This window comes from Panthera tigris, chromosome D3 (genome assembly GCF_018350195.1).
Source record: "Panthera tigris isolate Pti1 chromosome D3, P.tigris_Pti1_mat1.1, whole genome shotgun sequence".
In the NCBI taxonomy this organism is placed as follows: Eukaryota; Metazoa; Chordata; class Mammalia; order Carnivora; family Felidae; genus Panthera; species Panthera tigris.
This window is the reverse complement of record NC_056671.1, coordinates 79,811,820-79,955,998: the sequence shown is the minus strand read 5'-3', so window position 1 is coordinate 79,955,998 and position 144,179 is coordinate 79,811,820. Positions and strand designations below refer to the sequence as shown.

The 144,179-nt window shown below is 45.0% G+C and overlaps 2 protein-coding genes and 1 long non-coding RNA gene across 11 annotated transcripts; all 3 read right to left on the bottom strand.

The window, feature by feature from the left end:
* Positions 1-37,696: 37,696 nt before the first annotated feature.
* LOC107179482 lies at positions 37,697-54,174 on the bottom strand. Of its 6 annotated transcripts, XR_006210009.1 has the most exons (7): positions 53,870-54,174; positions 52,588-52,658; positions 51,513-51,725; positions 50,854-50,941; positions 42,492-42,662; positions 40,580-40,715; positions 37,697-39,416 (listed from the first exon to the last, which is right to left on the bottom strand). It is a non-coding gene; the product is annotated as an uncharacterized LOC107179482 (long non-coding RNA). The 6 variants fall into 6 exon arrangements; XR_006210008.1 differs by lacking the exon at positions 53,870-54,174 and having other exon boundaries at positions 51,401-51,725; positions 52,588-53,095; XR_006210006.1 differs by lacking the exon at positions 53,870-54,174 and having other exon boundaries at positions 52,588-53,095.
* Positions 44,926-47,094, bottom strand: LOC107179481. The gene is made up of 2 exons (XM_042962443.1): positions 46,523-47,094; positions 44,926-46,189 (listed from the first exon to the last, which is right to left on the bottom strand). Exons 1-2 carry the CDS (start codon positions 47,001-47,003, stop codon positions 46,053-46,055), a joined length of 618 nt encoding a protein of 205 aa, XP_042818377.1. The 5' UTR covers positions 47,004-47,094; the 3' UTR covers positions 44,926-46,052.
* Positions 54,175-57,198: 3,024 nt separating the features above from the next.
* Positions 57,199-120,307, bottom strand: ZCCHC2 (zinc finger CCHC-type containing 2). Of its 4 annotated transcripts, XR_006210221.1 has the most exons (15): positions 119,314-120,307; positions 104,172-104,283; positions 101,288-101,364; positions 98,935-99,006; positions 94,754-94,866; positions 81,845-81,939; positions 79,364-79,447; positions 77,851-77,908; positions 75,419-75,554; positions 74,420-74,484; positions 73,954-74,048; positions 68,743-68,871; positions 64,155-65,645; positions 63,039-63,183; positions 61,106-62,726 (listed from the first exon to the last, which is right to left on the bottom strand). XR_006210221.1 is itself a non-coding variant. In XM_042963200.1 (14 exons), the coding sequence occupies exons 1-14, from the start codon at positions 120,019-120,021 to the stop codon at positions 57,610-57,612; spliced, it is 3,246 nt and encodes a 1,081-aa protein (XP_042819134.1). In that variant the 3' UTR covers positions 57,199-57,609. The 4 variants fall into 4 exon arrangements, 3 of the variants coding, with proteins under 3 accessions (XP_042819134.1, XP_042819133.1, XP_042819132.1); XM_042963200.1 differs by lacking the exons at positions 61,106-62,726; positions 63,039-63,183 and adding an exon at positions 57,199-57,620 and having other exon boundaries at positions 119,314-120,021; XM_042963199.1 differs by lacking the exons at positions 61,106-62,726; positions 63,039-63,183 and adding an exon at positions 58,335-58,533 and having other exon boundaries at positions 119,314-120,021.
* Between the last annotated feature and the right edge of the window lie 23,872 nt (positions 120,308-144,179).

The following is a 144,179-nucleotide window of genomic DNA, read 5'->3' as shown; positions in this document are numbered from 1 at the left end:
AAACACTGCAAGATTCCACTCCTGTAAGGTACCTAAAGTAGCCAGGCTCACAGAGGTGCAGAATATGATAGTGGTTACTAGGAGCTAAGGTGGAGTCGGAGGGAAATGAGTTGTTATTCAATGGATACAGTTTCAGCCGTGCAAACACGAAGCTCTAGCCATCTCCTGCATAACAGTGTTCATGTAGTTAACAACACTGCACACTTAAAGAAAATAGATTTCATGTTATGAGTTTGGGGTTGTTGTTTTTTTTCAGCCACTGTTTTAAAGAAAAGCCAAATGGAGCAAAAATTTCTTTGAAATTGTTCATGATACACATAATTTGTAATTGCATCTGATCAAGCTGTGATAGTCTTTCATTCAACAAAGTAGTGGTACTTCCTCCTGGGACTTCCTTATTGTCTCCTCACTGAATCTCCAAATCTACCTGACTTTGTCTGACCTCTAAGCATGGCAGTGCCTTGTTTCACCCTGGTCCCTTTTCTCTTTATCTGCAGTCACTCCCCAGGTAATATTAATCAGTTCCCTCGTTTAAATACCATGTATATGCTGACAGATCGCAAATCTCTAGGCCTGAAATGATCCATTCGAATTCCTAACTTGAATATCTGATCGATTGCTTAAATGCAACCTGTCCAAAACGAAATTCAATTTCCCCTGACTGAAACCCACCCGTCCCTAGTCTTTTTCCATCTCAGTGACGAGGACCTTCACCCATGTGGTTCCCCTTTTCCTCCACCCACCACGTGCCATCTGTTAGCAAGTGCTGTTACTTCCTCTCCAAAACAGATCCTGAATTTGCACCTTTCTTCCATACCCATCACTCCTCCCCCAGTCCCAGCTATTATCATCCCCTTCCCGGACCTCAACAAGTCCTTCCTGACCTGCCTCCCTGCTTCCTACTCTTATCCCTTCTTCTTGCAAAACCATTCTCCTTGCAAAAACTAGGAGATCATCTGAAAACAGAAAGCCAGGCTTGGGTCTCCCCTGTGTTTGAAGATTCTCCAGTGAGAGGATACCTCTTGTTCTCTACTCTGCTCTGACTTCTGCCAATTCCTAGAACATATCAAGATCTTTCTTACCCGAGGGACTTTGCACCAAATTGTTCCTTTTGTCGGGGATATTCCTTCCTCAGATCCACATGTAGCTGGCCCCCAGCTCCTCAGAGAGGGTTTTTCTAACCAGTCTATCCAGTGCCACTGTCTACCATATTACTCCATTATATTTTCTTACTTGTATCCACCACCACTGAAAAGCACTGCTTCGTTAAATAAGTTTACTTTGGTCTGTATTCCCCACCAGAATTGGAGTGCCACAAGAATAAGGTGGCCAGATTCAGCAAATAAAAATACAGAGCACCCAGTTCGATGCAAATTTCGGATAAACAAGAAATAATTTTTAGTATAAGTATGTCCCATGCGATATTTGGGAGATACTTATGCTAAAAACAATTGTGTTCATCACTTATCTGAAATTCACATTTTAACTGGGCCTCCTGTACGTTTATCTGCAGCTCTACCAAGAGCAGGAACCTCGACTGCCTTCCCATCCAGGCACGTCTAGTGATATCTGGTACATGCCAAGCACCCCATAAAATATTCATAAAATGACACAGTGATTGAAACGAGTGAAAGAAAGTAAAGGTATCAATTTGCCTGATGCTCGATCTAAAGACTGGTTTTAGTTATGGTGACAGTTAATTTTATGTGTCAGCTTGCCTGGCCCAGAGGGCTGGTAAAACATTATTTCTAGGTGTGTCGGTGAGGGGGTTTCTGGAAGAGATTAGCATTTGAATCGGTGAACGGAATAAAGTAGATTGCCCTCCCCACCACGGCGGGCATCGTCCAACCAATCCACTGAGGGCCCCAACTGAACAAAAAGGTGGGGAGGAAGGGCAAATGTGGCCTCTCTGCTTGAGCTGAGACACCCATCTCCGGCTGGCCTCAGACACTGCTGCTCCTGGCTCTTGGGCTTCGGGACTCAGATCAGGACTTACCCCATCGGCCCCCAGACTATCAGGCCTTTGGATTCTGACCGAATTCCAACACAGCTTTCTTGATTCTCCAACTTTCAGCTGGCAGATCGTGGGACTTCTCAGTCTCCGTAACTGCTGAGGCAATTTCTACAATGAATCGTCTCATAGATATATCTCCATATATAGCCTATTGGTTCTGTTTTTCTGGAAAACCCTAATATAGTTAATTAGTCTGTAACCCAGCGGTCCTTGTATCAGGATCACCCAGGAGCTGATTGAAACAGATTGCTGAGCCCTGGCTGCCGAGACCCTGTTGCAGTAGTAGGTTTGGAGTGGGGCCTGAGAATATGCATTTCTAGCACCTTCCCAGATGAGGCCGTTGCTGGTAGTCCAGGGCCCCGGCCAGGCTTTGAGAACCACTGGCTTAGCTCAAAGCTGAGGTCTCTGACTTGCTTATTCAACAGACAACCTTTACTTCAATTCAAATCGGAGGACACAGAAAAGAACACTGGAGAATGTGGTTCTAGTCCATCCGGAAACAAAACACAGACTGATTCTCATCTGTAAGGCAGGATTACCTTTGACCTCATGCTGTATACAGTGGATTCAATGTTGTTGTTGTTGTTTTTAAAGACCCCCAAGGCTGAGGAGTAAATCTCTAGTCATATAAGAACGTATTTTAGGATGAGACACATACCTTTAGTGAAAACATACAACTATCAGAGCATCTCAGTCAGGGCAGGAAGCAGAAGAGTCACGTGACGGTGTCTTAAAATGTGGCCAAACAGAGAGAAGTCTCCTGAGGCCCCATTTATGTTTTCCAAGTTAATTAAATTTATTTCATCAGTTGTTTCAAAGCTAGTCCTCTCTCCAGGACCGGTAGCCCCTGACAACAGACAAAGAGGACAAAGGCACAGCTCCACCAGGTGGTCATGTAAATTGTGCATCAGTACAATTTACAGATGTTCAGGGACTCCTTAGACCCCTTCATTTCCATAAAATGACTCCTCACCCCTCTTCCCGAGCAACTTTACCCGTTTACCTTGGAGACAGTTTTTTCTCATCTCATTTTCTCTTGGTCCCATGTGGCCATAATAGCACCTTGTAATAAATTTTAATGTGTTTACAATTATGAGTTTAGAGACCGAATCCGAGGAGGCCTATATTGCAGGACTGCAAATACACCTCGAAGAGTCCAGCTACAACTCCAGCCGCCCCTCCCCCTCCTATGTTCCCCCTGTCCCAGGTTTTCAAGCGAGAATCCATTTCCTGCCGCCAACTCCCATTCTTCTGCCGGTTCTACTACTGCATAGCCTTGACCCTCCATTCTTGTCTTCACTCCCACCTCCACCCCCGCCCCGGTTCAGGCCCTCGTAACTCTTTCCAGCGTTCCCTGCTCCCACTCTCTGCCAGTCCTTCCTGAGCACACATTTTTATTCGTTGATCCACTCAGTATCATTTACTCAATACTCACTCCGTATCAGGTTGTGCTAAACACAACGAATGGGGAACAAGATAATGTCCCTCCCTTCTTTTCAAAGCAGTTGTCTGGTCATCTCATCCTTCAGAGCCAGCCCGAACTGGGACATGGCCTGAACTCCAAGCATTTGGATCCTGCCTGAGCTTTCTCCTCTTGGGAAGTGCTCTGTGCCTCTCTTTGTTGAAGTTCTTCCCCACATAATTCTCTCTCCTGCACTGTCCCCTATCATGTTAAACACATCATAGTCATTCATACTGGTATTGTTGTGGCATGTGTTGGGTCTGCTTCTTGGCTTCACATGCTACTTATCGTCTGGAAGTTTCCCAAGAAATTATTCCTCTAGGATTCCTTTGCGGCGGTAGAAGAGGCAAAACTTTACCGCTACTCGGCTTAGGTTTTCAGCTGGGACTCTTCAACAAAAAGATTAACAAAAGGAAAACAGTTTACTGACGTGTGCATCACACATCATACAACAGAAACCAAGAGGAAAAGTAACTCAAAATGGCGGCTTAGAATTCCAGCTCACGTGGCATCTTCCACAAAGAACGATAACACATTTCTGGAGCTAAGACGAGACAAAGAGGTTTGCGCCTGGGTAGTAAACTGTGGAGCAGTAACTAGGAAGATAAGGGTGAGTTTAACAAGGTTTGTTCGTACAGATTCTCAGCCCCAGTTCCCCATCTCTGGTGATAAGAATGTCTTCTCTCTCCGGGGACAGAAAGGACACCTTTCACACAGGAGTTTATCCCCTGCTTTCAAGAAGAAAAGGAGGGTCAGGGTGCTTTTCTTACAGCTGCTATCCCTCAATGGCCTTTAACTCAAAATAATTAACATGCCAAAGTAGAATATTTTGGGGTGACATGCTCTGAATGCCTTCACAGTTAAAGGATTAAAAAGGGTACAATTGTACTACCCATCCACTGCAAGATGGCATGAAGGTCATCAGTATACAGTCTACGTCTGGAGAGAAAAAGCATGATGGGCTCATCTTTATTAAAGCACATGGAGGGGCGCCTAAGTGGCTCAGTCAGTTGAACATCTGACTCTCGATTTGGGCTCAGGTCATGATCCCGGGGTCACGGGATCGAGCCCCGTGTCGGCTCCATGCTGAGCAATGCACCTGCTTGAGATTCTCTCTCTCTCTCTCTCTAAAGTAAAAATAATAATAATAATAATAATAATAATAATAATAATAAGGCACATGGAATGCTGGTAAGTCCTCCCCACAAAGACATCCACCAAACAATTAAATCTGTCTTCTACTCCCTCGTGTTGGAAAACCCAATACGACAAGTGGCACTTAAGCAGCATTAGAGTCAACCGTGTCACAAAATTGACTCGAGCCAAAAAATTCTGAGACCAGCAATCTGTTGTCTTTTTCTTTTGACTCTCCTTATAGTTGTTCTAATGTTGCATTTTATCTATTTTTGCTTATTACAAAACCTTTATTATAACAACATAAAAGGGGAAAGAAAAAAATCCCCACCTCAATTCTAGCGTCTGAATACATCTGTTCTGATTTTCTGTATTCCTTCTCAGGCTCCAGGCTCTGCTCTTCAGACATTAGTGTGTTTGTTTATATGTATATATAATATATAATATATAATATATAATATATAATATATAACATATAATATATAATACATAATATATAACATATATATTATATATTACATATTTTATACATATATATACATATATATATTCTTAATCATAGGACATGAGCAATTGTGCATTCTGTTGTTACCAATGAGTATTATATTATCAAGTTTCTCCTACGGTGTTACCTAATTACGACTTCTAATTGCAGCATAAAATTCTACTGGATAACATGCTCTAATTTATATAGCTATTCTACTAATACTGAATAATTGATGATATGTCCCTTTTTCCATATGCATCCTTCCTCATAGAGTCCACCGCAAAAAAAAAAAAAAAAACCATCTTGAAGCAAAAATACTTCAAAATCAGCTAAACATTTCTTGGGATCAATTCCCCCAGCAGTGAGGGGTATTATTGTATGAGACAAAATTTTTTATGATTTTTTATTTTTTTAATGATTTTTATGATATTATTATGATATTATGAACATTTTTATGATTCTTGACACCACAGCTAAACTGCTTAAGGGACGTTATCAGTTTATGTGGTAAATTTGTACAATACATGGTCAGGATGCCCCCACACCTCACATCAACACGGGAAACGGTCCATTAAGCTGGTGTTCTCGGATAGGACTTTCTGAGCGCCACACCCCACATATGAACTGAAGAGTGTTATGTTCATACCCACTTACGGTCTGCCAAAACACAGGCACAATTTATGCAAAGCTATAGCAATGTGACCTCCGTTCCTAGACAACTTCCAAACTAACTGTATAGTTATTTCTTTCCCTTGAAGGGTGACATTGCTGGGTGTTCTATGTGTAGATCTCTACTGCAACTACCCAGGTCCCAAGCAGCGGGGAGGGAGGCATGTGAAAGGAGGGGATCCATACTGAGAGTCCACGGAAACGCAAAGCCATGGGATTTTCCACAATTGGCAAGAATTCAGGGAAATTCAATATGCAACAAAGTGCTAACCTCTGGGCTGCCATTGTTCCACCTCTTAAATATTTTCTTTGAAAATCAGATCTGGCTCAAAAAGCATTGGGGTAGGTAACTGACAAGGAACAATCTAACATTTTGCAATCTCTCCATGGGGGCGAAGAGCTACTTGAGGCTTCTACCTGTTACTCCTCCCTGTCTGTACATTTCCCACCCCAGTCCCCACCCCAGCCCTGCAGCTGGGTCTCTAAGAGCAGCTTAGACACTATGGTGTCTCCTTCACGGTAAACATTCAGCTCGTTAACCCTCTTTCTATTTCACAGGCATGTGTGAAGGTGAAATCAATCATATGAAGCCTTTTAAAAACTAGAAACAAAGCATTAAGGTTCAAGGATAAATATTTTTTGGTATGAATTAACATGAGCATTTCCAATAAAAGCAAGAAAAAAAGATACTATTGCTAAAAGTAAGAAATCGGGGGGAAATATTGCTGATGTAGAGGCCAATTTAAAAATCAAGTCGGACATGGTTTTGCAAGACAAGTCATAAATATATCAAGTTGGTATTAAAAGTGTTGCATTCTGGGTCAGTCCAAGTAAATAGCATTTTTTTGGCTTCCTGAGAAATTCGAAATCTTAGTGAAATATGGTGAAAAAAATCTGCTTTTTTGACATAGTCTTCTCTCCCACCAGACAGATATGTATGAAATTTTAGCTGATGTATGTTAACACGCCGTTGCTGAGATAGACACCAAGGCAATAACTGGGGGCCCATTAGTAGGTAATATTCTAATATTTATCCCATAAACAACCCTTGAAAGCTTGCAATGCTCAGCTTGCTGTGGTTGGCACTTTGGAAGATTAGATAAGAAAAAGAAACCCTATCATTTCCATTTATAAATATAACTTTTTCTCATAAGGAAGGGATTGATGTTTGGGTGACGTGTGCAAATTGCTTGTTGCTATACTCAGGGCTGAGGGAGACCTGGAGTTGAACCAACTAATGAATCAATGGTTATTATTGTTCTAAACCCCTACTTGCCAATTCTGAGATATTAAAATGGAGACACAGGGAACATCACAAACTGTCATTTGCCTATTTGATGTGATTTCTGGGGCACCAGGATAGCTCCTTTGAGCAACAAACTCTCTTGCGTACTGTTCCCTAAAACCCTGAGGTGCATGACTCCTTTGCTTTCGGACCCTGACCTCCTTGAAAATGATGGAGGCAACTAGTTGAGCTGGTCGTTGTTGACAGTCACACCTGTTGGTATGACTTAGTTTCAGATTTTGTCTCGCAAGGGGTTTTGTTTAGGCAAAGAGCTTAAGACCCAAAATAGGGAGGTGAGACTTCTGACAGGTTGGGGAACTCCAGGGAAGGCTCTGGCTCGCACCACAAATTTGGTCTAGGATCAGCATTGTACAAAACATCAACAACAAATATTAAGCACACACATGCACACACACACACACACACACACACACACACACACATACACACACAACATGGAGCGCCTGGGTGGCTCAGTTGGTTGGGTGTCCAACTCTTGCTTTTGGTTCGGGGCATGATCTCAGGGTCATGGGATCGAGCCTCCGGTATACTCTGCTCTGAGCATGGAGCCTGCTTGAGATTCTCTCTCTATCTCTTTCTGTCCCTCTCCCCCACATTCTCGCTCTGTCAAATAAATTTAAAAAACCACAGCAGGTAAGGGCGCCTGGGTGGCTCAGTCGGTTGAGCATCCGACTTCGGCTCAGGTCACGATCTCATAGTTCATGGGTTTGAGCCTCATGTCAGGCTCTGTGCCGACAGCTCAGAGCCTAGAGCCTGCTTCAGATTCGGTATCTCCGTGTCTCTCTCTCTCAAAAAGAAATAAACATTAAAAAAAAGCACACACACACACACAACAGGTAACTCTGTGGTCTTTCTGTAAAAATGTGGAACAATGTGATATTCCACAAGATGCATAGGGAAGAAAGTGAACGGGTCTCCAAGAGAAACTTTTGGACCCATCCCGAGAGTACGTTGCACTAAGGTGGAACTTTGACAATCTAGAATAAATCGGGCCTGGAAGAGATCGATGGGCACAAGAGGGAGCCCCCTGAAGTACTTAAGTGCCATCCCAGCTGCCAATGGGCAGTATTAAATAGATGGGACTGCTTTGTGGGAAGCCAGCTGCCATGTCACTTGAGCGTGTGGCCTTTTTCAGCACCTGCCACTTCCACTGCATGATCTTAAAGAGACAAGAAAGTACAGAATGCCCAGTGGCTTTCATTCTCCAAACTTGCTTTCGTACAAAATAGTTTGGGACTGAACATGCCGATTCTTAATCACCGTGTCCGCCTCAGATCTGGTGACTCAGGTGGAACGTTCCCAGCCGCGTAAACCATGGCTCTGCCCACCGCCGGTCAAGGAGCGGTGCCCGGCTTTGCTCCGCGGAGGATCTGTTCCAAGACCCTTAATCTGCAAAGCCCTCTGTTACAGCAGCCTAAGGAATTCTTCTTAGGACTGAAGTCTTGTAAAACAGCCAAAACCTCCCTTACATTCTTTCTTGAGAGGCCCCCCTATTATGTGGGGAAATGCCAGCTCCACCCTGGAGACGGCTTCCTGCTTGGCAGTTCAGAAAGAAAGCAGAACAGTGAGCTTTCCGAGCCCATTATTCACCTCTGAAAGGTAATCAAAGGGAATGCCTTTCCTCCTATTATCCTATTGTTCAATTTTATGGAGGACTGCCTCTGAATACAGATGTTGTCGAAGAAGCCAAGAACCCTAAGGTAAACAAAAATTTCCAAATAGTACTTGTTCTCGTTATCTTATCCCCGTGGTTAGCTCTGCCGAGTCCCTGAAGGGCAGGGGGCCATCGCGACTGGAGCCTCCATGTAACTCGATTCGCTTCGACAGCTCCACATTGGTCTGTGGGACGCCCAAGAAGGCCACGAGGGCACCAGCTTTCAATGTCATGTAAATGGAATCATATGATGTGTCTTCTTTTAGGTCTGGCTTCTTTACTCAAGATCATATCTGTGAGAATTTATCATGTTGTTCGAAGCCATAATTGATCATTTAAATGTCTGGCTAGCCTTCCATTAGGGGGAATATACCACCATTTATTTGTACATTGGGCTCGTGGTGGACATTTGGGCTGTTGGCAGTTTGGACCACATGTTAGTTTCTTATTGCCACTGTAACAAATTAGCACAGATTTAGTGGCTTAAAGTAACAAAGTTGTTATCTTATTGTTCTGGAGGTCAGAAGTCTAAAATGGGTCCACAGGGCTGTGTTGCTTTTGGACCCTTTTGGAAAGAATCCATTTCTGTCTTTCGCAGCTTCTCCAGGCCACTTGTGTTCTTTGGCTCACGGTCCCTTTCTTCATCGTCAAAGCCAGTAACAGCATCTTTTCGCCTCTCTGACATCTGCTTCCATCCCTACCTCTTCTCTCTGACTTTGACCCTCCTGAGTCCTTCTTAGAAGGATCTTTGTGATTGCATTGGGCCCGCCTAAACAATGCAGGACAATCTCCCATCTCAACACCTTTATCACATCTGCAAAGTCCCCTTTGCCATGCAAGGTGACATATTTAGTTTCCAGAGATTCGATTGCATCTATACGTCTTTGGTGTGCACAATTCTGCATTTCTCTTGGCTGTATGCCTAATGGGATTGCTGAGTGATAGGGTATAAAAACATTCAGTTTTAGATTCTGTGAAGACAGTTTTCCAAAGTGGTACTAAGTTACATTTCTACCAGCCCAGCAGTAGCATATGAGAGTTCGAGGTGACCCACATCTTCTCCAACACTTAATAATGATATTTAACTGTTACAACTATATAAAGGTATCTCATTGTGGTTTTAATTTGCATATCTTTAATGACCACTGAGGCTGAACAGCTTTTCATATATTTATTGGCCATTTGGATATTCTGTCTTGTGAAATGTGTAGGGTTTCTTTCTTTCTTTCTTTCTTTCTTTCTTTCTTTCTTTCTTTCTTTCTTTCTTTCTTTCTTTCTTTCTGGAGTTTTTGGCCCATTTTTCTATTGGGTTGTCTTTTCCTTATTGGTTTGTAGGAAGTCTTTATATGTTCTGTATCCAAGCCCTTTGTCATTTATATTTGTGATAAATGACTCCTTCCCCCTGTGTGGTTTACTTTAATGGTATCCTTTAAATGCATAGACATTCCTGATTTTCAGGTAGTCCGATATCCTCAAGGAAATATCAAGAAATGCTATTAAATATTTTGAAAAAAATGAAAACAAAAACACAACATATCAAAATATATGAAGAGAAGCCAAATCAATGCTTAGAGGAAAACTTATAGTACTAACTTGGGGCACTGCTGATTTTATCACTCGTAGACTTATTTTCTATCCTACTAATTTCTGCTTTTTTATTTTTTTCCTTCTTTTTACTGTTAGATTTGACTTTCTGATTGCTTTTCTAAATTATTTAGATAGATTCTTAGATCATTGGTCATTGGTTTTTCAGCTTCTAAAACTTTTTCTAATATAGGCATTTAAAGTTACAAATATCTGGGGTGCCTGGGTGGCTCTGTCGGTTAAGCATCTGACTTTAGCTCAGGTTATGATCTCACGGTTTGTGGGTTGGAGCTCTGCATTGGGCTCTGTGCTGACAGCTCAGAGCCTGGAGCCTGCTTCGGATTCTGTGTCTCCCTCTCTCTCTGCCCCTCCCCCAGTCACGCTCTGTCTCTCAAAAAAGGAATAAACATTAAAAAAAAAAAATTAAAGCTACAAATATCTTCTACACTTGGCTTTAACTGCATCCCTCAAGTTTTGAAATGTGGAAATTTAATTATGGCTTAATAAAAATATTTTATAGTTTCCATTGTGATTTCTTTTTTGACCCATGGGTATTGTCAGTGCCGAATTTCCAAACATATGGAGATTTTCTCCTCAACTCCTATTCCTTATATTTGGCCTGCTTTCACTGTGGTCAGAGAAAACACCCTAACATTGGCACTGCAAATTCTCAATATCTTGGTGGTTCCCCAATGCCTCAAAAAATGTTCCTGTATTTAGTCCAGCTTTTCTAGCTGTTTTCAGAAATAAACGTAATACAAAATAACCTATTCTGCTATTTCCAGAAGCATGATTACCACCAGTGATCATTAGTTAATTATGGTGCCACCACACCCAGAGATCACCAGGAAGGAAGGAAGGAAGGAAGGAAGGAAGGAAGGAAGGAAGGAAGGAAGGAAATAAATAGTCATCACTGCATATGTGGTCGAGTTAAGTATCTCAATCTCAGAATTCTATCTTATCTTCTCCAAAGCCCATGTCATGCCACTTATCACTGCTCTTAAAGTCACCCCTGACAGACACCACATTTTCTATCTGATATTATTTCTCCTATATCTTTCTTTTATTGATTTATTTTGAGAGGTGGGGGGAGGCAGAGGGAGAGAGAGAATCCCAAGCAGGCTCCGTGCTGTCGCTGAAGAGCCTGACGCGGGGCTCGATCCCACAACCGTGAGATCATGATCTGAGCCAAAAGGAAGAGTCCGACGCTTAACCGACTGAGCCACGCAGGCGCCCCTCTCCTGTGTCTTAACGTGGTCCCCCCACCACACTCTTTTGATACTCTTCTCCCTCCGGATGGCAAATACCAAATGCTGCACTCCCTATAATGTTCCTTTGTTACGTTATTCTTGGCCTCTCTTCACATTTCTTTGAAATGTCTTTCCTTTAATTATTTTCGTCCTACATGTAAGAAAATAGATACGTAAGTATTAAAGTAAAAAGGAAGGTCATCTCTGTGTCACTGACATTGTCTCAAACACCAGCAGTGGCACAGGCCACATTCGTGGGAATTGTGAGCTGGTGTGCAAGCCAGGGGCTTCACCTCACCTGGAGGGTGGGGGCAGGTCAGAGGGTTCATAGCGACCCGTGGGGATGTTATCAAAAGGAATTATATGTCTAACAGCATCACACGGCATGGTACCTACAATACTTTACATTTTGAGTTTCTCATTCCCATTTCAAACTCTTGGAAATAGCACACGGTTCTAGAAGCATTTGTTTTATTTAATTATAATTTTTAAAATGAAAATACTCTCTACAGCCCTCCTCCAAAGCTGGCAATTGCAGACCGCCCTCCAAGATGGGAAGCGCCCTTAGCTGGAGACAGAAATAACCGTACTATTCGTATCCATGGGCTCCGCAGTCGGGCAGATATCTGAGTGCAACCTGGGGCGAGGGCAGCCGACAGCAATCGCTGCATTCCCCAGACCAGTAGGCAAAGCAAACACACGACAAAATCACAAGGGAACTCTCCTCTTTGGGGAAGAGGAGTGGGTGAAGTGGTTTCGGCATGACAGGTTTGTTCTTTCTTTCTGAGACTGTTGTGCAGGGTAACGCTGACATGCCAGGCAGACTCACATCTCGTTGAGTTGTCAAGCCATGAGGAGAAGGCCACTCCACCAAGCCCTTGCCGCTCCCATTCTAGGACTCAATCCTTCTGCTGTAGTCTGAGGCTATTTCCTCTTCGTTCCTTACTGGAGGTGGATTAGGTGGTCACCACGTCTATAAAATAACCCCCGAGGTTCTAGACACCACAATTATTAACCTGTTCCTCAGCCCCTCCCTCCAATAATCACTGTCATTTTAGCCTTTCCTCATGGCCCTAAATGACCTGGACTCTAACCCTACCCTCTCTGACTCTTCTCTGAATCTGTCTCACCCTAAAGACAATAGAAGGGTGCAGACGACAGGATACGTATACATAGAAAACCCTAAAGACTCCACCAGAAAACCACTACAGGCACCAAACAAATTCAGCAAAGTTGCAGGATACAATAATATACAGAAATCTGTTGTGTTTCTATCAACTCAACGAAGTAGCAGGAAGAGAAATTAAGAAACCAATTCCGTTTACAGTGGCACCAAAAAGGATATAAGCATTAGGAATAAACTTAACCAACAGGGTGAAAGGCCTATACTCTGAAAAACTATAAAACACTAATGAAAGAAATGGCAGATGACATAAAACAAGTGGAAAGATAGTTCATACTCATGGATCGGAAGAATGCGTACTGTTCCGATGTCCCATATTATCCCAAGCATACAGATTCAATGCAATCCCTAGCAAAATATCAACAGCATTTTTTCCCAGAACTAGAACAAAGAGTCCTAAAATTTGTATGGAACCACAAAAGACCCTGAAGAGCCAAAGCAATCTTGAGAAACAAGAACACAGCTGCAAGTATCATAATCTCGGATTTCACGATATACTACAAAGCTATAATATCAAAACGATATGGTGCCTGTACAAAGATAGACACATAGATTGATAGGACAGAACAAAGAACTCAGAAAATGGTCTCACACTTATATCATCAATCTATGGTGAAGTAGGCAATAACATATAATGGGGAAAACCAGTCTCTTTAATAAATGGTGTTGGGAAAACTGGACAGACACGTGCAAAAGAATGAAACGAGACCACTTTCTTAAACCATACACAAAATAAACTCAAAATGCATTAAAGACCTAAATGTGAGATCTGAAACTATTAAATTCCTAGAAGAAAACATAGGCAGTCATCTCTTTGACAACAGCTTTAGCAATATTCTTCTGGATCTGTCTCCTCAGGCACGGGAAACAAAAGTAAAAACAAACTATTGGGACTACATCAAAATAAAAAGCTTATGCACAGCAGAGGAAATCACCAGCAAAATGAAAATGCAATCTAGTAAATGGGAGAAGGAGTTTATAAATAACATATTCTATAAGGGGTTAACATCCGAAAAACATAAAGAACTTATATGACTCAACACTAAAAAAGCAAATAATCTGATTTAAAAAAGGGCAGAGCACCTCAATAGACATTTTTACAAAGAAAACATACAGATGGCCAACAGACTATGAAACGATGCTCAGCACTAATCATCAAAGGAAGCAAATCAAAACCTCAACGAGATACCTGTCACAGTGGCTAGAATCAAAAAAGATAACAAGTGTTAATGAGGATGTGGAGGAAGAACTGTTGGTTGGAATGTAAATTGGTGCCTTTACATGGTGGGAAACAGTATGGAGCTTCCTCAAAATATTAAAAATAGAACCATACGATCCAGTAATTCCACTACTGGCTGTTTACCCAACCAAAATGAAAACACTAATTTGAAGAGATATATGCACCCCTATGTTCATAGCAGCATTATTTACAATAGCTAATAGACGAACACATAAACATGTAATACACATACACACACATACGTGCATGCACAATGGAATATTACTCCGCCATAGAAAAGAATGAGGTCTTGCCATCTGTGACAACATGGATGGACCTAGAGGGTATTATGCTAAGTGAAATAAGTCAGACAGAGAAAGACAAACACCGTATGATTTCACTTATATGTGGAATCTAAAAAGCAAAACAAATGAACAAACAAAAAGTAGAAACAGACCCATAAGAGCCGAGAACAAAGTGAGGGTTGCCAGAGGGGAGGCGGGTGGGGGATGGACAAAATGGGTGAAGGGGAATTGGCGGTGCAGGCTTCCAGTTATGGAATGAATGAGTCACGGGGATGAAAGGCACAGCACAGGGAATGTGGTCAACAGCATCTTAACAGCGTCTTATGGTGACAGGTAGCAGCTATGCTTGCGGTGAGCGTAGCCTAATGTACAGAGTTGTTGAATCACTGTTATACATGAAACTAAGGTAACACTGTGTGTCAACTATACTTCGATTTTCAAAACCTGTTTTAAAACCCATTAAAAAAAAGAAGTGAAATCAGTTCTGAATGTCACAGGACAACAGAGGAAGGGAGTGTCTCACCCCAGAATTACGCACGCTGTGACAGACAGGGCTACTGTTCTGTGTCTTCAGAAGTGACGTATCACAGTGAAGAAGGTACAGATCCTACTGGATAAGATCCCTGACAAGGCGCAGCTGACACAATGATGTCATTCCCAGGGGAGGAAAACAAACATCCCAGGGTTTGAGACCAACTCCCCAGGGAGATGAAGCCAACAGACCAGGAGGGCACTTGCCAGCAAAAAGTTGTCAACCAATTGAGGCAAACGTGAGTGAGGCCTTTTGTTCGAGGAGATTATAACCCTGGGAGAGCTGAGAAGCATCATACATATGTCATGCATCACGGAACTACCATAGAGTGAGGCATATACAGTAAATACGTGCAGTGGTGTCTTACACCTTGTGATGCTTACGCTTCACAAGCAGTAAGGAAACGTATCAGCTGATAACAAGCAACCATTTCCTTGGCCTCCTTGCCTTACGTGAATCTGAAGTCACGTGCTCGGAGTAGAGAGATGGTAAGTTATTCAGGTCCTGTTAGGGTCTTCGAGGGCTCCCAAGAGATGGCATTCTTCTTCCCTGTCTGATTGATGAACCAGTTGAGAAACAAAGCAAGAGAGATGGCAGGGGTGGGCTCTAATATCACCTTTATTAATCTGATACTGAAGACGTAGCTTCTCTCTGTGAGCAAATAGGCTTTCCAATACTGAACTCCTGTCACAGCAGCCCAGACCGTGCTAGCCTCCCACACTGGCCTTGCCCTGCCCCAGCTCACCCCCTAATTCGTGCCTGGACAGCAGGCTGGCTCCCAAAGAGGAAAACAGAGAGGGTCTGAGCCAGTCACATTGGTTTGTTCTTCGCCGATTTTCTATCAACCAAGTCACTCCATCTTCTCTGAGCTGAGAGGTGTTACATAAAAAGAGCCCCCTCCTCCTGAAAGAATATAGGGAATAAGGGTACCTCGAAAATATAACCCTGGTGCCTCACCTCCCTTATTGGCTGCACTTGGGGTCCCTCACCAGTCCACATCCAAATGCTCTTGGCAAAACACCTCTTTAGCAGGTAATAATAAGGTGTGAGTGTCCATGTGTCTCCATGTGTGGGTTTGTATGTGTGCATGTGTGTGTGGCCATGTGTGTGTGTGGGTCTGCCTGAGGTGCAAGTGTGTGCCCATGTGCATATTATTCACTGTGAGCTTGCATGTGAGCGGTGCGTGTGAGTGTACACCCATGAGCAAATGTGTGTGCAAATGTAGGTGTGCATCCTACGCATGTGCGTTAGCGTGTGCATGCATGGGTGTATGTGTGTGTGCCTGAACGTGCATTTACATAGGTGTGTCTACAGCACAGGTGTGCGTGTATGTCTGTATCAAGCTCTGGAGCCAGACAGTCAGGTGCATATTTAGACAGACTCGCTTCAACAAACGTTCCTTGAGTGCCTACAATGACCAATGCCTTTGACAACCAAGAAGAGGAGTATTATGTGTCTCTAGATGCAAAAAAGATTATAAGCTGGTAGAAAAGATAGACACATAAGCAACCATACTCAGCACGAGATCAAAGATGCTAAATGCCATAACAGCTCAAAGACGAGGAGAGTCATTCTGACACGTGGGATGGTGGGGATATTTGAGCGCAGCTTGAGAGAAGATGGGAGATGCCAAAAGGGCATTCCAGGCAAAGGCATGGCGGGAACTCAGGTCAAAGGTGGAAACAGAGGGCCTGTTTAACAAGGAGACATTTGTTGTGGCAGGCCAGAAATAATCTGAGAGCTACTATATCGGGTCAGACCAGGGATAACATCTGGCCTTTCTCCACCTTATTTTGCAGGGTATGTGCTGATGAGAGACGGGCAAAGGTCAATTCATGGAGGATTTTGACTGTTGTACTAAGCACCATGAACTTCCCTTCTTAAGGCAAAGGGAAGCTGCTATGTTGGAGCGGAGATGGGGATTGGAAAGAGTCGTGTTGGAAATCTCGGGGGTAAGAACTTATTGCATTGGCTTAGCTGAGAGGTAATGAGGACCAAACTAGGTGATAGAGAGGAGGGGTCATAGAGGGGAAATTTTCACAGATACACTCAAAAGTATTCTATTGGGGTGTAGAGGTTTTCAGACCTGGCAGCTGGCTATACAGTGATGAAGTTAATTTTGAACTACTGTGTCTGCCCTGATAAACTACCAAAGCTAGACTTGGTCATCCCAAAGCTTACACAGATGTCGACTCTTGGGAATTGTGTCCTCCTGCTGGGGAGGCACCAAGGAATGAATGTTTTCTGTTGCCACCCTGCTCCTTCTACCTGAGAAAATCATTCACTTCTGGAGGAAGCCCATACCTCTCCCATCCAGAACCTTGGATCTGTAATGAATTTATCTCTACAGCTCTAACTCAAGAAGAGTCTCAGTTTGGGTCTTCAGTGGGAGTTCTGAAGAAGCACGGTTCCTAGAACACAGGAGATACTGTTCTTGCTCTGGTCTGCTCTGCTCAATGCCTAGCAAGCCACACCTGGACACTACAGTAGGCATGTCCGGTGGTTCATGACCTGACGTGGGGATGAGGGGACATAACTCCCATTGGCTGTAATAGGCACATTTGTGTGTCCAAGGGAAAGTCAAGTTCCAGTGGAGGACAGGCTGTAGGGTGGCTCCAGTCGATGGATAAGGATCTGCTGGGGCAGATGCAGAAGTGGAACCTAGGACCGTCAACGCGCCACATCGACCGAGATGGGTGGGGAGAAGGTCTTTAGCTTCAGAATTCAGCAGAACTGGGGCTAAAGATAGGATGGAGTTGGAAAGGCAAACACAAGAGTAACCGAGGTGGAGTCTAAGAACGAGGAATGGCCAGAAATGGGTCAGATCCCAGCAGTGGGTGGATTTCCTAGTTTGGGGACCTGAGAAGCGAAAGGGACTGAAAAGTCAAAGATCCAATGACACAGTCACGCACGGCTGAGGGGCTGCTGTCTGAGACAGCCAAGTGGACACTGGGGCTCACTGGCCTGGAGCAGAGACGGTGGCTGTTAACTGAATCAGAAGCCCCTGAAAGGCAGAGAAGGCACATGTGACATCTTGGTCAGTAGGCAATCAATAGATATTGGTTGAGTGATTGCTTAAATAAGCTTTTCAAGAGTCTAGCCTCTAAATTGCTACCTTATAGCTTCGGAATGGCGTTGATTTCCTAGTTTCTCTCTCTCTCTCTTTTTCCCCTGGCAGCTGTTACTGCCTCAGCAAACTGAAGCTGTTGCTATTTCAGCATCATTGCTAAGAAGGGCATCAGAGCATCTTTATGTCAGGCTGAGCTCACTCATCCAGATTAATTCCTTAGATGTTCAGCATAATTTCTGGTAAAGTCACCTTTCGGTCGGAAAATAGAGATAACTCACGTTATCTGTGAGCCTTCTATCTTGTCGGAAAACCGAAATTCTCATCCCTTCCAATTTTCATGGCAATTCAAGAAATTGCTAGAAGAGGAACCGTGGACTTAGGGAAGATAGGTAAAGCCAGCACTCTGCTCCTCGCTATCCTGTGAATGCCCCACCGTCTCAGCAGTTTCTGATTCGGTTCCATAGGGATTACAGACACATGGTGATTACTGTATTTCCTAAGCTTCCCACTGGTCCGAAGAAGTGACCGATTTTCACTTTTATTTATAGAAACCTCGAGAATTATCTCCAAATGCTCAGAGTCCAAGAAGATACCCAGAATTTGTTTGAGAGGACATATGAGGTCATCTCAACCCTTCGTGTGTCACTTGGGTAAACGAAAGCTCAGAAAAGTGAGTCTTGCCTAAGGCCCACCCCAGTGGAATGCTGGCACTTTGAACTGAGCTCCCCAGGTCCTACTGTGTCCCACCTCTTCATTAGCTGCAATACTTGCCCTGGATCCGGATATTAAAAAATAAATGCAAAAAAGGAAAGGATTAAAAATATAGCAAAAAAGCAATCCAACCAAAAAAAATGCAAAAATCAGGGGGAATCGTCTTTAACAAAAAAAATTAGCCTTATGGTATTTGCTCCCCAGACCAGGTAATCATTCTGCTAAACGCACACAGGCAGCAACAAGACGAAGCACTCTCAAGCTGTCTAAAGATGTATTTCTCAAAAGGTTTGTTATATTCTTTTTCTTTAAAAATTTTTTTTAATGTTTTTATTTATTTTTGAGACAGAGAGAGACAGAGCATGAGCAGGGGAGGGGCAGACAGAGAGGGAGACACAGAATCGGAAGCAGGCTCCAGGCTCTGAGCTGTCAGCACAGAGCCCGACGCGGGGCTCAAACTCACACACCGCGAGATCATGACCTGAGCCGAAGTCGGACGCTCAACCGACTGAGCCACCCAGGCGCCCCTATATTCTCTTTTTCTATGCAAAAAATGACAAGCAATGAGCTAGGAATGACAACCCCCAGCACCCAGCATTATGGAAATGCAGGTATATAAGTTTCGAACTTCATGTTTCTGTGTTTATCCCCCAGAACAAAGGAAAAGTACAGGCGTTGTGCTGATAATGGAAATGCAAGCTTCCGCCCCACCCCGGTTATCTGTTGCTGGGGTATAAGACTACGTGTGCCATAAAACTGGCTCCCATCTGGCTGGGTTTTGAAACTTCTCTGGGACCCAGTTTCTACAGTTGAGCAGTTAATTCTCCTGAACACTCGGGAACTGTCGAAATAAAGGAGACTCCGAAGAGGGTCATTCGTGACCTCGTGCCTGTGTGAGTTTTGCTGAGGCGGACATCTTGGGTTACTGGGAGAGAAAATCTACCAAAAATCTCTTGGGTGAACACTTCAACCAGATAATTTCACTCTGAAACTAACTGGTCAGTGCATTTTAGAAGGTATGGTAAGCGGTGTTGCCTCAGATATTAATATTGTTATAACTCTGGATATTATGCTTTTTCCTCAGATCCAGGGCTTTACTACATTTCACTAATTCCATTAGGCCACACCTATAACACTTGAACTCTGGTTAAAAAAAAAAAAAAAAACAGGGGGGAAGAAAACCAACATTGTTTGGTATTATTGAAAAAACATCAAAAACTGTAAAATATCTATGAATTAGCCTAACCAAAAAAAAAAAATATATCACATGAAATTATGGATAATGACAGTAATGAAGGATGAAAAAGACTACCTAAATAAACAGAGATACGTGCCAATGGGACAGCTTAGCACAGAACAGATGTTAATTTCCCCTAAACTGATCTCCAAATCCATGAAATTTTAATCAAAATCTCAAGATGATCGCTTTATTGAGATAGAACATAACATTAAGTAAGCTTAAGGGGTGCGATGTGATGATTTGATACATGTACGTATACATTGTGAGATGTTTACCACAATAAGCTTGGCCAACACATCCTTCGCCTCAGATGATTACCATCTCGTTGTTCTTGTTACGGTGAGGACATTAATAGTCCATTCTCTTAGTAACTTGTGAATCTACGATACGGTACTGTTAGCTATAGTCACCATGCCGTACCTTCGATCCCCAGAACTGGATGAATTCAAGATGATTTTTTTAATTGGGATTTTTTTTTTTTAATTTATAAAGAAGAATAGAAATCCACAAAGAGCCAAGGGAATTCTGAGAAAGAAAAGCAAAAAAGTACTAGCTCTATCGGATAGTAACCCATATTACAAGCATCAACATAGGAAAGGCAAATAGAACAGAAAGTTTGGGGACAGAACTACATATATGTGGGGAATCAGTATATGACAGGGCTTCCATCACAGATCGCAGGGAAGAAGACAGATGCTAGAATAACGGATCTTGGAAAATGTGGTTCATTCTGGAAAAAAATAGATTTTAATTAAAAATGTTTTAATTTAAATGTATTTTTAATAATTATATAATATGCAATTATATTAATGTGTGATAAGTCCAAATATGTAATTACAAGTGAAATATTTAAAAATTTAGACAACTTATTCAACGACATTAAAAGTCACAATCTAAAGAAAGAAACACCAAATAGTTTTAAGCCTATAAAGCTACTAAGAGGAAATAGAGGAGGAAATCTTTATAAGCTTAGAGTAACAAGGTAGATTGGGAATAATAAAACAAAAGACGGAGCGCAGAGGATTTCTAGGGCAGTGACACTACTCTGTATGATACTATAAGGTGGTCACATGTCATGATACATTTGTCCAAACCCACAGAATATACAACACCAAGAGTGAACCCTCAGGCAAACTATGGGCTCTGGGTGACAATGATGTGACAATGAAAGTTCACTGATTATAACAAGGGGGATGTTGAGAGTGAGGGAGGCTATGCATGCTGGGGGTGGGGGGCTAGGTGGGAAATCTCTGTACCTTCTGCTCAATTTTTCTGTGAACCAAAACTGCGTATTTTTTAAATTATTTTTTAAGGTTTATTGATTTCTGAGACAGAGACAGAGCATGAGTGGGGGAGGGGCAGAGAGAGAGGGAGACACAGAATCCGGAGCAGTCCAGGCTGTCAGCACAGAGCCCGACTCGGGGCTTAAACTCACAAACCGTGAGATCATGACCTGAGCCGAAGTCGGTCGCTCAACCGACTGAGCCCCCCAGTCTTCTGGAGACCCTGAGGCCACAATGTGAAGAAGCCTGGGCTAGCCGCCAGGAGCCCGAGAGGCCATGTGGAGTGAGAAGCCCAGCCACCCCAGCGATGTCCCCATCGTGGAAGGCCACCACCCTTGACTGTCCAGCCCCAGGAAGCAGGCCTGGTCCAGAAGACCCACCCCTTCCCCAACCCACAGCAATTAATCATCGTTGATTTAAGCCACTATGCTTTGGAGCGGTTCGTTTGATAGCAAAAACTAGCTGGTTTGAGCAGGGGCACAAAAAGCACAAACTTCAAAGGAAAAAAATAGAGGGATTTAAGGACATCAAAAGTAAAGCTCACCCTTTAAACCAAGACCCTAGACAAAGGTAGCACACAGGAGATGTGCTGGAAAGAAGTAGAGTTTGCAAAACTGGGACAAGAGCTTAAAATCCAGAATATCTAAGAAACTCTTGCAAGTCAGCAAGAAGAAAATAGAAAAGTGGGCAAAACTATGAAACAGAAATTCACAGAAGTGAATTGAAGTGAAATTGGAATGGCCAACAAATACGTGAGGAGCCCCTCAAACTCCTCAGTAGTCAGAGAAAGGCAGACTTGTGTTTAAAACAAGACACTACCTTCCAACCATTAGACTAGCAAGAACTGAAAAGCTGTCGAACGGCAGGTGCTGCTAGGGATGTGGGGAAATGGAACCCCTTGCGGCACCACAGATGGGCAGGAGTCACCTGCTGCCACCATTTTGGGAGGTCAGTTGGGCGGTATTTGGTGAGAACATGGACGCGTGTATGCTTTGTGTGACCCAGAAATACTGTTCCTGGGGGACACCAAAGAGAAACCGAGGGTGCCCCAAGAGACGCACGTCAGCACGTTCGCATAAACATTTCCATGTCAGCAGCTGTAAACAATCTGTCCTTCCGAGGGAGAGAGGATAAGTAAACCGTGGCACGTGCATCGATGGAAAAACTAGACAACAGTCAGAAGCAGTAAGCTTTGCTCATATCAGCAAGGCTACATCTCAGACACACCACAGTGAGTGACAAAGTGAATACACTGAGATGTATGAAGGTGTGCAAGGTGGGTTAGAACCCACATTGAGACCCGGAATGTGTGTTTGAGAGGAGAATCATATGGGCAGTTGAGGGACGAAACTAACATGAAATCAGAAAATTAATTTTATACTTGTACCTATTGCTTATGACAACATGAGTTTTACTGATAAAGATATGACTTGGAAAGCCATCAAAACACACACACACACACACACACACACACACAAGAAAGAGCCTCTTTTATGTAAACAGTACAAAATGCAGAGCGATCCCCCCCAACATCGACAACATTCTACTGGTACCACAAAGCATCATCATTAATCTGTATCGCTGAATCGATGCCCAGTGCAAAACACGACGGGAGTCATCTTTCCTCTTCTTAAAGGAAGAACCCATGTAGGGAGCCCCCCCAGGCTCGCTGCTGAAATCATATATGAAAAGGCCAGTGGTCCCCTTCCCTCATACCCAAGAGCTGGCCTCTGCTCACAGTGTATCGTGCTCGATGGCGGCCTTGTGGCTTTGTAACAACCACTGCCCCAAATATGAAACCAGGGCCTCCTACTTCATACCACCCTTGAGCATAATTTATTTCATCCAGTTTGCATCCAAAGGTCAAACCAAAGCTATTTTGTATTCTTACCTAAAAACAGCCATTTATGTAAGAATCAAGATGTTCTTTGAGTTAAGAGTTTTTCCCAGCCCTGGTCTTATCACTTGGGTTACATCTGGTTGACTTTCTCATAGCCATTTAAGTGTGTGGACCATAGATCCTCCCCTGCCTTCTCCCCCATCGGGTAACCCATGACAAGATTACAGGTATGAGTGTGGGGGCACTGTGGGTGGGGGAAGAGTCAGGGTGAGGACGGGGGAGTGCCCTGAGCACCCAGGCAGAGCGAATCTAAGCGTGATGGTTAATTTTATGCGTCAACTTGGCCGGGCCATGGTGCCCAGATATTTGGTCAAACATTATTCTGGATTTTTTTTTTTTGTATGAGTATTTTTAGATGAGATTAACATTTAGATTGGTGGACTTTAAGTAGAACGGCAGACTGTCTTCCGTATTGTGGGTGGGCCTGAATAGAACGAAGACTGATCTCCAAGAGCAAGAAGGAATTCTCCAGCTTGATGGCCTTCGGATTGGTACCACAACATCGGCTCTTCAACCTGACAGCCCAAGCTGCAGAGTCTGGACTTGCCAGCCAATCAGTTCCTTAAAACAAATCTCCTTTCCATATATACACATCCCATTGGTTCTGTTTGTCTAGAGAACACTGACTAATACACCAAGCAACTCCCGTAAGGGGCTGATCAGAAGGAGATCAGCCAAAGGGTTTCTGCCATCAGCTTTTGACTTCAGGGTTGGTGGGCTGGGATCACCGAGAAGTAGCAACTTCAGAAGAACAGAGTGGAAAGAGATGCTCAGATTTCATGTAGGCAGTGCCCAATTTCCAACAAACAGAAGTGTTTGTCTGAAGGAGACACATCCCTAAAGCAACAAGGACCCGCCACCAACCCCAGAGCTCTCTCAGTTTTAACCACAACAATTCACCAGATGGCTCAGCTTGATTTCCCAGGATGTGAGACAATTCTGTGGAGGAAAACTAAGCCGATTTTAAACATTGGAAATAACTCAATTACACAGAATGCTTTTTTAAGTTTTCTTAAGGTTGTTTGCCTTTTGCTTTAATCCCTCGGTAAGGCCCATTTGCCAGAATGTAAGAATCCTGTGTGGGTAAGGTTGGATCCCAGGTTAAACGTTAATGAAATCCCAGGAAAATCTCAGGCAGTGAGTGGGAAGAGAAAGTGGGTCACTCAGGCTGTTGGGATAGTAGGACCACAGGGAATGTTTCTCCCTGTTTTAAACCTCTAATATTGCTGTCATGAAATTGACCAATAAATAACCTTTTCTAAATTTAAGCATCCTTAGGGACAAACAAACAAACATGCTAATCTTTCCTTTCCATCATGTTCTGGAAAAGCTGGACTCACGCCCCGGGAGACTAGAATCAAAGCACTTTTTCCTGGTCATTCTACACGATTTAACTACAGGCAAAAGAGGACACAAAAAATAATCAGAGCCATAAAAGATGGGGAGATGGAAACAGAATTCTAGGGTTGGAAGGAATCTTGGAAATGTCTTTTGTCCATCCCTCCAGCTCTCGGGCCACACCTAAACTTTTAAAGCCCTTAGGAATTTACCTCTAAAGACAATACCTAATCTGTTTTAGAAACTCATTCTGGAGTCTAAGAATACTTACTGTCAGGAAATTTGGCGTTGTAAGTTCGGGCTCCACTCACACCCATTTCCTCTGCCTCTGAGCTCTGGGAGAAATGGACAGCAGCTGGACACACGTCCTAGCCCACTCAGCGAACACACGTGAGACTTGTCACCAAAACAGCCTCCCCTGCCCCACCCCCACCCTCAGGTTTCTCTTCTCTGAGTTAAATGGTTCTTTACTCTCTTCTCATTGTTTTCACTGTCTGAACTGAACCTACTTGTGCTTAATCTTTGACAAATAGCCCAGTAGAGGCTTGATTACTGCCGGCTCTAGGGTGACCAACTGTCCTAGTGTGCCACGAGCTTCCCAAGACACGGGACTTTTAATGCTGAAACCAGGAAAGTCCCAGGCAAATCGCGACGGACTGGCCAAGCTGGCTCTCCAAAGAGGAGAAATGTCTCACCCCCACGTTTCAAGGAAACTCCCAAAATAATAGATTCGTGGCTGTGCCTCGGCTGTAATCCTCAGGTTTGTATGGAGCCTGACTCCTCTCCCTCAAATTCAGTGCCCAAAATGTGTCCCTGTTGTTGGAAGGGATATGGGCAATGAGCCATCCTCTGGTGCTAAAAGGAAGCATCTCAATTAATGACATGTCACTGTGCGGAGACAGGAAGATCAATCTTGAGTGCCTCGCTTGTTGTTCTGTTCTTAGCACAGACCTCCGTCAGGAGGGGACGCGGCAGGGCATCGGCCACACCGCGCACGGCATCTGTGTGCGGCCACCTGGGTGAGCCGGGCACACCCGGAGATACAGCACCTGCGGCTAGGGAAAACAATCCGGGGCAAAACCAGGAACAGATACGAAAGTGTGTGGAGGGGAGGAGAAACAGGGCAGGGAAGAAAGTCAAAAATAAAGGCGGCGGGGAGGGGAGAGGTGGCAGGAATAGCCCAAAGGGGTGGAGGGGAGGAAACACTTCAAGATTAACAAGAGGAACACCTGTATTAACAGGTGCATCAGGTGTGCACAGAAGTGCTCAGTGAGGAGTAATTCACGGGGTAGTTGGGACTTGGGCTTACACAGCATCTTAACAAAAGAACAATAAATGTTTAGAGAAGTAGCGAGACCAAGAAGAGGACTGGGAGTTTGTCGGGTGGCGAACTGAGAAGGTTATCACGTCGGGGGACTAAGGGAAGACAAGGGTGATAGAGGCGTTAGGTAGGTGTGTCTGCTGTGGTCTAGGTAAGGGTCGAGAGTTCTCTCCGGCGGTTCACTTCTGTCCTTCCTGGCAGAGAGGGAAGCTGGGCGCCTTTACAGAGTCTTGTTCTGCGTTTGGGTGAAGAGGCGACGGCAGAGAGCTGTTCTTGTATCTGCTTCTTCTCAGTTGCTCTCAGCTCAAAATAATCCTGAGGCCAAAGTGGCATGTTTTTTTTTGGGGGGGGGGCGCATATTCTACTGCCCTGCAAGGGCTAGAGCAAAAGCAGGAGAGAATAAGGTTAGAATCTACTCAGAGAGAGGGAGGAGGGGAAAAAGGAAGAGCATGAGAAGCACGAAGAGAGAGGCTCGTGTTGGTGTGAGAGGTAGAGACACCTGTATGCTGTGAGCTCATGCCCGTGGGGCATCAGGCAGAATCTTCCAGAGAGCCCTGCCCACCCTCTTTGGACCTCCCTCACACCTTTTATTTATTTATTTGAAAGTGTATTTAGTTATTTTGAGAGAGAAGTGGGAGGGGCAGAGAGAGAGAGAGGATCCCAAGCAGGCTCCGCACCATCAGCTCTGAGCCCGACACGGGGCTTGAACCCACGAACCGCGAGATCATGACCTGAGCAGAAGGCAAGAGTCAGACACTCAACCGACTGAGCCACCCAGGCGCCCCCTTCCCTCACACCTTTTAGAAGAATGGTTCCCAGATTCTTGGAGTTCATGGACCAGAAACGAAAAAAACAAGGGCTAACTTAAAGCTCTCAAGAACATAAAACCAAAAGTACCTTCTACTGGGCTCATTATTTATTTCCAAAAGCAAAGGACGTTGTGCATTCTCCGAGGAAGAAAGCTGTCGTTAGCTACCAAATGCTAACACGCACACATACGACTTCGTTCTTATTTCTCCCGTTTTGCCAAGTTATGCTGAAAACCCGTCACAGACAGGTGCCGGGTGTCAGCCTGGCGTCCGGGAGGCCCCGTTTCGGTGGATCGGAGAGTTCAGCCGTAAAATGCTTTAGAAAAATGGGAAAAGCTAACAGTTAGCGAGCACGTACCACCGGCCAGCCCCTGCCCTCAGTTGTCATCCCGGGCCTGTTTACTGTCCTCGTATTCCAAGTAAGGAAACGGAGGCCCGGAAGTATTGCAAAAAACAAAACAACTTGTCCGTGGTCAAGTGATAGAGGAAAAGTCTTAGTCTCGGTCACCTGACTCCAGGGCGAGCATTTGATTCCTAGACCACGATGCTGCATTTTGCAAACCGGCTCCTTGACAGAGGACGACTTTCTGGACCACCTGGAAGGGTTTTCACAAGTTCTGCGTCCATTCTGGTCACGCTTCCAACTGAAGAAATACAAGGGTCTCCCCAGAACTATCTTTCCTGAGGCAGAAATACGGGCTTGAAATGCAGTGATGCCCGTGTCTCCTTGGCCCAGCCCCAGCTGGCTTCACCTCTGGGCCCCGTCTCCCTGCCCTGGCTCCCTGTCAGCTCGTCACTTTACATCCAGGGCGGGGCCTGTTCTCTCCGGTTGCTATTCCTATCTGTATTTGTTCAGAGGCTTCCTTCCTGCCTCCTCTTGCTCGTAAGGTCCTCCCTTCTCAGTGCTCGGCCTTGATGTCTAACTCAAACCGAACCTCAACACCCGAACTTCAGAAAGATGTTGTCAGGAGGGGTCCCTTTCGTAATTGTTTTTGTACTGGAGACTTGGTACTCGTGGTCAAATACGTGCTAAAGACAACAGCTGATGCCTGTGAGATCATCCGCAGGGGGGTTGGTGACTGGATCGAAAGAACGGGGTTGTCCTCTTCAGACACAGGTCGTGTCAGTGCGTGAGTACGTTATCGGTCCACCATTTGTTGATCTGGTTTTATTAGCAATCTGCTAACGAGGGAAGCTTTCACTGTGGCTCTTCTATACCCTTGAGGGAAGCGGTCTGCCTTAGTTTACTATGCTGCTGTGTATGGAACATCAGCATCCAAGCGGGAAGGGAGCCTAAAGTCACCGCCCTCCCCACCAGCCCCCCAACATCCTTCCAGAGAGATGAGAAAGGCTCCCAGCTCGAGAAGTCTCTAGAGAAGACTCTTCCACAATCGACTCTTTTAGCCCATCCCGATGTTTAATAATCCCCCATTGCCAGGAGATTTTTCTTGTTTTAATGCAAATCCTTTCTGCTGTAGTTTAAACTTGTTTCTTACGGGGGCCCTTAGTAAAGCCAAAAATACTACCATCCTTTTTAATTTTTAGTGTAGACGTCTTATCTGAAGGAGAAAATTATTTGCTCTTTCTGCATTTTCCAACCTTTAGAAGCTAACCTTTCTAGCCTCTTTCAGACAGTCGTAGGACTGGGAAGGGATGACAGATACATCCTGTTTAGACATTCTCAGACCTAACACTTTAAAGCCCCCTGTGGGTCAGTGCAATGCCAGGGTCCCTCCCCAGTGGTGCCAAATCCGAATTGTCATGAGCGGGACTCCAGAATTTATTTTTAACAACGCCGGGTGACTCTGACACTGACCTCGTTCAGGCAGTCATCTGGGACCCTTGACTGAGTCCCCTTCCTTCTAAGATTTCCTCATGGCCATCACGCGGAACCCACCCAACGAGGGTACAGTCACTACGCCCCAAGAAAACCCTCCCCATGACCAGGGCCCTCCAGTCATTAAAGTCTTTTCCTTTCACTAAGTGAAAGTTTGCCTCTTTGAAGTCTCTCTGAATTACACTAGGTGTGGTCTCTGGTGTCAGAGTATTCGTAATTCTCTTCATTAACTTTCCCAACCCAGTAACGCCCAAATCACATTTCCAGGCCAACATTAAAAAAAAAATAAAAAATAAAAAAAAATAAACTGTCCTTTTCTTCAGTAACCAGTCACAGACGTGGGGAAACTACATACCCACTTGTCCAAAAGCCCTGGTTCAGTCACCAGCACATCGGTGAAAAAGGGAGGTGTCAGAAGACAGAGCTCACAGTTCTCAGACTTCGGCGTGACTCAGAACCACCCACAGGACTTGTCAAAGCACATTCCTGGGCCCCCCGCCCGTAGAGCATCCGCTTCAGTAGGTTTGGGGTGGGGCCTGAGAATGTGGTTCTCTAACTAGTACCCCGTTGGTGCTGCTACTGCTGCTGATTCCTAGACCACACTTTGAGAACCAGTGGGCGAGGGCATCATTTCTTTCCCTGGGGAACGAGAATCTACTACATCAGAATCAGCTGGGGAAACCTTAGAACATATAAATGTCTTGGGGCGCCCGGGTGGCTCAGTGGGGTCAGCGTCCGACTCTTGATTCCAGCTCATGTGATGATCCCGCAGTTCGGTTTGTGAGATCTTCGTGAGATCGAGCCCCACGTGGGCTCTGCACTGACAGCATGAAGCCTGCTTGGGATTTTCTCTCTCTCTCTCTCTTTCTCTCCCCACCCTGCCTGCTCTCTCTCTCTCCCTCTCTCTCTGCCCACCCCCCCCCCAAAATAAATAAACTTTTAAAAAAGTACAAATGTCTAAAGGACTCAGGATTCTAGCATTGCAATAAAATTTCCACGTAAACCTTCTTGCTACGATTCGAGAACCCCTCCACTGTGGTTTTGACACTCTTAAAGAGATTTGGATAGGCCTATGGTTCTCAAAGTGTGGTCCCCCCTCAGCGTCACCTGAGAACTTGTTAGAGATGCACATAACATTTGAGGCTAAGCTCATAGAAAGGGCCAACATGCCCCACGATTCCCCCTGCTCCTGCTTCTTCCCAGTTGTGTGCTGCTTTATTTATTTTTCCACCAGAGAACATGTTAGTTTATTCTTTTGGAGCTTGCTAAATCTCATGGGGTTGACATCCCAAGTGGGGAAGATGACCTGGAAACGAATTCTGAGTTCGAAGGAAGCTTATCTACTATATTATGGACTTAAAAAAAAAAAAAATGTATGGGTGTCTGGGTGGCTCAGTTGGTTGAGTGTCCGGCTTTGGCTCAGGTCATGATCTCACGGTTTGTGAGTTTGAGCCCCGCTTCGGGCTCCCTGCTGTCAACCAGAGCCTGCTTCGGATCCTCTGTCTCCCTCTCTCTCTGCCCCTCCCCCACCCATGCTCTCTCTCTGTCAAAAATAAACATTTAAAAAATGTACTGTGGTAAGATATACATAATATAAAACCTAACCATCGTAACCATTTTTATGCGTAGAGTTCAATGGGACATTCACATTGTTGTGCACCCGTCGCCCTCATCCATCACCAGAACTGTTTCTACACCCCCTACACTGAAACTTGGTTCCCATTAAACACGAATTTCCCATTCCTCCCCACTCAGCCCCTGGCAGCCGCCATTTTACTTCCTGTCTCTGTGAATTTAACCATTGCAGGCACTTTATATGAATGAAATCAAACAGGACTTGTCCTTTTGTGTCTGGCTCATTTCACTCAGCATAATATTTCGGAAATTCAGCCACATTGTAGTAGGGGTCAGAGTTTTCTTCCTTTTTTCCCCTTACTTATGTTTTATGGTGGTTAGAAAACACGTAAAATTTACCATCTTAACCATTAAGTGTACAGCTCAGTAGTGTTACGTATCTTCACATCGGTGTAAAACAGATCTCCAGAACTTTCTCATCACGAAAACTGGAAACTTTATCCATTCAACGATACCCTCCCCTTCCCCCCCCGGAAGCCCCTGGCACTCACCATTCCACTTTCTGTTTCTATGAATGTGACTGCTCTAGGAACTGTCTGTGAGTAGGATCATAGAGTATTTGTCTTTTTGTGGCTGGCTCTTTTCTGTTAGCGTGATGTCCCCAAGGTTCATCTGGGTTGTAACATGGCAGAATATTCTTCCTTTGTAAGGTTGAATAAGATTCCATTGTGTGTACAGGCCACATTTGATTTGAAATGTTTTTTAATGTGTATTTATTTTTGAGAGGGAGACAGAGCGTGGGTGGGGGAGGGAGAGAGAGACAGGGAGACACAGAATCCGAAACAGGTTCCAGGCTCTGAGCTGTCAGCGCAGAGTCCGATGCGGGGCTTGAACTCACGGACCACAAGATCGTGACCTGAGCCAACACTGGACGCTAACCGACGGAGCCACCCAGGCGCCCCACATTTTGTTTTAGCCACTCATCCACGGACGGGCCTTCGGGTTTTTTCCACCTTTTGGCTGCTGTGAGAGTGCTGCTGGGAACAGTGTGCAGATAACCGTCTGAGGCTGCTTCCCGTGCTCTCCGCTGACCCACTGACAGCTCTTCTGTCCACAGAGTCCCATCTTGTTCCTGAGCCACCCATAGTGAAGGCAGGAACTTGACTGGTAATCTGGCAGGGTTTACAATGAAGTCCTAGCTCAGGTGTGCGCTCTGGGACCTAGTTATTAATCCTAAATCCTGCTATCCATCCCAGCTCTCCCCCCAGAATGGTTTTGTTTTCATTTTGTTTTTTGTTTTCTTCATAGAAGCAGGAGCCATGCTTTCTACTATTGCTATGTCCCCAGCTCCCAGGTCACTATCCAGCTGTGAGAGGAGCTCAGCATATATGCTGAATGAGTGAACGATCCTTAGTGCCAAGGTCCCCCGTAGAGATTTCTGGGTCACAGAATCTCTCACCTTTACCGAGGGGTCCTGAACCAAGGTTTCATCTCAGCCCTTCCCACCTGCTCTGATAGGCAATCCGGCCTGTCTAGAAGCCAGTTCTCTCAGCTCAGCGCCCTTCCTGTTGTCCCCAGGCCCAGCCTTTTCTTGTTCATGGCAGACCTCTTCCCTGGTCCCGATGGCCATTGGAGTTCTACATGGACAGCCCCCTAGTGGACACTCCCGACTCGCGAGTCCGGAGTCCCACCTCCATCCTCCAAGGCTAGTGGAGCTCCTGCCTTGCTTCGTCTTTGGCCCCTGGGAGCGATGTCTCAGAGGTAACATGGATGAGCTCCCGGCCTGCTCCGTTCTGCTGTGCATCAGGTCCCGCTAACGTCATGCAGAAAGGAGAAGGATAAAACAGATACTCGCTGGGTGACCTGAAGCCCTATGGCCTTAGCGCAGGCAAGCCACAGCAGGTCTAGTATGACTTCTGGGCAACAGACAGCTGTGAAGCGTAAAGTCTCCTGGACTTAGAAGCTTGAGGTGGGGGCCAGGCGAGACAGAAGTCGGAGGTGCGGAAGATACGTTGTACCACCCTTGGCCCACATCAGCCACTTAAGCCACTGTCCTGGGAGGCCACAAATGAGGGAGACGATATTCACTTTCCAAAGGACACTTTTTCATTTGCCTTGAATTGGCGGTTCAAGTTTTTTTGTGGAGAATTTTAAAATCTATTGGACAACGAAAGACAGACGGTCCCTGCCAGATCAAATTTACCGTTTTATAAATGCTAAGCTATCACCTCCACTCCACACCCACCCACCCCATCTGCAGCACGAGCCTGATTCTGAGCTATTATAGGTTGAGGATGGCCACGGTCTCCTCGCATGTTGAACACTGTGCCAGTTCAACCAGTCTGGCTCCTGGACAGTTACACCAGGGGGGATCTGGGAGAAAATGTTAAGTGCTGGGGTCTGCCGTAAAGTCAGAGGAGTGCGAAGAGTTTAGAATCAAAGCATTTGCCGGAATTCTTCTCCTGATACCTTAGACGCTTTGCTGTGTGGGTCTGCTGGACCAGTAGGTAATTCCTAAAAGCGTTTATTATCTTCATCTTTATAATTATTACAAGCTAGGGATTCATGGCTGAGAGCTCTGGTTACAATGGACACGTATAGCTCATACCTTGCACTGGCCGTGCCAACTTTCAATTGGATACTAAGTGAAAGCAGTGACATTTGTGACTTCGAATACCCCTCCGCTGTCATCAGCACAGTGAAGTATCCAGAAGAATTCACTTGATAGGCAATATCATTGCCTTTACCTTCTATATTGCTACATACGAAACATTAAGGAAAGCTATGTTTGCAGAATTTGCGTGTGTCTTTTCACACACGCACACGCGCGGCTTGGAAGGGAGACAAGAGCTGAGGGCTATTTTAAAACCTGTATTTTCAAAGAAGAGTAACTCTCCAAGTGACAAGAGAGCAAATAGAACCGCTTTCAGAATGAAAGGGGAGGGGAGTAGGAGGGAAGGGGCCACACGGTTTGGGATGATGAATAAGACACAGTCTTTACTCTGAGGCTGGCATCTAGAGGCGTGGGTGCGACCAATGTACGGAAATAGTAGTGACCATATTTTCCAAATTCAAATCTGGGACGCATGGCTTGAAAAGAACGGGAGCCCTCTAAGGGGACAACTGGAGCCACTGCTTGAAATGGCGGCAGATTGAGGACACGTGGTTGCCATACTTGGAACAGAAGACAGCAAGGAGACTCTTTAGCAGTGACCTGTAGTGTTCCGTGGCTTCACCAGGCCACACTCTCCTCGGTGTCCCCGAGATGCCGACAGTGCAGCGCTCGCTTCCCGCCGTCCACACTCTCTCTGCCAGGGGCCGGGGTAGGGGCTGGGGTGGAGGTGCTCTGGGCCAGCTGCACACTTCCCTCTGCCCGGTCACATGCGCTCCAACACGAGCTCCAGCTGCTCATCGCCACTTCCCAAATAAAAATTTTAACTAATTCGGGGGCGCCTGGGTGGCTCAGTCGGTTAAGCGTCCAAATTCCTCAGGTCACGATCTCACGGTTCAGGGGTTTGAGTCCCGCATCGAGCCCCACGTGGGTCTCCACACTGACAGTTCAGAGCCTGCTCAGGATTCTCTCTCTCTCTCTCTCTCTCTGCCCCTCTCCCACTGGCTCTCTCTCAAAATAAATCATAAATAAACTTTAAAAAATTAAAATAATTCTTTACGTAATATTTCATACTATTGAAGAAGGAGGAGGAGGAAGAGGAGAAGAAAAGGAATAAGGAGAAGGAGAAAAGGAGGAAGAAAAGAAAGAAAAAAAAGTCTGTTAGGCCTAAGGGAAATTGGTTATTTATACATTGCCAGTGGAACTAAAAATAAGTTTATTCTTGCAGAAAAGAGATCTGGGAATATGTAATGAGATATTAAACCCTTTATACCTTTTGACCCCATAGTTTCACTTTGAAAGGCTATACCTCAAAATGGAAACAATTTCATACAAAATACATAGCACCACTATTTATAAAATAAACAATGAAAGCCATTAATACTCAATAAGGAAACATGAATCCATAAAATATTGTTAGCTACCAGATATTGGGATAATGTGCCAGTAAATGGAAATGTGTAAATGAAATACTTAGTGAAGAAAAGTAGAATGTGAGATTGTATGTACATATTGACTACAGCTTTGTAAACTGATATATATTATCAACACATACCCAAAGAGAATTTTTGTGAAACAAATAGCTGTTTTCAGTGTTTATTAGCTTTTTCTGTAAGTTACTTGCACTGGTATTGTTTTTGTTTGTTTTGTTTTGTTTTGTTTTGGGGGGGGGAAGGAAAGAGCAAGTGTGTGGGGGAGGGGCAGAGAGAGAAGGAGAGAGAATCCCAAGCAGGCTCTGAGCTGTCAGCATGGAGCCTGACATGGGCCTCGAACCCACGAACCATGAGATTATGACCTGAGCCTAAATCAAGAGCCAGATGCTTAGGGGCGCCTGGGTGGCTCAGTTGGTTAAGCATCTGACCTCAGCTCAGGTCACGATCTCATGGCTTATGGGTTCGAGCCCCGTGTCGGACTCTGTGCTGACAGCTCAGAGCCCAGAACCTGCTTCAGATTTCATCTCCCTCTGTCTCTGCCCCTCCCTCCCCCCTCAAACAAATAAGCATTTAAAAAAAGAACTTTCTAAAAAAAAAAGAGCTGGACACTTAACCAACTGAGCCACCCACGCACCCCACAACCTCACTGGGTTTCTTTTTGGTTTATGTTACTAAAAGGCACGATGCCAGTCATTTGTCATTATTAGTTAAAGTAATGGCCTTTTGGTTTATTACAGTATTTTGACAGATGACAGGCAATCCAGTCTTGTCTCTAAAACAAAGTCACCACCACGGGCATGTGTTTTAGGACGTTTTTTCTTTTCTTTTCTTTTCTTTTCTTTTCTCTTTTCTTTTCTTTTCTTTTTTCTTTTCTTTTCATGTTTATTTAGTCTTTTGAGAGAGAGTGTGTGAGCAGAGGAGGGGCAGAGAGAGGCGGAGACAGAGGATCCGAAGGGAGCTCTGTGCTCACAGTGCAGAGCCTGATGTGGGGCTCGAACTCACAAACTGTGCGGTCCTGACCTGAGCCGAAGTTGGAGGCTCAACCGACTGAGCCACCCAGATGCCCCTAGGATGCTTTCTTCAGCAGAGGCAGGACGGTCCCACCTCACCCCCGGGTGCATGCAGGCTCACGGTCCCGGAAGTGTGTCACTGCCATGTGAATGCCAGTTGCCGTGTGACAGAGGTCAGAACTGACAAGCCGTTGTGATACTCATACCGGCGTTGTTCCCGAAGCATTAATACCGTGCTACCTGATCTCTTCAGTCCTAATCATTCCATTTCCTCAGACCTTTTTGTAAAGGCCTTCACTGGGGTCCGTCTCATCCTCCTCTTGCCCACATTCTGCTCTGTCGGCCAAAGTCCCCACAGGAGCCAGCCGCTCTCGGCAGCTTCTCCATCTCGGGGACTTCCCAGTTGTAAGACTCGGCCAATGTTTTCCTCGAGCTGTCTGCAACACTGAGTGCTGGGGGCGGGGGGACCACCTGTCTCCTCAGCACTTTCCCCAGCTTGGGCCCGTGGCCGCCTTGCCGACAGCCAGGAGAAGCTGGCGTAGAGACCAGCAAGATAAGGACACAACAGAGCGGCTTCCCCAACAAGGTGTGCTATCGCTTCTGCCTTCCCGGGGCCACACAGCCGCCCCCACCGCCAGCTGAGAACAGGGGAGGGAGTGGATCCCCTGTGGGACCGGTCCCCTGCCAGCCCCACCCTGGGACCGCACCCCCACCGTTGCTGGGCCACAGGCAGGGGGCAGCAGTTTGGGAGACTTCCGACACGGGAAGGACACGACCACGAGAAACCTGTGGAAGCCAGGGGAACTCAGCCACCCCACCTCCCTGCCCCCTCTTCCTTCCAGTTGAAAGCTGGGCCACTGTGTGGCCAGGCCCTTCTTCAGAAAGTGCTGGAATTCCTCCCTGGAGTCCTCAGCTTCTATCAGTTGAGTGTGCTGTACATGGAAAGGGTTTCCCTTGGCTTCCTAGAAAGCTCCCCACGACTGCAGAGGCAAAAATGGCTGCCAGCAAGGCTCCCACCAGAACAGTGGTAGGGATGAGGGGTGGCCTCCCTGGCTCCACGGAGGTCTCCAGGGCACCCCTGGGGGACAGCAGGTTCTCAGCTCACAGTTTGCAGACTGGAAGGGGGAAAGCAGCGGAACCCAAGCAGGTTCCGGGCCTCCCCAGCAACACCCCTGGGGTTGTGGTTCTGCCTCATGGTCAAGGCTAGTCCTGGTTTAGTGGGATGATCTCAGTTTGAAGGGCAGGGGCCCAGGGAGGGGCCTGGCTGTCCTCCCTGAGGTCCAATGGCTGATGCCCTTGTCACACACCTCAGAGAGGTGCCCACCCCCGTGCCTGCCTCCAGCTCTATTCAAAGGCTCATCTCCGCGAGTAATAAAGCAGAGACTTGTCTCTGGGATTCCTGGCTTGACCCTTGAACCTCGGGAATGGCGCTGGGCCAGAATTCCCCACAAAGCCCTGGTCTCTGTGGGCCTTCGGGTAGGACTTGCTGCTGGTGGTGATGACAAGGGGCACCCGGAACAGAAAACTGAGAACAGAAGGAGGGAGCAGGGGAGAAGTGTGTGTGTGTGTGTGTGTGTGTGTGTGTGTGTTGGCGTCAGAGGGGCTGGTGGGGAGCTGCTGAGCTGGTCCTGCAGCTGGGCTGACATGTGAGCAGGGCAGTGGTGGGCCCCATGATCCTGAGGGAACGGCAATACCGTGGCCTCCATGGACATTCATTGTCTGCCTTGGGACCCTGAGAAAGAGCTAGAAAGTCTCACACAGTTTCCTGGACAGGCAGCCCGCAGAGCAGGCCAGCTGGCAAACGGCTTCCCACCTCTCACCCTCCCTGGCGGATGAGAGCTCCGGAGGGGGCCGTCGGCCCTAGAGGCTTCCTGCTGCCTGTGCTACGGAGGCAGCAGCCTCTGTGACGTTAATCAGCAAAAATGGCTGGAGAGTTTCCAGATCTCGGGGAAGAGCCTGCTCTGGACCGAGCGCATCCCCTTGCAGATTCACGGGTTGGCATCCTCCGCCCCACCGCGTGACGGTGTTAGGAGGTAGGGCCTTTGGGGGGGGGGGGCGCCTAGGTCAGGAGGGTGGAGCCCGGTGAGTGGGGTCAGTGCTCTTGTGAGAGACGCCAACCCTTCCGTCCGCCACGTGAGGAAGAGCGAGAAGTCGGCCGTCTGCAGCCAGCACGAGGGCCCTCGCCAGAACCAGGCCACGCCGGCATCCGCTCTCAGACACCCAGCCTCCAGAAATGCGAGAAAGAAGTTTCTGCCGCTTCCCAGCCACCCAGGCTGTGGGATTTTGTCATAACAGCCTGAACAGACGAGGACAGAGCCCAACTCGGGCGACTGGCCCATCCATGCACCCGGCACCCTGTTACCACCTCCTTGGATCCCCCTTTCTCTTCCTGGGATTTCTCCCCCCGCATCATGGCCCACTCCCGGCACTCGGACTGCACCTGTTGGGGGGCTCTCAGCTCTCTTCTTACTTTTCCTCTCCTGTCTCCTCCGTCCACCTCCTTCCTTCCCTCTTCCCTGATGCCGGGAACTCCTGGTTCTAACAGCTCAGAGCGCGCGGCTTGCAGCCTAATGATATCCAGCCCCGGGAAGCTGGCAAAACACGGAACAGACAGAAAGGCACCCCTCATCCCAAATCCCACTGCAGCCACCCACAGCTGTGCGCAGGGCAACTGCAGCGCGGACTGGCTGCTGCCCATCTGCTGTCACCCCCACCTTTCCCAAGTGACATCTTCCAAAATCAAAGACACTGCCCAGCTGTCAAAATAAGCGTTCGTATTTTCATACACAGGACAATGACTGCTGAAAAGAGATGATGTAAACACACAAACAAACGAAGTGGAGGAAGGGGAGGGCTGGTGGCTTGCCTTCCTCCAAATTCATCCTTCTCACAGAAGCAGGGACCGAAATGATGACCTTCGTGAGTCCTTAGAACAGCAACTGACAAGCACATCCTCCCAGCCATAAAGGCTTGCATCAAAGGAAACCAGAAAAAGGGATGAAGGTTTTGATCTCCAGAGGAGAGAGAGGGAGCACGCTAAGTGCTCAGGACAAAAGGATGGCCAAGCCCGCGAGTTAATTATTCGTTCTGCCCCGGCAGAACAATGTGTAATGAGCACCGCAGAAAGCAAAGTGAATTTCTAACAGAGATAACAAGGGCACCGAGACAGGCAACGAGGAAGCCTGGAGGCATAGAGGACGTTGACCTTCTTAAGCATTTAGTGAGGCTGCCCTTCCTTTCTTGAGAAACACCCCTCGTGGACACACCTCCTTGCTAAAATTATATAGACTTTCTCACATCAAACGAAAGGCCTAGAATAGGGCTAAAAGTGAAGAAATTAAGGTCCTTGCTCTTGCCCTGTCACCCTGAACAAATCACTTAAATGTTCTCTGCCTCACTTTCCCCCGTTATAAGATGGGGAATCCTAAAACCAGGATTATTTGGAGGCTCACATGTGATCCCAATCGGGGAAGCCGAGTGTGGGCCACCTGGGGCCCTCCGTGGGGTGAGTGACGCTGTGTGTGGAAATGCCAACCCACTGACCACCTGCCAAAGTGACTGGGTTTATTTTTAAATGTCGTTGAACTTCATACAACATCATGATAGCCTGCAGTGGGTGTTTCTCTGTGCCTGCCCCACCCACAACTTGTGTGTCAAAGCTCTCCACCTGCCATCATGCAATAAGGTCAAAATCAGATCCAGGAGGAAAAGCACTCAAATGCTAGGCTCTCGTGCCCTCGCACTCCATGCCGGCCACTAGCGTGGGGAGGCCAGCTCGGGTCATTAGGAAGCAAAGAGGGCTGTGGGGCTGTGGTCTTTTAGGCCCAGTTGTAGCTACTGAGAGCTGGCCGTGGTGATCCAAATACATGGAGCTGTAAAATCATCCATCTATAAGCCCAAATACCCCAGAGCAAGAAACTGAGGGGCAGCTCCCACAGGTTCTGCAGGGGCTAGAGCATCATAAAAATCCCAGACCTAATAAAAAGGGGCGTGTCTCCCTCAAAGGAGTGTTGCAAGGATTCTTGGTCCCTCAGTTAATCCGGAGACCTCGGAACAGAGCTGGAAAGCCAGGTGGCTCTTCCCGTGGTGTAGGCACCGGCCGCAGTGTGGCAGAAATCTTCCAGCAGGCAGAGTCTCCAGAAGTCACATCGAGTAACCAAAAGTCACTGCGGGGCAAAGGAGTGAGGCCACGTGGGGACCCCAAATTCTCCCGCTGCCCACAGGTGGTTAATCTAATAGTGGAGTTCCAACACCGTGAGGCTATGATGGCATCTGCAGACTCACGTCAGACTGCGGACAAGTCACGATGATGTCGCCACCCCTGCCATCGCTGGAGTTTCTGGGTCCAGGAGGTAAGTGAGAAGGTGGCTCTTTGTGCCCATGCAATTCGTCCTTTCTACTTCAGTGTCGTATGGAAACTACAGTGGCTGTGCTTACATGAACCATTTAGTAAATGGACTGCTGAACGGAGAGAAATATCTGGAAGGGACACCAACATAACCAGGGATGAAAGTGACTCTGTGATGAGCAAGCAGTTTCTGAAACGGCCCTGCCCTACTCTGGGACAGTAATTGGCAGTGGCTTTGGATGAGATGCCAGTGTATTTGAAACTATGTACTGGACGGCATGTTATGGGGTCTCTTAGATAGATGCTTGCCCTTTCTAGGAGAAGCAAGCTGTCCCCACTTGTAGGCAATGTCGTGCAGCCTAAGACACACTCTCCATAGCTGATCAGAACAGATGTGGCCCGATTCTGAGGACAGCCTTAGCAAAGTAATTCAAGGGCCAGTCCACTCCTCTCTCAGAAATCAGAGCTAAGAGGCAGTCGGTGATGGAAGGGATCAGAGATCTGGAGAGGTCCGGAGAGAACAGGATCCGTGAGTAGGTAGAAGAAGCCAGTGGAGGGCCGGGGAACACACAGGGGAGGGCGTCTAGGGAGAAGCAGAGACGCTCGGGGACTAGGGTCCTGCTGGCCAGCGTGCAGAGCCCCCAACCCCTGATAGTGTCCCATGCCAGTCGTCACCTGTCACGGGTATCCTGAAAGTGAACTTTTTTTTTTTTTTTAAGTAACTTAAGACTCTTACTATGAAAAGGGCCTAACTTGAGCAGATAGCATGGGCCCTACTGGTCTAGGAAAGGATAATATTCTATGTGGGTGATAGGGATCTGGTGATCTAGCAATTGCCTAGAAATTAGGCCTCAGCATTGTCATCAAAACACACAGGAGCCCTGGTTTCTCAGCATATCCACCCTGAGTACATTTTAATGCCCTAATGACTAAGATAGCTGCTTCCTTATTCTTGCTATCCTTAGTAAGGTTAAGGGCTGCTTTTATCGTGATTACTGTTTAGAGTCTTCATCGTCTCCAGTAAACGGGGGGCCAGGCGGAGAGAAGGAGAAGGCAAATGCATTGTTCCCTTTCCAGTGTGAAACAATGGCTGGGTTTCTTTAGCGTCAGATGAAAAGACAGGAAAAGACAGAAAAAGCCAGGGACTCCTGGGGACCCAGAGAATGAGACATGTCTGGCCAGCAAGCTAAGCCAAGGTCCTGCGAATTCCCCAGGGGCATCTGGGCAAACCTCTTCAGGCCTCCTGAGCAGGTTCTTTCCGGCTAAAGCCTGCTGCCTCCGTGGGGTTACTTACTTCCAAGCCCTGGTCCGTCTGCACAGCTGCCTTTTCTGCTCCCACGCGGAAGTGTGATTTCCAGTTGGAGGTGGTTGTTAATTTGGAGACTGGAAAAGAGCACGAAGCATCCATCGGGGGGACTCCCTGTGGGGCTCTGGGGGGAGGGTGCCCATAAGTCCTAGCCACGCCCCAACCGGCTTTTTGGGGTGGTGTTGGATGCTCACAAGACAGGAGTGCCCGGAAGCTTCCCAGACAGGGCTGCCTTGCTGACTGAGGAGGACACTTCCAAAGGGCTCCTAAGGACAGGTGACCTACTTAGTGCCGTGCGGGGCCTGCAGGATGATCTTCACGGGCCCTGGGTGGCACAGAGCCGCACAACGCCCACCCCCCGGACTCCCGGCTGAGGAGGCCCCTCCTCACTTTTCTGTCTAAATGCCTCCTCCTCTGCCCTGGTGTCCAGGCAGCAGCCAGGGAGATTTCCGACAAGGCAGTGAGCTGCAGAAACGGTGGCGTGGTCACCTGGCCCTTAAAACCGGCTCTACCGATGGAGGTCACATCAGGGCCACTGGGCCGTTTTGTTCCAGGACCAACCTGCCGTTCACCTCAGCTCTACCTCCTTGAGAGGTGGAGGCCAGAGGGCAGGGCGTATCATCCTGAGGGCTCCGGATGGGTCTCAGAAAACCCATGACCCCTGGAAGCAGCGGGTGACACCTCGTGACCCCTGGAAGCAGCGGGTGACACCTTGCGGGCCTGTGCATTTTTCTGGGAAAAATCCATAGAGTTTGTCCAGCATCTTGGAGGCATCTGTGAGCCCAGAAGGGTTTAAACCACTGACCTAGGGGTCTTCTTGGAGGAAAGGAAAGATGATAGGAGTCCTAGGGTTTTCAGGAATAGGAGGTAGACAAGAGACTCCCGTGTTTCCCACTAAGAAGCCTGGGACACAGGGGAGAGTCTGGGCTCTGGCATCAGGACTGCACCCCTGTCTTGTGAGCCTGGTGTGTCCACTACAGATCTGAGACCCAAAGCCTTTCCCCTGATGCATGAAGCCTTTCACGGTGTCGTGCGTCCCTCCTGGGATCCCGTCTCCTACCCTCTCCGATTCCCCAGGCTTCCTGCATTTACAACCTCTTCCCTGAATGTTCTCTTCCCCTTCACGCTCAGACCAAACCGGGCTCGGTCCTGAGGGCACTGCGGCTGGGAGCCCCTCAGGTGATGCCCGTCCTCCCCTCCGGGCCAGCGAGGGCCAGGTTTTCCCATTGCTTTTCCAGGGCTTACCCCTCCCTCCTCCCTAAGCCCGCCACACCTCACCCTTCCCTCCTCACTTCCCCAGTATGCCTTGTAATAGGGGTCTCCAGAGAGACAGAACCAATAGGATATATGTATATCTGCAGAAAGATTTATTACGAGGGACTGGCTCACGCAACTATGGAGGCCTGCCATCTGCAAGCTGGAGGCCCAGGACAGCGGGAGGCCCAGGATACCTGGGCCCAGGACAGGTAGAGGCCCAGGACAACCAGAGCCCCAGGATAGCTGGGCCCACGACAGTGGGAGGCCCAGGATACCTGGGCCCAGGACAGCGGGAGGCCTAGTCTTGTCTAAACACCTGAAAACATGGGCGCCTCAGTTAAATCACACCCCTGCCGGCTCCATGTCCGTACTCACGTGGCTGCGTCTGCTGAAGAGAGTCACCAGCCCCACGGGGCCGCCTCTCCTTACGTACACACGCACACGACCGACCATCCAGGGCCCTTCCTGCTGCCCCACACTCGCCCATCTCCCCGGCCCACTCCCTCTCCGGCCCACTCCTGCCTACTTTCCCCTCGTCAGACCCCCTCAAACGCCTCTTCGTCCACCAACCCCCCCCCAGCATCTGTGCCACACCCTGTGCCCTCCCTTTCTCGCGGTGCGGGGGCCAACTGTCCCTGCTCACCTTTGCAGCAAGACTCTTCTGTTCACAGTCACGGTCACTCGCTTTTCCCCTCCCCTTGTTGGCTGGAGCCACGCCACTCAGCCTCTTACTCCGCTGCTCCGTGGAAACCGCCCTCGCCAGAGTCACCGGTCGCCTCCTCCGTTGTCAAGCCTCAGTCCTCACCTTAGCGACCTGTCGGCACCCCTGCCTTGAGACACGTGCGTCACTTGTCTTCCCAGACACCACACTCTTCTGGATTTTCACCTACTCCCAGGTCCTTCCCTTCCTCTGTTGGTGGGCGCCTCCTCACCTCTCTGGCCACTGGAGTGAGCCAGGGCTCGGTCTTTGGACCTCCTCTCTGGCCTGTCTACACGCACCAGCCTGCTGATAAATGCCAGCAATATGGTGATGGCTCCCCAGTGTCCCTCTCCAGCCCGGACTACTCCCCACGGGCCAGACTCCTGTGTCCAACCAGTCAGTCCACATCTCTGTGTGGGTTTCCAGTAGGCCTGCCCTTTGCAGAGTTCTCCCCACCTCACCAAGCCCATGACCTTCTGAGAGAATTAGTGCCTGAGAAGTCATGAAGTCACCCTTAAAAACGTCCTTGACTCTGGCAGACACGTAAGCAAGGACAACTCCAAGAGCTGGATGTTGTCAAGGAGAAGGACTTCCTCCCCAAAGAACGCTTCAGGTAGAGTCCGGGGGGATCAGGAGAAAGGAAAGACTCCTGTGAGGTGAGGATGAGATCATGGAGGAAAATGGGCAGGGCCTGCCCTTCAGAGGTCAGACCAGAGCCTAATCCGGGAACTTCGCCCTTCCCAGAGCAGGGAACCCTCACAAAGCCTGTCTCACAGGAAGGAGTCTATCACTTCCCTGGACCAGGGGCTACAGCACTCTCCCTTTTCTCAATGGGAGTTTCGTTATTTCTACTTCGTGACTGTGTGTCGGCTGTGGGGTGTGGGGCAGACAACTTGTCCCCCTAAGTGCACTGATCACCGGATCATGTGGTCTCAAGGGAAAAGAACGTACGTGACCTGGAGATCCTGGATGTGACTTTGGGTTGTCTCCCTAGAGAAGGGGATGAGTATTTCTGTGTGTGGGAAGAAGAATGAGATGGTCTGGTGACCAAAGCGACGTACTGTTGCAGAGACAGTGCAATTTCCCTTCCTCTTGGGCACACAGGAAAAGGATGTTTCCCAGTCTCCTTTGTAGCGGGTGGGGCGGCATTACAAGATTAGACTGATGTAAGACAGGCAAAGACTGGTCCATAAAAAGTTACCCTTATGTAATTTTCCCTTTTATCCCCTCCCAAGGTGACCTTGGAGGCATATGTTGTGGACGTCAGTGCCACAGGATGGATGCAGCCCAGGTCCCTAAATGACTACATGACACAGAGTCCCTGGATGACCTACTGACCCTCCCTAGCTTCCACCCTTTTTCCATCTCAGATCCCATTGAACTTGAGGTAAGTGAGCAAGACTTTTATTGCATTAGGTCACTGAGCTTTTAGGGTCGTGTGTTAGTTAGCCGATCCTGACTTATATAGAAGGCACTCAATAATTATGGTGACTGAACGTTCTAATTTCAGAGCCCAAGCTTTTAACCGCTACACTCTCTTGACTGGCTTTCTGGATGCTCTCTCCCCCTTTCTTTATAACATTCCTTTCTGAGTTTAAAAATATTATGTGCTCAGAAACCAACACCACCACCACCAAAAAAACCAAACTGATTAAAAAATGGGCACAGGACTTGAACAGACATTTCTCCAAAGAAGATGTACAAATGGCCAAGAAGCACTTGAAAAGATGCTCCCAACATCACAGCCTATCAGGAAAACTCAAATCAAAACCACCATGAGCTATCACCTCACCCCGATTATGATGGCCACTCTCCAGAAACCAGAAAATATCAAGGGTCGGCGAGGATGTGGAGAAATCAGAATACTTATCCACTGCTGGCGGGAATACGAAATGATGCCATGCTCCGGAAAAGAGCACAGCAGTGCCTCAAAAAATTAAAAGCAGAACAACCCATATGACCCAGCAATTCCATTTGTGGATAAATGCCCCCAACAACTGAAGGCAGGGCCTCGAAGAGATGCTCTGCTTTATTTACAGCAGGATTATTCACAAGAGCCAAAGGCAGAAGCAACCCAAGTCTCCATCGAGAGATGAAAGGATAAATGAAATGTGTCACACACATACACTGGAATTATTATTCAGCCTTAATAAGGATGGAAATTCTGACCCACGCGACAACATGGTTGCATCTTGGAGACATTTTGCTAAGTAAATACGCCGGGCGCTAAGACAAATACTGAATATCACAGATTCCACTCAACGTGAGGTTCCTAGAGTAGTCAAATTCACAGAGACAGAAAGTACAATGGTGGTTGCTGCAGGTTCACGGGGTTGGGGGGGGGGGAGGGAATGGGGAGCCGTTTAATGGCTACAGAGTTCTAGTTTTGCAAATGCAAACAGCTCAGAGATTGGTGGCACAGTGTGAAGGTACTTAACACTGCCGAACTGTATGTATCCTTAAAAATTGGTTAAGTGGTAAATTTCATGTTAAGTGTATTTCACCACAATTAAAACTCTTTAAGAGGTTATTATGTGCTGGCTTTTAAAACATAACAACACAGAAAGGAAGTTTTAAAAACGGCATCCTCTCTCACTCCAGTAGAGATTGCCACTGTGGAGAGGCTTTTTATGGAGCCAAAGCGGAGTTGTTTTATAAAACACTGATTCCGCAGCACACAGCGAAAGCCCGTTCTGGTGGAGAAAGAAATCCTGTTATATAGGGTGAGAAGGAGCCCACTTTCCGCTCGCAGGCAGGCTGGAACAGCTCCAGGATTTCTCCGTCTTCACATTTGAATTTGGTGAATATTGTCCTTGTAACAAGAAGCTCAGCGGCCCGAGGCAGAGGTCAGCATTTGGGCAAACCAGAATCAGTTCTAGATTCAGGACCGTACAAATTGATACCTGGGGCATTTCCTCCTTTCATTTACACACACGTTCACTCATTGAATAAATACTTGTTGATCGTCTACACACACTAGACGCTGTGCTTCAGGCTCAGGAGACAGCAGTGACTAGAAGAGGATGTTTACCTTCTCGTTGGGGAGAAGAACTGCGTACATGTAAACCGACAGAAATTGCAAACTGTGACGGGCTCTGAAAAAAAAATGGACAGGGTAGAGATATGGAAAGGAAGGGGGGAGTGGACATTTGAGCCGAGACCTGGAAGATGGGAATGAGCTCCCACAGAAAGTGCTGGAGACACAAGAGGACATGTGAACAGACCAAAGGAATCTGTGGTGATGGGGTCAGAGCAGTGGTTGCCTCTGGAAGGGTACTGACTCAAAGCAGAGGGGGGGAGCCTTCTAGCCTGCTGGCATCTATATCTTTACTTTGGTGAATATCTACGTACGGAATTATGTAAAAGCTCACCGTGCTGCACACTTTAAAGTTTGTGCACTTTACTACATGAAGGTTATACAGCAATAAAAAGAAAATAAAATACCCCTTCCCAAAAGAGAAAAGAAAGGGCGGAGGTGGGGGGAGGTTCCAGGTGGAAAGAAAATTAAGCGCAAAGGCCTACAGGTGCGGCTGGCTTGGGTGGGACAGCAGGTGATCCCAGGTGGAAGGCAGAGGCCCAGGGGCCAGGGGTCAGAGGACAGTGGGTTGAGTGATCACGCTTCACATTAACAGCAGTCATCCCTGGGGAGACAATTAAGATCGGGGCTCCGAGACCAGGGTTTTTAACTGTTAACCCTCAACACAAAAATGTTTTTGAACAAGTCTTCATGTCTCACATGTATCATTTTAAAAATAGATAAATGAGGCCATTTGTTTTTGCTTTGTTTTTTTTCCTGCCTTCCCATCTGCTTGTTCTAAGGAGGCTGACGGCTCAGAAGGGCCTTTTCTTGTCTCCGTCGGGAAAAGATCCAGGGGTGGGAGGCCCTCATGATTTCTTCTAATCAGGCCTGCGGTCCTAAACCGTCCACTCAGAGAATCATCATCTGTTGCTTCTGGGAAGAACACTTCACTCACCCAGCACTGACCGAGTCCTCACATGCGCAAGACATTTCTTGTTCCGCAGATATTCCCAGGTCCAATCTCTCCCTTCTCCTTTCGGGATGGAGCCAAATGCAGAGACCGCAAACCTGAGGCAGCTGGGTAGGATCCCGGGGCGATGGAGAAGGGGAGAAGATACCGCCAAAGGAAAAATTTCCCGACCTCGTGGGCCTGCCTGCCAGTCTGGGCTCCAGGGCGCAATCCAGCTGAGGCCCTGGGGATGGGGCTGATGGGAGCAGGGGAGCGTTTTCAAGACCACCAGCCCTGGGGAAAGCTGTGTCTCGCGCCTCTTGGAAAGTGTCCTCTCTCGCCTCCTTGCAGGTGCCCACTGGCTGGCGCCCACCTCCCCGCCCGGCCTCCAGGCCCCGGTGCAGGCAGCCTGGCTGGCTCGTCCTCCCTGGGCCCCGTCGGCCTTCAGCAGGGGCGACCGCAGGTGGGACCGGGCTGTCGCCAGCATCTTTCTGGACAGTTAGCATCCTCCGTCCTGGCATTACAGCAGCCCTCGGGGCGGCCTCCTCTGGAGCGGGGAGGTCCTCTGGGCACCTCTCTCTCGGTGCTACAAGGGGCAGGAGAGGCGAGCAGGGGTGTCCCCGCCCGCCTGGGGATCAAGCCGCGGGGAGTCTCACCCCCCCCCCCCCATGCGCCCACCTCGCCGTTCCCGCAGCCGCCCAGCGAGCCGGGGGACCCCACGGCCCCAGGCTGCCCTCGGGGCGCATGCGACCTCCCCCACCTCCCCCCCCATGGCACCCCCCGCCGGGAGGCTATGGGGTTGCGACCCCCCCCCCCCCGGCCGCCCACCCCCTCTCCAGCCCCTGCACCCCCAAACCCAGCGGGACCCTCGGTCCCCTGCGGTTCCACGTGAGGGTCTCATCCCAGCGCTGCACTGAGGCCTCCTCCCCAACATATTTTTGTCAAATGGATATTTTCAAACATAGATACTGGAGGAGGAGGAGTTGGAGCCTGAACTTGGTCACAGGACAGGCTGAGACGACCCTGCGGCCGCCCTGGGGGAGGGCAGGAGTCCTCTGTCCTGTGGGCTCCTTCCCTACATCCCCAAAAGGCCCGATTTCCAGGGCAGCCACACCTCACTCCGTTGCATTCCGGAATCGGGGTGAGAACTGCCAAACTGCCAGAACAGATTCACTGCGGGGCCTCGTTGGCCCTGCAGTGAGGTTCCCGGTCCCGCACAGAGAGGCTCTGGGCACAGAACTGCCTTTTAACACCCCCGGGGGGTTTCTTTGTAATTCTGTGTACCTGATTTCACCCACTTAAACACTTATTCTCAGGAGGGGCTGTGGCTTCCCCCGGCCACACTGGACAGGTAGATCACCTAAGGGTGCATGGAGTCTGAGGAACACAGCTAGAGAGCAACATACCTGTGCTCCCAATTGGTACGACTGAAGAAAGGGGCGTGCTCGACAGTCCTCACACAATCACAACGTCTACTTCGTTTCCTAATCACCAACACCTTAGATTCCCAGCGTCAGGAGACCTGGATTCTCCTGGCTGTGGCTTTTTGTCCTTAATCCTGTTGAGATCCGGCCCCATCCCTTCCCGTCCAGGGTCCTGTCTCCCTCGTCCAGTTTGAACCAAAAGATCCATCGCTAGAGGAGAGGGAGCTTTCTACGATTCTGCCACTTGTCAGTGCTACCTCTGCGCCCCTCCCTCCTCCTCTCCTTCCTCCCTCTCCTCCTCCCAAGTCACTTAGCAGGAGGTCTCCCCAGCCTCAGAGCTCATCCTGAGGTTTCCCTACCCCCTTTCCCTACCCTCCAGCAGCACCTGCCACGTGGCCCCTTTCTAACGGCCTGTCCTGATGGCAGACGATTGCTTGTGACAAATGTCCCTCCCCTCCACCATCCATTTTGCTCTGTAGACAAAAGGGGCAGTGGGCTCTTTGGCCAGAAGAAACGTTCCTTTTTAGTAGAACTTCCTGCCAGCCTGGGGCAGGAGATGCTGTGTTTGTACCAGCACTGTTGGATAGAACTTTCTGCTATAATGGGAATGTTCTCATCCAATACGGTGGCCACTAGCTACACGAGGCTATTGAGCACTGGAAATACGGCTAGGGCAACTGAATTTTAAATTTTATTTGAACATTTAAAAGTTTCAACAGCCATTTTGAGGTATAAAAGGCATCAATGAACTGCACATGAAGTGTAAAAATTGATGTTTTGACACGTGCCTGTGAAAGCATTACCACAATCACAGTAGTGAATATGCAGAGCATGTCCAGAAGTTTCCTCATGCCACCCCTTTATATCCCTCTGTCGTTGCCCCCTCCCCACCCCCCATGCACACACCCAGGTAAGCACTGTTCCGCTTTCTGTCATTAGAGATTAGTTTGCAATGTAAATGGAATCATGCCTTCCGTATATATATATTTTTTGGGGGGGGGGATCTGGCTTCTTTCATTCAGCAAAATTATTTTGAGATTCACCCACGTGGTCTCTGTTGGTTTCCTTTTATTGCTGAATAATATTTAATTATGTGGAGATGCCACAAGGTCACCTGTTGATGGATTTTTCGGTGGTTTCCACTTTTTGGCAATGAACACGTGAAGCTGCTATGAGCATTCTTGAACAAATCTTTGCAGAGACTTAGGCTTTCATTTCTCTTGGGTAAATTCCTACAAGTAGAATGGCTGGATCATGGTGGGCGTTTTGTTTACCTTGTGCAGAAACAGGCAAACTTCTCCAAAGTGGTGGTACCGTTCCTGCCTGGTCCTCCACGAAACCGGCCAACGACGGGTATGATCAGTCTCTAATTGTAGCCATTCTGACGGGTCTATAGGGTTATCTCATTGCTGTTTTTTTTTTTAATGTTTATTTTTGAGAAACAGAGACAGAGTGCGAGTGGGAGAGGCGCAGAGAGAGAGAGAGAGAGAGAGAGAGAGAGGGAGACACAGACTCGGAAGCAGGCTCCAGGCTCCGAGCTGTCAGCACAGAGCCTGACGAGGGGCCTGAACTCACAGACTGCGCCATCATAACCTGAGCCAAAGTCGGACGCTTAACCGACTGAGCCACCCAGGCGCCCCTCTCATTGCGGTTTTAATTTTTATTTCCCTGCTGTCTCATGATGTTGAGTATCTTTGCATGGGATTATTTGGCATTGGTATATCTTCTTCGGTGAAGTGTTCATTTTGTATTATATTGTTTTCTTATCACGGAGTTTTGAAGGTTCTTTACATATTGTAGATGCAAGTCCCTTATCAAATACGTGATGTGCAAATATTTTCTCCCAGGTGATTACTTGTCTTTTTAATTTCTGAATGTTTTTCAAAGAGGGGAGTTTTAATTCTGAGGAAGCCCAGTTTAATTTAGTCTCTTATGGGTCATGTTTTCAGTGGAGCACCTAAGAAATCTTTGCCTAGCCCAAAGTCGCAAAGGTTTTTTCACTACGTTTTCATCTATAAATTTTATAGATCTTTTTTCCTTTCGATGTATGGTCCATTTTGAGTTAAATGGACCGTTAAATGCACTACTTTGCATACGGGGCAAGGCGGGGATTGTTCAGTTTTTTCAATACGAATATACACTTGTTTCAGTACCATTTGTTGAAAAGATCACCCTTTGTCCACTGAATCACCTTTGTCCCTTTATTGAAGATCAGTGTTTGGTGTCTGTGTGGGGTCTATAGCTGGACTCTCATATTCCACTGATCAGTTCATTTAAACTTAAACAGCCGCCTGTGGCTAGTGGCTACCAAGCTGGGCATCTCAGGTTTAGACTGTAAGCATCTCAAGAAGGATACAATTTGTGATTCTCATCAGAGAAAGCTCTGCTGTAGGCTCCGGAATAATAATTATTTGAACATTCTTACCGTATGGTTGCTAAAGGGGAACTAGACTCCCCCTGTTGCCCAGGAAGTGGACTGCAATTTTCCTCCTTCAGTTTACTATCGGGCTGCAGACCCAAGGAGACGGGAGGGCTCCAGGCTCCGGGGTCCCACGTTCAAACCCTGACTCGGCACCTTACTGGCTGTGTGACTATAAGCCAGCTGCTTAACCTTTCTCTGCCTCAGCTTCTTCATCTATAAAATGGGTATCATAATCATAACCTATTTCAAAGGATTGTTTGAGGATTAAATAAGGCATGGAGTGCTTAGGATAATGCCTGGTGCATGATAAGGATCAAAACCTCGTCATTACCATTACCTCCTATGGAATAAAACACAGTAGCAGAAGAGAAGGACGGTCTATACTTTCCAAGACCCCTTTTCCTTACCTTCAGAGAAGCTCTCGTATGTTTTAGCGCGTGTCGCAAACACTTTAGCCTCCGTACTTTCGGTAGCTTAATTAAGGTACTTACATATTTGTCCAAAGTCACACGGCTGCTGCAACTCCTACAGGAAGCCTCAGCTTAAAAACTGGCTCACTTATCCTTACTCCACGTGTCTCTGTAAATACAACAAGGAGGAACTCAGTCTTCTGTGTCCCACATAAGGTTCAAGGAATTATGAGGCAACACTGTAGGCCCACAATTAATATTGAATTAATTCATATTCAATGAATACTGAACTTCAGAGAAGATACTTAGCTATTCTGAAGCCTCGGGACATCGCATCTAAATCCAGGTTTTAAGTTTCTAAACTCTGTGCTTTTAACTTCATGATTTTCAAAATCAGTGCACATCTGAGCAGCCCGGAAGCCTGTGAGATGCCCCCGCTCAGCACCCCCACCCCTCCCAGGTATGCTGCACTGTGGGGCCGGGTGGACCCTGGAGTGCACGTTTCTCAGGCCCCCCAGACGGCGCGCGGAGGGCCCTGGGATAAGCCCCTGGCCCACTGCATTCTGCCACTTTCACTGGACTTTTCCAACTGTATTCAATCAAGAATGAATTGCCACAGCAAACACACCTCCACCTTCCATTAGGCAGAAAGTCCGATTTAGGAGGGAGCTGGGATTCAGAACCAGCTTTGCACAATGATTTGTTTTCCCTGGGGCCGTACACACTGTGGAGAATCTCACTTTCTCTTTGCCGTGCTTTCCAATACAGCCGAACATGTGCGTTTTCACACTGAACTTCAGAGCCTCAGACGCTTTGTTATTCGGAAGCATTAGGACATTGCCTCAGTTTGTCATGAGGTGGGTGGGGTGGGAGGAATGTTCTGGAGACCCACAGGAATAGCCCCTCCATGAGGCTGGACTTCCCTTTCACTGCCCACGCACTGATTTTCCATCCTGTGGGAAGCAGACAGGATTAATGGTCTAGCTTATTGTCTTTTGTTCTGCCAAGGCCCTACGAAGGTCTGTGTGTGTGTGTGTGTGGGGGGGGTGTTCCAGAAAGGAGTCACAGATGCACTGAGGAGCCACAGGCCACACCTGCAGCCCCCGCTTGAAGCCTGCATTTAAAAACTGGCTTACTTCTTCTTTTACTACGCATGTCTCTATAAATAAATCGCAGAGGAACTCAGCCTTTGTGTCCCAAATAAGGTTGAAGAAGTTATGGGGGGGGGGGCACGCCACTGGAGGCCCACGATTTCTGTCTTCCGGGCAAAGAATAAAAGGGGTCAGCAGTGGCCAAGCCCCCTGAAAGTGCCTGGCTGTCCCTACATGGAAGTGACTTGGATGCCCCCAGGGTCTACACCCACTGCCAAGTGACCTGTGCCAGCTCTGGGTCAAGGGCTCGGCAAACACTGAGGAATCCATTTCTGGCACATCAGTGAATGCACCAGGAAGTGCCACTGGGGACTGCTCGGTGTGGCATCCGACAAATGTAAAGACAGAGTGAAGCCCTCTGACTGGTTTCTGTCTCTTAACATTCCCACATTTCCATTTCATTGCAGTGGAAAGAACAAAGCAGAAACAGAATGAAAAGACAAAGATTTTCAAAACTCGTACTGGACAAAACATTAATATCCAAAATATACAAAGAACGCTTAAAACTCGGCATAAGAAAACCAACAACCCAGCTTTTAAGAATCAGTGAAAGATCTGAACAGACACCTCACCAAAAAAGGTGGCAAACATATGAAAAGATGCTCCACGTTGTATGTCATTAGGCAACTGCAAATTCATACAATAATTACCACTACATACTTACTAGAATGGCTAAGATCCAAAGCACTGACAACATGAGATGCTGGTGAGGACAGCAGGAACTCCCATTCACTGCTGGCGGGGAAGCAAAATGGAAGTCATACAAAATGGAAGACAGTTCGGCAGTTTCTTATAAGACTAGACATATCCTACCATGCGGCTTAGCGACTGCACTCTTTGGTATCTACTCATAAGTTGAAAATGTACATCCACACACACCCTGCACACGGATGTTTAGAGCAGTTTCACTCATAATCGCCAACTCCTGGGAGCAACCAAGACATCCTTCAGTAGGTGGATGGATAAATAAACTGTGGTCCATCCAGGCAATGGATTCGTCAGCAAAAAAGGAAATGAACTATCATTTCACGAACAGACACGGAGGGACCTTAAATGTGAATTACTTCACAAGGCGATCTGAAAAGGCTACATGCTGTATGAATCCAACTAGGTGACATTCTGGAAAAGGCAAAACCATGGAGACAAGAGAATGATCACTGGTTGCTGGGGATGGGAGGGAAGGATGAGTAGTAGGCAGAGCATGGGGGAGGGGGCAGGGAAACTACTCTGTAAGATACAATGGGGCCAAAATGTCATACATTTGTGAAAACCCACAGAATGCACGACACAGCAGTGAACCGAACGTAAACTAGGGGCCTTAGTAGCCAAGTTTCAGTATTGGCTCATCCGTCATAAAAAGGAAAGCTATAAAATGCACGTAGAGAATGATTGTATGGAATAAAAACGGTTAACAAACAAAACAAAGTGCAGTCTGGTCCACAGAAAAGAGGCATTCCTAACTTTGAAAGGTCCTAAAATAGGAAGGCGGGTTTGGAATAGGAAAACATTTCTGAAGGAAATGTACCGATGTGTTAGAGCTCCCTGCAGGCTAGGGAGTGCATTAACGCTTGAATGTATTAACCCTCACAGTGCCCCGTGGACACGCCTGCAACCTGTATGTTCAGGTAAGGGCACTTACTCGGACAAGGCTCCAGCTCAAGTGGCCGTTTTAGGATTCAAACTAGTCTTTGACGATCACTATGTCACATTGCCTTTAAAGAAAATGAGCAATTGGACGGAGTTTAAAAGACTGTCCAGGGACCTCCCTAAAAACAGACGTATGGTATCATTTGTTGGTTAGTAATTAGATTCTCCCGAAATGCTTGCAAAGTGCTTGCCTAGCGGTGTCAACGTTGCCCCGGAAACGGAGTTCGTGCTCCTCCGTCAGGCAAGCTGCCCTCCCTCCCCTCCCCCTGCTGTCCTGAAGGCAAAGTTCAGCCACTCACCTTTTCCTATTACCATAAATCCCCCGGAGTCGAGTCAGATGTGGCTTCCCTGTCGGCCTCGCTGCTCCTGCATCGAGCCCAGCCCGTAAAAAGACAGCTCCTCCGGTGGCCCGGGGACTCTCTTCCGTCCCCCGGTGGCGTGAGGCTCAGGGGTGGCTTGTGGACCGGGTGGGGGCCTCCGGGGACCTAGCGGGGACCTAGCGGGGACCAGAGGCCGCGGCCCCCCGGAACCAGGCCCGCAGCCGCGGCAGCGCCCCCTGCCGGCCGCGGACCCGCGCTCAGGCCCGAGCGGGAGGCGGCGGAGGGACGGGAGGAAGGAAAGGCCGCGGCGGTGGAGCCAACGCACGGTCTCCGCGGGGAAGCCCCGCTCTCTGCCCCCCCCCCCCCCCCCCCCCGCTCCCTACCGCGGTAGAGAGGGTCCCGCCGCTGCGCTGCGCACCCCCAGCGGAGCCCGGCGACGCGGCTTCCCCGGCGCCCGTCGGCTCCCGTTCCAGGCCGGGCCCGCTCAAGCCCGGCGCCCCCGGGTCGCCGGTCCCTTGCCCCCTGCCACCCCGCGCCCCTCCTCTAGGAAACATCGGCCCAGCCCGGGCGAACCCCCACTGGCCGCGATTCCTGATCCCTGCTGCACCTGCCAGTGATGGCCAATTCTTTCGGGGGGGCGGGGTGCTCATTAAGGGCACACCCTCGCTCTCTCCATCTGCGGGTACTTCGAGGTTCTCATTCTCAACCTTCTTTGACGGCTCTGCTTTGCTCCCACTCCCCAAACTCTTCCCAAACAGGAACTTCCGTTCTGTAGACCTGAGTTGGGGTAAGGAAGGGCGAGTCCAGGGGACCTGTGTTTTTATTTAAACCCTTCAGGTGACTGCAGCAGGTGATCTTTGAGACCAGCGCGGGACTAGCACGTGTCACTAAGCGCCACAAGTTCACCAGTGAGCAAAACAACTCCTGATTTTCTTGGCGACCTGCTTCTCCCGCCTCCCTCCCAGGTGCGGGATAGGCCCGCTCCTCAGTCTTCACCGCGCGCCGTGCAAACCGCTCCACACACGGCCCCCGCCGGGCTCCCGCTAGCTCCGCCTGCCGTCTCGGCTCCTGGCCCGACACACACCCTCCGTGGCAGTGTCTTCCGAGACCCATGTATGGTTATGCGGTTCTCTTTGCCTTGCCAAGTCTCCCCTCTTTGCCAGGGAACATCGGACTTCGTCCTTCTCGGCCCAATGAAGACGTTGTGCCTTTGAAAACCCTCCCCCAGTTCTTGGCAGGCGGAGTTCACCTCTCCAGTCCCTGTGATCCCACGCTTGTCACCCCGTCACAGCTAGTTGCGCCCCTTAGGACCCTCTGAGGTCCCAGCGAACAGGTGTTTGCTAAGCGGCTGCCTAAATGTGTGCAGGCCTCCTCAAGCACCAGATGCTTTTATGGCGCTAAGAAGACGCAGCACCAAAAGGACAGGGTGTAAATTCCTACACTCCCACATTGGAACCTTGGGGGACCTTGGGGAAGTGCATCTTTATTTAGAGGAGGTCGATAGAGGTCAGGGGTACACAAGCTTTTTTTCAGACAGATTGTAAGGATTTCAGGCTCTGGTGTAACTGTTCAACTTTGCCAATGTAGGACGAAAGCAGCCGTCCTGACGCGTACGTGAGTGGCTGTGTTCCAATAAACTTAATTTGTAGACGCTGAAATTTGAATTTCATATACTTTGCACGTGTCAGGGACCTTATCTGTGGACCTTACGGGTTGCCAGTCTGAGAGCTATGTTCAACCCCGTGTCCTTTGGCACAAGACTCGGTATATATGAGCTTTATTTTTTGACTCAAAGGCCCCGCAAATGAAAACTTTATGAGTAGAGAAGAACCCAGAAACGTCATGCTAGAGGGTAAGGAGGAACAGAAACTACTCTTCAGGTAGATGGCACACAGCCAGAACTGTTCGTGCTGCCATCTAGAGACTGGGTAGCCTCGCCTGAGGTCTTCTCTCGGAACTCTTACCCCCCAAGGGCCCAGAAAACAGTCTCCCCTCCCATCAGCACACGGAGACGGCTGGGGTTGGGGTTTGTGTTCCTGACCACCCGCAACAAGGCCTTCAAATCGGTTAAGCCAAAAGTAAGTGTACAGGCAAAGAATTAGAAAACTTTGATAAACCTTTTAAAGTGAAAAAAGCAAGCTTCAAGTCACAGAATCTTGAGATCACTTAGTTCAATTTCTACCACCCTTTCCCAATCAAGCACTCAGCGTTCAGATAAGAAAAAGAAAGGTGTAGGAGGGCTGGTTGTTCTGAGGTGACAGAGGCTAAGACGGAGCCTGCCTGCGAGTCCCCCTTGTCCGATCCTGTCGCCGGAAGCCCCGCAGAATCACCCTGACGGGCCTACAAAAATCCGGTGACGTGGGCACAAAGCAGCGGAGACGCCCAGGAGGGAGGGCCGCGGGTTCCAATCCCACTGTGTCACACAACTGCTCTGTGCCCTCGGGTACTTGGCCTTCGTGCCATCTCCCCAGCTGCAAAGCGGGGCAGAACACCTGCCTCCCAGGCTTGTTGGATGCTTAAGTGGGCTAACGGTGTTTTGGCCCCTAATGGGCATTAAGGCTTTAGTAATCATGAATTCCTTGAGCACCTGCTGTGTGTCACATTTAGCTTTACAGATGTTGCCGGATTTAACCTTTGCAACTATTTTACAGAGTGAACATTATCTCCGTTCTGTAAGTAAACCCGAGAAAGGTCACGCGTGCCGTGGGCGGGCGCTGGAACAAAACGGCGACGGACGCCGCCTCTTACACAAGTGTGCGTGACGAAGGCACCCAGCATGCAAGGGACGTGCCAGGTTACAGCGGCAGGCCTCTTTTTCCCGCTTGCCCTGCTGCTCCATTTCTGCAGTTCTGTAGGCTTGCAATGAATGGAATATTTGCGTAATGCTCAACTTATCGAGACACCTGGGGATAATTTAAAGCTCAGTGTTTCAAGAGAGGTATTTGCACATGTTTAGTGCACGTAGGTGAGAGCTGCTGCTCCCCGAGTTTATCTGAGACAGGCGGATGCTTAAAGCCCAGCTCTGAAAGTCCCGGGGTTTCCCATCTCCGAAAACCTTCCCTCATCCCACGTCCTCAAGTCCCTCAGCGAGACACAGAAAAGACACGTTTGGACTGACCGGGCCTGGGCCCCGTCCTCTCTCAGCAATCCAGGGGCCCCAGGGTGGTCTCTCTCATTTTACAAGGCTGAACAGGTCACTGCCCCTGGCTGAGCGGAGAAGCACCAGTGGGGGGCAGGAAGCAGCACGTGAGATACAGCACCAATGTGAGGCTGGGGCCGGTCGCCAACGAGGACATCGGCGTGTCTGTGGCACTCACCGCATCTGAACCCCGAGTTCCTGACCTGTGAGACTGGAAGGAGGAAGATCCCATACCCTTCACATTGTGCCGCCCAATGAGCACAGGGGAAAGTGCAGAGGAAACTGTGAAGTTCCAGCAGTACTGGATTAAGATGTTTGTAATAAATTGAGAATGCGGTCGCTGAAAGAGGAGACTGCTCAAGTTACATTTATGGCCAGCTGCCTGCGTTCTTTACGGTTTTGGGCACAGGCTTACAGTCTCAAATGTTTTCTGTCTTACGTTCAATTTTCTCTACGTTAGGTCAGTGTTTGGAAAGAACATCCGTTTGCTTGCATTGTCCTCGTCCCCCACCAGGCGGCGCTGCTTCCCAATTAGCAATTTCTTTTGGTGAGGGAGGCTGGCTGAGACCTTTTAAGCGGATTAAGTTGGAGCTGAAAGACGAAGAAAAAAAAAATGAAGAGCCACCCGGCCCCCCACCTCACCCCACCCCCCCTCCCCCAAATTTCAAGTAGCAAAACGGGATCTGAGAATTAACAGCTCTGGTGACCGAGAACTGCTGTCACTGCACAAGAGGTAGATTGCGGGAAGGGTCTTTGATGCCGTCTGTGATGTGCCCCAGTCTCCAGAGCAGAAAATTTCGAAGCCTACAGCCTCCGTGCTCCCAAGATGGACAGACATTTGCAAACACACACAGAGTTCAGGCAACATGTACCCACGCTCCAATCCAGAGGGCTCACGTTTTTCAAAGGAGGAATGCATTTAAGAATTAGGTCAGTGTCTCAAGACAACTTGCATGTTACAGGCACAAATGCTGGGTTGTAAGCAGTGAACAAATGCTGACGTTAGATGGACCTTCGGAATCCAAACTGCGTAAAGCCAATGTGCTAATGGGCGTTCTCTGGGGGACAGCGCTGCCCCCCTGTGCACGGTCCTTGTGATGGGTACACCTGAGTTGACACCTGGGACCCCAGAGCCCTTCATGCTCATAAGAGCCGGCCCCTCTACTCCCTCACCACCCGCCCCCCAAAAGGAAGGTCCGGAGATACGGCGACCACGTTTAAAGTCAGAGCACCCCTCTTCCTCACTTACTCCCCCACACCTCATTTCTCTGAAAATAAATGGCCCTTTCTGTGGGGTGGCCGGGGTGGGGGAAGTCAGCATTTTTCTTTATTCTTTGGAGATGAAGCGATGGAAGGGTTATGGGGTCGAACTACTGTCACCGCTTGCCTCCATTCGGCTTCGCTGCCTTAACAACCTTAGAGTGCTTTTGTAACCAGTATGTAGAATTGAAAAAAGACGTCTTCCAAGCTCAAATGGATGATGCTTTTAAGTACTAGATGCTACCTGTCAAAAAAAAAAAAAATTATTTTACACTGTGCTTTCATCTTTCTGGAACCTTGTCAGAAAAATTTGATTTTTAGCACTTACGTGAAAAGTTAAATGTGGATCTGCCTTGCGAACGAACTTATTCTACTCCAGTATCGAATAATCAGAACCGCACGACTCAGCCCATAGCCGCCATTAGTTGGTAGGCTCTCCGACTAGAGTTAATTTTTGAGGACAGGGAATATTTGGGGTCTTTTATCAGTGGACAGAGCTGAAATAACTGAGTCCAACGTAACGCAGAACTGTGTTTTGCTAGGTTCCTCACCACCCCTTCCTCCTAGATTCAGTTCCCCTCTGCATTTCCAGGTCTCTCAACCGGTGCAATTCTCCTGTTCATCAAAAAAGAATTCAACAGACATCGGCGTGCCTCCTTGGCGCTATTTCATTACGTTCGAACTTTCACACGTGTGATTTCATTTGACCCTCATGGCTATAATTTAAAATAAAGTCTCATTTCCTCTCTGGGGAAAATAAAGCTCAGAGGCCCCAGGTTCCTTCCCCTTGCCTCCTTCTGTCCCCACTTTTCCCGCTGCCTCACCGGTGCCCTAACCAGCCTTCGAACGGCCAGACTTTCTTTCCTCAACCATCCACGTTTCTTTAAATACGTAAAACCCTGGATTGCGAGGAACTTGTTCTGCGAGCGTTCCACAAGGCCAGCAAACGTTTCTAATAAATTTTAACTTGATAAATGAGTGATGTCTTGCCATACGAGTCGTACATTCGGCCAAACACCACATGATCGCAACCGAGTCAATGGTTCCTGAAATACGCTTTGATATATACAAGTACTTTGGATTACAGGCATGTTTCCGGAACTAATTATGCTCGCGAGCCAAGTTTTTACTGTACCATCATTAACGTGTTCTTCCTCTACTTAAAACTTGGTAATTTCTAATTTTTCCACTGACCTCAAAGTCTCCAGCTTGACTCTATTTTACCTGTTGAACCACACACCTCACAACTCTTTCCATATGTTCCATCTCCTACACCGGCCTTCGTCTCCTCCTCCCACATCCCCGGCCACAAAACACAGTGGCTTCCATTCCCGAGCCTTGCCTTGCGTCCCGTCCCCTCTTCTACACTGGGACCATCCGGACCCTGCCCCTCTCCACATTCCCCTCCTCCACAGAGCCTGACATGGGCTCTTCCAGGGTATGCTTGGCCCTCCCATGCCAAGCCTTCCATGGCACCGTCACCTCCATGCAGGAGGGTGTCAGGATACGGACTGAGGGACCGGATGCTGTCAGCACGAGTGTAAACCACTTGGGAAACAATTTGGCAAATCCTGGAAAACTGAGCATTTTTGTGTGTCTTACAACCCAGCACTTGGCACTCCTGGATTTATATCCTAAAGAACCTTCGCACGCACGAACCAGGAGATGGTACAAACACGCTCCAGTGAGAGCAAAAAAAAAAAAAAAAAAAAGAAAGCAAGCACCCACATGTTTGTGGACAGAATGGAAATTGTGTGTGTGTTTGTGTTTTTCCCCCATGAGACACAACAGAACAGTGGAAAGTTAGAGACAATGAATACACTGCAGGAATGTAACATCAGGACCCCAAACCGGTAGAGACAGTCATGCAAGACTATGTACGAGACACCTTTTCCATAAAGCTCAAGAAAAGTAGTACACGGTGTGTGAGGGAGGAGAATGTGACATGTGAGGGGAAGGGCATGGGGACGATAAAGTTTACAGTCGTGGGCTCCTTGGTGCAGCGGCAGAAAAGGAGGGAGGAGGGGACACCGGTAAGGACACGGGCAGCCTGCGCATTAACGTGAAGGTGGCTTACGGCTCGCGTGTCCCACGTGTAGGTGCACGGGTGCCAGCCGAAGGGGAGAAGGGGAGGGCTGGGGCCTCGGGAATGCTGTGATCATTTGGAACCCACCGTCCGAATGGGGCCAGAGGGGACATTCATTAGATGCCTCTGGACAATCGTCTGCTGTCCGGTCAGCTGGAGCCCTTGAGTGCCCGCTATTGCGTGAATGCTGGGGGACAACCATAGGACAGACAGGGCCTGGGCCACGCGACGAGACCTCAGGGACCGCCACCAGACGTGACTGTATGGTGCACACGAGGAAAGGGTCTCCCCGTAAATTACTGACTGCGTAAAAACGGACTGGAGACTGGGTCACGGCCAACAGAACCGGTGAAATAAAAGCTAGTCAATAACGCACGGAGAGTCGCCCGGAAAAACACCATCGTAATGAATCTGCGAAAGCAAATCGTGTTCTCTACACTTTGGGGGAGGGAAGCCTCAACCAGAAACACAGCTCTGGGCACGCGGCGTGCGCTCGGTGGGCCCGGAAACAGAGTCTCTCCTCTCCGTGGTCACACAGGTGACCTCCGAAGCAAGGCTGCTGGAGAAGAAACTGAAGAACATCGAGGTGGTAAAGAAACTTTGGGATTCGGCGCCCCACGTCCCAGGGGAAAACGGCTCGATTCGTTAACAAGAAAAAACAAATCACCGTGTGTGAGGCCCTCCTCCTTTTCATTTTTACAAAATCTGCAATAAACCACAATTCTTAAGCTGTTTTTCATTTTTTTTTTATTGCTGTTAATTCAAGGAAAAAGGGTTGCATAAAATCCAATCTGTTCTAGAAATATAAGTGGCCTTTCCAGTACATAACATTTCAAATATCAAAGTATATGGTAAACATACAAATAAGGAGAAGGTAACATACCTCCTATATACAGTACAGTATTTTAAATCATAAAATAAGCTCCATAAAGTACAACTGGCAAGTGGTTCCCAACACGGCCCATACGTGGCTCATCAAAACTCTCACTTGGAACAACTCAACGGCAGCTTAGCAATTAATTTAATAATGTGGTCCAAAAATACCCAGATCAAATAAAATATATTTAATCAAAATAATTTCCTTTATGCGAACTTTCTTCTTTAAATTAAAGCTTTCATCTACCCCTTGACACCCACCCCTTTCCCTTCCCCCTGAACTCCCACCCTGAAAGTTAGTTTCAAAATGTACATTGCTGTTATAAATATAAATGCTACCCAGGAAGCATTAAATGAAGCTTCTCTTTTCTTCAAGTTTTTCCTTTTATCTAGCCATCTGCTAGGCTTCTGAACCCAGACCAAGGATTTAAGTTCCTCTGCTGGGCACTGACATTGCCCCACACGACACGAATCTATCCCTTCTGCTCTGTACTGAGGAATGGGAAAACAAAACCAGCCCGACCCCGAACCCCTGACTGTCCGGGGGCAGATGCTCATTGCTGTTGAATGCAGCAGTTCCAAAAATACACCCAAGGCTTCCAGATAATCTCAGTGCACTTTAGGAAATCAAAAATTACCTGGAAGCAATTTAGTACATAGATTGGCTTTAAAAAAAAACTTTTTTTTTTCTTTTTTTTTTTTTGAAAACAGCAGCATTAAACTTAGTGACAGGACACAGACATGATTACTACTGTCTGCACACACTCGGAAGCCGGTCTTTCACATTATGATCACGCAGAGTGGGAAACTTATCAAAGTGACTTTGCGACGAGAGAGACGGCTTAGGGAACGAACCTGACTTTCGCAGAAACCAGAGCTTCCGCTCGGACTGCAACAGACCACACACATCTCGAACACAACGTATCACTGCTACAGTCGGCGTGAGAAAAGAAGCAATCTTTACTCCGGTAGTGTCTCTTTAGCACGACACGGTGACAGACTACAAGAGAGATCAGCCGTCGACGTTCATCACAGACACAGATACACACACACACACACACACGACACTCACACGTTTGTTCACTTTATGTCTCTCTGAAGCAACAGGCTAAAAAAGTATGACGAAGTAAAAACTTTTTTTGTTGTTTTGTTTTTTTTTAAGAAAAAGCTCTTTGTCCGCTTCATACATCATATTTTTTCAGTTTCATATGGTTTTACTTCTTCCGCTCTCTTCCACTTAACTTGAATTTTGATTTGGACAACAAGCACTGCATATATGTATTTACGTGATGCTGTTTATTACATATATACACACGATTTGGGGAACTTGATTTCTCCTCTCAGATGAAGGTGAAGCACTTCACCCTGGATTTACAGGCCACAGGAAAGGGGGTGGCAGGGAGACGTGTGTCCTTTGCGGTGAAAGTGAGAAAAGCTGGGAAGAAGCAAAGTTTCTCTTTTTCAAAACCATATGACTGTCACCAGTGTTGTAAAAAAAAAAAAGAAAAAAGGTCAAATACACAGTTTTAAAGATTCAGTAAACATTGCACACAGCAAGTATTCAGTGTAAAAAAAAAAAAAAAAAGCACAGCAAACATTTTCCTTTTGATAGTTTGGAGGTTTAAATTACATGTATCATACAGATAAGCCTGTTGTTGAACCAGGAGACCAGAGGCTCAAAAGCAACGCATTCTTTTTTGTTTTGGACATCAGTACAACAGAAATGAAAAACCCCAAGTGCATAGAAATCTAGGAAATGTATAGACAAAGAAACACAAACAAAATACCTTTCCTTTCCTCCCCTCCACACCCCACCATGACTCCCCAACACGTCAGGGTATTAAGCAGTCAAGCTTTACGCGTTTCAGTCTGCAGAATCCAACGTATCATTAGAAGGGGGGAGGGGAGGTGCGTATCTCAGTCTGTAAGTGCCTAAAACGGGAAAGACAGAACTGCTAAGTCACTGCTTACAACGCAATGCATCACAAACCACTACAAGATAACAAAAGGGCATGCTCGCCAGAAGGCAGCTTCCTCCGCACTATTATGGTCCCAAATGGTACACAGGATTACCTTCCAAAGTTAAGAGGAAGTTTGTGCTTTAAGTCCAACCTAAAGCTAGCAAACCCAATCTTCCTTTCAAAATGCCAAATACACATTCGCACTTCAAGACTTCTTTTCTGGAGGAGACTTGGCAAAATTGACAAAAGCCAAATCCAAGTGAGAGAGAACAGTCTGACGTCTACGCTGAGTTTGTGATCTTACTCCCACTTATTTAAGAACATCTTTCTTGTTCCTGGTGGCGAGAACATTAAACGGAGTTCAAGCTAACTCCCTTGCTCCCAAACCAGTGCTTAAATATTTTGTTCCTTAAAATGCATTAAGCATCTTTTTTTAAGCATCTTCTGGGAAGGGAAGGGGCAGCGTGGCTGGGGTGGGGAGGGGGGGGGGAGTGTGCATGGGGCCAGCCGGCTGTGCATACGTGTACCACACTACAACTAACAATCATACCTGTCGGGTGACTAGAATTACTTCCCGCTTCCTCCTATTTAAAACTTTCGCTTACTCTACAAAACAGGACTGTAGCTTTAAAAAAAAAAAAAAGTGCTGCAAACAAGAGATCTGCTATCATGTGACACAAATTCCCATTATATTCCTTCAAAAGTGCCTCAACGGTTCTTAGGCTCTCACTGGAAACTCAATTCCTCAACTCCCTCGCGCTGGGTGGCCCGGGTCTACGCTATGTTTTCCCATTTGCCTCTGAACGATCTGTCACTGAAAGCACACCATCCGTAAGTGAGCACACACCAGCTCCTTCTGCCACAACAGGCTCCCCGCGCTCAGTGAGGTGGGGAGAAGCGGGCACACTCAAAAACAAGTCCTCTGGGAGCTCTCATGATTACCTTGTTGACTGGCCTCCATGGACGACTGCTTGCACTCCTGTGCGTAGTGCCCGCTTACACCGCAGTTGTAACATGAAACGTTCCCGTTCTTCTTGGGCCCCGAACCGCTCGTGTTGGCGACTACGTTAGGTGCTGGATACACAGGGTAGAATCTCCCAAACCCCGCCATTTGTTGCATGCCGTAGTTGGCTTGGCTCCCCATGACCGGGTCGTGCACCAGGCCGTTCGCATACGGAGTCTGAGGCAGAAAAAAAGGAAGTTGGTTTCCATTGCTCTGATGTGCTTGGTTGAGGTAGCTGCCGTTGCAGATGGATGGCAGAGTAAAGAACGACGGGACTCGGTACATTGGTCCGGGCATCGGGTTGGGATAATAGTAACTGTTCAGCTGAAGGCTGCCGTTGGTCCCGCAGCTGCACCTTCGCCCGCAAGAACCGCAAGGACCCGAGCCCATCTGCTGCGGCGGCAATACTGTCCCGTTAGCGTTCGTGTTTCCCACAGCGCTGATGTAAGACGTGCTGTCGCTCTGTGCGGTGCTGTGTGTCAAGGCGGGGCTCGGGCTGGGGGCGGGGCCTGGGGTGTGGGTGGGGACCGCGGGAGGAACCGACTGGGCCTGACTGATGCCCGCACCCGCGGACTGGGCCGACGCCGCCGCCGTGCCGAGCACGCTGGAATTCTGGCTGGGCAGCACGCCGGCAGCAAGCGGGGAGCCCGGCAGGGTGTAGGAAGCTGGTGGCTGTGCGGCCGAAAGGCCGGCTGCTGGGAGAACTACCTTCACATTGGTAGGCTGAGGGACTGTCCCAGTGTTTCCCTCGATTTGAGGCACCATTTGATTGAGTCCTACCACCTGGGATGCAGATTTTGCGATGGGGTCCGTGGTAGCCACAGGAGATCCCGGAAAACTACCTGGGCTATGGACAGGGATAAAGGCAGTGTTTGGTGATCCGATGCTCAGACTCGCGGGTGGCTGCTGCGGGATGTTAACCGGGCAACTCTCGGAGGACCCCTGTGGCGGCGGCAACTTTAGCCTCTGAATTGTCAGGTGCAGAGCAGGGGCGCTGCTGTGCGGGAGGAACGCGGACGGAAGAGGTAAAGGGGAAGCCAGTAATTCGAGGTGTTTTTCGGATTCTCCGGTAGAAGCTGTTGGCCCCAGTATTCCAACAGGGGTAGAATTCGTGGACTCCCTTATTGCAGAAATTGCAACGGGACTGGGAACAAGCATCCCTATTGTCTTGCCGTCAGCGGATTTGGGTGGAGGGACGACAACGTCAGACTTCTGGGCACCATTGTGCATGACACAGTGTAAAGTTGGCATAAAAGAAATATGCTGATACTTGGGCGCATGTAGGGGGTCTCCTAGAAGGCCTCCGTTGTCGCTTCCTAACGAAGCAATCTGAACAGGTGGCTTGACACTGACGGTCTGGTTGACAGAACCACAGCCTGTAAACCTGGTTGTTGACGGATTCCCAGAATCCTCAGAATTGCTGTCTGTGTCTAAGGAAAACAAACACAAACAGCTGTCAAAGCGGAACTCCGGAACTCCGATCTCTTGCTAGAAATAAACTTGAACTATGTATCTAAAATGAACTCTGAAGTTTGGAAGTGGAGGAAATGTGTCCCTCGGTTACCTGACAGCCAAGAAATTTTGGCTGTCTATGGACTTCGTTTAAAAGAGAATCGGGACAAGGCGAAACCACGGAGATAATAAAAAGACCAGTGGTTGCCAGGGGTGGGGAGTTGGGGGGAGAGATGAAGCACAGGGGATTTTTAGGGCAGTGAGAACGATCTGTAGGGTATCATAATGGTAAATGTAAGTCATTATACATTCGTCCAAAGCCACCGAAGGTGTAACAAGCAAGAATGAATCCTTAGGTAAACAATGGGCTTTGGGTGATAACAGTGCGTCAGTGGAGGTTCATCCTTGACAAAAGACGTATCACTTTAGTGAGTGGTGCTGATAATGGCGTAGGCTATTCATGTGGCAGAAGCATATGGGAAATCTCTGTACCTCCCTCTTTATTTCACTGTAAACCTGAAACCGCTCTAAAACAATTACGTTTTTAATTAAAAAAAAAAAATCCATGGAGAGATTAACTGGAGGCTGAATGAAGCACAATACAAAGACTGAGATTTATTTGGTATCACCTGATTACTGAGAAAAGGACTGGATATTTTTTAACCTTCATCAATTTTAGGCAATTCGCTTAATTTATATTCTGTACTCCAAACCCAAGGTCTTCACAGATGTCTCCCGTACATGACACAATTTAAAGGAGCTCAATCACAAGATTGCATTTAACCCAAATATCTAGAGCAAGGGAATGGAAGACAATGGAATAAACGCTCTTCCTCTTAAATATTTCAGCGGGGAAATAAAGCCACGACTATAGGCATAAAACAAATGGTGTTAGAACACAAGAAGCAAGACAAATGTAAGAGTGCTGCCATTTCTCCAACGGCAGAACCAGTGAAGTGGCAAATACAAAATTATACTTCATACGGTGTTATTGCTGCAATCACTCTTATGCTTGTATACAGAAATAACTGCAATCTAAACTTCCCCTGGATTTCCTGACTTTTTTTTTTTTTTTTCTTTCACAAGAAAACTGCAGACCAGAAGTACACTGTTGCCTCAGATGAGCAGAACTGGGGTCTGTAGAGTCACTGCACACTATGTCTGATAGGACTTCACGACAGCTGCACAGTAAAGATCGGTTTTATTTGTATGTGATGCAGGAGCACTCAGGGCCATAGCTCCCGAAGACCTGACCGGACGCTCTGGCACAGCAGCTCAGGTCTCAGAAAGCTATGGTAGAAGGATCTCTACAGATCTTCAGGTGGCCCGAGAGAAATCATTTAATACCTCCTACTACCATGGGTACACCTTAGAACCAAAATGTTACCAAGCAGATGTTCATAACCAAGATGTTACCAATCAGATGTCTTTACCATGTGTGAAGAATGACATCCCCATTCAACATACACATTTTTGAAATCTCATTTCCAGAATAGTAAGGTAAGGATCTCTGACACTCCACTCCTGCATAAAAGGAACAAGAATTCTAGCAAAAACTGTCAAAATCAACTTTTTTAGAACTCTGGAAATTAACTAAAGGCTTACAGCCATCTGAGGAGTGTTTATTCAAGAAAAACTCCTGAATCTCTGAAGAAAAGTGAGCACTGTGGCATTTTAACTTGCCCTAATTCCAGCATACTTTCTCTAGCTCAGAAGCAGCCTTATAAAGGAATAGTTTTGCAACTACAGTAGCTATAAAAGCTAGCAGCCTAGCAGCCACCAGAGGAAACACGGGTGGGGCTATTTAAAGCCCCATCCCCCCAAAACTGTCAATGTCTATCTAGCAGTTACAGGTCACTCTGTGTTAACAGCTGCTTACCCACAGGGCATTTGTCGCAATCAATCAGCAGCAAATGTTTAACAACCTGGCTGCCTGAGGCAGCATTACCAGTTGGGACTAACAAGAGACTGACCAAAAACCTTAAAAGGAAAAACTGAAGAATGAGATGTCCGCAGGGAGCTTTGAAAAGCTTGCACATATTCTTGAAAATCTAGAAGGCCATGTTTAATGGCTTAATGTCAGGGCTGTTTACATACAGCCATTAATGTCGAGGGCTGTATGTAAACCCAGGAAAGCACTGAGAAAGCACTACAGTCTCACTTTTGGCCGACTCTGATCTTCTATTTGAGGAAGAAGTGAAGACCTAAGACATACAGAAAACAAATAGCAAGACGGCAGATGTGAATCCTCCGTTATCAGTAATTACAGTAAGATTAAAGGGATTAAACACTCCAATCAAATGGCAGAGATGGGCAGCATGGCTCAAAAGCCATAATCCAACTCTATGCTGTTGTATCCTAAGAGAGACACACTTTAGATTCAAAGACACAAACAGCCTTAAAGTGAAAGGACAGAAAGGGGCGCCTGGGTGGCTCAGTTGGTTAAGCGTCTGATTCTTGGGTTTCAGCTCAGGATCTCACAGTTCATGAGTTGGAGTCCCACGGTGGGCTCTGAGCCAATAGCGGGGAGCCTGCTTGGGATTTCTCTCTCCCTCTCAATAAACAAACAAACAAACAAACAAACAAACATAAAAAAATTTTAAAGCACACGTGAAAGGATGGAAAAAGTAGTGCCCTACAAACAATACCCAAACGAGAGCTGGAGTGGCTCTATTATTGTCAGATAAAATAGACTTTCGGCCAAAAACAGTCACTAGAGACAAAAAAAAAAAAGAGTATTTTATAATGACAAAAGAATCAATCCACCAGAAGACAGGAAACTTATAAATATGTACCTCTAGCAACATACACATTTTCAATCTTTCTACACTAGTAAACTACTTTATTATGACTCTTTTCTTTCTACTTAATTTCATATGCAGTGAAATAAGCTTAAAAAAAATCAACACTGCTAGGAACTTCCAAGTCAGTGGTCATTAAGGCACCCTTTATACCAATTAAATTTAAAATTAATAATGACAGTTATAGGAGCATAACATCACTTATGTTTGACAGATTTTAAGAGACAACACACATTTCCCTCCACCATCCCCATATCCCTTCCAAAGAGCAAACCTCTGTCTTTTTCTTCTTCGCTTTCAAAGCTTTCTCTTCCATCATGTCGTGGGCTAGAGGGAGAACTGTAACTCTCTGAAGAGGTTTCTCCACATGTGTCATGTCCAGATCCAATGTCCAAATTCACATCTAAAAATAACAATTCTATTCTTAAAAAATCATGTTAAGCGTATTAATTTCTGAATTGAACCATTAGAATCAGCTATAGCCGGGGCGCCTGGGTGGCTCCGTCGGTTAAGCGTCCAGCTTCGGCTCAGGTCATGAACTCACAGCTCGTTGAGTTCGAGCCCCGCGTCGGGCTCTGTGCTGACAGCTCGGAGCCTAGAGCCTGCTTGGGATTCTGTGTCTCCCTCTCTCTGCCCCTCCCCCACTCATGCTCTGTCTCTGTGTCTCTCTCAAAAATAAACGTTAAAAACAAGAGAAAAAAAAGCATTAGTTATAGCTGTAAAAAGTTTTTTCTTTTAGTTTTTCTATAATCACCTAAAAAGCTGGGCCTTGAGGTAAAAACTCATTATTACAACACAATTTTAATTGAAAATAATTGAATAACAAGTATATTCTTAAGACAAAGGCACAGGGACAAGTCAATCTTACTGACTTTAAAAAAATCAGAGTTAAAGTTCATCATAGGGTCTGCTCAGTAGGAGCACACTGAGCCATTTTCTGAGTCTAGACATTTTAACTCCTCAGAGCTTGTCGGAAAATTCATTCTTTATCAGAACTCAGGAAGAGAACTGACTGCCGGAATGTTTATTTGGTCGAATCACTATGCCTGAGTATTTGAAACAGAGGAAGACGCTCCGCATCTAGTAGACTGATTAGTCCCCCGAGTTCCGCCCAGAAGCCAGCACGGGGTGGGGCAGGGGCTGTGGTGCAGATCTGCCCCGACCAATCAGCTGTTTCTGTTCGGGGCCCAGAGAAAAGATTACTGGTACACCTCGTACTGGACACTCCCGCACTGGCCCAAACTTAGGTCACTGTTCTAGTCATTCCTATAAACCCAGCTGAGCCAGCAGAGATTCTGCCTCGCAGCAAGCACCCACACACGTTTAGGACAGAAATCCCCAGAGAAGGAATTCTGGAGAGATTTCAGGACTATAGATGAGTGAACCACTTCTTCGGCAACCTGGCAGAATCAATAAAAGGTAATCACTTGGACAAAATAGGTGTTAGAAAAAAGAGATGGTTTGTGTAGTACGCAAATTAGTTGACTAATCTGTGTCTTTTAAAGGCATTAAATTATAAGGAGGTTAGTACAGTTAAAGATGACCCACCACTCAAATGGTAAGTCAATATTAAAGAATAAAGTCATCAAGAATGCAGATGATGCGGAATCCCTTTGGGTAATAAAATGCCAAACTGCCAAGGGAAAACTGCACAAGATCTCATGAGGCTGTAAGAAAAGTGGCAGAGGAGCGACTTGGACAAGAAATAAGTTTACAGAAAAGTCATCTGGAGTACACTTACACACGGTAATAGGTTCTGACTTTCCAGTCACAACATGACTAAGGAAAGGGACGCAAGCGAACGCCAACGGCACCTGAGGACAATCTAATGTGCCACGGTGGCCAAAAAGCCTGGCATTAACTGGACTACTAAAAATGAAACCTCTCAAACTGTGGCATACGTGCAAACTGCGCATGTAAGTATTTCAACCAGCATAATGAACAAAATGAACAATTCAGTGAAGAGAATCAAAGATTCAATGACCATCTCAAGCCAGAAATGATGGGCTGACAGGGAGCCCCTGGGGGGAGGGTGAGCGGAGATCTATCTGCTCACTACAACTCAGACAGTGAAACTACAGTGGAGTTGTTGAAACTTCAAAGAGCTAAGTTTCAGACTAGGTTTAAAAAAAAAAAGCAGCTATTTCCCAAAATCACAGTTTACAGGATGATTTACTCTCGATTATATTAGCCAGTAAATATTCTCATCACCAAACTGCCAATATAATAATTTGCAGTTTTCAAAGAACTAAATACATAAATCTAAATCTATACTAAACAGAATTTTCTTTTTGATCACCTAGAAGATGCAGAGTCTTTGGAATTTTTATCAGCAGAAATCATTATTATGTGACCCTATAGAGTCAGAGTGTGGAAGGGGAGCATGAAACAATTATGCCAAAGGATGTCTCATGCACCGTCCTTTTCTTTTTCTAAGTTTATTTATTTTGAGAGAAAGAGAAACAGAGCGCATGAGCAGGGAAGGGGCAGACAGAGAGGGAGAGGGTGAATCTCAAGCAGGCTCTGCGCTGTCAGCACAGAGCCCGGCGTGGGGCTCGAACTCATGAACCACAAGATCGTGACCTGAGCTGAAGTCGAGAGCCGGACACTTAACTGACTGAGCCACCCAGGCGCCCCCCCCCACACTCTCCTTTTAAATAGAAGCATAAACCTTTTTGTTTATTATCACGTCTCAAAGAGTAAAAGGTTGTGCGTGTTATTAAGAAGACGAAAAGCAAAACCTTACAATATTAAACACTATTCTAACAATACAAATCCTGGTTATTAGTATTTATGAACAAAGAGAAGCTGGGTAGACTTAAGAACCATTTAGATACATGAGATGACAGAAACACAGTGGGTTATTATAGGAAGCTGGAGACTCTGAAGTCACTGAAATCTGTCATAAGAATTACTGAGAGGTCAACCATCTCACTGCCCCCAAACTTCTTGGTGCCACAATCAGCAACAGATGAATGGGGTGGAAGAAACACAGGCGATGCAGTGGGAAAAAGTTCTTAATAATGCAGATGAAGTAAAGCACACATCCTTTTAGCGGAGAGACTTAAAGCTTGAGGTTTTAAGAACAAACACAATGCAAAGAAAACAGATGACAAATAGCAAGCGCTGCCACCGTTTTTCGGGGACACAACATGAAGGGAGGCAGTGAGGGACTTCTGGTCCCTTCTGTGTTTTTAGAATTTTCAACAATACAAATGTCTTATTACTCAAAATAGAAGTTAAATTTTAAAGTTAAAACTAAGACCCAGACAACCTACCAATCAGAAGGATCTGACATTTTTTTTTAATTTTTTTTAATGTTTTATTTATTTTTGAGACAGGGAGAGACAGAGCATGAACAGGGGAGGGTCAGAGAGAGGGAGACACAGAATCTGAAACAGGCTCCAGGCTCTGAGCTATCAGCACAGAGCCCGACGTGGGGCTCGAACTCACGGACCGCGAGATCATGACTTGAACCGAAGTCGGCCGCTTAACCGACTGAGCCACCCAGGCGCCCCGGATCTGACATTTTTAACTCCAATACACTATCTACTACTTTATGACATGTAGGATTTGTTCCACAAAGAAACAAAACCTTAAATATATCTTACGTTTACTGAATGCTTAAAGGTAATTCCTTCTTTATAACCTAATATTTCCAAAGGAAATTAATCAACAGAGGTTTTTGTTGTTGTTGTTGTTGTTGTTGTTGTTGTTGTTTTAAATTGGAGTCAGCAAACATCTGAGTTACATCTGGTATCAATGCAAAGCTGTACAAAGTATATTTTATTTATAGTCACACTTCATGACAAAGAATAAGGTTTATCTTAATAAGAAATCCTGAGGTTGTATTTTCAGAGTACTGGAAAATAAAGAGAAAAAGGAATTGGAGTTTGGGATGCTATTTATAAGCTCTTAATAACCTACAAGTGTATGTTTTCTTCTAACTTAGAATAGGGAAAAGAACTAAATTATTGAACACCTATGTGCTCAGCACTAGTTAAGTGCTTTTCAGATGTTGCCATATTTAATCCTTACAATCCAGGGCGGGAGGTTATTAGTCCTGTCTCTGAAATGAGAGAAAGTAGGCTGCAGAGAGGCCACACATTTATGAAACTGGAGGACAAGACTCAAACCCACATTTGTCTAAGATCAAAGTCCACAGAACTTCTCTGCAAGTATGAGGCTAAAGAGGAGAGAAGACTTGTGGCTTCTTCAGTGAGCAATAGTTCCCAAATCACATGAGGGACGAGAGACAGAGCGATCTTCTGAGGGTGGGATACGTTTGACAGAAATTTCAACTGGGGAATGATCCGATTTAGGATGTGACCTAGGAGATAAATATGCGGGCAGTGCAGGAAGTGAGCTGGAAGGAGGAAGAACAGAGACAGGGAGATCTGCCACAAGTAATTTTCAACCATCCGCCGACAGATACCTTTTGCCATTCTTATTTTAGCTTTTTTCCTCCTCCTTTTAGCTGCCACCACCACCACAGGAAACCTCAGAGATAGTTAAGTGTTACAATATACTCATAAACGACGTGTTTTTTCTCCCATGTCATTTTTTCCCCAAGGACAGTTCAGTTAGTTAATTCAGTAAGTTGGCCAGCTGATTTTAGAGGAAAAATGTAACCGTATTTCCTGTATCAATATTCAATCTCTGTGAATAAGTACCTGGTTTAAAAACACACTCCATTAAAAAATATATATATTCTGGTTATTTATGTTGTATCATCACAAGTGAATGTACTAATACTTGCACAGAATTTAAATTAAAAAAAAATCCTTAATTTGTGAAATCAGTCCAATCAACAAATGTGGGAGGTACACACATGAACAAAACATACTCCTAGGGGTCTAGGGCCTTTTATTCTCTTTTGTCTTTGCTATTAATGGTACACGTAACACAGAAAAGTTATTAATGAACCAGCAGAAAGGACACTTCTCAAATGAATACAAAACCTGAAAATGAAGAAGACTTAAAAGCAGGTAAATGGAAACTATACAAATCTAGTACAATAAAAATCTGAGTGTCTGCATTCCCCTAGAACTCCGTAAAAGCCCACAGAGGACAGTCATTAAAACATGAAAACGTCAACAAGATTCTAAAAACGACTTTACACAAGGACAGGGACAGGCTTCCATGAGGGCTGAAAGGATCCCCCAGCTGCTCGGACCTGTGCTCTGGAGCAGGGACAGGCTCGAGAAGTGGACAAGTGAGGAGCCCGTGGCCTGCGGAGGAAGGAAACGGTGGGGAAGCACAACTGTGGCAAAGGAAAGGTTCGCCTCTATGGCTGCTTCCGACTTCCTAAATCAGTTCCATTAATACTTCAGAATGGTTTAATTCAGAAACTGCTATTCCCGTCCGTGCAAGGTTAACAGTATAATTTCAGGATCTGACACCACAGCTCAACAGCTACTAAAACAGGTATCATGCCAAATACATGTAGGTGATGGGTATTTGAAAGAAAAACAAACTTTCTTACCTTTCACAGAACCACCATGGGCATGCTGGGAAGTTGAGAGTCTGATACCATTTATTCTACTATTCAATCTGTTGTCAGTTTTCTTAATTTTCTCCCTAAACCCAAAATATACATGTTACTGACATTTTTTTTATAAGGCTCTCTAGAGAACACAATAGATAGTATTACTAAAATTCTGTTTTTTATAGTAACAAAATTTTTAGTAAGGTATAATCTAAATGCAAGATTCGCCCTTTAGAGTACAGTTCGGAGAGTTTTGCCCCTCCAAACTGAATATATTTTGACAATAGCTTTATTTTGATCATCTGCATTTGCTGACTATTTTGAATTAAAAAAATCAGGCCTAGAAATAAAAATGTAATGAAAATACTATTTATTCTATATAAACAAAACATGCCCATAGTCAAAGCCTACATGTTGCCTTTCTTACCAATTCCTATTACTGGAAACATTAAATTGAACCTACTTTTCTATTTGTGGCTTTCCTTTCTTCTTATTTATTGAAGATAAGCTTCGTTTTTCAGTTGAATGCTAATGGAAAGAATAAAAAGAAATCAGACTAAAACTAACCCACACTCATGTAGATATCCTTCTATTCTCCTATCAAACATTAATCTAAGAAAAATACCTATTTTTGAATTTTGCTTTTCAAATGGCCCCGTATTCTTTCTTCTGAGCACAAAATAAAACATACAAGTAACTGGCATTTGCTTACACGTTCAACAGTGTTCTTCTGAAGTACAACAGTTTTATCGACTTTAAGAAGAAAAGGTGTAGGCGCTGAAGTAGAGAGAGTAAAGGTATAACTGAATAGACTCTGAAAACAGGCCATTAAGTATGACTAAGGTAACATACAACTTCTCAAAACATTTCGTTTGTAAAACCACATTCCAGTAAAGGTTAACATTTGGAGCTGAGTGCTGACCAGAAATAAACATCAGTTAACAAATATATTTTCTGAAAAGAAGGTGGCTCTCTCCATAGCCTCACCAGTAAGCCTTCCCCTGCATCTACGGTGCTTGCGAGCATTCTGCGCTCTGATTACACCAACTCTGGAGAAAGCAAATATTTCGTAATTACATTCCTAAATTACAATGTAATTTCCTAATTACATTACATTACATCCAACTTCTCATGAGGGACGGTCAGGCTCAAAATTCACAACACCAACAGCAAGATAGTGACTGAAATGTGAATAATTCTTCCAAAAGCAAAAAATCTGGCAGAACCATTTGATGTATCCCTAGTTAGAATAAACATTATAAGATTCGCATTAAAATGTACTCCTTTTCTGGGCAATAAAGGCAATCTCAAGATATTTTTTTAGGTGTCAGAAGAGTTTAGACCATGTATTCCAATTAAGTTGAAAGTCTAACAGCTATACTATCTGACATAATAATACTTAAGAGAACTCAACTCTTGTAGAGCAGCAATGCATGGAGACAAGAACAAAACCCTCCAATACCTGGTCAGCTAAGGCCACACAGTGCTCCGGGTGCTGAACGGCGGGGCAGCTCTGCTTTCTCCAATCCACAATTCCGTTCTGTTCAGAATATTGCACGGTGAGCCCATCCAACGGAGAACAACTTGTACCAATGGTGCTATCAGAAGAAGTTTGTAAGGTGTGAAAATCTGTCCTCAGTACTCAAACCTATACTGTCTCATATAATGAAGAAGCTATAGTAACCCTTTGTTCAGTGTATGTACGTGTGTGTATGTTTTTTAAAGAATGCCTAGTGATATCTCTAAGAAAAAAAAGGATACTATGAGAATAAATTATCACACAGCTATCTTATCTAATAAATAACACCTGTCTCTAAGGAAATTAGTAACAAGTGCAAGTTGTCTTCAGACACTATATATGGTCACCTTGTGCCACTCACAGCTGGAGTGTGACCCCGATCTTGAGAGGATAGCTAAGTACTGTGTATATCTAAGGCATGTCAAAGGACAGGGCAATGTGACTGAAAAACACAAGAAACAGACATCGGAAACAGACTCCAAGAGAATCCAGAGACAGAAGTTACTGGACATGGCCTTTAAAATAACAGTGTTTAATAGGTGACTACAAGAAGATGGGAAATTTGGGGAAGGTCCCGAGAAATACAAACAAGAACCACACTTAAATTCTGGAACTGTAAAAGAAACTGAAATTAAGAACTCAACGGATAGTGGGGTGCCTGGGTGGCTCAGTCGGTTGAGTGTCCGACTTCAGCTCAGGTCATGATTTCATGGTTCTTGAGTTCGAGCCCCGCATCAGGCTCTATGCTGACAGCTCAGAGCCTGGAGCCTGCTTCCGATTCTGTGTCTCCCTCTCTCTCTGACCCTCCCCTGCTTATGCTCTGTCTCTCAAAAAGGAATAAACATTAAAAAAAAAAAAATTAAAGAACTCAATGGATAGAAGCAGACACACAAAGTCAGTAAGGAGGAACTTTGGCCAGAAGAAACTAGACTGAAGCTGGAGAAGAAGAAAATACAGAGAACACAGAAAAGCTTAGGAGACACACAGGGCCTGGTGGAAAGTCTAACACACGAAGTACCCCAGGTCTCAGAAGAGAAAACAACAGAATCAGGTGGAAGCAGTATCTGAAAAGGTAGTGGCCTGGTCTTCTCTAAAATCAAAAGGTATCAGGCTTCAGGCTTAAGAAGTGAAATTCATTCAAAGACAGCCACAAACAGTATCTTAGAAAAGTGCTCAAAACCAGATGAGAAAATCTTAAAAAGCAATCAGGCTGTGAAAAGCACATCCACTTCCAAAGAGCAACAAGGCTGAAACAATGAATGCCAGCTGTCTTTGTTAGTTCTCCCCAGAAGGAGACTCTGGGGTGGCATGGTTGATAGGGGAGGCGAGCTCAGGAAGCAAAACAAAAAGTGTGCAGAATGAAAGAGGAAAAGAGGAAAAACCAACTTGTAAGGGTCCATTACTGAGGTTGCCAACATAACAACAGAGGCTCAAACCAGCTGGGACCTCCCAGAATTATCTATCCAAAGGACAGGAAGCTGGAGCCCCCCCATCAGTTGAGTGCTGACCCCCTGGGCAAATTAACTTGCATTTCTGGACTATGCTGGTCTGAGTGCCAACCAGGTCCCCAGAATCAGCCAGGGCCCCGAGGCAGAAGGTGGAAAGTCTTACAGCTTGGGTGGGACAGGGGAAACTTGCAGAGGGTCCTAGAGCCGGGCTGAGGCTATCATGCGAGGGACCAAAGGCATTAAACAGGAAGACAGTAAAAACTTGACTTTCAAAGCACTTGCAGAAAGTCACTGCCAACCTAGAATCCTACATCCAGGAAAAGTGCAGGCAAAATAAACATTTTTTTTTTCCCCAGGTAAAAACAAAGTAAATGCATCAATGGCAGACAGAGCTACAGGAACTACTGCAGTCCTTCAGCAGGAAGGAAACAATCATGGACGGACGCTAAGACACATGGGAAAGAATGAAGGCAGTGGAACGGCAGAATCCAAGTGACAGGTGAAGGTAGGTTTCACAAGATCTAAACTACAGGGAAAATAACGTACAGGACAACCACAATTTGTAAGGTGGGAGGGGTAAGTGAAATAACAGCGAATAAAGGTCCTCACAGGGGAAGTGCTGCAAGCACCATTAGTACCAGACCTTAGAGAGTCCAAGATGCAGAATACAATCTCATGACCCCTCGTTACCACTAGAAGAATCGAAAACATTACCTAACTCTCAAAGTTAACAGAACGGAAAAACAGAATAAAACCGCCTTACAGCAAGAAAGGAAAGAAAAGGAAGATGACACAGAAAAGGCTGGACAAATAACAAGCAAACAGTAAAACAGCAGACTTCTAGGCAAACGTCTCAGTGATTAAAGTAAATGTGACACAGTGAATTCCAAACGTACAAAGACATTGTTTTAGGAATTAGATACGTACTTCACAAGGGGACTCTTGCCGGTGTGTTTCTTGTGGATGATGGTGTGCTGTAACACATCTACGGTAGAGGAAGAAACAATTATTATACCAAATGTTGCTGCCAAAAATCCAAGGGGATGACGCAACTAATTTATGTGACGGTGACAGGCTCACCAGACCATGCAGAACGCTTCTAAGCACTTTTCACAGAAAACTCTTTAAAGGGGCAACTTTTCAAAAACCGGCTACAGTACTACTGTAATGTAAACGATTTTCTTAACATTTTCTTTTGTCTCGCTTACTTTATTATAATACAGTGTCATGATACATCTAAAATACAAACTATGTGTTAACTGTTTACATTTTTGGTAAGGCTTCTGATCAAACAGCAGGCTAGTACAGTTACGTTTTGGGGGAGTCAGAAGTTATACATGGATTTTCGACCGCAAGGGGGGCAGCGCCCCTTACCGCTCTGTTGTTCAAGGGTCAACTATGTTTGCCTCTTTTCATTAAGAAACAAAATGTATCACAGAAACATCCGAAGGCCTTTCTCCATTCCACTTGACTTCCTCCCTCTACAGAGATAAACTAGCTGAAGTATTCTACTGCGTGTTTTTATTAAGATTCACCGCACCCGGGTGACACCCAGGTATTTGCTATTACACACAAGGCTGCTGTGAGGACTTCAGTCTCCATCCCCTGAACACACGGACAATTTTCATAGCAGCAGAAGTGCTGGGCGGTGGCATGAAATTAATTACTTCCAACCTCACTACACAGTGTCAAATTTCTGTCCAAATGAGTTGTACCAATTTATGTTCCCATCCGCAGCGGATCAGAGCTCCCATTACTTCATACTCCTGGTAATGTCAGACTTGAAAATGTTTTACCAATTCGGGGAGCATGAAATGATATCTCGTTTTTACAGTGTGCATTTTTCAGACTACTCGTGAGGCTAAACACTGCCTCATTGCCATTCACATTTCCTCTTCCATGAATTAACTATCTTTATCTTTTGTCCTTACTGTCAATTAGACTGATGCTCTGAGTTTTTGGACGAATATTTCTATTGTCTGGATATAGTCTTTCTTCAACTGTGAATAGCCTGTAAATATCTTCTAACTGCCTGTTTTTTGGTTACAAGCTCAGTTCTATTTTAGAAAAAAGATCTCCACCATGGTCACGTTCTGCTTTGTCAAGAAAGCCTTCTTGTCCCAGGTTATTAACATCTAAAAGTTCAGTTTTACATTTTATATACTACATTAAGTTTATATGTACTTATCTTTTGTTACTTACTTGAAATTTTTGTGCATGATGTAAGTAGGGATCTAATTATATAATATTTTTTCAACTGGAAAGCCAGCCAACATCATTTATTGAATAGTCTATTTTTTCCTCACTTATTTATAATGCCACCTGTCACATTCCAAGTTTCCATATGTCTGTTTCTTGGCTCCTTAATCTGTTCTAATGGTCTGCCTATCCTTGTGCCTATATCAGGCAAAATGACTTATTCCAGTGAATCCACACTTACCTTCTTCTTGACTTGAAGCTTCTGAGCTGTCTTCCTTTAAGTGTTCTAATATTTTAGAAGTCTTCAGAGAGGACTGTAAGTTATCTGCAGGAAGTATTCAGTACCAATTAACTTTTTAGGAAAAAGGTAATAAAGAAAACACACAGAAGGATTCCTTCTGTCCCAAGAAGAGGAGAGTGGTGAGTCAGTGGTAAAGACAACATTTCTACTAGTTAGGACCTTTACAACACCAAGGTGACACAGCACAGAACACTGGACTGGGAGCGGGGACCCTGAATCAGGGAGCCTGCTCTCCCCATGAAAACCACAGGTCTGGAGCAAGGGGCTTCACCTCCGCCAGCCCCAGGGGCTCACGCGCAATAGGAGGGGATGCGCTAGATTAGTGCTTCTCAGACATCGGTGGTGTGGGAAGGCTTTGCAAATTTCTAATGTGTTGTGAAGCATTCCTTTTATAAAATATAAGCAGGTGTGGCAATGTCCAACTGCTATAAAGCCTCTCAAGTGTCCGCCGTGAGTTTCTATTCTATTACAGAGCAGTGGCCCACGGGGCACATTCTGAAAGCCCTGGACTAGTCCTCAGGTAAGGTGCAGACTGGTGGGGTTCCAGAGCGCGATATGCTGAAGTCATCTAGGAGTTAACATTTGTTTTCTCAAGTGTCAGGACACAGACTAAGTACTACTGTCTACCCCTGGGGACAAAAGGTAGAGCTGTCATTTTTTTCAAAAAAGTGCAAATGAACTTTGACAACAGTGTGTTCCCTGGTGAAACAATGTGGACATCCTGACCACATTTTCCACACTCCCAAAACATGTCCTTTAATACATTTTAATTTTGCAACAATTTGAGGTCTTCCAATGTACTACTCCCTTTAGCACCATGCATGTAATTTAAATACTGTAAAGCTCTCGTGATGAGTTTTCTCTTATTTATATATGCGCTACTCACTTGGGCCAGTTTTCCTGGGTCGCCTGTTAAAATCGGAATTAAAAGTTTAACTTTGTGTTTTCGGCATGTGTTAAACAAACGCTATTTATAGATATTCCTTAAAAAGTACTTCCACTCGGTTCAAGCAGAAGAAAGCACTGACTGTTAGATCTATACAGCTCCAGGGTGATTAGGATTCTCCTTAAAAAACAACCAGCTACTGTCACTGTTCAGACAGAAATTTAACCGTGGAGTCACTCATCTCGTCTCATCAACTAGTCATCAAGAATCTCCCACCCTCACCACCCCCACACACACACAAGAGAGAGAGAGAGAAACTTTAAAGGTTAATCCGTTATCATATCCAATCATATTACTTTTTCTAAATTCTCTTTATTCCACCTCAAAATGAGCAAATATGCATTTTCTTTCCTCTTTAGGTACAAGAAAATAGGACTTTGTAGATAGCAGAAGGAAAGGTTAAAAAAATAAACAGCCACTTGCCATAATGGCTGTGCTTTAAGTTAGCACATTCTCCTAAAGCCCACATCAATGTTCCTGGCAAAATATTTGTTTAAAAAGGCAGTTGAGATAGATGTGCATAGAAGCACACATAAGGCTGACTGTGAGGAAGGATGAAACACGAGGGCAAAAGCAACTTATAGGAACAGAAGGAAAAAAATGGGGGAAATCTTCAGGAGGTAATATTTCAGTTGGGTCTTAAAACAGGTGTGATTTTAACAGGCTGTGCCAAAAGGAAGGACATTTAAAAGTTCAGGTGCAGAATGAGCCAAGACACTGGGACAGGAAATGGCAGGTATACTGAGTAGATGCCAAGCCTTCAAGCAGCCAGAGCCTGAGAGACTAGCAATGAGGCACAAGGAGGCTCAGGGCAGGGCTTGAATTTCAAACCAAACTTTCAAGGTTTTGAAGAGGGGATTAACCAACTGATCCCTGAGGTAATCCTGGAGTAGGTTAAAGTCAAGTGAGAAACCAGAACTGGAGACATGAGTGAGGAGGCTTTGTGCAAGGTGTGCATGGAAGAAAGGCTTAACAGCCCACAACGGACTGGTAAGGAGGGGCAGAAAGGAAGGCACCCCCTGTCCGGCGTGGCTTGGCCTGTAAATGACTGAATGTGAAGAGGAAAAGTGGAAAGAGTAACGCCCGGTTTCCAGCCAGGGAGGCTGCGGAGGTCACTACGGGAACACGGGAACACGGGACCCGGGAGGAAAGGCAGATTCTAAGAGGTGACACCCCCCGTGCCCGGCAGGGCAGCACCTCCGCAGCCTGTACACCAGGTGTGACAAGGCCCTGGAGGACCCAGTATGTCCACGAGATGGAGACAGCTGGCCTTTCCCTTGCAATCAGTCTGTTTTGTGACTTTAGCTTTGACACGCTATTTTCTGTAAAACTGCAGCGTCAATTTCACTGAAAACTACACGTTTCTTAATCGTAGGCCGCTATTCCTCAACTGCCAGCCCCATACAAGGCAGCACAGTGAAACAGGAACGCTAAGCAAGAACACATCCGATTTCTAGAGAGGAGAAGACGCTTACTGAGGCTGTGCAGAGGGTCTGGTGATATGGACTGAAAGAAGCTGTGCACTTTCTGACTCTGTAGAAAAGCTTGGGATGAAGTTGAAAATAGCTGCCTGCACATAAAAGAAAAGAGAGGTGTTAATTTCACGTAATATAAACCCACAAGAGTCTCAGTTTAGACTGTAAGGCAAATTTATGTGGCGGTTTAATTCAGGCATTATAAGTATATCGGGGGCGCTTGGGTAGCTCACTCGGTTAAGCGTCCGACTCTTGGTTTTGGCTCAGGTTATGATCTCACGGTTCGTGAGTTCGAGCCCCAAGTGCTCTAAGCTGACAGTGCAGGGCCTGCTTGGGATTCTCTCTCCCCCTCTCTGCCCCTCCCCTGCTTGCACGTGTGCATGCGCTCTCTCAAAATAAACAAACAAAAAATACTTTTTTCTGAGGAAAAGAATATTATTTTCTAATGTATTTCCCATAGGAAGAAGTGAATAAAAGTTAAACTTATTTGCAAAAATCTGGTAAATGGGCTTCTTTTTAATTTTCTATAATCTAGTGGCCTGGTTTCACTTCTGGCAATAAAAAAAAAAAAGTTACTTCAGCCTTTTGTCCAAGTGGTCCAATAGCTATCTTTCTGCCAGATAAGAACTGCAATTCCTTTACTCTTCTTCACAGGCGTTCCTTTTCATCACACGGCTGTACATGGAGGAGCCTTCCCACACTCTGAACCTAAGAGCTGGGGTGCTAGGAGTCCTGGAAACTATGGAACGCAGTGTCTGGTCAAACAAGTATTACTACATCCCAAGGCCTGACTAGCTGATGATTCACTCCACTGTGTATCCTTCCCATGATTCTAAGCTGTTATCTTTGAAAATCAGCTTTCCTCACCTTTTACTAGCGTAATTAAAAGATTCAAACTCAAGTCTTCTCTATAAAAGGGACCTTGCAATAAGGGGTATAGTTACATCACAGAAACTAATGGAAAGTTTCCTCAAGGATCTGGATAGCAGCTCTACCACATAAAAGCTGATCTACTCTAAATAAGTTACTTAGCCTTCGAACGTCATTTTCCTCAGAGGGAATGCTACTAGTTCATCAAGGTTATGACACTCACGCAGCACACAAAGCCGTCACCCTACTCAACGTACAAATCCACTTCCGTTACTTTTGAACACTTTAAATACTCATTTAAAATTCTTAAATTTCTCCCCAAGGTTCCTGACCTGTCATTCAGATTAAGTGTCAAGTCATTAAATACCTTACCAAGAGATGACCCTTGCAGACCAAAGTCACCTTGTACATTAGGCAAAACTGCTTCTTGGTATGCAGATGTGGAAATAAATATTCAATAGGAAGACAAACGAGAAATGAAGAGATGGAAGACAAACGAAGTGAGGAGCTGATCTAAATCCCCAGCTCTGCACACATTACTTGAGACTGGGGACCAAGACCCGAGGGCAGTGGTAGAACCTATGACCCATTTACTTTCACAAACCAAATGGTCCAAAGACAGACAGACACACCTTTAATTCAAGACTTGAGTCCCGAGAGACAGCTTGGACACCGACTACCAGTCCAAAAATCAACCGCATGTCTGCTGTGGGAACACGGTGCTGTACATTTAAGCCAAACCGGAGAGAAAGGCACAGGCTTGAAGTCAGAATACAGACTGAAGTCAAGGTTCAGCAACGCATAACCACAAGACAGCAATTACACCTACGTTTGTTTCCAAATCTAACTGGCTAGAAGCTAACATATTAAATTAGAAAAACAAGATTATATACGGACACGACAAATTACCCAATCCCAGTGTACATTTCAGTGGCATGTTTTCATTTTCCTAACATACAGTGTAGCTGGAATGGTATTTATGCAGTGTCCTGTGCCAACCCAATCTCTACTTCTCTTATAAACTCATTTCCTATTTCTCACTTACAATCCCCCCTTCCTTTATCATCGCTACCTTTCTTAAATCACATGAATGATAATCATCCTAATCTAAAATTCACAAATTCACAAACTGAGAATGAGGTGCCCTGACAGCCTATCAATAATGCTGTTGAGACCACAAGCTAGCCACAGAAATCAAAACATTTTTAAGGGAAATATTAGACAATAAGCCATTTTTAAAAATAAAATTTTTGAAGAGGAAAATCTTTCCAAGCAGGATATAAAACTCTGAAACCATTAGAGAAAAGATTGATAAATCTGACTATCTAAAAAAAATTAAACTGTCTACACGGTCAAGAAGTAGCAACAAACGGGTCCTTTAACAAATAACTCTTACAAATCAGCAAGACCAATAAAAAGTGGGGAGGACTGAAAAAACCATTCACAAGAAAGTGCACATACGGACTAAATACAGACTCAACTACAGACTAAAATGAGAAAGTCTTCCTCTCTGAGACTAGCAAAGATGAGAGATTGAGAGTGTATGTCTGCTGTGTGGTTGTAGAGATACAAACATAAGGAAGGCTTCTGGGGTGTACAACGTTGCTACCTCCTTAGAATTTAGAAACATCACTTATTAAAAAATGTATAACTTATGACCAACTTCAATTCTAGAAATTTCTCTTACAGATAAATGTATCAAATGTGTTAAGAAACATATGTGGACATTCCCTGTAATACTGGTTGTAGCAGTTTAAAAATATTCAGACTCCAAATGGCCATAAAACATAATGATTAGTTATGATACAACTAAAAATGGATTATGTAGCAAATAAAAAGGCAGCAGTCTTTTTACATGTACTAATGTGTACATGTATGTATATTTAATGAAAAGATTAAGTGGCAGAAAAGTCTGTATAGGATAATTCAATTTGCACAGTGTAGGAAATATACACAAATACATAAAATCAAAGTTATGTACGTGCACAGAAAATTTCTGAAAAGTTATGTAAGATTTTTAATGAAGGTTATTTCTAGTGACCAAATTTGGAGAAAGGGCAATTTGAGACTTTTGGCATCACACCTTCCTTTACATTCTACACGAACAGCTTCAATAGCACCTTTATAAAGGACTTACACACACACACACACACACACACACACGCCTCTGTGATTATCACTGAGGAGAACCCTAAAAGCTGTAATAAGGAGTCAAACATACACTTCTTAATTGTCATCTTGGCCACGAGCCAAATTTCTAAAAGTGGCTCCTTCGTAGTTTTTCTCCTCTGAAAATCTCCACCTTATAGAAAAGTTGCAAATATGGTAAAACATCTATTTCTGAACCATAAATAACTCCTGACACCCCAACACCCGGCAAGACATTAGCATTTCCTACAAAGACATCCCTACTGCAATCATATCAGGACACTAACACTGAAAAGTTAATACCTAATCCTCAGACCCCATTTAAGTTCTGCCAGCTAATTCCTAAGTGTCCTTTTCACCACAAAGGCCCAGCTGCCACCACAGCTCATCATGGTGTTAAGAGGTCAGGCCCTGTAGTTTGTGGAATGGTCCCGATGTGGGTCTGTCTGATGTTTCCTCACAGCAGGAATGTAACAGGGCTAGGCTGTGTTCTTTTGCTACAGCCTACTGTGTGCTAATTCTGACTGACCCCCTCACTCATCAAGTTCAAGTTAGGGATTAAAGTGGTATCTGTCAGGTTTCTCCACTCTAAAGCCACTCTTCCTCCCTTTATGAATAATAAGCATTATTTTGTGGGAAAGGACTTTGATACTGTAAATATCCTCAAATGTTCAATCTATTCATTTATTATTTACATTAACACGGACTCATGGTTTCCTATTTTATTCAATATTACTGTTTTATTTATTTAGATGTTCGATTTGCTCCAGATCTGACCACTAGGAGCCCCTTCAAACTGGCTTCTGTGTCCTTTTGACCAAACCACTTAATTCTTTGAGCACTTCCTTGCTTTTGGGTACAAGAGGCTCATCTTGTACTTTTCCTGCCCTGGCCCTGCAATCGGCTTTTTCTCCAAGGAGCCCTAGTTGTGCTCCCTGGTGGAGAATGGTATCGTAAGTCAAGCTCGGGACACCAGGTATTCCCACTGCTACAGGCTACGGCTGCTTCCAGACCCTTTCTTTCTTTCCTTTCTTCTTTTTATATGTTTATTTATTTACTGTGAGAGGAGCACAAAGGAGTCACGAGTTGGGGAGGGGCAGAGATAGGGAGAGAGAGAAAACCAAGCAGGCTCCACACTGTCGGCACAGAGACCGACGTGGGTGGGGCTTGAACCTACAAACAGGGAGATCATGACCTGAGCCAGATGCTTAACTGTCGAGCCACCCAGGTGCCCCCAGAACCCTTTCAATAAACTGAGCCAGGGAATATATGTGTACACACACAACCGTATTTCTGTATCTTCCTATGTATACCCCAAATCATGATACACCCAATATCTTTAATTCCAATCAGACACTCCAGGGTTCATTCTAGTTTTCTTCTTCTCTATAGTGTAACTCCCTTCTCCAACAGAGAGACACTTGGTCCTCACTATTCTTAACATACTAATTAGGTCAACTCCCCGTGGTAATGCTTTCCCACTGTTGCCCTACCCACCTCCCGTGTACGTGCCCTCCTGACGCCAGCAGAGCCCGAATGCCCTGCCAGCCGCCTCTCAGGTGCACGCCCTCTGACACACTGTGCCAGCCTCTCAGCACCATCCCCATGACTGAATGACTCCTCCTTCCACTTGGGGTCCCTTTGCTAGTCCATTAGGGCACACCCCCTAAAACCACTGCTGCTGACTGCCTTGCTCTGTTCCACTGAGTGGCTTTATGACTTTCTTGTTCAGGAGGGGCGGGGGGAAAAGAGGACAGGAACTGATGATCACTCTTTAAAAGTCAAGTCCTACAAAGAACCTAGACACTCATATTCCTGAGACTTGAACCATAGTTTAGCATAGCTCCCAGAGCACACATGCATTAAGTTTTAAAGTAACAGATTAAGCTGAATAATAAATACCTGAGAACGTGGGAGAGTATTTCAGAAATAGTACCGGGGGAGGAAAACCAGATCTATCAGCTACGAACAAACTATAAAATTCTAATAATTAAAAAGTGATCCTGGAACAAGAATGAGATTGTCGCAAGGAAAAATCCATGAACAGGTTACATACCTAAGAATGAAGGAAATCAGTAATATAGGAAAGAATCAATTCACTGTTTGGAAAGAAAAATAGATTTAGATCCTGACTTCACTTGGTTTAACAATATAAATCCAAACTGATGAAAGGAACAATAAGAGAAACTATCACATACACAAAAAGTACACTGATCGTGTTTCAAAAGATGGATAGCCTCAAGCTTTTTTATTTTTTTATTTTTTTTATTTTTTCAACGTTTTTTATTTTTATTTTTGGGACAGAGAGAGACAGAGCATGAACAGGGGAGGGGCAGAGAGAGAGGGAGACACAGAATCGGAAACAGGCTCCAGGCTCCGAGCCATCAGCCCAGAGCCTGACGCGGGGCTCGAACTCACGGACCGCGAGATCGTGACCTGGCTGAAGTCGGACGCTTAACCGACTGCGCCACCCAGGCGCCCCTCAAGCTTTTTTAAATAAGTGAATATATGTGGCCCAAACTCAAAGGTTACCAAGTGACCAGCCAGTCTCATTCCTATTGCCAGAGCCCCTCTTCTTCCCTAGATGCAAGCCTCTCTGCTACTTTATTGCTTATTTTTCAGAGATAATCTTTGCACACAAACATGTACATATCCTTTAAAACGGCGACATTCTACTAGCTGTTCTCACCTTGCTCTTGCTCTCCATTGTTCTTTTTCAATAAGGCCACACGGTATTCCAGTGAATGAATGTCCCATGAGTTAACCAAGTCTCCATCAACATCTAGCTGTTTCTAGTCTTTTGTAGTCAAATATTACAACAGTAAACATCCTGAAACACTCATCTTTGCATACAGTGGGAATATACTTGTACGATACATTACAAGAAGTGGAAGTCGTCAAAAGTTATCTGCACTTAAGTTGTGATTTCGCCAAACGGCTTTCCATAGAAGTTTTACCAGTTTATGTAACTGGCCAAGAGTACCTACCAAACTTTTGGATCTTTGCATATTCAACAGGTTGAACAGAAACTCACGTAAGGTGAAAAACCTGTACGCTGAAAACTGTAAGACACTGAGACGACACAAATAAATGGGAAGATAGATAGTCCATGCTTACTGATTAGAAGAATATTGTTAAAATGTCTATACTTCCCAAAGCAATCTACAGATTCAATGTAATCCTATATCCAATAGTATTTTTCATAGAACTAAAACAAATCCCACTAAAACACATGGAACCAACAAAAACCCCAAACAGCCTAGGCAAACTTGAGAAAGATGAATAAAGCTAGAAGTATCACAATCCCAGATTTCAAACTACATTACAAAGCTCCAGTAATCAAAACAGTATGGTAACACAGATGCACAGTTCAATGGAACAGAATACAGAACCCATAAATAAACTCACACTTTTAAGGGCAATTAATTTATGACAAGGGACACAAGAACACACAACAGGAAAAAGACAGTCTCTTCAATAAATGGTACTGGGAAACTGCACAGCTTTGTGCAAAAGAATGAAACTGTACCATTTTCTTAAGCCATACACAAAAATTTGCGTGTAATAAACTCAAAATGGATTAAAGATCTAAATGTGAGATAGGAAACCATAAAACTTCTAAAAGGAAACATAGACAGTAAACTCTTGGACGCTGGCCTTAGTAATATTTGTCTGGATCGGTCTCCTCAGGCAAGGGAAACAAAAGCAAGAATAAACTATTGGGACTACATCAAAACAAAAAGCTTTTGCACAGGGGCACCTGGATGGCTCAGTTGGTTAAGCATCTGATTCTTGGTTTCAGCTGAGGTAATGATCTCATCAGGCTCAGCACTACTGGTGTGGAGCCTGCTTGAGATTCTCTCTCTGCCCCTTCCCCGTGCGTGCACGCGCACGCTCTCTCTCTCTCTCTTTCTCAAAATAAACTTAAAAAATAAAGCTTACACACAGCAAAAGCAATCATTAACAAAATGAAAAGGCAACCCTACTGAATGGGTGAAGAAATTTGCAAATGATATATCCAATAAGGGGCTAGTAACCAAAACATATAAAGAAAACTCAACACCAAAAAACCCACAAATAATCTGCTTAAAAATGGGCAGAGGACCTGAGCATATGTTTGCCAAAGAAAACACACTGATGGCCAACAGACACATGAAAAGGTGTTCAATATCACTAATCACCAGGGAAATGCAAATCAAAACCCAATGATATCATCCTATGCCAGTCAGAACGGCTAGTATCACAAAGACAAGAATAACAAGTGTTAGTGAGAATGTGGAGAAAAGGGAACCCTTATGCACTGTTGGTGGGAATGTAAATTGGTGCAGCCATTATGGAAAAGAGTAATGGAAAACAGTATGAAAGTGTCTTAAAATATTAAAAATACAAATATCATACAATCCAGTAATACCACTTCTGGATATTTAGCCAAAGAAAATGAGAACACTAATTTGAAGAGATACATGCAGCCCTGTATTTACTGCAGCCTTATTGAAAATAGCCAAGACATGGAGGCAACCTAAGTGCCCATCAATAGATGAATAAAGAAGATGTGGTATACAGAATGGAATATTACTCAGCCATTAAAAGAGAATGCCATCTTGCCATTTGGGACAACATGGATGCACCTAGAGGGTATTATATTAAGTGAAGTAAGCCTGAAAAAGACAAATACCATACGATTTCACTTATATGTGGAATCTAAAAAACCAATGAACAAACCAACAGAAACGGGCTCACATACAGAGAACAAACTGGTGGTTACCAAGGGGAGGGGGTAGAGGGATGGGTGAAATAGGCAAAGGGGACTAACAGGTACAAACTTCCAGTTATAAAATAAATAAGTCATGGGATGAAAAATAGAGCACAGACTATCGCCACTAATACTGTAATAACTCCGTATGGTGACAGATGGTAGCTACACAATTTGTGCTAAGTGTACTGTACTATACATAATTGTCAAATCACTGTTACATACCTGAAACTAACACAATATTGGATGTCAACTACATATTTCAATTAAAACTAAATTTGGAAAATTTTTAAAATTTTAATATTTATTTATTATTGAGTGAGACAGAGCATGAGCAGGGGAGGGGACACAGAATCCCAAGCAGGCTCCAGGCTCTGAGCTGTCAGCACAGAGCCCACCACAGGGCTCAAACCCACTGACCACAAGATCATGACCTGAGCCGAAGTCGGACGCTCAACCAGCTCAGCCACCCAGGTGCCCCTAAATTCAGAAAATTTTTAAATTAAAAATTTTTTAAATGTAGTAGCCACCTAAAAAATCAAAAGCCAAGGTTTTAATTTATATTTCTGATTATGAGCAGCTTTTCATATGTTCAAATGATGCCTAAAAGTCCAGTTTCTCTGTGCTATTTGTTCATATATGCTCCCATTTTTTCCCCTGCTTTGGACTATTAGTTTCCATTACATTATTGATTTTTAGGAGGTTTTTTTTTTAATAAGAAAGAAGTTATTATAAGTATTTTTTCCCTGAATTTGAAGTTTGTCTTCACTTTGTTTCTAGTATATTTTGTTCTTTAAATTATGTAGAAGTTGGATTTCTGAATACTTAAATTTCCATTTTTAGTGGTTTCTAGGTATCGTGATACTTAGTAAAAAATTTTTTCATACACATACTAGAAATTTCACGTTTTCTTTCTTGCATTTAAATCTCTGAGCCATCTAGATTTAACTTTGATGTAATGAATGACACATAGTTCCAGCCTAACTTTCCCCCCATATATCTACAGTGATGTACCTACCATTTAATAAACAACCTAGGAATGACTTTCTTTAGTGAAGAGATAAACAGAAACATAGAAACAAAGACTGACAAACCTAACAGAATATTTTAAACTTCATTTCAAAAATCATCACTAACTGGGTGACTGAATGGCTCAGTTAAGCGTCTGACTCCTGACTTCAGCTCAGGTCATGATCTCACAGTTCGTGAGTTTTGAGCCCCGCATTAGGCCTGCATTGCCAGAGCAGAGCCTGCTTGGGATTCTGTCTCCTCTTCTCTCTGCCCCTCCCCTGCTTGCTCTCTCTCTCTCCAAATAAATAAACTTAAAAAAAAAAAAAAAATCATCACTAACTTAAAAATACTATATTACTAAAGATAAGTTGTAAAAACCACTAAGATTCAAAAAGATAAATTGATAAAGGACAGATGATCTTACAAAATATAAAAATGGCTAAACTTACAAAAAAGATACTGAATTTCACTAATAAAGAAAATGAAAATTAAGCCAATGAGATCATCATTCACCTGTCAAATTAGCAAATATTTTTAAGTGATACTCAAAGCTAGTCAAGCTGTGATAAACAAGGAAGTTCAAACACTAAGAACATGTACTCCTACTTACATAACTTTTTCATTAAAATAATAATAATATATGTGTTATTAGGGATCCTAAAAGAGGATCCTACTCTTTAAATCAGTAAATCAATTTCAAAGAATCTCTCTTCAGTAATTACTCATAAATCTGGAAAATGTTTTAGGCACAAAAATGGTCAAAACTCTGGAAAACACCCCAGAAAATGGTCTTTCTCCCTCAAAACAGAGAGAGAGTCAGAGGAATGATGTACGGCCAGATGGGGAAGATATTCTGCAGCCACTCGAAATGATCTTGAAGAATTAAATAAAAAATGCTTAGAATTTGAGAACATAGGATAGAAAACTGCACATCTAATATTACAGGCAAGACAAAAAAAAAAGGAAAAATGAAAAAGGCCAATATTAAGTTATCTGAATAACTGTCATCTTTTCATTACTTTTCTGTGTCTTCCAAATGTTCTACGTCGAGCAGTTGTCAGGTTTACCAAGAAAGCCCCCAACTACCTAAATGCACTGAATGACCACATGGAACACTGTAACACACCAAGATTGTATTATATTTTATCACTCTGAATTGGAGCGGTATGCAATAGAACCCTGAGGCTACTACTGGTCAGCCACGGGATCTCGGGCAAGGTAAGGAGCTCGGTTTGAAGCCGAGGCCCAGCAGCACGCGGCGTCAGGCTGGAACAAAGCGCACCCTGAAGCCAGCACAGCCAGGGTAGCGGCACGCAGCGATCTGCTCCCGAAGACGTAAAGGTGCACACTCTGTGGCTCCCCACACCCCACAGGCTGCCATCCGGCATCCTCACTCCCTCTTCCAGCGCAGATTCTTCCCCCCCCGCCCCCCCCACCTGGTCCATGCTGCCAGATGCCCCTCCACACCCCCCGCCAAGTGTCACAGCTGGAGAAGCTCCCTCCTGAGCCACTTCAGAGGCAGTGGTCTGAGAGCCTGCTCGACGAGCACTCCACGGACCACGAGCATCTCTGCAGCCTACCGGAATCCCAGGACAGTGCCCACGGCGGGACTGTGGAGTCTGAATCTGCACCCCAACGACATCCCCAGGGACGCACAAGCCCGTGACTTCTGAGTAGCACAGGAGACCCAGGAATTCAACCAACTCTTCCTCACCGTCACCACCCACCCTCGCCGGTCTCATCCCTGGAAAGCTGTGACCACGCCCTAGCGCTCCTGTTCTTTCTCTGAACCTTCCCTGCCGCGCCCTCTGCGAGGCCCCACGGATCCGGGCTCTTCAAGGAACAGATCTGCACCTCCTTACTCAGACCAAAATCCCACTAGCCCCTGGGGTCTGGCTGTCCTCACGGCCCGTTCGGGTGGGGTGCTCATTCCCCACTCACAAGGGCTGCAAGGGTGGGGGCACCCCCTCAAGGCCGCCTTTCAGCCACTCCGCCTGCCAAGGTGGTCACGCACCTACCTTCTGGTCGTGTTCCCACATTCGTACTCAGCTTGGCCCCCGCCTGTCTCCTCCACCCCCAGCGTTCCACAGTCCTGGGGGAGTTCAAACTCCACACGGGTGAGCAGCAAACCCTTCGAGCTCTCTGCTTGGCTGCCTTTCCACCAGTGACCTCTGTCTTCCACCTCCTCTCTTATTCCAGTCATTTACTTCCACACGCACATCCTGGACCTTGTCACACGATGAACAGATGGACACCCTCTCCTTCCCAGATTGGGGCTTCTCTCCGTCGAGGAGTAAACACTCACCCCTTCTCCCCAGCCCCACCCAACCTGAAAAGGCTCACGGGTGCCCCCCCCCCCCCCACCCCGTCAGAGGCAGAGGGCCGCTATACTAAACGACGCCCATCTCTGCTCACCTCTGCCTCAGCAAGGCTACTTCACTGGGCCGCCTCAGACTCCGCTCAGAGGCCAGACAGCAAGTCCCACTCAAGCCCTGACTCGAAGCCACAGATGTTCCGACGCTGCGTTTCCTCATTTTACTTACTAATAACTGTAAGTTTCCAATAAAACAGCATTTGTTTCCTCGGCCATTACTCCTTAATTTCTCTCCCCTAAAGGGAAGCCCTCAGAGAGGGGCGAGCAAAACAATTACCACCCACTGCGGAGACCACACCCCAAACCTCTAACAGTCACCGGGGACTCTCTCACCTCCGAACGCCCTAACCCACACAGTTCAGGCTCGTTTCAACTTGATTCTGTCTGCCTACTTACTTGCTTACTCCCTGACACCTCTTCTCCAGCTGCGGTTCACTCTACGGTCAGACTCCATCTTCGCTCTGTGAATGTGTCCAAAAACCTCACACTCTTCCCTAAATTCCCTTGCCCCACCTGTCCCTTCATCACATCCAAGAACGTCCTTATCCAACGACCTGCTATCCTAACACTTGAACCTGAAATGCTCGCAAGATGTTTTCAAAATCCACACAGCACGACAGACTGACACCGCTATCATTTACTGACACTCAATGGGCTCCAAACCTGGCCAGCTTACGGGGTTTCCTTTATCGGGTTGTTCGTCACCCTCCCCCGCAACTACCGTTTAAGTCCCTTTTGCTCTCAAACACTTGATCCCCGCGCCCCCCCCCCCCATATCCACTCTTAAGCAAACTCTTACTTTAGGAAAAAAAATACAAGCCATCAGGCAAGAGATCCTTCAACTTCCCATCATGAAACAAGTACATTTACCCACATCCACACCCGTCCTGCCCACACAGGACCTTGTGCCACAGTTGCTGAGCTCGCCGGTGTGTTCACCTCTTCGTCACGGCCCGGGCACGCAGGGTGCTCCGGGGGCCGACCCACCCCTGGGCCTCAGCCAGCGTGGACACACCATCACCGGGCCGAGCCATCACCGGGCCGAGCCATCACCGCTGCAAGCTCGCCGCCGGACAGAAGAGCAGGCGTGCGAGGGAGTGTTCATCTCCCTTCACCTTCCAACCTGTTAGCCTGATCTTCCGTCTTACTTGACAACTTAGAACAAAAAACATTTCCCAAGTTGAGTTCTTGGACAAGGAACCCTTCCAATAAATATTTTATGGAGAAAATAGGAGGTTCACTGAATGTCTGCAGATTTTAGAAGCAATTATTCATGTTATCAGAGAGCCAAAAAAGTCCAACGATAAAAGTAATTAGCTTGATGTTTCCTGCTGTGAGCCTAGACCTAAAATAACATGTAGATAAAAAGTCCATTTTAAAAAGTACTCCAGGGGCGCCTGGGTGGCGCAGTCGGCTAAGCGTCCGACTTCAGCCAGGTCACGATCTCGCGGTATGTGAGTTCGAGCCCCGCGTCGGGCTCTGGGCTGATGGCTCGGAGCCTGGAGCCTGTTTCCGATTCTGTGTCTCCCTCTCTCTCTGCCCCTCCCCCGTTCATGCTCTGTCTCTCTCTGTGCCAAAAATAAAAAAAAAAAACAAAAAAAAAACGTTGAAAAAAAAAAAAAAAATTAAAAAAAAAAAAAAAGTACTCCACAGCAAAAATCTCTTGTCACCTCCCTCAAACTCCGTTCTAAGTCCTCCACTGCCGACGAACCTGTCTGTGATGCTGTGGTGACAGCATCAGGTAAACTGTTACCTTAGGATGGGCTCTAGGTCAGGATGTCGCCGTTCTTCCCTTTTCAACGAACCCTGATTCAGGGCTCTTAAGATGGTCTTGTCAAAAGTCTCGGAAGACACTTCCTTTGGGAGCTAGAAAAGAAAAACCACAAGGCCAATGTTAAGTTTCTCACTTACTGCTAAGTATGTTACAAACCAGAGGCATAAAGGGAGACAAACGTCTCTTGCTCGGTAATCATCCCAAAGCAGTTCCTCTCTACATCTTCAAGACATAGGCCCCGTACTGAAGCAGCATAGATCTTTCTACTAGGAAAGTCTTCTGCCTTCTGGGCACACATCGGGGCTCTGCAAAGGTGCAGAATAACCCCGGCAGGATTCGGTGTGCTTCTGGGACACGCCTGCATATCCCTCACATTCTAAGTTCCACATGCCACACGAAAATGACACCCACGCCAAGGTTCTTTAGTTAAACGGAACATTCTGCATAGCGTAGCTACAATTATTTTAATCCTCAAATAGTACTCCGTGAAGTGTTATCCCTGCATTTATAGTGATCACCTTAGTACCTCCTGTTTCACATCTGAATCCCAGGCAATGTCACACCACCAGTGCTATGCACCAAATAAAAAGAAACACGGGGTGAAAATTCTCAATCCTGCTTACATAAAAAGCACTAATTGAAGGGTTAGGAACCTTTCCCTCAACATGATGAAGGTGCCCTCACAGCAATGGACCAGAAACCACAGACACACACACACACGCACAAAATAATCGCTGGGCCAAGAAAGTTTTTATTTAAAAAACAAAATTTACGTCATTCTGTTTATTAACTAGCTTCTTAAAATTCCTAATAAATTGATTTATAAGATTAGCTTTCTGATGTTTGAAACTTGACTTCTGATGGTCTTTACACAATGAACTCCTGGATTACCGGTACTTTCACTAACATTAAGAGAACCATTCACGCAGTATCGAAAGCGCTGCAGGAACAGAACAATCTACACAAATTGTCTGTTTACGTGTTGAACTGGAGAACCCAAAGCAAGTATTCTTTTGACAAACAAGCGTTTTGAGTCAACGATTCCGAAATGGAAAATTTAACAACAGCAGCATAAAGCATTACTCATTTTAGGCAGTGAGACTATGGCATCAAGATGTTTCGTCAGAACGAAGCTCTTCCTGGTTCTTTTATAACCCGGTAAGGCTGAGGGCCCTGCTGGCCACGCACCACTGTGGAGGGCATGTCCTCTGATCACTAACAGGAAGAAACCAGTTCTGCATCTACACATTTCCCAAAAAATGGCTATTTCAACATTTACACTTAAATACTATTTTAATACAGATTAAGGACACTAGGCATATTTCATATTGCCCATTTTAAACATATCTCCTGAATTTCTGTACACAGCCAAAGAAAACCTGCTTCAGTGGGGAACTATGTTTCCACTATCGAATCACTGATGGTTCTTCTAAGTGCAGGAAGGCAAGAGTATATAAATTTTCACCTAGTCAATGACTGTTCATGTGATTGGGCAGAGTGCGGATATGCAGTCATCAGTATTTGCAAAACGCTTTATTTTCAAGTGGTTTTTATCTTCAATTTCCAAGGACTATTTCCAGTCCTAGAGGAAGGCACATTTGCTAAAAATACAGCTTTAAATCATGTCTCTTCTATTCTAGTCCCTTCTGAATTTCCTCACCTCTCGGTCTTCCTTCCAGTACCCAGACTCCCAGAGCTGGGCCCCGGCTCAGCCTTGAACCAGCTCACACTACTGAAAGATCGTTCTCCTCACTGTTACAAGCTTCTCTTTAAAAACACTGAGGCCTAATGGAGAACCATCTACAAAACCCCATTACAATCGACTTTTTGTAACTCTTCTCGTTCAACACTCATTCAATCAACAAATATTCAAATCGAACCCTGTCCCAGGTACTGTTTTAGGCACTGTGGATATAGCAGTGAAAGATGCAACAAAAACCCTGCCTCCATGGAGCTGCCATTCTCGCAATGAGAAACAGACAGGTGTCAGATGCGGTTTCTAAGCGGCAACAGCAGGGGAAGGGGGCTTGGATGCGAGGACAGAGGCTGCCATATACACGGAGGAAAAAAGGACTGGAAAGCACTGACCTCAAACTCACTCTTCCACATTATAGCAAACAGTAAGTGCAGTTAAACAGCATCTACAAAAGTTAAAGGTTGTTAGTATGTACAGGCTATCAAAAGGACAGGTTTTGCTCTTAACTTTTGTAGATGATTTTAAAAGGAAGGTAAAAAGGTGAAAAGATATGTGGTTGACTTGAGGGGATATTTTATAATAGGCAATTAGCCTCGAAGCATACAATGTTGCCAATCTTTTAACGTAACTTGATATGGCATCTGTCCTACTTCAGAAAAATTCTATGTTCAAATGTTGGCTAACTGGGAGGGAGGATCTATGTTCAAACGTTGGCTAACTGGGAGGATCATAACCATGATTCTTAAGACTGAATCAGTTATTGGGGGCTGTCTTTTTTTAGAGCACTTGAGCTTTCAGAAAAATTGCAGGACTGAAAAAATGAAATCTGTCAAGACAAAGAACCAGCTGAAGCTTAGGGAAACCCAAGAGGAGAGACTCTGCCGGGTGCCAGGCCCCAGGCTGGCAGCCGGTCATGTGCTCTCTCATTAAGTCTCTCAGCACCACGCAGGATAGGCTGGTAGCACCCCCACCCTAACACGTTAGGTAACTGGCCTTGACGGGTGGCACCGCAAGGTATTTCAGCCTTAGCCTCTATATCCCTGCAACTTACCATCGAGCATTAGAATTCTGTCATGGGAAGGGCAACACAAGAAAAAGAAACAAAGCACGCTGCTCTCTGACCCAAATGACACCTGCTCATGACGACCTGCCCTTAAACCTTGATAGATTTACTCTGTTGAGATGGAACAGTCGGACATAAACAGAACAGATGTTGTAAGTGCACGTGCAGCCGTGGTCCAGGGCGGCCCTCCCAGATGCCTTCAACAGGCAGACCGCCAGCGGGGAGCTATCGTCTCCTTTCTCTGGAAGACAGCGCGCACACACCCGGTCCTCCCACGGCTCCCTCTCCTTCCTCACCACGCTGTCTACAGCCTACGGCTCACAAGCTTATGACCTTCGACAAGTGGAAATGCACGGCCCTCGCATCTTTACACGCAGTTAGGTCACTATCCTGAAGTAACAGAAGGCATTCTCATCCCTGAACCAAGAGGTCCCGGTTCAGAGTGAGCTGCAGGAAAATATTCAAGCTGTCCCTGGGTATTTCCAGCGGAACAAACACTGACAGTCCATCCAACAATGTCCTCCTTAGAGCCAGCACTACCACGCTGCCCCAAGTTCCGCAAGCTGGGGACGAAGAGCCTCTTTCAGCTGTAAGAATGGAGACCCACAATTTAAAAACCAGCACCGTCCTGAAAATTTCAGATGTTGTAAGTTCAATAACCACATCACACCTTGACCCAAAAGTCAGTAACTGAGTTGGGAAAGTTTCCTGTTTCTGGACTTTGTTTTATCTCCTTATTAACAAGAAACTTTAAAATACATTTGCTTATTGTAAAATAGCGAAGGTACTGGTTAACCATTTAAACCTGTTTCCTCCTTTTAAAACTGAGCTCTATCCATACACACTTCAATAAAATGAAATTAGCGTCAAAGGAACAGGCACGAATTTGAACAAAATGACTTAAGAAACCTTTTACTTCTGCAAATCTGTATGTTTCCACGATCCCTTATTCTCAATACCCTGTGTCTCTATCACAAGGGGAAGCCGGAACTCAAAGAAGGAATCGATGGACACGTGTTTAAGGAAATCCACAGACGGAGCCGAAGAGCTGTCACCTCTAAGAACCACAACAAATCCTAACAAGCCTCAACTCATTTTGCAGACACACTCTTCCACAAGAAGTACCCTTGCAAGCAGCCACCATTAATAGTTATCTCGGCAAGGAACCAGGGATCAGGTTCCTTTTTTTTTTTTAACGTGGAAAATCCTTCGTTTCCTTGTATCGGTAATGTAAGAAAATTTACGTTTAGAGTAACAGGACATTTTGTACAGACAGTGGAGAGTTCTAAGTCAACCTTTATATAACGTGGTTAAATCTTCTTGGTGTCTGTTTTGATATTGAGGTTTTTGGTTCTACATATTATGTAAAAACCATTTTAACAACAAAATCTATAATTTTACCTTCAGTAGAAATTCTTGTAGTTCTTGGTGGGTTTTTGTTACTGTTGTGACTGAAAGATCAGACCAATTTACCTGATTTAAAAAAAACACACATATTATATGGTTATTTCTTAGGCGGGAACCAGATGAAAAAAAGCCATGTGTAAAACAAAGGGCCTTACTTAAATCTTAAGATTAACAATTAGAAATATAAAGTTAATCTGGCACTGTCAGAATTTCTTCAAAATTGTTAACGTTAACTGTACATTGACATATTCTACTCAAAAAACTTTAATAATTCCTTTCGAATCGCATGGTTCTTTTAAAAAGTTGCCTTTAAAAACGTGACTGTATTTTAGTAATTTTTCAAAAGGGAAAGTTGAAGGACTCTGAGATGATACCTGACGGTATTAAACTCTACACCAAGAAAGGTAAAAATTGTACCTCCTGGAACTTATTACATATAAATTCTTCAGAGAAGTAACTAGAGTTTACTGCCCCTCTGTGGTAAGTACTATAGTATTCTTTTTATGGGGATTTATGGCTTATGAAGAGATTTCATCTTTACCTCAATTCTTTAAAATCCTATTAAAGTGTGGAGGGCAGGTCTGACTACCTCCATTTTCAGATGGAGGAACTAAAATTCAAAATGGTTAATGTACTTAGACGTGACCCTAAGTGAGCAGAAGAGCCAGACTGGAATCTATTATGCCATTTTACCTCTCAGACACTTTGAATTTCATGGACTTGATGATGGTCCACTGATAAAGTGTACATTACAATTATCTGAGCCAAGTAGACACTCAAACTGTGCAAATGCCTAAGGCTCACCAAGTAATCATACCATTATTAATCAGATATTTAAGAATAGATGCAAAATTGTATCTACCAACCCTTAAAGCAAATATCCTTATTAACTGGCACATCTTTTAGATGTTTTTTAATTATTCAACGTTTGTTGAGCAGCTACTTATGTGAGACACTGTTCTCAGTGAAAGGGACACAGGAGGGGCCAAGACAGCCAAAGTCTCTGCTGGCTGAGGTCAGGGTCTAATTCGTGGAGACCCATTACAACAAATGAATATTTAAGAATTCCCATCAGTGAGCAGGGCTCCAGAGACAATGAACACGGCGTGGCACAGGAGCAGGACAGCACGTCAGAAGGGTGCCAAGCAAGACCTCACGGGAGGGAGCGTTTAAGCCAGGCTAGGACTTGAAGGGACATGAGCTGTGCCATGGTCTGGGGAAGACTGTTCCAGAGCTAAGCTGGGGATGAAAAAGGCTTTCGGGAAGGAACAAGCTAAGAGCTCCAGCAACAAAAGGAGAGCTAGTGTAACTGAACGAAGAGAGCACGGCGGCTTATGCCATGCGTTACAAAAAGGTTAAGTAAAACATTCGGAGATAAGGATTTAAAATTGTAAACTGAGGATACGTCTCCCACAAAGCAGAAGCCAGAGTTCTGAAATTCATTCACCAAACATACTAAGCAAGTCAGATATGGTGGGATGACGGAGGATGAAGATTCCTGCTCTCCATTAGATACTGACCAACTAGAGAGGAAAAACACGTAACCCAAATAGAAGAGTCTGGAAACTTTATGATGGTGGCATGCCTTGAATGAATGGAAACACATTCTGCTGGAGGATCAGAAATGACTTGGTGACAAAGGTACAGCTAAAGTGTGGCAAGCAATACCTTTGGGGAGGAACTGAAGTGAGGGAGCACAGAAACGTGGCGTCGGTCCGTCTGGCTTCAAGGCGTTCAGTCCAACCTCAGGAGAAAGGGCCAGACAGTGAAGCCCAAGCAGGGAGGAATAAGGAAGACGTGGACAAGGAATCCACATTACAGTCAACAGGCAAAAAGGAGACATGGGGAGTAACAGAGCCGGACTCTATGGTTAATTGGACAGCTGTCTGAAGGACAGCATGACAGGAAAGCAATTAGAGATGAGAGGACAAGGCAACAAAGGCCAGGGAATAAAACCTTCATGGAGAAAGAAGAGGAAGAGAAAAGTATCAGGGAAAAACCATTCCAGGAAAAGACAATGCCCGTGATCTTGATTTAAAAAACACTAGTGAAAATGCTTACTTTTACTTTTAAAGACACAACTTCCACCTTAAATCGAAGGCTCTTATTTATTTTGAATAAAATCGTCAGAGTAATTTCAATGTGACACAATTAAAAACTCAGCAAACCATGCAGTACATACTGAAAACAGTACATTCCCTTAGTAAGGACAAACTTACGTATACATACAGCTTCTTCTTAAATTAGCAAACCCACTGTAAGTTTTTCCAAAGATCAATTTTTCATTTTTCCCCACAAGGTCATTTAACAGTACACGAGACATCTGTTGGGGGAGAGAGGGGCTTACTTTGAAGGTGTACTCCCAATATTTGTCAGCCCTTTTTCTCTGGACTCCTTTCAACATTATCTTCTCGATGTGCACAGCTGAAAGAAAGAAAACATGCTGACGTGTTCTACAGAGACTAGACGCGTGTTTCAGTTACCCATTGACAAATGTTAAACAATTAAGCTATTTTATCTTCATCTTTACTACTGGTCTTAAACCATGAAAAAAACCAAAAAAAATGCAGAAGCATAGCAATGTGCCACTCATCCACAATTTTTTTCTATATCCATTCAGCATGCTGAGTGCCTAAAGAGTTTCAAGCATTCTGCTGAGCACCAAAAAAATAAAATAAAATGCACCTACAATAAAGATTCATTTTCTAGAGCACAGTCTTCAAAACTGCTTGTTATTCAAATTATCACAAACATAGCACTTTATTCAATTATTTATGCTTGGTAGGTATAAACCAAAAGAGGTATAGTTTTTGTTTACATTGAAAAAAAAAACCTTCAAAAGTAATGTATTAAACTGATAAAAAGTTCTTTCCAACTGGGAATTTAAAAATTGTTCAACATGACCCTTAATATCATATAATGGCATTACAAACGTTAAAACGAACTATGAAGGTTCACTATAGCAGAATTTTTCACAATGTATTACACAGATAAAATCGTGGTCATAAGTTACATTAGGAACTCTGAATTGAACTAGGTAAGACGATCAGCTTGTTAATGAAGAAGCAGGCAAATGTGCAATCCCCCGAATTACTCATGTTACACATCCTTTAATAAAAGTATCATCTTGGGGCACCTGGGTGGCTCAGTCAGTTAAGCCTCTGACTTTGTCTCAGGTCATGACCTCACGGTCCATGGGTTTGAGCCCCACGTCAGGCTCTGTGCTGACAGCTCAGGGCCTGGAGCCTGCTGTCTCCCTCTCTCTCTGCCCCTCTCCCATTCACGCGCTCTCTCTCTCTCTCTCTCTCAAAAATAAACATTAAAAAATTTTTTTAATTAAAAAAATAAATAACGAAAACATCATCTTTCAGGAAGTAAATCTCTTTACAAATTGAAGAGAGCCAGTCTACTAACCATAATATAAGGACTTAAGGGAGGAAAAAAAAAAACTGTTGCTCAGGGTATAAATAGAAGAAACAGCACTTAAGCAATAATGAGACTGGCAGTAATGAACAAGATAAAGGTCACAGGGAAGAAGTCAGGAGAGTGACTCCACAGACTGGGGTCCTGTTAAATTCAGGGGTCGGGAGATGGGAGAAGGAAAGGAAGGGATTTACTTGGAGAGGAAGAAGCTAAAATAGATGAAGCAGAAGACAGAAAGTAACAGAAGTATACAGGAAGAATGAAGATTGTTCTAGATCAGGGACTGCGGGCCATGAAACATAAGATACAGAAATTCACTGGTAAGCATTCATAACAGACCGAGGAGATACCATTACCAGGATTTTGTGCCAACCTTCCAAATATATAGTGTCCGATGGCCGCTTCTGGGATAATTCCCAACCCCCGCCGCCGTGGGTGAGAAATGTTGAGGACGGAAACGCAAGAAAATCTCAAAAGCCAGGTGAGAAGCCCACAACTCCTGACCAGCGGCAGCACAACAGCGGCTAAGTGGGGGAGGGGAGGGTCTGCCACTTTCAACAGCTTTCCTGCTACCTTCCATGAGGGATGATGCTATTTAAGAAAAACCGTCTGAACTAATCTACATTCAGAAATACAAAGCAGCTCCACTTCTGCAAACTGGCGGGCTAATAAGTAAGGGGCAGGGGACCACTAGGGCATTACGTGTAAGGGAACATGGCTGGGTCTTCGGCCTTGGTCTCAAGTTACCCCTGTCATGACCGATCGGAATCAAGAGGAGGGAGATGAAGTACAGTGGGGAATGGCTGGTAACAGGAGACCCTCCAACCCTCATAAATTGGAACTAAGAAGCACAGAGTACACACATTTGTTTAAAAATAAAGAACATAAGAAAAGTCACCTATAGTACCACCTTACGGTTGTCGGCATTTGGATGTAGTCTTTCATTTTTCTAAAACATTTTTATTAAAAAAAGAAGAAAAAGACCTTCGTTGTAAAAGCAAACTCTGCTTTAGGTTACTCACAGATGCAGCGGGGCTGGTTGAAGGAATCTATGAGTCAAGTAGTTTAAGGGTCTTGAATGGCCCTGAATAGGTAATTATATAAACTTTTTTTAAACATTAAACATTCATACCTGTTTTTCCTGAATGGAAAAATGTATAACACAAGAAAGATGACTGATGGGACTGAAAGAAGACAAAATGATGTCGTTCTAAGCTGCTATGACTGAGCGTAGGTACACGTCTGAGGCCGCCCAGGTGGAACATACGCTTTCCATCTCTGTTTTCCCCTCAACAATTATTCGCCCAGGGTAATGGACTCCCAAAAATGAAGAGAAGTGAGCATCTGAACTCATTTCCGTACAGATGACAACGTCCTTCCAATGCCACCATCCCAGTCCTCCTGAAAACTGCATTACTGCAGGAAGCATAGACTAGTAACACATGGCTTCACTTTCTAACAGAGAACTTCTGTAAAATTTCTTTTTTCAGCAGATGCTGAGCACATTCTCCAGATAAAGCACTTTCCCAAACACTTTAGGAATACATGAAGGATTCCGCCCTCCAGAAGCGTGCAACTAGACTTAAGGCAACCGACCACAAGGCAGAACCAGGTCGGCACAAGCCAGGCTGGGCCAAGTGCTGTAAAGCAGGAGCCCAGATGCAGACTCAGAAAAGTGGGGGTCGGGCATCTGAGCCAAACCTAGGACCTGTAGATTTCTCTACTCCAAAAAAAGAGGGAGAAGAGTTGGGTCAACCAACGTGAACAGTGCTCTGCAGCCGTCCCCGGTAAGGGGACAGAAAACATACCTTCTCGCTGGGCTCTGTGCGGCGCCGCAGGAAGTCCGTCGTGAGGTATCAGGGCTCGTGCCAGCACGCTGGCCTCATGACTCTGCGGGTAGTCACCGTGAGCGGAGTCACTCTAGGGAAGAAAGAGGGGCACGTGTTCATCCACTCCACAGACTGAGAACAGACAACTCCATCCAAATAAACCAGAGTCAAGGCTTATGCTTTTAACAGAAACTATCTTAACAGCAATTTTAGAGACCGGATAGGTGATCACACAGTAAAGGCAGAAAGGCACAAAGAGTAAAAGGTATTCACCGGTAAGGAAAAAGAGAAGCATCAAGATTTATTTTCACTCAATAGTAATATTCTATCAATTATTTACTGTCCCAGTTTTCTTGGGACACATTGCACGTTGTTACTCAAAATTCCCAACGATGTCAATTCTAACCAAAGTGACCAGAATCAAAGGAACACATATAAAAGATGCTCTCCCCTATGCTAACCCTCCGCATATACAGGAATTGTATTTTTTACATTAATTACTAAGCAATTTTTATTCACTGCTTGATTTCAGTGATAATCTAACAAGATGCTCTGGTAGGGAAAAGTTTTACAAAAGGTTATTATCAAGATCTGCCAAATCTTTCTGAATAAGAATGTGTACAGACAGTGAGTTTACTGTAGTAAATTAGTAGTGTTTAAACCACCTAACGGCGACTGGGTGCTCGGAGTTTGCTCAGCCCATCACTGTCATCCGTGAACTGGAAGAAGTTTTACTCCAAGGAGAACGGCTGCTTGGGAGTCAGAAAGGCCTCCTAACCTTACAGCTCTCCAGAACCAAAGCCCTGGCACGTATATACTGTTATCACAACACACTGATTAAGCCAAAAAATAAAACAGCCTTATTAACAGTTCTTTATCACAACTCACATCTTACCCCTTTCACGTTCAGAATCTCAAAGTACTACTCAGACCAAAACCACCTCAGTTTCAAGAGACAATTACAATTCTATAAATCTGCAATAAATAATATATGTTAATTTTTAAAAATTGTGTAGGGGCGCGTGGGTGGCTCAGTCGGTTGAGCCTCCAACTTCAGCTCAGGTCATGATTTCGCAGCTCATGAGTTCAAGCCCCGCGTCGGCTCTGTGCTGACAGCTTAGAACCTGGAGCCTGCTTCAGATTCTGTGACTCCTTCTCTCTCTGCCTCTCCCCCATTCATGCTCGCTCGCTCTCTTTCTCTCTCTCTCAAAAATAAATAAAAACATTAAAAAATTTGTAAATAAAAATTGTGTAAATTTAGAAATGAAGTAAAGAGAAGACCCTACGCTTCCCAAGAATCCTAATTGAAAATATTTTGTTCTGGGGCGCCTGGGTGGCTCAGTCGGTTGAGCGGCCGACTTCAGCTCAGGTCATGATCTCGCGGCCCGTGAGTTCGAGCCCCGCGTCAGAGTCTGTGCTGACAGCTCAGAGCCTGGAGCCTGTTTCAGATTCTGTGTCTCCCTCTCTCTGACTCTCCCCCGTTCATGCTCTGTCTCTCTCTGTCTCAAAAATAAATAAACGTTAAAAAAAAATTTTTTTTAAAAAGAAAATATTTTGTTCTGCTGTCTAATCCTGCATGCTGGCCTGACCCTGGGTCTGGGCTGCCAGGTTATAGCTCTATTTCTGGGAATAAAGCATCGCATCAGATACTCCTGGGAGCTAAGCTTCAGCCTTATGGTTTGTCTTCCTGTAGAAACTCAAAGAAGTAAGTATTTGTCTCTACAGAACCACTTAATGAGAAGGAAAGCAAAGATCTCTTTGTCAACATCCAATTTCCAAAACATTTAACATGATGGCATTCACCAATTTTCAAAATTACAGTAAAAGGCAGACACAGGAATTCTTCTAACAACAAACTTACCTATATCCTATTCCAGACCATATAATCATTTACTGCAAAGGACTAAAACCACATTGGCCTAACACTGCTCTAAGGACTTCACAAATTGATATGAATAAAGCACTGTAATCCTCTCAAATACCTGTGTTAGCTGGAAGAAGTTTAGTTGAATACACTGACCATTTTTTATAGAATATTTTTCTACACTGCGCATACGTGGTTCATAAATTAAAAATAACACCTTCAAATACAAATGCAAAATATGCAAAAAAAACAATCTTCATGTGGGAAATGCAATCAAAACCACAATGAGATACCACTTCACACCTATTAAGATGGCTATAATCCAAAAACACAGAAAACAGCAGCTATTGGCAAGGATGTAAAAAACAGTGAGGCCGTGGTGGAAGGCAGCACAGCAGTCCCTCAGAAACTTAAACAGAGTTACCATATGATCCAGCAATTCCACTCCTAGGTGTATACTCAAAAGAACTGAAAGCAACAACCTGAGCAAATGATTTTTTCCTAGTGGCATCACTCCCAATAGCCAAAAGGTGGAAACTCAAATGCCCCAATGACGGGTGAAGAGACAAACAAAATGTGGCATATGTACACAACTGAGTATTATTCAGCCTAAAAAATACATGTTACAACATGGATGAATCTCGAGGACATTATGCTAAGTGAAATAAGCCAGGCACAAAAGGACAAATATTGTGTAATGCAATTTAAATGAGGTACCTAGGATAGTCACAATCAGAGACAAAGTAGAAATAGTGGTTATCAGCAGGGATGCCTGGGTGGCTCAATTGGTTAATCCAACTTCAGCTCAGGTCATGATCTCACAGTTCATGGGTTTGAGCCCTGCATCAGGCTCTATGCTGACAGCTCAGAGCCTAGAGCCTATTTCAGATTCTCTGTCTCCCCGTCTGCCCCTCCCCAGGTCCTGCTCTGGCTCTCTCTCTCTCTCTCCTCCAAAATAAACATTAAAAAAAAAAAAAGCAACAGTGGTTACCAGGGCCTAGAGTAAAAAAAAAAAAGGGGAAGAGGAATAGTTGCTTAATGGATATAGAGGTTCAGTTTGGGATAAAAGAGAAGTTCTGGGAATGGATAGTGGTGATGTCTGCACAATAATGTGAATGGACTTAATGCTACACTCAAAAAGGTGTTAAAATGGCAGACTTTATGTCCATGTATTTTACCACAATAGAACATAAAAAATGTTTATTTTTTATTTTTTTTAATATATGAAATTTATTGTCAAATTGGTTTCCATACAACACCCAGTGCTCATCCCAAAAGATGCCCTCTTCAATATGCATCACCCACCCTCCCCTCCCTCCCACCCCCCATCAGCCCTCAGTTTGTTCTCAGTTTTTAAGAGTCTCTTATGCTTTGGCTCTCTCCTACTCTAACCTCTTTTTTTTTTTTTTTATGTTTAAAATGATTTTATTACGCTGCCTCCACAAATATATTGAAACAACGATGAGAAAGTAGTTTGCTTCACAATCAAGATCACATTTTTGAAGTCTCAAGTTACACACTTTAATAGCCAAGAAAAGGCCTCTTATTTAATAACCTAGAGAGAAAAATGGAGTTGGAGTTTCTATCTAAGGACATAAGTTCATCAACCCACAAAATACCTACTAATTAAGTCCCACCCCTCACAAATGTCAGCATGCATCAATGCTATAAAACCATTTATAGCAGTTAGACTAAGTTTAGAAACTATCTAAATTTTTATTAAACTAATAAAATTGTAAATTTTATAATCTAATGCCTCATGAGCCACAGAGGTCACAATCAAGTTTACTGATCTCAACGGTGAATAACTCTCCATTCTTCCGTCTCCCATTGCCACGTGTCACATATGCTTTCTTAACTCTGAGTAGGGGGAAGGGAGCCATAAAATATGGGAACTACTGGTTTAATGGAATCTTATAGACAGGAATTACACCCACTGTTCTATCAAGTTCAGATTCCTAGGAAAACACACGATAGATGACATGGCAGAATTGGCATTCTACAAAGACTAGTTAGATGAAAGTGTTAGGACCAAGTGAAAAGTGGAGAATTTTCCTCTGCTTGGATTAAGAAGATGAAGCTTAAAAATTCTAAGCCTGCAAAACATGCACAGGAACACAAAATACATTAGAATGTGTGTGCTCTTCTTTCTGTAACTCATCTGAGCAAAGCCTTTTCTGTCTATGGCATGTCTGCACTAAGAGCTCCTGGTGAGCTCAAATCCACATGTCACGTAACACAGGCAGGCTGGACAGGTCGTTCATTCCAGAGATTACTCAGATCTCAGTTTTATACATGCATATCCATCCCGACTATTGACGTGGGATGTCTCAAATGTAGGGAAAGTCTGTGAAACAGTCAAGTGGCTGGACAGACACTCTTCTCTGGTAATAAACTCCATCTACAAATAAAAGGAGGCCAATGTGACCGTTCTGTTCTTTGTAGATGGAGTTTATTTTGTCTCATCTAACAATCTTCTACATGTTTCCTTTAGTCCCCTGATGTAGAATAAATTTAAAAATACCAAGATGGGGCACCTGAGTGGCTCTGTTGGTTAAGTTTGTGACTTCAGCTCAGGTCATGATCTCACGATTTGGGAGTTCGAGCCCTACATCAGGTTCTGCACTGACAGTGAAAGGCCTGCTTGGGATTTTCCCTCTCTTTCTCTCTCTCTCTGCCCCTCTCCCGTGCATGCTATCTCAAAGTAAATAAAACTTTAATTAAAAAAAAACCAAGGAGGGGCACCTGGGTGGCTCAGTCGGTTAAGCGTCCGACTTCAGCTCAGGTCACGAACTCGCCTAACCCAGTGAGTCAGTGAGCTCGAGCCCCGCGTCGGGCTCTGGGCTGATGGCTCAGAGCCTGGAGCCTGCTTCCGATTCTGTGTCTCCCTCTCTCTCTGACCCTCCCCCGTTCATGCTCTGTCTCTGTCTCAAAAATAAATAAACGTTAAAAAAAAAAAAAAAAAAAAAAACAAGGCAATCTGTATTTTTTAAAAAAGCAGAAATTAAGACTGTCTCAGCTTTTTAAAAATGTACAAACTGGGGCGCCTAGGTGGCTCCATCGGTTAAGTGTCCGACTTTGGCTCAGGTCATGATCTCACGGTTCGTGAGTTTGAGCCCCGCATCGGGCTCTGTGCTGACAGCTCAGAGCCTGGACTGCTTCTGATTCTGTGTCTCCCTCTCTCTCTGCTCCTCCCCCACTCATGCTCTCTCTCTCTCTCAAAAATAAATAAACATTAAAAAAATTAAAAAAAAATGTACAAACTTCTTCAGACGTCTGTACATTCATCCAGTGAGACAGAGAGTGCTAACATTACTACACAACAACCTCCTGTTAAGGTTTTGTGGTAGATTAAATATAGCTAGAAATACTTTGATACCCCTTCCACTGAAAGGTGGATCTAATTCCACAGCCAGCGGGTCTGGGCTGGCTCTCGAGGCTTGCGTGAACAACAGAACGAGGGAAGGAACATTCCGGGATGGGAGAGGGCAGGGCAAGAAGCCTTGCAAGCCGGGGCCTACCGAGACACCATGTAAGAAGTGCCACTGCCCTGAGGATGCCACGCTAGAGAGACCACACTGAGAGAGGACCTCCAGTCCCCAGCTGCATCTCCGGACACCCCACAACAGACGAGCCGTCCTTGCTCTTAGCGGCCTGTCTAAATCCCTGGCCCACAAAACTGTGAGAAACCATAACAAAATGGTGTTGATTTAAGCCAGTAAGTCTGGGGATAACTTGTTACACAGTTACAGATTTTAAACTCTCTTCTTTCAATAACCAAGGCTGCAACTAAAGCAGCTATTATTTATGCAAGATTCATAGAAAGCCTTGAATGTTAGAAAATGATTCGTTACTAGCAACAATACTGAGATGGCAAATTTTATCCATTTCGGTGGAAAAAGAGGGAAGAAGCTGGGAAGGATGTGAGAGTTACTGACTCCTCTTGAAGAGGCTGTGGGGGACCAGGCAGGCGCCTGCCTCATGTCTACTCCATGAAAGAGTGCACCCCAACCCAAAGTTCTGTCTGCACCACCTTCCAGCACATGAGGAAAGGCAGAGGCCGTGTGAGAAGAGACGAGACTGGTAAGCAGCGTGTGAAAGCCGTACCGTCCGTGACTGCAGCACCATTCGGAGGAGGGACAGCGACACTCAGCCGCTCCAAGACCGCCCAGGTGCATCTCTGCTAGGATCGCAGGCTCACTTCCTTCCGAACTTAGTGTGGCTACAAGTGTGGGGATAAGGTGATTCATCAAGACGAATGTGGCAGAAAGAACCTTCTTAAAGCCAGGGTAAGTGCACTCTAGCTACTGAATGGGGGCGGGGAGAGAGGGCAGACAGGTCACTGAGCCCGCGTGTATTCTCTACCACCACGGCCCCCAGACCGGACTTGGCCACAGCGACTGCAGCTACGCAAGCTCTCCTCACCATGACACTTGTGCACTAACGGCAGTGACCGGTGCAGAGTAGGGGTGGACTACAACTGGGTGGGTGGCACACGATGACAGATGCAAACATCACTGTATCTTTCTGTGTATTTTGCGGAACTCTGTGAATTCATCACAAATTTAAAAACCATTAAAATTGTTGAAGTTGTCTTTTCCAGAGAACTGAACTCGCAGGACGTGCAATTAGGGAAGCTGGCAAAAGAATGCTAAGGGCGGGCGCCTGGGTGGCTCAGTCAGTTAAGCGTCCAACTTCGGCTCAGGTCATGATCTCACAGCTTGTGAGTTCGAGTCCCGTATCGGGCTCTGTGCTGTCAGCTAAGAGCCTGGAGCCTGCTTCAGATTCTGTGTCTCCCTCGCTCTCTGCCCCTCCCCTGCTCACAATGTGTCTCTCTTGCTCTCTCCTTCAAAAATAAATAAACATTAAAAGAAAAAAAGAAGGCTGATAAAGAAGGCTACTGAGGAGGAGAGCAGTGGAGAATGGAAGACAAGCGAGGGCAGCAGTTTTCACTCCAGGAAATGTCACTGGCCTTGAGGTTTTCCTTGTAAAACTGCCTTCAGGTTGCTGCTTTCAACGTGAATAGCACCATGTGTAGGTGGCATGTGTAGGTGACACGTGGACAGGTGGGAACTATATTGGACCACAAACTACAAAGATATGGAAGGCCGGACAAAGGTATGGACAGCCTTCAGCTCCGGTGGGGAAACATTCCTGGAAGCATGCAGAAATGGAAGCTTACAGAGTTCAGAAAGGATCCTTGACAGTGACTTATCGGTTGGTAAATGTGACAGATTGAGAAACACTGCATTAGGAGGACTGTGTTTAACACCACCTGTTAGAGGAGGCACCTTCCCTAACTAACAAAGCCACACACCATGGCTGTCATGAGGCACCCTCTCTGTACGCATGATGGCCTCTTCCACAAGAAGTAGTCTCCAAACACTATGGGATCATGTTGTCACTTCGAGGACCAGCAGTGAATTTCAATAATTTGATACTCCCCTCCCCAAAAGACAATTATATCGGGGTAAAGTTATGTCTCTTTACTATCCCAACAAGATATTCCTAATAAGAAACAAAAACTTCCCCAACTCTTAGACTGTAGATGGCTCATTTCAGTGACCAAAATAAGTTTTCAATTTTCTGATCCTAAGCAAGGTCCTATCTCAACTCCGTATCTGACTCCTGCTGGTCCTCAAACAAATCATAAATTGGAACTCAACTATGAACAACTACTCAAATAAGAAAATGGTTTGTAATTTATGACTTTTTCCATTCTATCAAACATCATCCATACGTTTGCACCAATTTATACCCCCCCACACACACACACAAAACTTAGTTAATATGGACTATAAATGGTCTGATTTTAAAAGAATAATTAATAAATACACCTACTCAGCATTTCCTCATTGAAGATTCAGTTCAAATATATACTGTTCTATGCTTTTCACCTAAAGAAGCAATTCCTTTTATGATTTCCAAAAAAGTTGTGCCTGGACTATATAGCTACAAATACTGTTAAAGTAGCTGAAAAATAGAAGTCCTACAAGACAAAACAACAACAACAACAACAACTTCCTAATGTACTTTGTTTTAAAGTAATTTATCATATTGGTATTTTTCAGAGCCATGTCTAAAAAGCCTAAGCATAGGAAATTTTAAGTGATTTTGTATGATATATGCAATGCTGACCAAAAAAAAAAAAAAAAAAAAAGGGACACGATGTCTAAGCCTTTGGGGAACTTAAAATCTAGGAGGAAAGGTCAATTTTATAAGTTAAAAATATTTCAAAGTAATATTTTTGGGAAAAAAAAACAAAAAAATCATATTAGTACCAAATTTACAGCACAGAATATACATGCTACTGGAATTCAGAAGCAGCAAAGAATCACAGGGGCAATTCCAGCAAACGTCATGCAAGAGGTGATGACATAGGCCAGCTCTGACTGGGAGGCATGATGTGTGAAAAAAGTGGGAAAAAGGGATTTGGGGTCCCAAGACCCACTGGAGGCCAGGCTCCATCCGTCACTGTGAGGCAGGTGAGATGATCAAATACTTCTTTAGGAAGACACACTGGCAGGAGTATCCAACAGGTAAGAGGTAGGAAGGCTGAAAGAAGTGGAATCCGTCAGGAATAAAGTCCCAAAAGAGAACGGTGACAGCAAGGATGAGGAAAGAGTAGATTCAGGGTAGGAGGGGAAGAGAGGATTAAGGTCATCAAGCAAATCAGAGTGATAAGAAGTAAAATCGCTCCCTGAGAGAGCCAGATTAGTCTGGAAGATTTTTTTTTTTTTCCTGAATCAACGATTCACGCTTTTCACACACATCACGTTTAAAGAAAGCGTCAGTGGCTGTTCTAGGAAGACACACCACTGGCGCGCACACACGTCTCCTCAACGGCTTTCACAGCAGCGTGGTGACAACCTTCTCCTCTCACCAGACCGTCAAGGTCCCCTGTAACCCAAACCCTATCAGCTCTTCCAACTTTTGCATTTCTGTTCATCCACTGCAAATTGTGCTATTCCCTCTTTGAACGATGGACAGATCAAATGATATATACAACTCACCCTTGTCTGCCAAGCATTTTCACACACGTGATCAGGTTCATCTTCACAGCGATTACATGCAAGAAACGGCGATGATACCCCTACTTCATTCGGAGCAGCCTGAAACTTGTGAAGACCAAACAACTTGCCAAAGTGACCTTTTTAAAACCTAAATCTGACCTCAAATAAATTACTTCTTGAATAAGCATGAAACACTCCGAACGAGCCAAGACATTTAGAGGGGAATGAGAGGCCAAATGTTCCCTGGAGCATAGGAAGAACAGAAGGGAAATGGACTACGGGGCACCCAGCAGCTCTGCCACCTAAAACACAAACACGCTTCCAGAGCGACTGTTTACATAGACTGCATGAAGGAGGCTTTTGTGACAAGGCATCCTCTGTTACAAGTCCTCCATAATGAAAAAAAGTTGATAAAAGTGAAGCTCAGTCTGCTTCCGGGGTAGTGCAGGTCTTTTTTTGCTCTTACCAAAAAAAAAAAAAAAAAAAAAAAAAAAAAAATTAATACCTCAAAAAAAGACAAAAATAATCAGCTTAAAAATTAGCCAATTTAATAGCTTCTATAGAAAAAGTATAAAATGTTCCTTTAAGTGCATGGATTCCAAGCTGTGCTCTGAAGTAACAAACAATCATATAACTTAAAAAAAAAAACTGCAAAATAGCTTTAAATTATAGGCCAGTTTCCTAGCTAGATGTGAAAACCGGATAAAGATTTAAGTACGGTTGCCTGGGAGTTAATGATAATCCAAATATGGAATACATATATTCCCCTATTCCTATCCCCAAACCCAATATGGAGAAAATATGTATTTCAATAATTTGTGACCCAGAGAAATGCTTCCTTTGGGTTTATTTGTAACACACTGGATCTCTATAATGTAAATATTAAAAATAACTGCCCCAGGGGCACCTGGCTGGCTTAGTTAGCAGAGCGCACGATTCTTGATCTCAGGGTCATGAGTTCCGGCCCCACGATGGGCATGGAGCCTACTTAATTAAAAAAATAAAAATAACAAATAACAAATAACTGCCCCAAATACATGGCTCAAACACTACCTTTCCAATTACCCATCCTTCCTGAACACCAATCAATTTAAAGGTATGATAATAGAGAATATGAAAAATATTGTATCATATGGACTTTTATTAAGTGGTGAAGAGAAAAAAAACACGTCCGTTCCTGAAAACCACTGATTTAACCATCTGGATGGTGGCATCTCAGTGGAACAGAAAAATGCATTGAGCATCATTCTCAAGAGAACGTTCATGCTCAAGACAGGATGCGAATTATTTTGCATCTTATCTCATTAATTCAATCACCACAACCTGAAATGAAAGTTATTATCCCCATTTCGAAGATAAAACTGAAGCTCAGGGACTTAAGTAGCCTGGTTAATGTCACAGAGCGGCAGAGTAGGAATTTAAGCCAAGTCTAGTGCTAAATGGGCTATCACCCTTCAAGGCCTTTGGTAGCCTCTAAGGCACACTTCCCGTGCCCTGCCCCACAAAAATATCATAAAAGGTGTAGATATACCATACTAGTTAATTTGAGGAAAAGAAGTTGCTTCCTTCCCATCTCCACCACCCTCTCCTCCTACTGTGGTCTAAGAAAGACTTTCCCTACACAGTGGAGTCACTCCCATTTTTCTACGAAAATAATCACTAACTCTGATATTCTCAAAGCCTCTTTCAAATGGCATTTATTAGCTGAGCTGCTTGTATACTTCGCTGCTGCCAAACCAACCTAAAATTTCCTATAAAAGGCACAGCTGCTTCTGCTCCCCACTCCCAGTCTGTGAGACGGTCTACCCACTCTTCTCCCATCACCCTCCAGACAAGGCTTAACTTTTACCAATAATTGCCAACATTTATTGAAGATCATGCGTCAGACGTTATTCTTCAAGCACTCGTTCGTTTAATCCTCACAATCTCACCTAAGTACTGTTATTATCCCCACAGTAGGAGTGAGGAAAGCCTTCTTAGCGCCCACTGCTCCAGCGACACTGTTCATTTAAAAATCCCCCAGCAGTGGCCAACAATTAAATAAAAGTATTTACTACCTGGGAGATTAGAGCCGTTCTTAAAAATCACTTTCAGAAAGAAAGCATCTTGTTAGTGCCTAATATAATAACAGCAGAAATCCTGACCGCTGACTTTTCTCTTATTTTTAGACAGTGCTCTCATAGGATAGCTGCCACATACACATGCTGGTTATCTCAGAGTAGGAGCCTTTATGCTAAAACTCTTTTTGAAGTCTTCTTTTCCAGGTCCCAACACTACCAGTACACTACGTGTTCTATACAAATGAGTTGAGATTACTGCTCTGTCAGGTACCACGTGGCTAATTCACCTGTGCCATGAGGAAGCCACAATTTTGCAAAATTTCCTTTTTTTTTTAGTATCTTGATTGATTTTTCTAAGGAAAGGACCCACGGCCACTTAATACTTTTTTGAATTCAAGTATGTTTTTTGTGAGTCCAAATAACATTAAATACTATCTACTGCACTAAATACTATCTGAAAATTTCAGTTTCTAAGCTTTATTCAAGCTATCTGCCAAGCAACTATGTTTTGAGGATACTGAAAACACGACCTGCAGAGAACACAGCCAAACCAACAATATTAACCACTAACCACTCCTATGATAGCTTATGTATTTTATGTTTTTCTGCCTTTGTGCTGTTAATTGGGGGCTAAATCTCCAAATGCAGAATATCCATTTTGATGAACAGAGCGTCGTTATGCATGCAAAGATAGGAAGCTTGGCTGTCTTTCCTCTTTTCAATGAAACAGCAACAAAACCAGTATCTTTTAAAATACAGTTTTTTGTTGCTACTGTTAACAAACCACTAAGTTTGGGTCCCCACTAATAAGGGACCCATTTTTAAAACTGATTTTTTCCAGGTATGCTACATATGCAGTCTGTAACTTTATTAACAGAACTACGTCAGTCGCACAAATTTCCTAAAACACTTAATACTGTATGTTGAATTTTATGTAAGTGACTGGCAGTCCACAGCACTTGAAGAACATGAACTTCACGCACAAGTCTCCTAAAGGCAATACTTAAGCTATAATCCAATGTAACATTTACTCTAAATCACATAACAAAACTCAAGACATGTTACTTTTAAATATAAATATCTACTTAAATCTTTTATTTGTCTAAAATGAACTAATTAGCATATTCTAGTGGTAAGTTTGTGGACTGTCACCTCGACTACTTGCATCGTAACGACGGTCTGTCACCACACACTTGCTGACACTGGTCAACCTGAAAGGCATATAATTAACATAAAATTCGTATTAAAGCACAGATTCTACTGGTTTTTTTACACAAAAATTTCAAAAAGCAGCTGTTGCATATTAGGTATCGAATACAAGTCTTGAAAGAGCCAGAAACGCTATTCCGGGCCAGTACACTTATTCTAATGGAAAAGGAAATTAATTCCACTTTATGTGCGTTTTGTATGGATCAAAGTAATAAGAAACGGAATGATTCCTGGCGGAAAGTTACACACGTGTCTGAAAGGTTACTTCCGGGGCAATGAAAGGCTGCCACACGAATTTCCCCTTGCCTTGCTCGGAGCACAGCGTCCACGTGGTTCTCCACTCAGCCCCGCGCCCCGGGCGGCCTAGCCAGCCCTCGGAGCCCTAAGGGAGCCCCGGGGAGGCGCGGCCCGGCCTCGGCCCGCCCTCCCAGGGGCGGGGCCGGCGCGCCAGTCACGTGGGCGGCCGCAGCCGCCATCTTGCAGGGAGGGGGAGGGGAGGTGCCCCGAGGGATGGGTCCCCGAACGCGTCCGCCTGTCCGCGGCGGCGCGTGACCCGGGGGCCCTCGGACGCGCAGCGGCGCCTCCTCGAGCGGGACGTGCCACACTCGGGCGCCTCGCTGCAGACTCCGAGGTGGGCCCTCTCCCGCCGGCCGCGCACAGCCGGCGGAAGGCCGAGGACCAGCTGGTCTGGACTGCAGCGAATGAAAATGCAAATCTACCCACCCCCATCAACTGCCTTTAGAGTGACAGCTTGGGAGCAACAAGATCCGCGGAAATGTCTTCAGGGCCAGAACAAGCCACAGATGAGGGCCACGGAGTCCACGCTAACAAGCGGAAAGTGCGGGCTCAGAACAATTTAATGAGACGTGAATGATTTGCTACGGTAACCCTATGCTAACCGAGAAAAAAGTTCATCACGCCACCGATGTCTAAAAATAGCCTTCAGCGTCACCTGTAGTACGTGTATCCCCTATGATTTATTCACTCATTTCAACTGATGGCCCTAGCACAGGGCACTGCCTGAGAAATAATGTCCTGAAATTAATGGCAGAGTGCCCGACCTCACTTTGCCCACTCCTCCCAGCACTCACTGGATGCCAGAAAAGGCCACACACTGCAGTCAAGATAAAAATCTCATTATTCTAGGTTGCACGTATCTCTCCCCTTCTCTAGTCGCCTTCAGAACTTCTCATTACAAGCAAAATTTAAAGGAAAAACAGACTCCTGGCAGTTAAAATCAGAAATCAGTTATCCTTGAGGGAATGATATGAATGGAATGATATAACTGTTCCACTGTGCGGCATTTTTACTATATCTACGATCTAAGATTATCTCGGCGATATATAAGAAATTTTAAAAAATAAGACATAAGTATTGCTTTTGATTTCAGGCTTTCTTCTCCAAATTTAACAGTGACTTATACGACTTTTTGGAATTATTTTAGTGAGTAGGCTAGGAGTGGAAAAGGACTTTTATCAACAGTATACACAGTTGCATATTACTAGTAAATACACACTACATGACCAAATTTCAAGTTCACCAAGAAAATAGAGTAGTAGCATTACTACATTGGAGTTGGATAAAATACATCCTACAATGTGAGTCACTTCATAGAAGCCTCATTTTAAAAAGGAGGGGCTCAGCCTAGATTATTGCCAAATCCCTTCTAGCTCCTGAATTCCTCGATTCGATGGATATGGAGTCCACACAGCCCTTAGAAAAATTACAAAGTCCGGTTTTAGTTCCAGAGTACTGAAAGATACATAAGACACATAAATTGAATTAACTTTCAAGAAGGGAAAGGGAAAAATCCCCTTTTCCAGTAGATCATCCAAGTTGAAAAGGATGGCAACCAAATGACTACCTTTTAAATAACTGTGCGCCACGAAAATAAAGTTATTGTACATAGTTTTTACTCTATTGCACACAGTTTTTACTCTGAAACCTACTCTCCTCCCCTCCATTACGTTGTTAGGATCAAGGGTTTCATACTGGGCCTAGATTATTATTAGATGCTTTTACAGCTCTACATAATTTCATCTTCGTTTATGTTTGAGACAAGTGATTCATCTGGGTTCTTGTCGACTACATTTTGGTGTTTAACAACTTTTAGAAAACAACATTTATGCCTACATTAAAGGCCCGACAAATACCCCTGCTTCAACTATGTAGGCAAGACTGAAGCCTGATAGAAAATAAATTATGCCAGAGGTAAAGGGCGTGAGCAGCCAGCTCTAAGACAGTTGTTGTTGTTGTTGTTGTTTGTTTGTTTGTTTGTTTTTACCCAGACAACCTGCGCTAATACCCATCCAGTTTGAGTCGATTCGCTGCTCTCCACCTCAGGGTTTTTTCTGGGAACATCAAGTTAGAATCAGGAGCCAAAAGACCCTACGACCCCTTTAAACTCAGCATTGCCGGAGCGAAAAGAGCCCCTTTGTGCTGAAGACACGGGCAGCACGCCGGGAGCGCACCTTTGGAACACCTCTGCGAGGGGATAAGGCAGAGCTTTAAACTGTAACCAGAGCGCCAGATGGCGAGAAAGAGAAGGCGCTGCCCGGGGCCAGACTGCAGCTAACAGTCTCCTTTGCGCTTCGCCTTTCCCAGCACCTGGGGCGAGAGATGCTCCAAGTCAAAAACGTCCCGAGACCTTGCCTCGGAGAGGGGGACCGGGCTGAAAGCTCCATGTTTTCCGTGGCAACTCCGGCACGGAAGAGACTTCTAGAGCATTCTGTTATGGCGGGTGCCTGAGTGTGCATGGGGGGGGGGGGGGAAGGGGGGGGAAGGGTGGGAGAGTGGAACTGAACCGCCCAGCAGAACGAAGATTAGTTAGTGTTACGGGCTGGGAGCCGTGGGGTGGGTATTCCGAGCCACCTGCGCCGGGTTGAGGCTCGGCCAAGACGTATCCGAAAGCCAGGCCGGGGAGGCCGCCGGGGCGGTGACCGCAACGCGGGTGCCCGGAGGCTCGCGCGCCTTACCTGGGCCCGGGGGCCGGCAAAGTTGCACGGCTCCACCTCCACCTCTGCGTCCTCGGGCCCCCCGCGGAGCGCGGTGCGGAGCCTCTCCAGGTGCTCCCTCAGGGTGACCCGCTGGTGGAAGGAGAACGCCGGGTGCAGCGAAGCCATGGTGAAAAGCAGCAGCAGTTCCTCCTGGGCCCTGAAGCCCAGCCCGCCGCCGGGCCGGGGCTCGGCGCCGCTGCCTTCCGGGCCGGAACCGTCCTTCTCTGCGTCCTCCTCGCCTTCGCCGTCCTCCCCGCGCTCGCCGGGCTCGTCCTCCGCGCCGCCCCGCGAACCCTCGCCCCGAACCGCGCGCAGACTCTTGAGCACCGAGTCCACCTGGGGCAGGAGGCGGTGCAGGCGACCGGCGGCCTCACGGTTCTCCGAGCCCAGCAGCGCCAGGTAGACGATGAGGCGCGAGCGCACGGCGGGCTCTCGGAAGTCGGCCAGCGGCCCGGGGTCCGAGAGGCCGTTGGCCTTAGCCTCCGAGTCGCGCAGGTAATGGTAGTCCTTGCGCGCCAGGTCCTCCAGGCACGAGCCGAGGAAGCGCAGCTCCAGCGGGTTACACAGGTCCAGCAGCCCGCACATGAACTCCAAGCGCTGCGCCGAGCCCAGCACCAGCCCAAACCACTCGTACACCCGCTCCTGCTCGCGCAGCGCCGCCGCGGGCCCGCCGCCGCCGCCCGGCATGCCCGCCCCCGCCGCTGCTCCGCCAGCAACAGGCGGCCCGAGCCCCCGGGGCGGCGGCGGCGGCGGCGGCGGCGGCGGCGGCGGCGGCGGGGGGGGGCCCCGCGGCGGGCCCGCGGGAGGCGGCGGCGGGGGGCGGCAGTCCCGGCGGCGGCGCGGCGGCGCCTTAGCGCCCGGCCGTGCGTCTGCCTCGGGCTCCTCCGCCTCGGGCGGCGGCTCCACGGGGTGCGTCGGCTTCAGCGGCAGCTTCATCCTCAGCATCCTCGGCTAAGGCGGCGCGGACATGCGAGCGGGGGCGGGCAGGCGGGCGGGGCCGGGAGGGGGGGGCGGGAGCCGAGGCGGCGGCGCTGCCGTCAAGAGCTGGGCCCCTCCATGCCGCCGGGGGAGGGCCGGGGCCGGGGCCGGGGCCGGGGGCGGGTCTCGGCCGGCGAGGGGGGCGGTGGCCGGCCGGCGGGGTCGCTGGCGTCGTCTTCCCGGGCCGGAGGCGGGGCGTGCCCGCGGCGGCTCCTCCCCCTGGGCTCCGCGCCGGCTCTAGGAGCCCGAGTGCGGGTGGGAGCAAGCAAGCGAGTGTGTTCTCCTTCCTCCTCCCTCTCTCCCGTCGTCCGCACTGGGCTGGGGCGGCGGCGCCTGAGCGGTTCCCTCGCGAGCCGGTGTGGACCCAGCGGCTGGGAGAGGAGGAGGAGCGGTCGGGCCGGGCGGAGACGCTTGCGGACTCCGCGCAGGCACCTCAGCCAATCAGAGGCCAGAGTTGACGGTTGCGTAGTTCTCCCCGCCCCCAAGGGCTGCCTCTTCGAGAAGCCACGCCCAACTGCTACGCGACCGCCCCTCTCTCTCGGCGGCTTCCGCGCGGTCCTAATATCTGGTCTTTGCTAGCTTAGGGTAGGACGTTGGTGGGACGGTGGGGCGGTGGCTGGATCGCTAGGTGCGCCGAGCGCGGCGAGTATCTTGCGAGGTCCACGTGAGAGGACTAACGGGGGTCATTTCACGTTTTCCGAGGGCCCTAGCCCTGTTTTTGACTACTGACTCCCCTGTTCTGTCTCCTCGCCTGGGCCACCGCCCCACCTCGGCCAGCGCCGTTCGCCGCACTGAACATGTCCTACGAGTGGAGGTTCTTCTGAAGTGAGCGCGCTAACCCAAGGCGAGCTCTTTCAGTCTCCACAGCCTGGCCGACTTTCGGGTAGTCAGCAGTGGCATAATTCCCACCGCAACTTCACAAGGATCGGTTGTGTTGACTCTCTGAGTTGCAGATCGGGGAACTGGCTCGGGAGGCAGGATTGTGGCTGTGGTTAGGGGGCCCGGACGCCTCAAAGCTGAGCGAGCGCCCACGGCGTGTGCCGGCTGCAAGGTGCGGAGATGGGGACGCGCGGCCCTGGGGGCGCGGAGGCGACGCGACCCGAGGAGTTCCGCGGCCTCTGGGCGGAGTGGGGGGCATGCTGATGTGGACGCCGCTGGCCTAACGGTTACCTCTGATCTGTAACGCTTTTGGGAAATCATTTCCACGACAGTTTAGCAAAAGTCCCTCTCCGCCCGCGCCTCCATCTTCTGGGGATCGTTTTACTTGCTAAATAACGTTTCTGTGCCTGACGCCAACATTTTGGATCCTTGTGCCCGTGTAAATAACCTGTGATTCGAACTTAATAAGATACCACCTTGACAGACTCTCAACTTTATTTATTTTTGTTTAGTTGTTTTTTTTATATATATTTTAAAGGTTTGAGTACCTTCAAAATGTCTTTCTCACATTGTGGCTTTTTTTTTTTTTAATATAGCCCCAATTTTTAGTACCTATCTGGATTTTCTGAAGGTTAATTTGAAAAGGTGGGATTACTTTTAAATCCTTTTTGTTTTAAGTCTTACTACAGCTGTATAGTAGGAGCGTGTAAAAAACAGAAATGACACTGTAACTCTGAGATATTGGGGCATCTGTGGGAGAGCATTCGCTGAGCCCTTTATCTCACGTTTATGCCCTAAGAAGCTAATTTATAATTCAGTAAAAGGCTGAACTGAAGCCTAAAATCAGTTTTCAGCAATAAAGCAGGGAGAAGGAATTATTTTCAACACATTTAAGATTGACAAAGTATATGAGAGCCATTCTTCCACGTAATTTACTAATTCTTTACATTCTTTGCGTGTTACGTAGAAATCATTACAATCAGGAGAAAACTTTGTTAAGGACTGTTAATTAACAATCCTTGCTCCCTTTTGCTGTCAGCTTCAACTTCCCTGGAATCTTCTACTCTATCTCATCTACTCCCACATTTCTAAAGCTCAGGGTGAAATACCTTAGGCAACCAATAATCGTCTTAGTCTGGCTGGATACAGGTCTGTATTGAGTCACCTGTCCAGATTGGGATAGCGTGTGTAGTAAGGTAATACTTAACCTTGGGAGGCATTTTTCCATGTAACTCAGGCAAAAGGGCTTTACATTTTCCTTGGCAACAGGAAGCCATTTGGTAGGAACTCTCAACAATACTTGACCCATAAATTTTATATTAGAATTGAGATTTGTAAAAATAATAATGTTGACCTTTGTCCTTCTATCTTTGGCCAACATTAGAAAATTCAGTGATCCAAGCTTTTGAATATATATGACGTGTATAAAATGATTTAATATTCTGGTTATCATCATGCATCAGGTGCACAATTTGCCATTTACCCCCCAGTGCGTTGTTTCAGAGCCCTCTTTCCATACTGCAACTCACTAGACCAGGCCTCAACTTTTTTCCAACTTTTGTATGTGAAAGAGAGAACACATTCTCTGGGTAAGAAGAATGTACTGCATGCTTTTCTGGGAGCAGCCCAGATGGAAATCCCAGGATGAGATGTAGGCGTGTTTCATTGGGAAAACTACCCAGATGATTCTAATAAGACGCCCTAGGAAGGTATTCCTCCCACCAGGCCTACCTATTGAGAACTCCTGATCTAGATTCTCTGGTATTTTACATAATTCCTGGATAATCATTCAGATAGGACAGATATTGGTACTGTGGTAACGGTGGGAGTATGTTTGTATCGAAATTGTTCGAGGAATATGTACCATAAAAGACATCTTTAAGGACACAAAGTAGTGCTATTGTCTCTTGTCTCTAGATGATATTTAAGGCATATTCAATGTACTATTTAATGCACATTCACTGTGTTTATTTGCTTCTTAGCAATGAAAGAGGATATTATTGACATTACTGCCTAAACGTTTATATGTAACCAGAAAACTGGTTTCAAGTTATGATTCTACTTTGGATTAAGATACTAGCCAGTGATAGAGGATTGAGCAGAGACTTTGCAACCCTCCCTTTTGCAATCGGATTACTGTAAGAAATTTCAGTAAAAGCACAGTTAATTGAATGGTTCAGAGCACACTAATAATGATACCTACTCTATAAGAAGGATGCCCAGAGACAGCTACTTCTAGCTCAGACGAAACTAGTAATCTCATCCATACCAAGGATTTGTTCTTTCAGTGTTTGTGAGTGTTGACTTACTTGCTCCCTCTCCCACTACATCTGTTTCCTCCATTAGAACAGAAGTATCTTGGGGCGCCTGGGTGGCTCAGTCGGTTAAGCGTCCGACTTCAGCTCAGGTCACGATCTCACACTCCGTGAGTTTGAGCCCCGCATCGGGCTCTGGGCTGATGGCCCAGAGCCTGGAGCCTGCTTCCGATTCTGTGTTTCCCTCTCTCTCTGCCCCTCCCCCGTTCATGCTGTGTCTCTCTCTGTCTCAAAAATAAATAAAAACGTTAAAAAAAAAAAAAAAAAAAAAAAAGAACAGAAGTATCTTAACATCAGTCTTATTCAATTTTATTTTTTGCCATCTGGAACACAGTTGCTGTTAATGAATGTTTGCCGAGTAAACAAACAATAATGCACCAGGAACCAAAAGTAACTGCCAACTACTTCTGGGGTTACCTGAATCTTTCTTTGTTCATATCTAGAAGGGAAAAGAAAACATTTGTGTTCCAACATTGCCAGACTAGTACTGAGACTCATTCTACATGAATTGGCTTAGGTTACATGCCCATTACTGATTATTCAATGGAGCCACAGAAGTAGAGTCAGCTTTGTCAGAACAATGTTGGTCCCCCACCCCCCAAAAAATCCAGGTCTGTTGGAAAGAAGCAAGGAAAACATAAATTCTAAGGAAGCAATATGTATGTCCAAAGCCATTGTTCTTACAGTCTATACCTTCGATCACTTAAATTGTCAAGGATTTAAGGTACCTCAAAAATAAATTTTTGTTTAGTTCATATTGTTGTTTAGTTATATCATACATTTAAGAGTTATTAAATAATATCTTTAAAGATTACAGTTAAAAAGCTGTTAAGTTATTGGAAACAACACAGATGAATTATTCATTGATCTATAACTTAAGGAAAAAATTGTATATTTAAAATTAAAAAGATATGTCTTGGTAAGGTTTATAAAAGCATGCTATAAGACATGTTTGACATAGAAATCATCAGTATTGATGCTATGACAGTATTCTCATTGGTAAGCTAGGAATCCATACCCAACATGGGTGTATGGCACCTTTTCTGGAAGATAAGTGTTTGGATAAATTCAGAGTCTCCCTAGAGTTGTGGCTTCATTTGTCAGGAAGATTCTTAGGAACTTAGATTTACCAGGTGGCCCAAGTTCTCCCACTTGTACATTGAAACTTTTGGAGAAGCCCTGGAATCCACCAACCTTCGTTTTTTATTTTTTGTTATGTTTATCTATTTTTGTGAGAGACAGCACGAGCGGGGGATGGCAGAGAGAGAGGGAGACACAGAATCCGAAGCAGGCTGCAGGCTCTGAGCTGTCAGCACAGAACCCCACAGGGGGCTCGAACTCACACACTGTGAGAGCATGACCTGAGCGGAAGTCCGATGTTTAACCGACTGAGCCACCCAGACGCCCTGAGAATCCACCAATCTTTGAAGCCTGTCTGGAAATAAACTTGATTCTAAAGTAGATTGGTTAGGAGGCACCTGGGTGGCTCGGTCGGTTAAGTGTCTGACTTCGGCTGAGGTCATGATCTTGCTCAAGCCCTGCATTGGGCTCTGTGCTGACAGCTCAGAGCCTGGAGCCTGTTTCATTCAGATTCTGTGTCTCCCTCTCTCTCTCTCTCTGCCCTTCCCCCACTCACACTCTGTCTCTCTCTCTCTGTCTCTCTTAAAAAATAATAAACATAAAAAATTAAAGTGGATTGATTTGGAAAATCTTCAGGCTACTGGCTCATGGTAGAAATTCAGGAACCAGGAGTGCCTGGGTGGCTAAGTTGGTTGAGTGTCTGACTTGGGCTCAGGTCATGATCTTTTGGTTCCTGTGCTGACAGCTCAGAGCCTGGAACTTGCTTCAGATTCCTCATCTCTCTCTCTGCCCCTCCCCTCTCACACTCTGTCTCTCTATATATATCAAAAATAAATAAAAATTTTTAAAAAAGAAAAATTCAGGAACTGGTACTTGCCTGGTTCTATGAGATGTCTGCAAATAGACTTTTTGCCCAACTGTAAAGCCTGTCTACCCAAAAAAGACAATTCTGCCGCCTTTTTTTTTTCAATTTTTTTTTAAACATTTATTCAGTTTTGAGAAAGAGCATGTGAGCTGGGGAGGGGCAGAGAGAGAAGGAGGCACAGAATCTGAAGCAGGCTCCAGGCTCTGAGCTGTCAGGACAGAGCCCGACGTGGGGCTCAAACTCATGAATCATAAGATCATGACCTGAGGTGAAGTCAGCCACTTAACTGACTGAGCCACCCAGGCGCCCTGATAATACTGCCTTCCAGGGACCCATGGACAGTAGATTTGAAGTTTCGGAAGTTTGGCTTGCTAGATAGGAAAATAACAACTGCCCCAGTAGTGTTCTCTGGAATGGGATTTGCTGAATTCGTATACTTCTTTAAATATGGTTACATCAAATTATTGGTGGGCTCTTTGTGAACCCAGCTTAAACCCACTGTATCTTATCTTTTTGCATTCAGAAAAGAAGCCTAATTGTTTTCAAGCATCCAGCCTTCTTCCGAAGATCTTATGTGGTTTGAGTGATACCTTTGCCAGCTGCATAGATAGATCTTGATCGGTAACCGAATCAGAGTAGCCCACACTTCTTGCCAGTTGGTTTAGAAATCCTGACCTATTGCGATATGTCGAAAGGACACCCAAGCCAATAAACTCTGTCAAATTGGCGCATGAAGGGGCTCCTACTCTGCAAATCCAGCAGAATTTGAGTATCACAAAGAATAACGTGCCAGTGAATCAAAAAAGAATCCAAGTGCATAGAGATTCTCAGAGGACAAACGGTGGACGAAGGTCCAGGGAAAGCTCTTTTCTACAGAAGCATGCCAGCCAAAAAATTTAGAAGGAAAGTGTGAGGAAACTCTCATTTTGCAACCACCATGTGTAATAGTCGATTTACCACTGGGTGCAAAGTTGCTGGCAAAAGGAACATTCACGTGCTCTCAAAATAGTTTCTCAGTTAAAAGGGGGAAAGGTACTTATTTGTGGATAAATCTGATGGACGCCACCTTAACATGTCACAATGAGCATTACCAGTAGTGGGACGATCTAATATTCCTCCTCATGTCATGGACATCATTGGAAGAACATACTATTTGTGGTATTCTTGCCAAAATGTTTACACTGAATCTAATCATGACAAAATAAGGCAAATCTGGATTATGGCATACCGTATAAGACAACTTAAAATCTTCAAAAATCTTAAAAAATATATCAATGTCATGAAAGCAAATACAGAAAGAAAGCAAATTGTTCTAAAGAAAACTAAGGAGGCAAATGCAGTGAATGATCTGTGATTGGATCCTGGGCTTTAAAAAAAAAAAAGACTCTAAAAAGACATATTGGGGATAATTCGGTAAGTTTGAATAGGGACTTCTAATTAGACATGGTTGCTTTATCAATGCTAACTTTCTTGGGTGACACAGTGACCTTGTGGTTTTATAGAAAATTGCCCTTGTTTTCGGCTGATATTTGCTCAAGCACTGAAGGTTTATTTTTTTTTTAATTTTTTTTTTAACATTTTATTTATTTTTGAGACAGAGAGAGACAGAGCATGAACAGGGGAGGGGCAGAGAGAGAGGGAGACACAGAATCGGAAGCAGGCTCCAGGCTCTGAGCCATCAGGCCAGAGCCCGACGCGGGGCTCAAACCCACAGACCGTGAGATCGTGACCTGAGCTGAAGTCGGTCACTCAACCAACTGAGCCACCCAGGCGCCCCAAGCACTGAAGGTTTAAATGTTATGATATCTACAACTTATTTTTTATTTAAAAATTAGAAACAAAGCAAATGTGGCAAAGCAGTGACAACAGCCAAATCTAGGTGAAGGGTATATGGGTGAATATTGAACTTCACCTTTCTGCAGGCGTGATTTTCTTTTCAAAATAAAGTGGGAAACATGGAGATTACAAATCCTCATCCACAGGACGAGTGAAAGGTAAAAGACAATATATTACATTTATGAGTGCAGTTTAACACAAAACTTTCATTAATTGATTTTATAAATGGGAAAAAATGCTGACCAGAGTCATCTTTAAAACTGTATATAAAATAGAATAATAAGACTTGTGCAAGAAACATAGAAGCCTAGTGGAGAACTGGTTTTCTGCACTTGTTACCTCAATATACTGGCCTTCCAAAAAAATTAAAGAGTGAAGCTGGTTAGGATCAACCTGTAATGGCTTGCAGAGTCAGAAGGTGTCCCAAGAGTCAGTTTGTCAATGTGTTCTGAAGGAAACCTGGGGCCCAGCCAAAGGCAAGCAAGGTCATCCTCAGACAGAAACATTTCTAAAGAAGGGTACAAAGTAATCCTCTGGAACCAAACTACAAAAGGCACGGTGAAGTACCAGGAGGATGGTGTTCCGTGCGGAGCATAAGGAAATTACCTTAATTTTGTATTATCTGCTTTCTATCAAAAGCGATTTAAGGAGATTGCTTGTAATCTAAATAGGGAAAATGGAGAGTCAATGCGTTTGTCAAGGTTAATGCAGGACTTCTCAATGTAAACGGTCATTGCATCTGGTGGATGCTTTTCCGTACCCAGAATGACAGACTAGTGCTTTGGGCTTTTCCCTCACTCTCATGAAAAGTCTCTAAGACCATGCAATTTTCACCCTGGATTCTGATGCAGAACCCAACAACCTTTTGGTTAGCGATTCAGTTTCCCATTGACTTAATGCTGGGAAAGAAGAAATCCTAGAGAATGGAAATATATAATCTACTCTCAAAGAAAGGGATATTCCACATTGAAATAAATACATTAACATTCGGCTTACTCGTCCCTTTTACGTTTCTTTAGAGGTGTCACTCCCCCTGAATCTTGTCAATTCTGCGTAAATGCGATCACTTTCTTAGATCGTGGCTTATATGTGGTACCTTGAATGGTCTGCTGTTCTTGTTTGGTATAATTTTAATTTATACATATTTAGATCCAAATACTACCATTTAAAGAGTACTATTTTGTTCTTGGAAAAAAATTATTTGGAAGAATTTTTAAAAACTATAAAACTTTAAATATTACTTAGCAACTTTAGAGGACTGGTTACAAATGTTTATGTAGAGAGGGAAATACTAAAGACTTACTTAAACCCTGTAAACTGATGCTAAGATTTAATTAATTTAAAAATATGTTGGGGCGCCTGGGTGGCGCAGTCGGTTAAGCGTCCGACTTCAGCCAGGTCACGATCTCACTGTCCGTGAGTTCGAGCCCCGCGTCGGGCTCTGGGCTGATGGCTCGGAGCCTGGAGCCTGTTTCAGATTCTGTGTCTCCCTCTCTCTCTGTCCCTCCCCCGTTCATGCTCTGTCTCTCTCTGTCCCAAAAATAAAATAAACGTTGAAAAAAAAAATTTAAAAAAAAAAAATAAATAAAAAAAAATAAAAATAAAAATATGTTTAAGTCATACATCTAACATATATATAAATAAGTGGTGAATTTTTTTTAGTTCATTAAAAAACTACTCTCTCAAAATGAACAAACTTAAAAAAATGGGAGGGCACTGGGGTGGCTCAGTCGGTTAAGCGTCTGACTGTTGATTTTGGCTCAGGTCATGATCTCACAGTCTGAGAGGTGGAGCCCCGCATGTGGGGCTCCGCACTGACGGTGTAGAGCCTGCTTGGAATTCTCTCTCCCTCTGCCTCTCCCCCATGAGCACATGTATACCCTCTCTCTCCCTCTCAAAATAAATATTCAGTTAAAAAACGCCCAATTTGTTTGTGATGTAGGAAAAAGTATTTGTTTTATTTTTCACCTTTTCAACTAAGTTTGATGGAACTATGTGGATACAAGTTAAGCAAATATAACCTAAATTAAATAACACTCTTGCCACATTTATCCCAGAGCACATCTACGCATCAGAACACTAGTTTTGTAGACTGACTGTACTTGAAATATTTTTTAAAAATCCTTACGTTCCTCTTCAACATCAAGTCAAAATTTATTTTTCATGGGGCATCTGGGTGGCTCAGTCGGTTGAGCATCTGACTTCGGCTCAGATCACGATCTCGCGGTTCGTGGGTTCAAGCCCCATGTCGGGCTCTGTGCTGACAGCTCAGAGCCTGGAGCCTGTTTCAGATTTTGTGTCTCCCTCTCTCTCTGCCCCTCCCCCACTCGCGCTCTGTGTCTCTCTCAAAAAAAGTGGTTTTTTTTTTGCATTCAATATTTGTATTTAAAATGTTCCATCAACATTTACAACTTTAAGGTTTTAAAGGTTTTTTTCTTCATAATTCTTAAACATGTCACTTTTTAAAAAGGCACGAGAAGAGTTTTATTTCACAGAAATGTAAGCTAAGTCCAGACATGAAGATTTTATCTGCATAGATAAAGATTTTATCCACACAGGTCTACTGTTTTTCAGATTTAGCTGTGCTTGGGTAAGATTGGCAAACTCATGGCATATGTCATTGTTGGCTGTTGAAATTTGGATGACCTACAGAACCATTTCCATTCTATCAGAAGGCTTTGGCTGCCGTGCCAGAAGAGTTGGAAATGATCAAAGAAATTCGACTAACTTGTCATTTCCTGACTTCTAACCTCTGAGGAGTCTTGGGCTTCAACTGGTGACTCAAGCAGTCAGCCATATGGAGGAGACGATGGCCTGGTGCTAAATTAAGACTCATATACACACTACGAGTTCTCAAAATCCCTCTCCCTTTCTACTCCCACACCTTGCCCTCTAACTGCCAGGTCTCACAAGCATTAAATGTCCAATGGCAAGGACAGAAGCCATGCTGGGGATTCCTTGTAGCTTCTGCTCCCATTTGGGACAGCTCTGGCAATGGCACCAGCTCACCTTAAGACTCCCCTTTTTCTTTTTTTTTTTCTTTTTTAAAAAAAATTTTTTTTAACGTTTATTTTTGAGACAGAGAGAGACAGAACATGAATGGGGGAGGGTCAGAGAGAGAGGGAGACACAGAATCTGAAACAGGCTCCAGGCTCTGAGCAGTCAGCACAGAGCCCGATGCGGGGCTCGAACTCACAGACCGCAAGATCATGACCTGAGCCGAAGTCGAACGCTTAACCGACTGAGCCACCTGGGTGCCCCATGACTCCCCTTTTTCTACACATCCTGCCTATAGACTTAAGCAGTGACCTCAAGAGCCGATGTCACGTAGCAACCGAATGACTCAAACGCACAGCTACTCTAATAATGCAGAGTTGCCGTGATTATCTCCAACTCCACCTCATCCTTATTGGTCAGCGTGTTCCCTATTCTAATGATTGGAAAAAGAGCAAAGAAATAACAGCCAGGAGAAAAAGAATCATTTTTCCACAGCAAAGCATAAGTCTTTCTACGCAACAGCAACAGTAATAAAGACCATTTATTGAGTATTGAGTTGTGTGCTGTCGAACTGATCACTTTACACATAGTTGTTGTTAATCTTCATAACATTCTTCTGATAAATGTCATTTTATAGATGAGGACACCGAGACTGAGAGTTAAGCCATTTTCCAAGGTTTCATGCTAGAAAACGACTGAGGCATGATTCAAACTGTAGGTGGCCACCCAAAGCTACATTTCCAAATACTATAGCATCCTTTCAATTCAAGGACCAATTTAAAATAACATTTGCCACTTATTTCCTCACTATAGAAGCCACAGATGTTCACTATTAAAAATCTGATTAAAAAATTCAATTAGTATTAACATTTTTAAATTAGCCCAAACTCAGCTGCCTACAGGTAACTACTACACATTTCATTTCCAATATTTTCCTGTGATTATATGTGTGTGTGCATGTATATATGTGTGTATATTTGTACAGAGTATATGTATTATAAGCTGTGGTTTGGGAGTACTACATTTTTATCTTAAGATTATACTGATTTCCTAATTTTGGGATTGTTCATTGCTTGTATATAGAAATACAATTCATTTTTGTATGTTGATCTTGTACTCCACACCTTGCTGACTTGTTCATTTTAGTAGTGTGTGTATTCTTTAAGATGTTCTATAGGGGCACCTGGGTGGCTCAGTCGGTTAAGCGGCCGACTTCGGCTCAGGTCATGATCTCGCGGTCCGTGAGTTCAAGCCCCACGTCGGGCTCTGTGCTGACAGCTCAGAGCCTGGAGCCTGTTTCAGATTCTGTGTCTCCCTCTCTCTGACCCTCCCCCGTTCATGCTCTGTCTCTCTGTCTCAAAAATAAATAAATGTTAAAAAAAAATTTTTTTTAAGATGTTCTATAAATAGGATCATGAGTCTATGAATAAAGACGTTTCCCCTTTTCCTTTCTGATTAGTGTGCTTTTTTAAATTCTCTGTTTGCACTGGCTAGAATTTCTAGTGTGATGTTGAAATGGAAGAACTAAGAGTGGATATCCTTACCTAAGTCCCCATCTTAGTGGGGGAAAAAATTTCAATCTTTCACTTCTGAGCATAATGTTAGTTGTACATTTTTCATAAATGCCCTTTATTAGATTGTGGAAGTTCCTTTCTATTCTTAGTTTGCTGAAGGTTTTTTTATCATAAATAGGTATTAGATTTTGTCCTATGATTTTTCTGGATTGATTAAGGTGATCATGTGGTTTTTATATTCTATTCCACTATATCGTGTATTATCTTAAATGATATTTAGCTGTTGAGCCAACCTTGCATTCCTGGGATAAGTCCCACTTGGTCATAATGTATCATGGTTTTTTATTTTATGTTGCTGATTTCAGCCCCTTCTGACAGCTCCCTCTCATCACCTACTCTGCCTGAGTAGAACCATGTCACTATGGAGCTGGGGGAAGGGATGGAAAGGAACAGCCCCAGGCTAAAATGCCACAGACTTCCACCGATCTTACTGAAGTTTAGGAATTTATCACCAATAAATTCTTCTCAATTTGTTGTGTGACTTTGGTCAATTTACAGAGTACCAAAATGGTTGTTTTTGATAGTTTTGTCCAACTTTATCACTGCTTTGGAGAAAAGGATTTGGCATGCTTCTCCCTCAGTCATTCTGGTAATCCTCCTCCCTAGTGGTTTCTATAGGGACGCAGTATACATTCTTAACTTTTCCCAGTCTGCTGTAGTTCATGTTGTTTCCGCTTCATGCAAAATATAGAAACCTTGTTATGTATAGGTTCATTTACTGCTGTTTAGATTTATATATAAGTTCATTTACCTCGTAAGATATAGGTTCATTTACCATTTCTAAGGCGTGTATGTAAACACACCCCCATCTCCCATCCTTGTGTATTATTGTATAACTATATGTATCTACAAGCAATGTTCAGGGTTTAGATTAAATAACCATTAAGCCCCCTTTCATTTAAGAAACACAAATTCTTTTAATGAAGAAAGAAAATTATAACAAAAACTCTTTACGTATGTTATGCATCGGTGAATAGCACATGCCTTTTCTTAAGTTTAAAATTCTTGAAGGAGGAAAGAAAGCCTTTACATTTTAGGGACTAGAGCCTAGAATAATAGCTGTAATTCTTTCACTGTATAAAAGGCACAGGGCAAAGGTATCATATGCAGAGTGAGTGATCCATGTGTACTTGTAACACCTTTGCCCCCATGCAATGACACAGAACTGAATTTACATACCTTTTACATCAGGAGAAAATCAGCGTCCAATAGTATCTTGCAACTGTGTGATCACTAATCATTAATATCTCTTTGACATTTCAGGAGATGATATATTTTCCACTCCTAGTTGTTCTAGTTTATAGCAATCTAACTGAGGAAAAGTTTTTAGGGTGTGGTTTTTGTTTTAGGTGTGTTTATTTTTTTGGAGAACAAATAGTTTATTTTTCAATGCTATCTCATAGAATGATTTTTTCTCTTGCCCCCAAATTACCTCTTGGAGAGGTATACTGTTAGTTTTCAGCTATGTGTATGCTCACATGTCTGGTTATACTGCATTTATCTATTTTGGAAAGTTAATTTTTAGCAATCAGAGAACATGTTTATCTAATTTGCCGTGAATAGGCATGTTAGGCTCATGCTTTATTTCTTTTCTGGAATATTCCTTATCTTCTCCTCATTCTTCCAAATCTCAACCATCCTCGAGGACTGGGCTCACATCTCGTCTTTCAGGAACTCTTCTATGGAAAATCCTGCCTGGAAATGGTCTTTTTCTCCTTCCTTCCTTCCTTCATTCATTTAGCAAATAGGTATTGAGTGTTCACTCTTTGTGAGACATTGATTAGGTAATAGAAGTTATATAAAAGGTGTATCAAATAATTTTACACTTGTATATATATTTCTGTGTCTTATTTCCTCAGTTAAATTGTGAGTTCCTTAGACTACATCTTCCACCTTATTGTTTATAGCATTCCTTATAAAATTTAGTAGGGTGGCTTCTATTTAGTAAGGGATAGAGAAGAAGTTTAATTTATATGATGATTACATTTGTAGACTTTCTTTACAAATATTTAAGTATGCGAGACACAAATAGTTCCAATAGTTATATCATTCATTTAATCATTCAATTCAAAATATCCCATTACAGGTATAGAAAGAAATTTTGAAGCTATTCAAAAGTCAGTTACTCTGTCACATCTACATAATGACTCCTACCTGACTCCCCACTTCTGCATTATTTTCCCAGGCTCTGTAAGAATGGTGGTGTGTGTGTGTGTGTGTGTGTGTGTGTGTGTGTGTAACCATATAACACCATGTATAGCATTAAATAATCCTGGCCTGTGTCAGATTCCCACATGGTGTGCCTGAGAGTATAGGGCCCCGTAAAAAAAGCACTGTCCTGGAAATTAGGACATAAAGCTTGTAATCCCTCACCAATGTTCCCTTCCTCCTTTGCAAAAATATAGGATCTGGGAGGTATTGGGCTGAGTGATTGCTACAATCTCTTTGAGCTCTAAAATTATATGAGCTTCTGCAGGCTGACTTCTTTGAATAAAAATCAGGAAGTGGAACATCAGAATTTAGTGTTCAAATATAGTCTACATCACTTGCAAATTTTAGCCTACGGTCTCCTCATTTTCTAATGTTTATGATGAACCGTCTTTTGTGAATCCTGTCTTCCTAGTCAAGAAGGCCCTTGTCCCCCTGTCTGTCTGTCTGTCTGTAAGTCTTACCATGCTGCAAAGTCAGGTTCTAACACTCTCAGAGGAGAGGAACTAACCTGTCTTCTCCACCCATCTTGCTCCCTGAGCTTCATTTCCCTCTGAACTGCCGCCCACCCCGCCACCCAGCTCAGCGACCCTCTTTTCTCCCCGAGTATGTCTATGTATAATTCTTGTCTATCTGATGGGACATGGACCATATGTTACACTTCTTTTTATGACTCTGTGTTGAATAAGTAAACTGATTAAAGCCTGATTTTTAAATTCAAATATAGTCACGTTAGTAGACTGCTAAAACCCTTTCAGAGGCATAGGCAAAATAAAGGGCATTTTTATATAAATTCAATGTGTAGCAAGCTGCATTAATGGAATATTTGCTTCATATAAGTTTAAAGAGATGATTTTACCAATAATACTTACATTAAATAGGCTACTGTAGAGGGCTACAACCATTCTATAAAGCAACTTAACATGTATCAATAATCTTTAAAATTTTTTGTACCTTTTAATATACTTATTTCTGGGAATGTATCCTAAGGAAATAATCATAAATCAGAAAAAGAAAGAAAAAGACTTTATATGCAAACATCTGCATAATAGGATAATCTTCAACATTAATATCCCAAAGTAAGTGAATGGGCAAATACATCATATACACATGAGACAATATTGTGTAATCATTAAAAATGTAGTTGGTAAAATGTGCATCAACACGAGGAAATGCTTTAATATACTGTTGAGTAAAAAACATCAGAAATAAAAGTTTACAGGGGCGCCTGGGTGGCTTGGTCGGTTAAGCGTCCGACTTCGGCTCAGGTCATGATCTCACAGTCCGTGAGTTCGAGCCCTGCGTTGGGCTCTGTGCTGACAGCTCAGAGCCTGGAGCCTGTTTCAGATTCTGTGTCTCCCTCTCTCTCTGCCCCTCCCCTGTTCATGCTCTGTCTCTCTCTGTCTCAAAAATAAATAAACGTTAAAAAAAAAAAAAAAAGAAATAAAAGTTTACATACAGCAAAAAATATACAAAAACATGAGTAGAAAACAGAAATGGAGGAGAGTATACTAAAATGCTAACAGGAGTTACATTTTTATGGCAAAATTGCATTTAGAATGTTTTCTTTCTCTTTGCACTTTTCTTTTTCCAAATTGTCAAAATCGAGCAAATATTCCTTTTGGAATGGAAAACAATATAATTTCAAATATGGGGGCATCAAGGATTTAAGTTTCAAGCAGACATTTTTTAGTATTCAAATATCTTGGTGATTCAGTGTCCAAAGAATACGTGATTGTCTAAATAGAAGTTCAGTCTTTTCTCTCTCTTTCTCAGTGTTGTCAAGACTGAAGAGTGATCTAAGCCCTCGGTCATTATTTTGACTCCCTTCCTCAAACTTTCTGGTCATACTGCCCACGGAGTCCCCGGACTGTTCAGATTTCCCTAGAGTTGAGAATAAGCTGTGAGGAAGAGACTCAGCGTACTTTCCTCCACTTTATGGCTGGGATACCAGCTCAGCCAGAGAGTTTGCAGTCCTTTCTCCTGAAAGGCAGAAGTACCAGATACGGCTCATTACATTTGGCTGATCAGTGTGTCAGAGACTGGTCGGTGGTCTTTTCACATCAAGGACTGCACACACAAGGCAAGTCCGGCCATGGGTACATACACGCTGAGACAGCTATTGGGCAAAATTATGATACTAACAACAAAGCAGATACATTTTCCTTAACGCTACATGAAATCTGCCTGTTACTAAGTCTTAAATCTGTTTAAACTTCCTGTTTAGGAATATCTGCCTTAGAATAATTGGTGTATTTTAATCAGAAAGGAATCACAAAGAAATAGTCATAACAGGATCAGATACTACGACTGAAAAGGGAAAGAGAGTATCCTGAGAAACAGAACTGAAACTGAACTGATAGAAAATGAAACGAAACTGAAACCTAGCCAGCAAAGCTATTAAAAAAAAAAAGTCCTGATCTTAACAGAGTCGTAGCAGGTAACCAGATATCAGTCAGTATCACCAAAAGTAAAAGAAACAAATGTCTCAAATCATCCTAGGTTACACTTGAACACGAAATGAAGCAGGTAACCAGCTATGTGAACGTGCAGAAGTTACTTAACCTCTCTGAGTCTCAGTTTACTCATCTGTGAAAATAGGTGTAACAGCACACATCAGACTAGATTAAATAGAATCTCAGGGCTGGAGGGAGCCTCAGGGATCGTCAGGCCTGACCCCCTCCACCTGTACAGGGCCTCAGTCTGGCCACGCCTCCTCCCATTACCTGACATTCAGGGCCACATCCCTCCTGTCAGGACAGTGAGCTCTCGTGGCAGCCAGAGTTTCTGCATGGCTCCCTGAGGGCTCAAGCAAACTGGGTCCCAAGCATTGTGAGGGGTGGGGTGAGAGAAGAAAGGTGGAAAGGACATTAAACACATCTGGCTTCAGAAGACAGCTCTGTGGGGACAGCTGAGTGGTCGAGGCAGCTCAGACAGCATACAAGCAATCATCGTTGCCAGAGAGAGAGTCTATGGTGCTAGAAAGTGACAATGGAGCCAGGCACAGTTGACAGGGATGGGGACCACCAGGGTAGGAGAGCTGTGCAGACAGGACAGTGTTCAGAAGAGAAGAGCCCTACGCTTGTCTAAATGCTCTATTGCCATCTTGAAATTCTTTTTTTTTCCAACTTTTTTTTTTTTTAATTTATTTTTGGGACAGAGAGAGACAGAGCATGAACGGGGGAGGGGCAGAGAGAGAGGGAGACACAGAATCGGAAACAGGCTCCAGGCTCCGAGCCATCAGCCCAGAGCCCGACGCGGGGCTCGAACTCACGGACCGCGAGATCGTGACCTGGCTGAAGTCGGACGCTTAACCGACTGCGCCACCCAGGCGCCCCTTGAAATTCTTAATAATCTTAACAATTTCACTTTGCCTTGGAGTCCACAAATTATGTAGCCAGTCCTGGTACAATATCCAAGACTTGCTTAGCAGAGGGCTGGGGGAAGAGGAGGGAAATACAGGAAGATCAGGAACTGTCCGGGCATGTGTGACTTTTTCCTGTGCCCCAGGGAATGTTAAGACAAGGCTGCATTGTGTTTCCTGCCCCCTGAGGATTGGCTCAGCACCTGAAACATAAATCTGAAGGTTTCTGGGGACTGGACTTCATTCCCACAGAGGCAGCTCCATGGAGGTATCTGGGAAAGGGGCAAGGGCCTGGTTGTTGTCATTTTTCCGCCTGTATTTTGTTGAGGTAAAATTCACATAACATAAAAACAATCATTTTAAAGTATAGAGTTCAAAGGCATTTGGTACACTCACCATGTTGTGCAGCCATCATTTCTGTCTAGTTCCAAAACACTTCCATCACCTCAAAAGGAAGCCCTGTATCCATTAACCAGTCACTCCCTATTTCCTGCCCCCCCCCCATTTGCTTCCTATGTCTATCGATTTACCTATCTTGGACTTACCTATCCTGGACGTATCATATAAATGAAAGCATAGGGGTGCCTGGGTGGCTCAGTCGGTTAAGCGTTTACTTCGGCTCAGGTCACGATCTCGTGGTCCATGAGTTCGAGCCCTGCAGCGGGCTCTGTGCTGACCGCTCAGAGCCTGGAGCCTGCTTCCGATTCCGTGTCTCCCTCTCTCTCTGCCCCTCCCCCGTTCATGCTCTGTCTCTCTCTGTCTCAAAAATAAATAAACGTTCAAAAAAAAATTTAAACGAAAGCATATATTATGTGCCCTTTTGTGTCTGGCTCCTTTCACTTAGCATAATGTTTTTGAGGTTCATCCACATTGCAGAATGTGGAGAATTCTGGACTAATTATGTTCCATCGTATCAATACGCCACATTTTGTTCATACAGCCATCCACAGACATGTGGGTTGTTTCCACTGTTTGGATATTGTGAATAGTACTGTAATGAACACTTGTGTGCAGATTTCTGTTTGAATACCTGTTTTCGGGTATTTTGGGTATATACCTAGGATGCTGGATCATATGGTAATTCTGTTTAACTTTTCCAGGAACCACCAAACTGTTTTCCACAGTGGCTGCACCATTTTGCATTCCCACCAGCAGTGTAGGAGGGTTCCAACTTCTACGCGTCCTTGCCAACACTTGTTATTTTCTGTTAACTTTCTTCCCGATTGTAGCCATCCTCATGGATGTGAAGTGGTATTTCGCTGTGGTTTTCATTTGCATTTTCCTAATGACTAATAACGTGGAGCATCTTTTCACGTGCTTGTTGGTCACTTACATATCTTCTTTGGAGGAATGTCTGTGCCCGTCCTTTGCCACTTTTTGAATTTGGTTGTTTGTCTTTTCTTATCATTGAATTCTAAGAGTTTCTTATGTGTTTGATACAAGTCCCTTACTGAATACATAATGTGCAAATATTTCCCCCCACTGTGTAGATTGTCTTTTCACTTTGATGAATAGTCCGTTGATGCCCAAAAGCTTTCAATTTTTATGAAATACAATTCGTTTTTTTCCTTTTGTAGCTTGTATGTCATTTTTAAGAATCCATTGCTAGATCTGAGGTCAGGAAGATTTACTCCTAGGTTTTCTTCTAAGAATTCTACAGGTTTAGTTTCTCAATTTAGGTTTTTGATCCATTTTGATTTGATTTTTATATATACTGTAAACTAGAGGTCCAAATTCATACTTTTGCTTGTGGAGATCCAGTTGTCCCAGCACCATTTACTGAACCCCCATTTTACTGGCTTAGAGCCCTTGTCAGGTAGCTATAGATGTACGCATTTATTTCTAGACCCTTGATTCTATTCCATTGATCTGTATGTCTTAGTGTTCACTGATGTGAATAAGAACGTGACAGAATGGGCCTTGTACGGAATCATGGTAACATGTCAATACATCCTGGCCAAAGGTAAGTTACATAGTGCTTGGTAAACTTGGAAAAAAAGAGTAGAGCTTTTAACATTAAGCATAAATACTACAAACACATCTGCTGAGACAACAATCTAGGGACCTGTTCCTAAATTTGGAATAAATATCTGGAGACAACCTGAGTAGGCTTACTTGGCAGCCTGTCCTAGAAGCAATGGTTCTTGTCTTGGTGGATGAACTGGTTCTACAGATACAAATAAACATCTTAAGGAAGGGCAGATCCATCAAGGACACTACAAACAATTCAGAACATGATGCTCTGTAGGCTGAAACCAGGAAGAAATTATGATGCATGTACTTGAAGCTATTTTAAATCAACCCCCTGTTTTCCTTTCGGTAACACAACAAATTGTTTTTCTCTCTCTTTAGACAAAATGATCAAACTTTCTAGGGGTAAATTTAGTTCAAATATATTCAATCAAACAGTCCAAATAATTTATTATTTACTATTTAAATTTTAATTAAAATAATTATATTTTAATCTTATGATCAGTATGTTTATATACGTACTTAATTATATATTGTTTATATTTTCTTGTCAATTGTTAGTAATCCCTCATTGATGAAAATGCTTAAAAATAAGTCTCTTTTTAAAAAATGTTTTTAAGTTTATTTAATTACTTTGAGAGAGAGAGAGAGAGCACGAGCAAGGGAGGGGCAGAGAGAGAAGGAGAGAGAGAGAGAATCCCAAGCACGTTCTGTACCGTCAGCACAGAGTCCCATGTGAGGCTCGAACTCATGAACCGTGAGATCATGACCCAAGCCGAAATCAAGAGTTGGACGCTCAATCGACTGAACCATCCAGGCACCCCCAAGATAAGTCTTTACCTTAACAATTTATCGAGTACACCTTGTGTACCATGGTGGATGAGGACCTTTGTTTATTCATTCAATGAACACTATCTGAGCACACACACACTCTGGGCACTAGGGTGGGACAGGAGTAGGCCCTGCCTTTCCTGTAGCTACTCTGTCTTTTGCGGGTCCTGTAAAGGACAAGGAAGCAGAGGCCGCAAAATGTTTCCGGGTCTCCACCAGCTGGGTCCTGTCCCAGGGCCCCGAGCTTACCAGCTAATCAAGCCCATAGGCACGGGGAGGGGGTGGGGTGGCCCTAGCCTCTCAGCCAAGACCCATAGGAGCTTTTCATGCAGAATTTTGCTGGGATGCTAAGGGAAATCTCCAAAGAACAAGAACACAAGAGAAAATACCAAAGCAGAGAAGGAGACAAATTTACTGAACATGGATCATTTATCCCAAGGGAACAAGAGTTCTTGATTCCAGTCTTACTAAAAGGATCTTTTCCCAAACCCCAGTTTCCACACGCCGCCCCCAGTACTCCCACCCTACTCCTTGCCTTGGCTGCCACAATTTTGGAGGCGCTCCAGGGGAGGGATAGGACCTTTCCCCGGGCCTCATAGATGGTTCTGGTTAGGTTACAAAATCTTCAGACTATCTCTAGGGGTAATTAACTTAGGAATGAACCTCTCTCCAGCCCTAGGCCCACCTCTAACCTTTGCAGGGCTGTGAGGCAGAGGTGCAAAGGGAGGTCACATGCTGTTTGTCTAAATATTTAAAAGTTATCAATCAAGCTAACAAACTGTCCAATGACATGTCCTCCTTCCTTGACAGATATAACTTCATAAGGACACGAACAGTAGGTTCCTACTTAGAATTTCCTTCCCCTGCCTCTGGCCTACCCCTATTTTTTTTCTTGTTTTGCTCCATAAAGGATGTTTCATATCTCTATGTAGACACTCCAGTCAACATGTCTATGTTCTGTATTATTTCTTTAAATTTTTTGAATGTTTATTTTTGAGAGAGAGAAGCGGGGGGTGGGGGGGGCGGCGCGTGAGCAGGGGAGGGGCAGAGAGAGAGGGAGACACTGAATCCGAAGCAGGCTCCAGGCTCCGAGCTGTCAGCACAGAGCCTGACGCGGGTCTCGAACCTACAACTGCCAGACCATTACCTGAGCTGAAGTTGGACGCTTAACCCGCTGAGCCACCCAGGCGCCCCTGTATTATTTCTTATTACCTCTGTTATCATCGTGACTGTAATTGTTTCACTATAATAATCTACAATTATCTCAGTAAAAATTAAAATCTTTTTAAAAAAGAGGAGGAAGGAATGAGAGAGAGAGAGTGTGTGTGTGTGTGTGTGTGTGTGCACGTGTGTGTGTGGTTATGTGTACAGTATGGCACAAAACAGTAAGAGGCCTTGCCCGCTATTTTCTTGGCGCTCCCCCTTCCAAACTATGCTCCAGGTGGCCAAGGCCTTGGGATTCCCAGCTGAAACAGCCTCCAGCCCATTTCTGGGGCCTGCACGGCCTCTCCCTATTGCTGTCACCTTGCGGGGGTCTTGGCGCATTGCCAGTGTGTGCACCTCTAGGACTAGGGATGGCTGTTTGTGGAGACTACGAATAGAATTTGACTTGGCAAGTGAAGACCTAGAATGCCATTAACCCCGCAGGGTAGTGACCCAGTAGGGGATGGAGGGCAGGCACATTGTTTCTCTCCCCTTTAGCCATAGAATTCTGGAAAGGAGAATGAGGAGAAGTCAGAGGCAGCTCCAGTCCACTCCCCGAGCTCCTACGAGTGGGGGCATGGTTCATAAAACACACAAGAAGCAAGATCCACTGTTCTGCTCCAGCCAACCAGGAGCCATCAAGTGAAATGTCAGGCACCGATCCAAAGATTAAAGCGTATAAATCTGCAACAGAACAAGACACGCTTCATTACTTCCCTCTTCAAACCACAGGTTGATTGTACTTCTCCGGAAAGAAGGGCCGTCGATTCTGGCATCCAACACCCAACAGTTCGAAGTATGGTAACATGTTCTAGGTCCTTCTGGCTCCACCAGGACACCGGACCAGGAGGCCCAGAGCAGGGAGGGGCTGCTCCTTGGGTCAAATCCTGTCAGACACGAGGGCTTCCTGGTGTGTGCAACAATCCCATTCTCTGAGAATAGAGTGAACTAAGACCTGGCTGTTGTGGCACAGGAGGAAGCAGGGCACAGGAGAGAGCTGACAGGGGTAGAAGAAAGTTCCGGATGTGTAAGATTAGGAACAGAATCATCCGTCAGTCACCAAGTGCTGGATGTTTTAGAGTTTGGATTTCTTTTTCTATCCCAGCCTAGTTTCACAGCAGACTTTTGGAATTACCATCTGGGGGTATTTACGCACTTGGGTATTAGGTGCCCTCCCAGAAGAATCTGAAACAGCTTATCTCCTTAAGGTTGATGTGTTTGGGTCCTAAAATTCCCCCAAATGCATCGAGTCTTGTATGAGCCAACCAAAATTTCTCTTGGGAAACTGTCAGAGCAAATAAATAATCGGGGAGGGAGAGGCACGGTTAAGCCAGCGGACATTTGTGTCCAGGTGTATGGGCAACGTGTTTCTGCTTGTGACCATACTGGGGGGAAGGGCGTGACACTTCAAAAGATCATTTCTACAGGATTGTCCTAGAGAACAGGGCCTGATACACTGTTGACCAGAGCAAAGTCTCCCAGCCAGCGTGCTGTGGGCCTGTGAAAGGGACAGAGCATCTGGTGCCCTCTGTCACAAATATTATTTACCACGTGCGCCATGTTGGAAATCGTACACAGCCCCATCATACACCTCTCCAGCTCGATGGCTCCAGGGACCACTTCAGGGCGGGGACAAGAGCTCATTTGTATTTATGCCCTAAGAACAAGGCATCGTGCCTGGCATCTGGTAGGCACTAAATAAATGTAGAGCGGAAGTTGCAAGCACGCTTTTTTATAGATTCCTCCAAGTCATCTATTAGAATGTGGGGCCAGGAAAGATCAAGGACAGAACTATTGATCCTCCCGGTGCCGGGCTGACAATAATTTATTAATCCATATCGGAGGGACATTAAGTCTAAAAAGGAGGAGACTTTGCAGGACACAACAGTTTTACTCAAACACTAGAAAGTTTGTCCCAGGAGCAAGCTGGGATCCCGTGAGTGAAAAGTTGAGCAAAGGTGATGTTCTCCCAAGAACAGTATCATGGGTTAGGGCTTCGGGAAATGGGTGTTCCCATTGCTGCTGGAATAAGGGCAAATGCACAATTTTTTTCTGGGACAGAATTTGGTAATAGGTATGAAAGTCTTAAATATGTGCCGAAACGTTGACTCGGGAATTTCATATCTAGATTTTGTCCGCTGAGATTTATCAGTGTCACAAAGATATGTGCACAAGGACGTTCAACACAATATTGGTTATAATAATGAACATTTAGAACAACGTGAACTTTTGACATAAATCATGATATATATATGTGTGTTTTTTATTGAACGGAATATCACACAGCTGTTAAAATGGTGATGTAGAGTTATACTTATTTGAATGAAAATACGTTCGTGCTATATGGTCAAATAGAAAAAGCAGGATACAAGTGGTACAATTTTAATTTAATAGTAATACATTTGTATGTATGCAGAGAGATATAGGGACAGAGGCAGAGAAATTCATGAAGAATATATATCAAAATGCTGACAGTGGTTATTTGGATTGCAAGAATACAACTAATTTAACATCTTTGTTTTTGTTTTTTAATTTATTTGAGAGAGACAGGGTCAGCACGGGTGAGGGAGGAGCAGAGAGAGAGAGAGAGAGAGAGAGAGAGAGAGAGAGAGAATCCCAAGCAAGCTCCACCCTGCCATCACAGAGCCCAACATGGGGCTTGGACTCGTGAAACTGTGAGATCATGACCTGAGCCCAAACCAAGAGTTGGATGCTTAACGGACTGAGCCAATCAGGCGCCTGTA

Coding starts and splice junctions, on each gene's coding strand:
- LOC107179481 (XM_042962443.1), bottom strand. CDS start 47,003: ATGCTGGCGACAGCCCGGTCCCACCTGCGGTCGCCCCTGCTGAAGGCC. Junction 46,190..46,522: donor GAGGACTCGGTCAGTGCTGG/GTGAGTGAAGTG, acceptor TTGTCTCCCCAG/GGATGACTGCTGTTAATGTG.
- ZCCHC2 (XM_042963198.1), bottom strand. CDS start 120,279: ATGCTGAGGATGAAGCTGCCGCTGAAGCCGACGCACCCCGTGGAGCCG. Junction 75,555..77,850: donor GGCAAGAGTCCCCTTGTGAA/GTACGTATCTAA, acceptor TTCTTCTGATAG/CACCATTGGTACAAGTTGTT. Junction 68,872..73,953: donor CCATGGTGGTTCTGTGAAAG/GTAAGAAAGTTT, acceptor TGTTATTTTTAG/ATGTGAATTTGGACATTGGA.